At 39.5% G+C, this 144,179-nt stretch overlaps 2 protein-coding genes and 1 pseudogene across 3 annotated transcripts; 1 reads left to right on the top strand and 2 right to left on the bottom strand.

Moving 5' to 3' along the window:
• Positions 1 to 3,462: 3,462 nt before the first annotated feature.
• Positions 3,463 to 4,661, bottom strand: LOC131410793 (transcription initiation factor TFIID subunit 6-like; annotated as a pseudogene).
• Positions 4,662 to 22,525: 17,864 nt separating this feature from the next.
• SGO1 (shugoshin 1) lies at positions 22,526 to 38,307 on the top strand. Its single transcript, XM_058553821.1, has 8 exons — positions 22,526 to 22,643; positions 24,756 to 24,904; positions 24,988 to 25,184; positions 29,140 to 29,216; positions 31,224 to 31,282; positions 32,544 to 33,377; positions 35,626 to 35,815; positions 36,033 to 38,307. Exons 2-8 carry the CDS (start codon positions 24,763 to 24,765, stop codon positions 36,148 to 36,150), a joined length of 1,617 nt encoding a protein of 538 aa, XP_058409804.1. The 5' UTR covers positions 22,526 to 22,643; positions 24,756 to 24,762; the 3' UTR covers positions 36,151 to 38,307.
• Positions 38,308 to 51,468: 13,161 nt separating this feature from the next.
• On the bottom strand, positions 51,469 to 142,499 carry KAT2B (lysine acetyltransferase 2B). 2 transcript variants are annotated; one of them, XM_058553797.1, is made up of 18 exons: positions 142,195 to 142,499; positions 113,719 to 113,845; positions 99,951 to 100,096; positions 95,917 to 96,009; positions 94,416 to 94,597; positions 87,855 to 88,046; positions 83,236 to 83,342; positions 79,141 to 79,266; positions 76,653 to 76,789; positions 74,118 to 74,326; positions 72,944 to 73,070; positions 66,186 to 66,296; positions 63,420 to 63,563; positions 59,243 to 59,357; positions 57,666 to 57,702; positions 57,376 to 57,439; positions 57,193 to 57,277; positions 51,469 to 53,538 (listed from the first exon to the last, which is right to left on the bottom strand). In XM_058553797.1, exons 1-18 carry the CDS (start codon positions 142,486 to 142,488, stop codon positions 53,345 to 53,347), a joined length of 2,490 nt encoding a protein of 829 aa, XP_058409780.1. In that variant the 5' UTR covers positions 142,489 to 142,499; the 3' UTR covers positions 51,469 to 53,344. The 2 variants fall into 2 exon arrangements, with proteins under 2 accessions (XP_058409780.1, XP_058409789.1); XM_058553806.1 differs by lacking the exon at positions 57,193 to 57,277 and having other exon boundaries at positions 53,480 to 53,538.
• Positions 142,500 to 144,179: the final 1,680 nt, after the last annotated feature.

Genomic DNA, 144,179 nt, shown 5'->3' with positions numbered 1-144,179 from the left:
CACCCAACAAGACACAAAAGGACTCCAATCCTTTTAGCTATCCGTCCTCAAAAAAATAATGTCTTATTAGCTGCTACTCACTAGTTGCTACCTGTCCTTGAAAAAATGTTTGAGAGTTAAATCCACGTTGCCTCTAGTTCTTACTTTGAAATATCAACATCCAAACTATAAACCACCACCCTAACACCCTTTCGGGGCATCATCCCATAATACTCATGCTTCCTTGCCCATGACTTAGTCTCAGACCTTTCATCCACTTCCCAAAACCTTCTACTGCACCCACAGAACTCCTGAGCCATATCTACAAACTCCCTATAATCTCATCCTGTCCAAAACCTCTCCTCACCACCTTGAATTAACTGAGACTGGGCTCTTGCCAAGGGCACTGCTGGCACTGTAGCCCTCTCAGGTGAGAGCAGAACATTCTCTTGAACGTACTGGAATCTTTGGGCCTCTTCCAGACCATCAGTCCTCCCCTCGTTTTTCCCTCTGTTTTTCCTTTCAGGTCATTCCCTCATTCACCTGGGATTTGGTACATGACTCACCCCCAAGCCCTGCCATCGATAAATGCTAGGGAAATTCACTGTCCACATAGGCAACCAATCTAATAACTGGCCTCAGAGGCCCCTGACTTCATCTCCAAGATCTTTCATTTCACCACTCCCATGGCAACACCTTAAACTTTTTCATTTCATGCAACTGCTCCACCACAAAATTCTCTATTTCACAGAACCCAGGCTCTTATCATAACTGCCTCTCCTTCCAATTTGTATTATTAACTTCATCAGAACTTCAAGTTTATAAATGCCTCTATTTTCTCTCAATCTACCAGTCCTAACCAACCACCTCTTTTTTTTTTTACTTCCTTACTTATCCACCTTAGAGTCCATGAGCCATCATTTCAATAATACTCTTCCCAATACCGCAACATTACCCCCTGCCCTTCACTCCCAGCCCTGCACTCACCCAGGCTCTTGCTTTTTCCATGCCTGCAATCAATCAACCAAGCACTCCTGGAGGAAGTCACATGACAGGGCAATGGGTCCCATTTTTACATTCATAAATAATGGCTTTCCTGACTCATTGTCAGATCTCAGCCCACTCGTTACTACATCAGAGGCATCTTTCCAGATTGCCCTGGCTAAGTGCAATCATTCTCTTATATGCTCTCACAGTAATGGGTTCCACTTTTTCATCACACCTATCAGAATTGTAATTTTACATTTATCTTATATTATGCTAAATATCTCTCTTCACCATTGAAACTAGGTAAGATTTCACTTTTCCTTTTATTCCAATTTTTACTGTTTGAATGTTGTAGCCATCTATTAAAGGATTTTTCTTAAGTAAAATTATGATTCTCATACAAATTAAAACAAATAGATATCAGAGATTTGATTTAACTCGTTAATTAATGAGGGAACTTGTAAGATGTTATAACCAGTTCAAATGAGAATTCAAAGAACCATATGCATACGGGAAATCAGAAATGCTAAAATGATTTATAAATAGCTGCAAAATACATCTATCCTCAGGGCAATAATCAATTGAATTCTACTGCACACAATTCATTTTCATTTCTATGGACAAGAATTATTGGCATTATTATCAATTTTCTACAATATACAAAGTTGTAGAATAGCTCCAAAACAATGAAAGGCTGAGATAAGCTGGAATGGTACACGAAACAGGACACTTAGTAATATTTTTTACCTATTTCAAAGTTTTTCACAATTTTTCCTGCCACATCTATGTAAGTATACTATATATTAATAGATATATATACTATATATATTATTACTTAATTTTTAATAATGTCAACAAAAGTTATCTGTGTGGAGGATTATGGCCCAATTTTATATGTTTTTGTATGTGAAAAAAACTCAGTTTTTTTTAAATTCTTTTCTTTGATTGAGATATAATTGACATATAACATTATGTTAGTTTCAGGTATAAAAAATAATGATTTGATATTTGTATATATTGCAAAATGATCACCACAATAAGTCTAGTTACCATTCACCACCACACAAAGTTACAAATTTTTTTCTTGTAATGAGAACTTTTAAGATCTAATCTCTTAGCAACTTTCAAATATACAATACAGTATTACTACCTATAGTCACCATGCTGTACGTTACATCCCCAGGACTTATTTATTTTATAACTAGAAGTTTGTACCTTTTGCCCCTCTTCACCCATTTCACCCACCCACCCCCCAACCTCCCGCCTCTGGCAATCACCAATCTGTTATACCTATGAGTTGGGTTCTGGATTTTTTTAAGGTTGTTAAATTTTTTAAGATTTCTTTTTTAAGATTAAGATAAGTGAAATTGTATGGTATTTGTCTTTCTCTGTCTGACTTATTTCATTTAGTATAATGCTCTCAAGGTCCATCCATGTTGTTGAAAATGGCAGGATTTCCTTCTTTTTATGGCTGAAAAATATTCCATTGTGTATGTATATACATACACATATATACACACACACACACACACATACCACATTTTCTTTATCCATTCATCTATTCTTTGTCCATTCATCCATAGATGGACACTTAGGTTGTTTCCATGTCTTGATTATTGTAAATAATGCTGCAATGAACCTGGGGGTGCATATATCTTTTCGAGTTATGGTTTTCGTTTCCTTCAGATAAATACCCAGAAGTAGAATTGCTGGATCATATGGTAGTTCTATTTTTAATCTTTTGAGGAACCTCCATACTGTTTTGCATAGTGGCTGCACCAATTTACATTCCCACCAACAGTGCACAGGGGTTCCCTTTTCTCCACATCCTCGCCACCATTTTTTATCTCTTGTCTTTCTGATGATAGCCATTCTAACAGGCGTGAGGTGATATCTCGTGGTTTTGATTTGCATTTCCCTGATAATTAGTGACGTCGAGCACTTTTTCATGTACCTGTTGGTCATCTGTATGTCTTCTTTGGAAGAATGTCTATTCAGATTCTCTGCCCGTTTTTAAACCAGATTGTTTAGTTTTTTGCCATTGAGTTGTATGAGTTCTTTATATATTTTGGATATTAACCCCTTATCAGATATACGATTTGCAAATATTTTCTCCCATTCTGGCAGGTTGTCTTTTCAGTTTGTTGATGGTTCCCTTTGCTGTGCAGAAACTTTACAGTTTGATGCAGTCCCTCTTGTTTATTTTTGTTTTCATTGACTTTGCTTTTGGTGTCAAATCCAAAAAATCATCACCAAGACCAATGTCAAGGAGGTTATCACTCATGTTTTCTTCTAGGAGTTTTATGGTTTCAGCTCTTAAGTGCAAGTCTTCGTTTCCTTTTTTTTTTTTTTTTTACAAATAAAAATGTATAATGAGCAATTGGCTGTACAGTATCTAAAAAGAAAGTAAGGTAGGGGAAGCAGACTACTATTTCCTTCCACCCACTGTGTGTGCAGGAATTTGGGAGAGAGAAGATCTGCAGATGTGTGACAGCATTAAGGAGCAGGCTGAGGGAAGCCAGATCCAGGCAGCTGAGAGCAATTAGCCTTTGGAGTCCCTGTTCAGCTTCCTGTTTACCACCCCCACCTCCCAGGGGGCACTGCCCCCATGCCCCCAAGCCAGGAGGTGGCTAAGGACAGGGGAGGGACCGGAGAAGGATGGGAGGTGGGGCCTCCTTTGCCCTCACCTGTTGGGGGAAGAGAGACTACTTCTGGACACTGCCAGGACCAGAGTGAGCAGTGCTGGGAGGTGCAGCTGTGGCAGTGGAGACCAGCTTGACAATGGGCTGCACACTGGGGCTGATGGTGGTGACGGGAGAGGTGGTAGAGCCTGAGCCAGGGGCTGAGGTGCTGAGGGACAGGACCTGTTGGGTGGATGAGTCGCTGGAGGATGATGACATTACAGTAAACTTGGGTGGAGGAGGGGAAAGCTGAGGTGGGGCAGCAGTTCATGCAGACACCAGTGTCTGGACTGGCAACACCACGGAGCCAGGAAGCTTCAGCAAGCCAGGGGTCAGAGGGCCACGCTGAGGGGCCTGCAGGAGAGTCAACGTGGGTCAATCCCGTTGATCTACTGAGCCTGCAGAGCAGCCTGGGCCTGGGCTTTGACCACATGGGAGCAGAGGTGGGGCCTGAGGGACCCAAATTCTGCCCCATAGTTATTCTGATTGTCAGGTGGTGGACGCAGCGTTGCCAGAACCGGGGCACAGTGTTTCAGGAGCAGACTCTGCACGTGGTCAGCTCGGATGTGGTTGATATTGCTCAGCAGAGGGCCATCCAGGACACTGCGGATCCACTTCCCCCGCTCCTGTAGCCACAGCAGAATCAGAGTCTTAATTACGTTGTGTCCCAGCTCTTCCAGGTCTGTGATGGAGCCATAATGAGTTGTCCACAGAGTCTTCTCGGTCCACCCAGCTCTCCATGAAGGTCTTGGTGATCCAGGACTGGATGTTGTTTGTGGTTGTGCTAAAATGCTTGCAGATCTGGGCCACCAGGTAGGCGGCAATGTCCTGGATGGCACAGTGATTGTCCACATTTGACATCAGGCACAGCTGCCTGCTATCGATGCAGGTCATCAGAGATGGAATCAATTCATGAACGTATTTTTCTAGCTACAGTGCAGGGTTATCCATCAGGGCCTTCACCATGTGCATCAGATAGATGAGCAGAGCCATGTTGTTCCACATCACACTCATATTCCCTTTTTCCTTCTTCTGTGGCAGTTACAATTTTTACTTCAGTCCTGAGAAAAAGTTCAGGTTTTGAAAACACGATTGTGCTCCTTTTCCAAACCCCATGCTTTGAAAAGCATTTATAAATCCCCGTCTCAAACTCTGTACTCTAAGACTGCTGTTGAGATATACATCTGTTTCCTAGTTCATATAATCTTGGGTTATATAGTGTGTGTATATATATACATATATAATATACCTGATGCCATATTTTTCACAAATACTCCATCTGTAAATACTGGTTCCTCTGAGCTGTTTTCGATAATTAGTGCAATGTATTAAAATCAAGTGTTAGGAAATGTCATGGTCTCACCTACAACAACTTTTTATTTTGGAATTGAACTACTATTAAATTGTATCTAACTCTGGGGTACAGTTTAATTATACTCAGTGCTTCTTAAGCCTTCATAAAATAATCTTTCCAACCTTAAGGAAAAAAAAGTGCAGGCAGGAGCAGGGGCACCGAGGTCACTAACTCTGACCATTCACTGACAAACACAATAACAACCTCCCCTTCCCTGCGACCCAGGCTTCCCCCGGGCCCGCCCCCGCCGCCCCAGCTCCCACCTTGACAAGCGCCCTCTGTCCCCACACCCTGCCTTCTGCCCCAGGCTGGGAGCCACAACCACAGTACCCCCTTCTAGGCCACATTGGTGCCAAATCCTGAGATTCTCTGATGATCTTGCTTCACCATGACTACAAATATGGAGAAGCTGGTTCAGCACAGAGTGGGGACCCAGCAGGTGGCTGAGGTACCACGTACACCCATCTCTCAGCCAGAATCTCCAGGGAGGACCAGCCCCTCTGCGCGCATCCAGATAATCTCCCTGACTCTGAGGTAGCCTCACGTCAGTGCATTTAGATGCGACAGACCAGCAGACAGGACAGAAGATCCAGATAGTCACCACAGTGGACGCCTCTGTCTCCCCCAAGCAGCAGTTCACCCTGACCAGCCCAGATGGAGCTGGAACTGAGAAGGAGATCTTGGCTTTCCTGGAGCCATCCAGTGCCAAGCAGCTCATATTCACCCCTGGATAAAGCAAGTCATGGAGCACATCTGGAAACTTAGGAGTTCTGTAACAGTCTGGCCAAGCTGGCTGTAGACACCTGTGAGTATGCACACCTTAAAGCTACAGTTCTCTTTAACCCCAGTCATCCAAGTGTGACCAACACAAACCAGATTGAAAAACTCCAAGAAAAGGCACAGATGGAGTTGCAATTTCAGAAAACCTACTTGGAAGACACCTACTGATTGGCCCAGATTCTTGTCTGCCTGCTGGCACTCAGGCTGATGAGCTCCAGCATAACAGAAGAACTTTTTTTACTGGTCTCATTGGCAGTGTTTCCACAGACAGCATAATCCCCTATATCCTCAAAATGGAGACAGCAGAGTAGAATGGCCAGATCACCGGAGCCAGTCTATAGTGCACACCACATACCTGCTGAGGAGCAGAAGAATCCTCCCAGGACCACTCAGATATAGAAAAAATGAAGTAGTGGTATTTTGGTATGTGCAAATATTGCCAGTATGTTAGCCAATTCCTAACTGGTTTCTTCTTATCTGTTAATCCCAGACAATAGCAACTAAAAGACTAAGAAGATCCTTTCCTGCCATAAGAAATGTTTAATGCCTTTTGATGAGGCAGCAGGTTTTGGAAAAAGCTTTTAACTCAGTTTGCATTTAAAAATTCTCAAAGGGCAAAAAACAGAAACGAAGTTTTATAATGTCAGAGACTAGTATTAAAAAAAACTAAAAGAAAATTCTTGAAAAACAAAAAAGCCTTAGATTCCATGGTAAATTCTAATTCACTAAAAAAAAAAAAAAAAACTTAAGATAGACATTTACAAAGAATTTGTGTCATTAACATTCCATTTAATGCTCAGTTTAACTTGTCACCTAAGAAGTTTTATGAACAGTGTTTTTAAGAACACAGTAAAGTAAGTAGATAGGATGACAGAATTCAAGCCAATAGTCTCCCAACCTCTTCCAAAGAAGAATAAAACCACAAAGGATTACTACGCCCTTTTGCCTTGTACTTATTACAATAATTTGCATTAATATGGTACGTGATGGTTTTTCTCATTATATTCAAGAAAGCAGCTAATTTCCTATTAACAACAGTTGTCCTTTAAAAAAAAATTAAAGCTTAGCAAAAATAAAACTGTTCAGAAAGATCTGATTCTTAAATTTCTAGAAGTAATTAGATAACCTGTGCTTTTATTTACTTATTATGTGTTAACTATAATATAGTCCAAAATGTAGATACTTTTTCAGAGGTGTTGGCCCACCTAAAATTATTTCTACTCACCAGATTTTCACTTACCTATGCCATTATGCTTAAGAATTTGGTGGAAATCAAAATCAGAACTACATGTTGAAATAGGAATGTATGTAAAATTAACACTAAAACTGTTACATGCCTACTGCTTAGTTTTCTGATTTTTTTTTTTTTTTTTTGGTGAGGAAGATCAGCCCTGAGCTAACATCCATGCCAATCCTCCTCTTTTTGCTGAGGAAGACTGGCCCTGGGCTAACACTTATTGACAATCCTCCTCCTTTTTTTCCGTTTTTCTCCCCAAAGCCCCGGTAGATAGTTGTATGTCATAGTTGCACATCCTTCTAGTTGCTGTATGTGGGACACCGCCTCAGCATGGCTGGACAAGCAGTGTTTGGGTGCGTGCCCGGGATCCAAACCCAGGCCACCAGTAGTGAAACTTGAGCACTTAACCACTAAGCCCTGGGGCCGGCCCCCTGCTTAGTTTTAAAGACAGGAATTACCTATACCCACATAATGCTCTTAATTCACCTGGCAATAATTGCTATTATGTTGCCCTTCTTTTATATGTAAAAAAAAAAAAAAATCAAAAGTTGACTACCACTAATTGGGCAAGAAAAGGAAAATTTTAGCAATTTCTACATATTATTATTTTTAATTGAAATTTTTATTGAGATAATTTTAAATTCACATGTGGTTGTAGGACATAATACAGAGATTCCTTATACACTTTGCTCAGTTTACCCCAGTGGTAACATTTTGCAAAACTATACTATAATATCACATTAAGGATATTGACACTGATAACAATCTACCAATCTTGATAAGATTTGCTCAGTTTTACTTGTACTTATCTGTTGTGTGTGTGTGTGTACTAAGTTCTATATTATTACCTGTGTAGGATTATGTATCCACCACCACAGTCATGATAAACCACAAAGACCTAAACATAAGAGCTAACGCTATAAAACTCTTAGAGGAAAAGACAAGTGTAAATCTTTGTGACCTTGGACTAGGCAATGGTTTCTTAGATATGACACCAAAAGCACAAGCAACAGGAAAATAAAACAAGATAAATTGGACTTTATCAAAATTAAAAACTTTTTTCCTTCATTGTACACTATTAAGAAAGTGAAAAGACAACCCACAGAATGGGAGAAAATTTTTACAAATCATATATCTGATAAGAGATTTTTTTGTGTGTGTGTGAGGAAGATCAGCCCTGAGCTAACATCCGTGCTAATCCTCCTCTTTTTGCTGAGGAAGACTGGCTCTGTGCTAACATCTATTGCCAATCCTCCTCCTTGTTTTCCCCAAAGCCCCAGTAGATAGTTGTATGTCATAGTTGCACATCCTTCTAGTTGCTGTATGTGGGACACGGCCTCAGCATGGCCGGAGAAGCAGTGCGTCAGTGCGCACCCGGGATCCAAACCTGGGCTGCCAGTAGTGGAGCGCACGCACTTAACCACTAAGCCATGGGGCCGGCCCCTGATAAGAGATTTTTATCTAAAACATACAAAGAACTTCGCTCTTAGAACTCAAATAGAAACTAATAACACAATTTTTTTAAATAGGCAAATTATCTCAACAGACATTCTCCAAAAAAATATACAAATGGCCAATAAACACATGAAAAAATGCTCGATATCACTAGCTTACCAGAGAAATGCAAGTCAAAATTACAATGAGATACCACTTCACACCCACTAGGACGGCTAGAATCAAAAAGAAAGACAATAACAAGTGTTGGTGAGGACGGAGAGAAATTTGAACGCTCATGTTCTGCTAGTGGAGAGGTAAAATGGTGCAGCTACTTTGAAAAGCAGTCTGACAGTTTCTCAAATCCCTCAACTTAGAGCTACCGTATGACCCAGCAGTTCTACTCTTAGGTATATATCCAAGAGAAATGAAAACATATGCCCACAGAAAAAATTTTACACAAAAATGTTCATGGCAGCGTTATTTATAATAGCCAAAAAGCAGAAAGGATCTAAATATCTATCTAAATATCTATCAACACATGAATGGATAAATAAAATGTGGCAGGGCCGGCCCCGTGGCTTAGCGGTTAAGTGCGCCCACTCCGCTACTGGCGGCCCGGGTTCGGATCCCGGGCACGCACCGACGCACTGCTTCTCCAGGCATGCTGAGGCGGCGTCCCACATACAGCAACTAGAAGGATGTGCAGCTATGACATACAACTATCTAATGGGGCTTTGGGGAAAAAAAAGGAGGAGGATTGGCAATAGATGTTAGCTCAGAGCCGGTCTGCCTCAGCAAAAAGAGGAGGATTAGCACGGATGTTAGCTCAGGGCTGTTCCTCCTCACAAAAAAATAAATAAATAAAAAATAAAGGAGCTGAAGCAATTTAATGGAGAAAAAAAAAATCTTAAAAATAAATAAATAAATAAAAATAAAATGTGGCATATCCATGTAATAGCATATTTTTTTGCAATAAAAAAGAATGAAGTATGCATATGCACTATATCATAGATGAACCTTGAAATCATTATGCTAAGTGAAAGAAGCTAGTCACAAAAGACCACATATTGCATGATTCCGTTTATATGAAATATACAAAATAGGCAAATCTGTAGAGACAGAAAATAGATTTGTAGTTGCCTAGAGCTGGGGGTGGTGGGCAGAAATGGAGAATGACTTCTAGTAGTTATGGGATTTCTTTTTGGAGTGATGAAAATGCTCTAAAATTGATTGTGAGAATGGTTGCAAATATCTGTGAATATACTAAACACCATTTACCTATACACTTTAAATGGGTGAATTGTATGGTATGTGAATTATAACTCAATAAAGCTGTTTTTTATTTTTTAAAGGTTAGAAAAAAATGTAAATCACAAGGATCCTTCATGTCACATTTTTATTACCATTGCCACCTTCTTCCCACCCCTCCCTATTCCCATTTCTATTCAGTGGTAATCACTAACCTGCCCTCCATTTCTAAAATTTTGTTATTTCAGAAATAATACACTATGTAACCTTTTGGGATTGACTTTTTTCACTCAACATAATTCCCTGGAGATTCATCCAAGTCGTTGCCTGTAACAATAGTTCATTCCTTTTTATTTATTACCATTGGTATGGACGTACCATAATTTGTTTAACCATCTGGGATGTTTCATTCCAGTTCTTGGCTACTACAATAAAACTATGAACATTCATGTACAAGTTTTTGTGTAAAGATAGGTTTTCATTTCTCTGGGGGAAAACATGCCCAAGAGAGCAATAGCTGGGTTAAATGGTAATCACATATTTAGTTTTTTAAGAAACTGCCTAACTGTTTTCTAGAGTGGTTATATCATTTTGCATTCCCACCAGCAATGTGTGAGTGGTCCAGTTTCCCCTCATTCTCACCAGAACTTGATGTTGTCATTATTTTTTATTTTAGTCATTCTGATAGGTGTGTAGTAAGATCTCATTGTGGTTTTAATTTGCGTTTTCTTGATGGCTAATCCTGTTAAACATCTTCTCGTGTGCTTCTCTGCTGTTTATCCTCTTCAGTGAAATGTCTGTGCATGTCTTTTCTCATTTTCTATTCAAATTGTTTTTTACTGTTGAGTTTTGATGTTCTTTATATATTCGAGATACTAGTACTTTGTTAGATAGGTGTTGTATTAGTTTCCTGGGGCTGCTGTAACAAATTACCACAGAGTATCTTAAAACAGAGATTTATTCTTTCACAGTTCTAGTGGCTAGAAGTGCAAAATCAAAGTATTGGCAGGGTTGCATTCCCTCTGGAAGAAAAGTCATTTTTTGCCTCTTCCAGTTTCTAGTGGCTGTTAACATTCCCAGGCTTGTGGCCACATCTCTCTCTCTCTGCTCAGGCGTCACGTAGCCTTCTCTGTGTGTTTGTCTGGTGGCTGCATCACTTCACTCTCTGCCTCCGTCTTCACATCACCTTCTCTTCTCTGTGTATTTGTCAAATCTCCCTCTGCCTTTCTCTTACAAGGATACTTGTGACAGCATTTAGAACCCGCCTGGATAACCCAAAATAACCCCCTTATCTCAGAATTTTTAGCTTAATTACATCTACAAAGACTCCTTTTCCAAATAAAATAACATTTACAAGTTCCAGGGATCAAGACTTGATATTTTTAAACAGCCATTATTCAGCCTACTGCAGGTGGTATGCAAACATTTTCTCCCAGTCAGTAGCTTGTCTTTTTATTCTCTTAACATGATCTTTCACAGAGTAAAAGTTTTTCATTTTGATGAGGTACAACTTATCAGTTTTTTCTTTGATGGATCATGCTTTTGGTGTCCAGTGTATTACTCTTTTTAAGATGAGCTATTTGAGAAGCAAATAGGTGAGACCCATCTGTTTCAGCACGGACTAAAGACACATGTCTGCAATCCAAGGGAGTTATTACAGGAGTAAATACATGCTGGAATAGAAGTTAAAGCAAATTTATTTGTCGTCCTTTATGTGTGAAGGTGGCAAGTGGGCATAATAACACAGATAAAGCTGTATTTTAAAATGCAAAAGACAATTAACTAAAGGGATGTGAATACAGCCAACCTGCCTTAGTATTATAGTAGCAAAGGAGTTTAAGTCAAACTGAACCTTGAGGAACAAACTAACAGGGTACTTCTAGATCGGATCATGAACCTGAGAAAAAATATAGCTAAAAGAAACATTATTGCAACAAGTGATGAAATTTTAATATAGTTTGTAGATTAGGTAATAGTGTTGTATCAATGTAAAATTTTCTGACTTGGATCATTGTGCTGAGGCTATGATAATAAGAGAATGTCCATTTATTTCAGTAGTAGGGGCATTGTGTCTCCAATTTACTTTTAAATGGAATAGATCTGTTCCCAGGTAGAGACAGAAAAGTCGATCACTCTCCAGAAGGTTTGACCTTGGTGGTCAAGGGGGTGAGTGGCCAAAGGACTATAATTGGTCACTTACCGAAGTGGTTCTCAAACTTGGCTCTATGTTAGAATCACCTGGAAGCTTTTAAAAATCCCTAGTGCCTCTCAAGATATCTGGGGGTGGGTACTAAATTATAATTTTAAAACTCCCCAGGTGATTCCAATGTGCACCAAGTTTAAGAATCACTGTCTTAGAGTTTTGCTGCTCAAAATGTGCTCCATAGACCAGCAACATTGGCAACACCTGGGAGCTTGTTAAAAATGCAGAATCTCAGGCCCAACCTCAAATCTACTGAATCAGAATCTGCATTTTAACAAGATCTCCAGGTGATTTACGTGCACATAAAGTCTGGTGCCTATCAGAATCACCTGGAGAACTAATAAAGACGAGACAGGCCCAGGCTCATTGAGGAAGGATAAGGCCTGTGCTTCTGTGTTTTTACCAAGTTCCCCAGTGAAAGAGTTTCAATATCTGACCATCCCAATCTGTCTCTTAGGTAAAGCAAAACTTCCCTTCCCTCAGCACACATTTCCATTCTCCTTATCTGACAGAGTTAGCTAACCACTGTTAAAAGGAATAATCCACTATTTAATGTTATGCAACTGGAGCAATTTAATAGTATAATCTACAAGTGTCTGGAGTTAACCATATTTTACTTTTATTATAACTCCATACTAAATCATGACCAAAATCTGATGCTATTAATAAACACTACATTTATATTTGAGCACAATAATATTTAAAATTAGTGTGTTGGCATCTCTCAACTATTCTAGAAACCATATTCTAGTTGTCCTACCTCCTTTGTCATTTGCCTCTTTCTCAATTGTCAGCCCCTCTCTTACTCTGGTACATAGCAACATCTTAAGGCAAAACTTACCTTCTCTCAGTGCACATTTCCATTCTGGTCTTTCAGCAGTTGTACAGCTAAGGAAGATTCTGTTTATTTGAAAAAAGTTGTCCAAAAAAGAAATTATAAAATAACATTAAATGGACTTAAGATTTCCAAGGATAAACCACAATGTAGATACTTGAGAATATTTTGTATAATAGAAACGAATGTTGAATAAACATGCATCTAATAAAAATGTATAGAATTAAGTGATTATGATTCAGGAAGTCAAAAAATGAAAAGAAAAACTGTATCAGAGTTTCAATGTTTGTGCACTTACTATTAATTTCACTTAACAAATATTGGAGTGAGACGGTATTGAAAGAAAAAAGCAACTGAAACTTCAGTTTCAGGACTTCTCATGCAGTTTCAAAATAATCCGACTCTCCGTTGTCTCTATCTTTCCCTTGCACTAGAATAATTAGCCATATAGCTCTGTGACGGGTGGTTAAATTAGGTGAGGTGAGGTGGTTAATAAGGTGAGGCAGGAACATGTGGAGGAAAAAGACAAGAAATCACTCCAAGAAACTGTGAGACTTGCAATAAATCACTTAACCTCCAAAATCTCTAACTTGAAGGAGATTGAACCAAACAAACTGATTTTATTCCAACTTTAACCTTCTTATTATTCCTTTAATGTTTATAACTGATTTACTGATCTATAAATGCTTACTAGTTCATTATATCATCCCACAATACAAAATCAAACTCAGAAATAAAATAGCATAACATTAGTGATTTGTGTTTATAACATAAAGCTTTAATGAAAATGGCACATCTCTGATATGTGCGTACCCCCTCCTCTGTGGCATGCCAATGACAATCGTAACAAATTGACAATGACATTATTTCCCCTGAGTACAATACTAACTCAGAATCTTCCTCAACACAAAGTTCAGACAGCCATTGCTTCTTTCATTCATTCATGCAACAAATATTTATTCTGTGTCTCTTCTGGGATCCAATACAAAACAAGATAGACACAACCCCTGTCCTCATAGAACTTACACATTTTAGGAAAGATAGACATTAAAACAAGTCGTTATGGCATGATTAAATGTGGCATGAAAGATGAAATCATTTTTCTATACTTGGTTTAGGATTTAGACTCTTCTTAAACTAAAAGTGTAAGGAACTATGTCATGGAATTTACATAGTCCCCCATATAAGGACTTCCACTCACATTAGCCATTCCTGTGAAAGGGAGGTTTGAAATATTCATTATAGCTGAGCAGATTGCTGCTCCAACAATATAGAGATTCTATTATTAAGAGAGAAGAGAAGAAGGGATATCAGGTGGGTAAGAGCAGTCTCTGCCTTAGTGTTTAAAAATAACATTTGTTCTGTGAATGAATGAAATACTAAAGTCACTCCATTGCTTCAATTCCCTCAACTAATAACATTCATTTTCTAACTCTTGCTTGACAATACTCATTTCCTTATTATCTTAGGTCATTAGCTTTCTTAGTTATTAAATAATGGTTACATAACTTTCCACAGGTCTATACGTTGTTTTCCCAGCTACATTAAGTCTTACGTGTACCTTTTCCTCTGTGTTTATAGAATACTATAAATGTGCTATAAATTATTTCACTTAATAGGTGTGTCAGTTCATTCAGGCTGCCATAACAAAATACCACATTCTAGGTGGCTTATAAACAACAGAAATTTATTTCTCACAGTTCTAAAGCTGGGAAGTCCAGGATCACAGTGCTGGCAGATTTGGTGCTTAGTGAAGGCTTTTCGGTTCATAGATGGTGACTTTTCACTGTCACTGACTTTTCAATTCCTCACGTGGTGGAAGGAGCTAGGGAGCTGTGTGGGGTCTCTTTTATAGGAGCATAATCCCATTCATAAGGGCTCCACCTTCATGACCTAAGCACTTCCCAAAGGCCCCACCTCCTAATACCACCACATTGGGCATTAGGATTTCAAGATATTAATTTTGAGGAAACACAAACACTCAAGCCATAGCAGTAAGTAACTCCCAATATTTAAAGGAACAACATACTTCAGAAAAGAGATAAAGGGAATAACCACTTTCTATTGTGATGACTAATTACTACGTCTCAAATTATTTTAAGCGTGCTCCTACTATGGGTTTTTTAAAGTATATCAACAGTGAAAATAAGAATCAGAAAGCTCTAGATAAATCTAGCCAATCATAATCCCATTAAACATATTTTAAGAAAGTGAAATTTGCATACACGACAAAGTGAAGGGATGGAAAAAGATATTCCATGCTCACAGAAATCAAAAGAAAGTGAGGGTAGCTATACTTATATCAGACAAAATAGACTTTAAGCATAGACTGTAACAAGAGACAAAAAGGTCATTATATAATGATAAAGGGGTCAATTCATCAAGAGGATATAACAGTTGTAAATATATGTGTACCCAACAATTGGAGCTCCTAAATATATTCAGCAAATACTAACAGATTGAAGGGAGTAATAGACAACAATACAATTACAGTAGGAGACTTCAATACCACACTTTCAACGATGGATGGATTATCCAGATGGAAAGTCAATAAGGAAACATAGGACTTGAACTGTACTTTAGACCAAATGGACCTAACTGACATATACAGAACATTCCATCCAACAGCAGCAGAACATACAGTTTTCTCAAACACACATGGAACATTCTCTAGCATAGATCATATCTTAGGTCACAAAACAAGTCTTAGAAAATTTACAAAGATTGAAGTCATACCAAGTACCTTTTCCAACCACAACAGTATGAAACTAGAAATCAATCATAGGAGGAAAACTAGAAAATTCACAAATATGTAAAAATTAAACAACACACTCCTGAACAACCAATGAATCAAAGATGAAATTAAAAGGGAAATCAAAAATATCTTGAAGCATATGAAAATGGAAACGCAACATATGAAAACTTATGGGATGCAGCAAAAGCCGTGCTAAGAGGGAAATTTATAGCAATAAATGCCTACTTTTTTTAAAAAAGAAAGATATCAAATAATTAACTTTATACTTCAAGGAACTAGAAAAAGAAGAACATACTAGCCCAAAGTCACTCTGAAATGTACAAAAGTTACTCATGCTTTGGCCCTGGTGATATTTTCCTTCTGTGGTGGATCAGAGCCCCCAAGCTCAGCCATGTCTATTCTTCAAGGACCTATAACAAAGACCTGATCTAAAGTCTGACCATTTTCAAAAGGAGAAGGGGCAAGGCATCTTCCAAAAAGTCAGAACCTTCAAGACCTTGCTCAACGCGAGCTACATAACTTGTATGGGCCAATGCAAAATGAAAATGTGAGGCTCCTTGTTCACAATGCAAGACAAACGTGCCATTAAATGTACTAAAATATAAAGCTTTTCCCTTTCTTCCATAGTATCTCTCTCATCTTGTCATTGTGTTTTTTCATGTGACATTTAATGTTGTTCTAAGTAAAGGAAAATTTAAAATTTCAAGCATTAGCATGAATTTTACCATTCATCCTTATATTGTGCAATGCTAGTTTTAAATGCAAATATAAGAGCATTTAACTTGTATGTGCAGAATCACTGAAATCACATAATTCATATTTCATAGCTCTTAACATGCATATGTATTCTTATCAGAACAGTAGAAATGCCACATAAGGCTAACCAAACTGTTTTTATTTCATTTCTTTATATGCACACACTCTACCAACACTTTCTACCTTCAGCTTACTAATGAGTAGAGATGGACTGAAAAGAAAAGGAATTATGTGTTGTCCTATCTTTCTTTTTCCTTCTATGTCATCATTTTTAGTGTAAATGCTTAGAAAATACAGTTGGAAAACATAATAACTCTCTTCAATTGTTCACGTTTCATAGAACACCACTGCCATTCTACATTCAAAGCAAGTTCTGGTTCAAATGGGAAGCATGGCCTCTTGGCTGTTAGCATCCCTGTATACCCAATCATAGAGGCCCTGATATGGAACCTGAGCACAGAATTCCAGTAGACCCACAACGCATTGTCAAAAGAAAATTCAGAGAGCTTTACTTTATATGAATGTTTTATTGAGAAACAAACTGTTCACAAATCAGGGGACTTCAAACTGAAAATGATTAGAAGTTCAGCTTTCAGCAGTTAGAGATCAGTTCATAAAGCATGAATGAAGGGGTTTATGTTTTTTATTGTGATTGATTACTAGAAACTTACATTTTCTAAGAGTAGTAAAACTGCTAGGCTTACTTGTTTGCAGCAAATTGGCTAGGAAGCTGTGGGTCACGCTAAGATGAAGAAAGCTTAAGTTTTGCTTAAGGTCATAGTCAGCATTTTGGGGAAATCAGGACAGTTTTAAGTTTTGGTTATGAGACTACAAGTGTTTGGTCGAGGTATATTCAAACTGTGGCCTCCATTTTGGTTTTTCTTTAACAGTTCTCCCCTTTTGTTCATTCTCTCAGTTGAACTGAGAGTGTAACCAACTATTTACTGTTACTCTTGGTCACCACGTTGTTTCTCTTTTCATGGTCATTTGAAGATCAAAAACCAGGATTTCGGTGGATTCTTCTGATGATTCAACTTCATGTAGTTTTTGTTGTTCAGTTCTCATAGAGATCATCTTACGAGTCAGTGGCTGCTGAAAAGCATTTAAGACTCTTGAGAGAATACAGTGCATAATGGGTGTTATCAACATGACTAATAAGAGGATATACCAAGTGTTTGAAAAATACCCCCAAGCCAATGTGCCAATTCACCCAAACTTAACCAATTAACAAGATCAAATGGGTTATAATCCAGATTCAAGTTTTAATTTTCCAAGCCAATCTGCATTTTTCTGGAGAATATGTAATTGGGTTTCAATTTTTCCTAAGTTATTTACACAGGTACAACATAATGTATTGGTAATAACACATATTCCTTCTTGTTCAGCTAGTAAATAGTCTAAAACTATGTGATTGTCTAATATAACTCTGGCTAAAAAGTTTATAGATTTTCATTGTAATTGTAGAGATTTTGCAGTAGATAAGGTCTCTTCTAATGAGGTTTAAGTGCAGTCTTTCATTGGTGTCTTTTCCAATAAACTAAGTTTCTAGGTTTTAATATTTGGGACACATTGTCTTCTTTTGGAAATGGATCACAGAAAGCTTTTTGGACTTTGTGGAAATAAACCTTGGATATTGCATTAGTGTCTTACAGTTTTGAACCATGTCATGATTATTTAGGACAGGATAAATATGAGGATGTCTCATTTCAAGAGGCAGTATTGCACATGAGCTTCCATCTAAGTAGGCTTCCATATGGTCTGAGCAATCAGGTATTCAATAAGACGTATTTCTATAGAAACAAAAGAAAAGCAGAGGTTAATAGTTGGAGCAAATTATAAACATAGTTTCTGAGTCTAAAGAGCAGTCAGTAGACAAAATTTCTAGACTTGGGCTCAAAGCATCTTTAGATGGTGGAATGAGGATGGCAGTTTCAATTTGATGGATTTTCCTCATTTGCAGTTTGAATGTCTGATGATGTCAGGGTGTTCTGCTGCACTCTCTGAGTGGCCTTCTGTTATGAGAGGTTCAGGGATTCGATCGGAGATGTAAAAGAAACTTTCTACTCCAAACAAATGGACCGAAGGTATATTTTATTATATACAGGAAGATAAAGGCGATAGTCTGCAAACAGATCCAAATAGGTCAAATAATAAAAGGGAAAAACACCAGCTCCACTGGAAAGGGAAAACATCCACACCTGCTGAGATAGCAGCAGATTCGAATAGGCATATAATGAGAGGGAAAAACATCAGATCGACTGGAAAGGGAAAACATCCACGTCGACTGAAGGGAAATGACACACATCAACCAGAAAGAGAAACACCAGGTTGACCGAAAAGAGAGCACATCAGATCAGTTACTCACAACATCCATGCCCCACTGGCGGAAGAGTCCCTTCAATTGACACGGCTGGGCGGGAATCACATGTCCTGGGCAAGGCGTCCCTTCCACAGGTGGAACTCTCACCAGGCCTCAGTTTCCAGCAGTTTTTATAGCACCAGTAATTTCCAGAGTAAGCAGTTACAGAGTTTGCAGAGCAAGCATTTAGTGTTCCCATGCACAAATGGTTATCAGTGGCATACGTGCACTGAGTCCCCTGGTTATCATCCCAGCCCAGCAGCTGTGTATGTGCATTGTTCTTTCCGGTTATCATCCCAGCCTGGCACAGATGGCCAGTCCATCCCATGCTATGACGCCCAAAGAGCCTTGAAATGTTACAACTTGCAACTCTCTCCATGGGAGAATGGTCAGTTCCCACCACAGAGAGAGCAGCTTTATATTTCTTTGTGTGCTGGTGGCTACAGGTCAATGGTATGGCCAAACATGGCTGTACTCATGTCAAGACAGCTTCATAGAAGCAGGCATGAAGATTGTGCATCTATTATCTGTTGTGGTGATATCGCTAAAGTTTATATCAAATTGTCCCCCTTTAGCTATTTAGGGTGTGGGGATGATGAATAAATGAAAAGCAATAGGATATTTTGGAGTATATGTGGAAGCCATTTGGTATAAAACTAATTCAACCTGACCTTGTTTTTCCAAAAGGGCCTGACATGGCCAGCTGAGCATGCATTGTACATCTGTCCCAAAGACAAGAATGATGCCCTTAGAGATAAGGACGTAACTTCCCCCCATATTGGCATTTCTTTAAGGATAGCATCTCTTCTTGGAAACTAAGGATTAATTACTGACCTACTGTGCTCACCTTGTGACCACTTACCCGCTGACCACTAACCTCCTGTGCCAGCTAAGCATCTCGTCACAGTAGTAAGAGATATTCCTGTCATATGTGATGTATGCGCTTTGTTCCAAGATGGTATATAACCAGTCTATACACCCCACTTCTTTGGTGCCCTTCCTTCCCTGGGGAAGGAGGGCCCTGGGCTATAGTCCTCAAACTTGGCTCATAATGAACTCACCCCAATTTTGATTTATAGACTGATTATGCATTATTTGCTTTGACAGGGAAAAGGGCAGTTTTAGTTTTTAGTGATTCCAAGTCAGAAGGGTGGTAGAACATTGGAAATGTTACTTTGGAGAGCTGTAGCCAGATATTAGAGGAAACTAGAAGAATTCAGGATTCAGTCCAGTTTGCAAGTAGATAACAAAATCTCAAAGACAGTGAACAAGACTAGAATCTGATAATGGATACAATATAATTTTCTACTGAAATACAATTTTTCTCTCTATAATAACCCCATTTTCAACAAAGACAATCACAGTAATATTAATTTGTTTATAAAATAAGTCTAATCTCATTAAATGGTCCTGGTAATTTACATGAGTGCAGCAAGAATAGTGATTTATAGACATTTTAAAATATGATATTTCAATGGGCTTTACGGGCTCCATAAAGCTAACTTTAGTTTCTTAAAATTGTCTGGTAATAAAGAATCTCAGATTAGATTTTTAAAAGTCTCTTTAGGCTAAGAAGCATGAAAGTTCAGTAAGATTCAAAGTGAGTACACAAGTTCAAAGATAACATTGTTAAGAATTTCAAGATGGCAGCAGAGCATTAAACCAAGTGTGAAGCCCTTCTGAGCATGGGGCTCATAGCACAAAGTGAGCATGTCATGGAAGCCATTTAGTGAGCATCCTCAACACTATATGGCAACGGGGCAGCAAGAGACAGGGATGGACATACATATTGCATGTATCTTATCTGTTCATGTGTGTGCTCCATTGTCTCATCAGACTTCACTTACAAATCACAAGCTCAAACATAAATTATTAACCATTTCGATACGGCAACAGAGCATTAAACCAAGTGCAGGGCCATTCTGAGCACAGTTAGCATGCCCATGAAGCCAGCCCTGCTCTCACTTTCCACTTCATACCCTCTGGCCTTGAGCAATAAAAAAATCTCTCTGCTCCTTCCTTCTTGATGCTTCTGCACAAATGAGCCACACTCATAGTCCTCAGTTTACTACCACTCAGTGGTAGTAAACTGAGGACTAACAGAGGTGATCTGGTGGACAACACTTGGAGAACAAGTTGTTGGTTGGAGAAGGATGTTCTAATCTCTTCCCCTCAAGCCAGGAAGGCCTAAGGTGAGGCCTAGACTAGAGTGAGGATATAAATGTTAGTTACCTTAAGAAAAGAAATCTACATAATGAATTGAATGCTTAAATTCTAAGTAATTGTTTACGTTTCATTTACTCATTCTTTTATTGTCCCAGTGACTATGTACTGACTTACTTCAAATTGCTAAATAGATGCTGAAGATTTAACTATGAACACACACATATAGTTCTTACCCTTATGCAACTTGAATAAATAGGCAGAGAACGGCAAGTCAGTGCCACAACGAGTACCAAGGGTGAAGAGCACAGCACTAAGGAAGTACAAAGCAGGCTATTAGGTGGCTTTGGGGACAGATAAGGCCTTCTGGAAGAATTCACCTCTACAATCAGACCTGCAGCGAGAATAAGAGTATGTCGGAACCAAGGAGAGGAAAGACCGTTCTTAACAAATAGAACAGCATGGGCAAAGCAGCAAGAAAGAAAAGAAGAGGAAAATTCAGAAGAGGTGGAACCAAGAACCACGGAGCTCTTTAAGGACCAAATCTTAAGGCGTTTGAACTTCATCTTAAATGCAGTGGGGAGCCCTTTAAGAGTTTCATATTCAATCATATTTGCTTTGTCAAAATGTCACTCTATGAAGAATATAACAGAGAGCCAGCCCCGTGGCTTAGCGGTTAAGTGCGTGTGCTCCGCTACAGGCAGCCCGGTTTGGATCCCGGGCGCGCACCAACGCACCGCTTCTCCAGCCATGCTGAGGCCGCGTCCCACATACAGCAACTAGAAGGATGTGCAGCTATGACGTACAACTATCTTCTGGGGCTTTGGGAGAAAAAAAGGAGGAGGATTGGCAATAGATGTTAGCTCAGAGCCGGTCTTCCTCAGCAAAAAGAGGAGGATTAGCATGGATGTTAGCTCAGGGCTGATCTTCCTCACAAAAAAAAATATAAGGGAGTGGAGCCTGCCATCAGAGTAGATACTGGCACAGTTCATAGAAAGAGATTAAGTAGTTGACTCCATTAGGGGATCAGAAAACAGTGGGATTTGGACGTGAGAAATACTTCGAAAGTAGATTTGACAGGACTGGGTGACTGAGTGCATGTGGAAAGGCTACGGGAGAATAAAGATTCCACAAGGAAGATTCCCCAGACTTCTCAGTGGGTAACTGGATGGATGCTGATGCCATTTCCTGAGGGTTAAAGAACCAGAGGTAGCTGGGCGAAAAGAACCTGAGGCGGAATATTTCAGATACCTGCAACTTCTCTGATACTATCCCGTTAACCCAAAATTTGCTCCTATTTTGGCTTTACTATCCCTAAAAGCTGCCTCCCTGCAGCAGGTTGACTGCTTGGGCAGGCAACCACCCAAGGAGAGTCTTCTCACAAGGGGGAGCCCCTGAGCACAACCTCGAAGATGAGAACCTGCAAGACGAAAGAAACAGGAAGCTTTTGAACGCCCTAAAAGAAACCCCTCTTAAAGGTCTCGGAGCGGCTCCACCCCTAAAAGCCAACAACCCGGGGTATAAAACCGCTGGCAGGTCCCCACGGCCTGACAACTGGCTCCGCCCTCTCAGCGAGGCGGGCGGTGGATGCCCGGATGCGGGTCCTCGGCGAGAGAGCGTCACGTGACACTGCCCGGCGGGGCGGGGCTCTACCTGCGTCGGCGGCTGCGCCGTCGCATCACGTGACCGCCTCCCATTCAGCCAATGGGTGAGCGCGGCGGAGCATTTCGAATGTGATCGCGGTAGTCAGCGGGCGACGGGAGACGGTGCCTGAGAGCTGCAGGGCCCGGAGCGCGGGGCACACACGGCCGCACAGCCTCGCGGAGCCTTGGAATGTGAGGAGGAGCTGCGGCAGAAGTGGAGGCCAAGGTACGGTTGTAGACGCATCTGTGGGAGGCGGGTCCCCGGGTCCTCTTCCGGCAGTCCCTCCCCCTCCCCGCATTCCCGGAGCCGCTTGGAGAAAGAGGAGGCCGCAGGTTTTTCCGGTCTGAAACAGAGGCGTCGTAACCCCGGTTCTTCTTCCCTCAGGGGTCTCTCTGTCGTCCCTAAGTTCGGTGGCCAAAAGCTCAGGCTGTGGAGTCGGACTGACCGGGTGCCTTTCTCTGCTCGGCCCCCCGACCTGCGCTTTCCGATGCTCCAGTTTCCTGTTCTGTTAAATAACCGGGGACCCAAACCTCCTGCCGTGCAGAATGGTGTGAGTTACGTGATGTGTAAGAGAGCATTTACAGTAGTTAGAAGCCAGGCTCAGCGTAAGGGCACGCGAAGCGGCAGCTAGTTTTTGTGCGGCGCGATCCCGTTGACGTCCTTTCCTTTGGCTTCCCCGGTTGCCCTGGAGCAGCCGGCACTGACCGGTGTCCAGCTGGCTGCCTCAGCCGCAGGAGTGATGAAAGAATCATGACAGAGAGCAAATATTCTAGGTTCTTTTGAATCCAGACCGCTTACCCCAGTACTATGGATTGAGACTGCCATCCCGCGCTGTGACCTGTTTTCATTCGTTCTCTCCACCACACCCCCTGTTAACACCGTCGGCCTAGACAGGACTCGGAGCTTCCGATACTGCAAATTCCTTTTGTGATTTTAAGTTGATTAAATGAAAGTTTTTTAGCTAAGTCTTTGCTTTTAAAATATGTTAACTAAACTTCCCTAACTAAACTAACTTGATCAGTTACTTGATCTGTATGGCTCTCAAACATCTCGAGTTCGAACTTGAAAAACTCTGTTGTGGTACGTTGTTTTATACAACCCACTTGACATTAGTGCTTTTAAAAAAATTGTTGTGCTTGCTCTACTGGGAACATCCCAGTGTATATTGTATCTACATTGGCAGAAAGAAAATAATTTAAATGAGATCTACAATATCTATGTTTAAGACCCCAGACACTACATAGAGGAATGTGAGTAAGGCCTGGAGAAAATACTCAAGAAAATGTAAGGTTCGGGAGGAGATGGAGGTATCCTTTGTAGTGAAAATTGTATACACAGATTGTTGTAGGAAACAAGAATTATTTTTTGCAATTTTAAGATCTGCCAAGTGCAATTTAGGGTAAAAGATGTTCATGAAAAGTAATTTGACATGCTTAGTAGCAGAATACTGAAGTGTATCTGATTTGCATCATTGAAAGATTTAGGTATACTTATATATTAATATATTCAATAGCATATACCACTGTCAATGCATGTTTTGCTACTTTTAACTGTATGTATAACAGTCATTAATTAATGTCTTGTTTGCTGTATTCATGATTCACTGGGAGTTAGCAGACCTGAGTTTAAGAAATAACTTTGAGAAAACTGGCATGTTCTTTTGCCCCAGTACCTGCTTTTTCTAGCTCTATAATTGTTATAATAGACTATTAAAATTATATGTAGTGCTACATAATTTAACTAAACCACTGAAGATCACCTTGACTTTCTTAAGAGTGTGTGGATATCTTAAGTAATATTGGGTTAAAAGAGTGTGGGGGAGAGAGAGAGGTAATAAGTGACCTAATCTGATAAATTAATAATATAGAGAAGAACTGGAAAACAAAGCCCAGATATATGATTGCCTCTGAACTAATGCTGTGAGCCTAATAAACACTAAACGTTGATCATAAACATTGTCTGTAGGAAACAAATAATAACATCAAAATATATTAAGCATTTCCTATAGTGCCTGGGATATAGTAAGTCCCAATGAGTATTTGTTAAAGAATAAATAAGCGCCATATTACAAGTCTTTGGGTTGGAAACCCATATTTATTAAACCTTCCCTATAATGTACCTGAGGAGGCTAATATTATGCCAAAAATATTGAGATTTAAAATCTGCAAAATCTAGCTTATTACCAGATTAGCTATCTACTTTGAGCTAACTCAACAGTTACTTAGTCTCTATTTAATCCATTCTTCATGAACATCCTGTGTTTTCAATCTTGTTTTATATTCGATGATATTCTCTCTCAGAAAGATTAAATATTTTTTTGTTGTTTTGAATTCCTAGGCAGAAAATGGCCAAGGAAAGGTGCCTGAAAAAGTCCTTTCAAGATAGTCTTGAAGACATCAAGAAACGAATGAAAGAGAAAAGGAATAAAAACTTGGCAGAGATTGGCAAACGAAAGTCTTTTATAGCTGCACCATGCCAACTAATCAGTAAGAGATTTTCATGTTGTCCTTTGGCATCACTCTTTAAGTTTAGATTTAATAACTAATAAAATTTCTTTTCTCTTTTTTAGCCAACACTTCTACACTGCTAAAAAACTACCAAGACAACAACAGAATGTTAGTTTTAGCTTTGGAAAATGAAAAATCCAAAGTGAGAGAAGCCCAAGATATTATCCTACAGCTGAGAAAAGAATGTTACTACCTCACATGTCAGTTATATACGTTGAAAGAAAAGCTTACTTCACAACAAACAGAAGAATTTGCTCAGGTATTTTCATTACAAAGGCTGAATTTCTTAGGAAAAAATATTAAAGCCATGAATTAGTAGTTTAGATCAATTATGTTATTTAAATTAATTACTGATAGCTTGTTATTCGTGAATTAATCATAACATCTGTCGAGTGCTCTAGCACAGCTGTTGTGTGTGGCCAGTTAAGAAAGCTTCAAGCATATAGGTGATTGAGGCTTGTGCTTGTATAACTTGGTTCTGCAGGTAGCAAGATGAGGTACAGAAAACATAGTTCAGCCTTTTGCACTGTATTCCACTTCCTTTGAATGTTCAACTAAGTGAGTCAAAGATGGGGCAACCAAACTAAAGGTCTAAAATTGGTAGGGGAAGAGGACTAGTCCAGAGGTTTTATCACTGCTATAAATCTTAGCTTTTCTATGTAGTTTTGCTACATCCAGTGGGGTTTTATAAGAACTGCCTTAATTTGGAGAGTGGGAAGTATTTGCATGCCTTTTGGAGAATCACTTTTACCTACTAGTTGGCTAAATAAGGAAGACTATATATTAACTCCCAAACGAGAAATATCCTGAACGTTTTGCTGTCAACATTTTTAATCTGATTCTGTTTATGTCCAAGGTTGTATAGAGGGCCAACGAAACTATAATAGACGTGGAGAAAGCTCGATTTACGATATTCTTTGTGTCTCATTGAACGTTAATCCTGAGAAGAGTAATGATGAGCTAGTTTCTCCTTTCCTTTTCCCAGAAGCCACTGCCAGGGAAGCTACATGGGGCAGGGAAAGAGAAAAGCAGTGGTGAGTGTCAGGTGTTAACAGAACAGTTTACTTTCTTCCTGGGTGGCCATCTGTTTGCTGTGCCAGTGAACACAGTTGTGTTGGCACTTAGGCCAGGAGACCAGAGCAGAAAGCCAGACCATAGTAATTAGGGTAGGGGTATGGACTTGAGGAAGGGATTCAAGTCACTTCTCCATTGACAGGAGGGGTCAGTGAAAGAGTTCTTGCTTCCCTGCAACTAAGGTGATTCCATATTTTTTCTATGTATGCTATATAGAATGTATTTTCGTGTGTGTTTATATATATACACACATATATACATATATACACATAAATGCAATATATACATATACAGTGTAATAGAGAATTGTCTTTATAAAGATTGGATATGATTTCTTTACCTTTATGTGAGGGTTAGATTGCTTTTAAAAATTTTTTTCCTTCAGAATGTCATCTTTCCTAATTTTTTTCTTTTCCCTTTTTGGTCAACTGGTGAGGAAAAAAATTCCTCCAAAGACTTTTGAATCTTTCTCTTTCCTTTCCAAAGTTTTTGCTGAAATTACACATTGAATAGTGTGAAATGAGTACCCAATAAGATAATCACAAAAACGGTAGGGAAAAAATTCTCTTATTGCAGGTCTTTTGACATTTATCAATGATTTTTGAGTATTTATTAAAACATATTGTTAGTTGCTGGGCAAAAGTGTTCTTAGCATTTAAAATGTCAGAGTTGGTTTTCTGCCATATACTTGTTACATGTGTCACTCGTTCTCAGCCATCATTCTACACTCGTGCTTCCATGTTTATCAAGTCAATAGAGCACTGATGGAGAAGCTTAAAATGCTTTAAGAAGAAGATTTTTCTTGCCTACCAATAGTTAGTTTATAAGGATTAATCAGAATGTAATATCTAAAAGCTGTTTGTTCCCTAAATTTTGTAATGGATCTTTTTAATAATTTGTTTTTGAATTACATCATTCTGTAGTTAAATATTCTCCTTTATTTACCTTTATTATTACTTTAGTGATAATACTAGTTTTATAACATTAGCTATATTGATAATAAATTTAAAACTTCTAGTGGTTTTGTTTCTGATGAACAGTTTTAACCTATTCATTATAATGTCAGCAAATTATATGTGCATCAGATTTCAAAAAACAACTGAACTGAGTTAGAATGACTTCTAAGGAATTAGGCTGGAACTCTCATCTTCCTAATACAGATCTACAACTCTGCCTGTGTCTCTACTTGTGTTCTCCCTCTTCCTCCTGTTGCAGTGGCAGAAGTGTCCCTGCTCCTGTCAAAGGCCAAGCCCTCCCCTTGTCCATCACATTCCCTTCTTCACTTCTCCTGCAGGATTTTGCTCCTGAAAGTTTTCGCTCTCCTCCAACATGTATCTCCCTCTCTACTGAATCATTCTAGCTGTCATACAAATGTGCTTTAGTATCTCTTACCTTAAGAGGAAAAGAAAATGAATGATACCTCTCCTGATCTCACATCCCTCCATCTCCTCATTTCTCTGCTTCACAGCAGAACTTTTCCAGAGAGAACAGTGCACCCACCGTCTTCACTTCCTCAGCTTCCATGCACATTTTTGTTGTTGTTGTTGTTTATTGCAGTAACATTGGTTTATAACATTGTATAAATTTCAGGTGTACATCATTATACTTCTATTTCTGCATAGATTACATCATGTTCACCACCCAAATACTAACTACAACCCATCACCACACACATGTGCCGAATTACCCCTTTCGCCCTCCTCCCTTGCCCATTCACATTTGAACTCACTCTTCTCTGGCTTATATCTCCACTATTCTATTGCCACTGTGCCGAGTTCCCCAAAACCTCCGTGTTACTGAATTCAGTATTCACATCTCTTTCTTCTTGGCCTTGAAGTAACATATAACACAGGAATTACTCCTTGTTTGAAATACTTTGATCTCTTAGCTTTCTTACCATCATACTCTCCTAGTTTTCTTTCTACCTTGCTGACTGTTCCATGTCAGTCTTTTTTGCTGGTTGCTTCTTTACTTGTCAGTGTCAATTGTCCTAGACCCAATCTCATCTTATCCCTTGCAATAGCTTTAAATTCTATCTATCTGCTGGTGACTTCCAAATTTATAGCCAGGATCTACACATACACACACACACACATACACACACACACAGACACACACGGCTACTACTTGATATATCCTCTTAAACATTTGTAAAGGATCTCAACCATATTTTGTACAAAGCACAACTCTTTATTTTCCCCCTCCCAAAGGTATTGTGTACTTCTGCCTCCCTCTGTCTTACTCATCTCAATAAACATCCTACCCATTTGCTCAAGTCAAAACCATAAGAGGCTTCCCTCTCCCTCATTGTCCCCACTTCCACCTGTGTTCAATCTGAGCACACTTTGTCATCTCAAGACCTTCCTCTGGGCTTCACCTCCATAGCCATAGGACTCCAGTCCGAGCTCATATGTCTTGCTTGATTTACTGTGATGACTGCCTACCTCCTTCTGCACTTGGCCCCTTTCAATCCATGTTTCACACAGTGGCTGGAATGCTCTTTTTAAAACTTAGTCATTTTGCTTCCCTGGTTAATGTTTAAGTGACTTCCCATCACATGTAGACTAAAATCCAAATTCATGGCTCTCAAGGCCCTACATTATCTGGCCTCTGCATGCACATCTCCTCCTGTTCTTCTCAGTGACTATGTTCCAGCCACAATGGCCTTTCTTTTCGAACACAGCAAGGTTTTTCTTACATCATGACTTATGTGTTTGCTGTTTCCACTGCTTTCTCTTCCACCTGCTCTTTCAATGGCTGCTCCTTTGCATTCTTTAGATTTCAGATGAAAGTCACTCCATCTAAAAGAGCCCTCCAACCTCAGTTACTCTCTGGCACTTCACTCTACGTATTTCCTCCATAGCACTTATCACTATCTGAAATTATTTATATATCTCTTTCTTTTTTAAATTTTGTCTCCCTACACTAGAATGTAAGCTCTTTTTTAAATTTTCTCTCCCTACACTAGAATGTAGAGCAGGACTTAATCTATTTTTTAGCCGCTATAGACCCAGTTCCCAGAACAGTGCCTGGCACCATAGTAGACTGTCAATATGTAAGTATTTATTGTTGAATAATGAATGCTTTGTCATGAAGGTTTCAGTTGTAACAGTGTTTTCTTTGTTTTAATACATTAACAGAACCAAGAAGTATGTCTCTCTGGAATGGATTCCAATAGTGACAACAACTCTGGGGATTTATTTGTGAAGGATTTACCGTTAGTATCAAACTCATTCTTCTGATTATTAATACCAAGGAAGATTTAATTATATGATCCATTTATGAAAGGAAAATTGCATCATATTGACTTTTGTATATTGACTCTGATGTTCTCTCTACTGAGAATATATTTAAGAAAATTTGATATGTTGAAATTCTGTTATATATAACCAAGCCAAAGATTTCTTATATTTAGTTACTTTTTTGTGTGTGTGTGAGAAAGATCAGCCCTGAGCTAACATCCATGCTAATCCTCTTTTTTTTTTTTTTTTTTGCTGAGGAAGACCAGCTCTGAGCTAACATCCACTGCCAATCCTCCATTTTTTCTCCAAAGCCCCAGTAGATAGTTCTGTGTCATAGCTGCACATCCTTCTAGTTGCTGTATGTGGGACACAGCCTCAGCATGGCCAGAGAAACGATGCGTCAGTGCACGCCCGGGATCCGAACCCGGGCCGCCAGTAACGGAGCGCGCACACTTAACTGCTAAGCCACGGGGCCGGCCCTATTTAGTTACTTTTTTGATGTCTGGGAATAAGAAGCTTCTCTGGAATTTTTAAACTATTCCCTTCAGTTATATTTTTCTTGCATCATGTTTTTATTCTAAGGATTGGCTATTCAATGATAGTATTTTGCCAGTACTCAAATAGTCTGGTTTAGAAAAGGAATATAATAAAACATTATATTTAACACAGCTGTCACAACTGTCTGGCTAATCCAATTCATTCTTAAATGCAATCAGACCCCATATACCCTCTTCCCCTTCTCTTGGATCAAGTGTACTTTATTTGTTTGCTTATGAATTACTGAGATATAATTACATAGAGTAAAATGCACAGATCTTAATTACACAGTTTGATGAGTTTGACCAACACTGGTCAAAACTATGGAACTGTTGTCCCTACCTGTGGAACCAAAATCTCCATTAAGATATAGAGCCTAGCCATCACTCTGGCCCAGGGTTTCTCAGTCTTAGCACTATTGAAATTTTGAGCCAGATTATTCTTTGTTGTGGAGGGCTGTCCTAAGCGTTGTGGGATATTTCACAGCATTCTTGGCCTCTACCTACTAAATGCCAGTAACACCCCCCCTCCCAGTTTTGAGAACCAAAAATGTCTCCAGACATTGCCAAATATCCCCTGCGGGGGGTGGGGGTCATAATTGTCCCCAGGTAAGAACGACTCCCATAAACCATTCCCTCGTGTCTCCTCGCGGAAGTAATCACTAATATGATTTCTATCCCCATATTAATTTTAATCATGAGTAGTTTTAACACTGTTGAACTTTAAGATCTGACAGAATATTTTCGTAATTGGCAAAACGTAAGATGAGATAATTGAGTTTTTATAAAATTTCTAAAATTGTTGTTACCTGGTTACCATAACACTGTTACCTAAACCTGTATTTAATTTTTGATGTCTAGAGGGGAAAATTCTCTATAGAAAATAAAGAATAAAATTATAATTAGAATGAAACAGCCAGTGATAGTATTAAAGCATAAAGAAAATTTCTTCTTCCATGAACCAAAAAGGGACAAGATTTTTAAAGAAAATGAACAGTGTTAACTTCAGAGGAGTCAGTAGTTAGGCACCATAAAAGCATGTACTACTGAAAAAATCACTGCTCAGCTAATGATAAAGCAGGCTCCTAACGGGTTAAGTGATCAAACTGCATTTCTTTAATATATTTTATAAGTCAATTCTGATTGGCTGTTTCTCCAGTGAAATGGAATTATGAGTTATGGCATGTTTTCAGGAGGAACTGTCCAATTTGATATGTTAGTTCTTCCAGTGGGAGTTGAATGTCTGTTGGTCATAACAAATCAGCCTCCACGTATTCAGCATGAATGTTTTTGGTTTCCTTTGGTTCAGAACAGATGTACTGATTTAGAATGGAATTATCAAATGATACTAAAGGAAAGGAAAAAACTTAATTTTAAGAAATCTTAAATTTGTTTTTATTACACAATTGTAAAATAAATTTCTCTTTTTCATTGGTATTTTCTAAGACAAGTTCCTCTTCAGGAAACTCACCTTCCAGGACAAGGAGAATCGTTCCAAATAGAAGGTAATTCAAGTGAAAATCTAAAAATATTATTAAGGGCAAGATGAGATCTTTGAGAACAAGTAACATAATTAAATTTCTCTAATTTTTTTTTTTTTAATTTTTAAAATTTGCTCATCTGGTATTTTTCTGTTCAAAGCAAATTGTTTATTTTACACAAAATAATGTTTTCAACTACATCCATTTATTTTGCCAAATTTGTAATCAGAAACCTATAACTGGCTGCAATTCACTGAGCCCTACTATGTGTCAAGCTCTGTATTATGCATTTTACATACATTATCTTACGTACCCTCATAACAACCCTGGAATATAGGTACAATCAGTCCCATTTTATGTGGACTCAAAGAAGTAAAGTTATCTCACAAGAAGTAGCCCAGATGGTAAGAGCTAGCGTTTAAACTCAAAGCTGACCTCTAAAGCCATGACCTTCTTTCATTTTTAAATTGATGTGTCCCTGTTCTCAAATATCAGTCCTCTCTTGAACTAAGCATTAAAGACGGGATGGCATTTGCATAAGCAGAACAAAGTGTCCTCACTTTTCCTAATAATACAGATTATATTTCTTTTCTGAAAGGCTTTCCAGTTATCCCAGTCTTACTCATTTTTTTTTTTTTTTTTTTTTTTTGTGAGGAGATCAGCCCTCAACTAACATCCGCCAATCCTCCTCCTTTTTTGCTGAGGAAGACGGCCCTGGGCTAACATCGGTGCCCATCTTCCTCCACTTTATATGGGACGCCGCCACAGCATGGCTTACCAAGCAGTGCGTCGGTGCGCGCCCGGGATCCGAACCAGCGAACCCCGGGCCGCCGCAGCGGAGCGCGCGCACTTAACCGCTTGCGCCACCGGGCCGGCCCCAGTCTTACTCATTTTTCAAAGAACAACTTAGCTCCCACTTTCTTGGTGTATTTTTCCTACTTTGGAATATGAGATTCTCTTCCTCTTAATCCTATACACACAGATACATGTAGACTACTAGTTTTTCTTTAAACCGTTAAACCAGGGAGCACATAAAACCCAAGTTGGAATATTTTTGAAGGTTATATAAGATTTTTTCACAGTCAGCTATAAGCCATCTGTTGATCATTGCCAAATAAATAGATAATATTAAATTCCCCAGATTTTTATTTACTTACAGTAAATGTGGGGAAAATACAGAATGACTTTTCATTCATTGTATTTTTAACTTTGAATTCTAAGATTCTTGAAATTTAAATTTCCCTAAAGTGAAACTATTTTTCTCATTTATTTTTTGAATTCTCAGAGCAAATACCTACCATTCCTCCAGACAGACTGAGACTTGATTTGGATTCAGGTGAAGATAAGTCTACTGATAATGTCTTACCTAGAACTGTATCTCTCCGTCGCAGTTTAAAGAAACGTTTTAACAATCTGTGTCAATTCAATACCTTGGATGATTTTGAACTCAGTCATTTGTCAGAGCAGTCTTTTGAATTAGAAAGAATTAGATTTGTAGACCCACTAATAAGTATGCACATACCTGAAAATGTAGAACAAAATGTTTCTCAATGGAACAAGGATCAAATTAACTTATCACCAAAGCTCACTCACCCAGGAAGATCTACTAAAACAAAAGAAGACGTTTTAGAGTATAAATCTGAACAAACTGAAAGTAAGCATAGAGATGCACAAGGAAGAAGAAGAAAAGAGAAAAGAAAAGCTAACAGAAGGAGAAAATCAAAATCTATATCAAAGTATAAATGGAGCAAAAGTGAGAATAAAAAAACTGTTTCCAAAAAAAAGTTGGATGAATCTTTCACTTCCAATGATGCTTACAATTTTAATTTGGAAGAGGGTGTTCATCTCACTCCTTTCCGACAAAAAATGAGCAGTGATTCTAAAAGAGAAGAAACCAAAAACAGTGAATCTGAAGTGAGCATTTGTGAATCAGGTGGTTCTGAATCAAGTGGTTCAGGAGATGATTCTGATGACCTCTATTTGCCCACTTGCAAGTCCAGTCAAGATCTCACCAACGAATCAGATAGGGGCCCAGTCACCAGGCCTCGATCTAAAAGAGCACCAAAATATACGGATGAAAAAGAGACGGAGGGTTCTAAGCCAACAGAAACTCCTCCTAGTAAGTGATCTCCTTGTTTGCCTGCATTTTTAATGTTTATGATAAATGATCGCTCCTGATGCTTATGTACTATACTTACCATCTGTTTCTCTGGGGGAGCTTAGAGACTTACCATCTGTCTTTTTAGGGGAAGTTGCAGTCTGATTAAATAGTCGGGGGATGGGGGTGGAAATCACAGTTGGGTTGCTCTGACCTGCTTTAAGCTAATTTAAATCCTCTTTTAAGAACAAATACTACTTGTTATGGAGAGAGCATTTTTACTTTCAGGAAATGAAGCCTTCCAAAGTGAGGAAAAGACATTTTTGTGGAGTTAGGTTGAATTAAAATATCTTTTCTACATTCACCTGAAAATCCTCTTGAAAATGAAATCAAACTTGAATCCAGTGACCTGTCATTTTAATGGCTTTGCTTTATATTCAATTTGGCAGGAACCATGATTTAAAATAATTTTCTAGTTAGTGGAGGTGGCCTAATAAGACCAAAAAACTTTTTCCTCAATTGATGGGCTTAGTATTCTTTTGTAAGACATTTGTAAGACATCTAAAACTGTGGCTTAGAAAATCTTGCTTTTATTAGTTAGATCAAAAGTAGGCATGATTCAAATATCAATGATACGGCCTGTACCTGCCCACAAAGATTCTCATCTGGGAATTCTAGTTAGTATAGTAAAAGTAACCTACACAGTCAGGTTGTATCATTCTCAAAATATTGTCATGCTGTTTCATTTGATCTTCAGAACAACTCTATGAGGTGTAGGTGTCATCATACTTGTTTTGTTTATAAGGCAACTAAAGCCTAAAAAAGTTAAATGACCTTTTCAAGGTCAACCAGTTAGGGGGTGGTAGCATGCAAATATCTTTTTAAAAAATATGCTGAAATGATGTTAGAGTAAATTAAACAAGATTGGCAAAATGTTGATAATTATTGAAGCTGGGAAACTGGGAGTTCATTATACTGTTATCTCCATCTTTGTGTACACTTGAAAATTTCTATAATAAGTTTTTAAAGGAAAGAAAATACACTCTAAAATGGCGTTACTCAGAGTTTGGTCCCCAGACCATCAGCAATACCTGGAAACTTCTTAGAAATGCAGAATCTCAGGCCATACCCCCCACCCTTGAATCAGAATCTGCATCTTTTTAACAAGTTCCTCCAGGGGATTTGTATGTACGTTAAAGTTTGAGAAGCATTGTTCCAGAATATAGCAACTGATCTGATATTTTTGCTTAACCTTATTTTCCAAACTGAAAGTTGGAATAATTAGTATAGTATAATATGCTTATATGAGGACAGAATATTTGAAACCCAGATAACCCTGGAGAATGTGATTGCTAAATATGAAGTCATTTTACAATTACAATTTAGTTTTTCCTGGGAAACCATTTACTTTTTAAAGCTATTTGAAGAGATCGTTTGTCTTGCTGTGTCCTTGCTATGTGTGTGCTGGCTACCTGTCTCCCAATATGGATGTAACCTCAATGTAGAGTAACTTGGATGCTTATGATATGCAAAACATTTTAGCCTACTAGCCTTACTAGAGGGAACCCCTTTTCTCCTGGTGTACACAGAGGCTGTGATTTAGAATTCTCATTTATTTAATAGAATGAGTTTAAGTGGCTTTGTAAGACTACAGGAAGCCACTTGATGATAAACGTTGGTATTGAGAGAGAGAGAGGCCTTGATGATTCTAAAGAGCAAGGTGTGACTAAAATGAAATTCCATAGTTTAAATTAATTCATTATGCCCAAGCTATCCTAGAAGAATTTTAATTTTTTTTAATTTTTAAGAATTTTTTGTGTGTGTGAGGAAGATCAGCCCTGTGCTAACATCTGCCAATCCTCCTCTTTTTTTTCTGAGGAAGACTGGCCCTGGGCTAACATCCATGCCCATTTTCCTCCACTTTATATAGGATGCCGCCACAGCATGGCTTGACAAGCGGTGCGTAGGTGCACGCCCGGGATCCGAACTGGCGAACCCCGGGCCACCACAGTGGAGCGCACGCACTTAACCACTTGCGCCACCAGGCTGGCCCCTAAGCATTTTAACTTTAGTCAACTGTTATGTCAGTTCTTCACATCTACAATAATTAATATTTCAATGTTATCTGCAATGAGAAAATGAACAGGTTACAAAATTTATATGATAAAATGCTGGATTTTGTATACATTTAGGATATGTAATTGCATACAATTTTAGTTCCTGTGCTTTTTTTTTTTGGAACCATATTCAGTAAAAATTGTTTTTGTAGGTGTACTACCTGAACCTCACCAGTCAGCTCATTGTGGCCTGAAGGATATCACCAATGTCCCCTTGGATCCTGTAGTGAAAATCAGAAAACTTTCTCTTTCCCCAAAGAAGAATAAAGAAAGCCCCGCAGTGTCTCTGCCTAAGCGTAGGTGCACAGCCAGTGTGAACTACAAGGAACCCACACTCGCTTCGTAAGTATTTGTGGGAACTCACTTTTAATGATACATGTTGGGAGAGTAAGGTTATGGAGCTTTGTTCAAGAGTGAGTCTTATTTGAAATATAAAATTTTGATAAAAACCTGAAGTGGGAATATTAACACTGGCATATTTTACAATGAGTTTATACTAAGAGTAAGTTAGTATTGGGATGCTTATAATTATGCCTAAGAGCTCTTTTTACCCTTACAGGAAACTGAGAAGAGGGGACCCTTTTACAGATTTGTGCTTCTTGAATTCGCCTATTTTCAAGCAGAAAAAGGATTCCAGACACAGTTCTAAAAAAAGAAGTATGAAGAAAATACAATGAAGCGTTTGTTGGATGCTGTTTAAATTCATCTTACACCCCTTTCTGTTGCTCAAGCGAGAATCTGAAAGATAGTACACAAGTGGGTTGAACTATTGCCATGGAATATTCTCTTGACAGGACTCTAGATCATGAACATTTCTTCGAAACTAAACTTCAAATGTGATTTTTTTCTTAAACCTTTAATAAATTTGGTTTTTTCCTTTAAATATGAATAACTGGACTTAAGCACTATAATAGTTTAGATTTTTTTATACTGCATAAAACCCTTAATTTTAGTCAAAATGTATCTTATGTCAACATTGTGAAAATTAATAATGATTATTCAAATTAAGATGTTTTGATTATAAGCTTCTGGCATCTTTATTTTTCCCTTATGCGGGGAATACTAGAATGAATGATTTTTGAAGACGTCTGAGGATTTTTTGAAACTCCTTATATAATATTTGAATAAAACAAATTCGTGACATTCACAGTAGGGTATATCCTAAATTGTTTGTGGATCCTTTATATCATTGTTAAATTTAATTTTTCTGGTGAAGTGTGTATGAGATCGCGATTAGAGAATTGATGGCTGCTTTGGCTCAGGGACTAGGTAAGTGACTAGCTCTGAACCCCAAGCTCTAGGTGTATGTTGTTCAACATGATACTTAAGCAAAATCACAGATTATTATGTCATGGACTTTCAGGATAGTTCCTTATTTAGTCAAAAATCTCAAACGTTAAATGTGTGAATGCCAAGGGCTTTTTTGTTATTTTTGATCGACCTATGAGAAGGAACTAGTTCAGTTCTAAAAGTTTGAAGCCTATACTTGTATATACTTCTTTAAACTTTAAAGCACTGTAGGTTATCCATTTTTAAAGAGCAATAAAGTTTGTATAAGACAGTGCTTGTGTTTTTCTTCTAGTCTTTAAATATTAAAGATAGAATATCTCTGATCATCTTACTTTCTATCCTTCACTATTCTCATCCTTCTTGCACGTTTCTCTCCCTCCACCTTGGTTTCCCCAATAGTCATTGCCATGAAATTCGCAGCTCCCCTACCGTACTCTCAACCTAACACTTCTGTCTTTCAACTTTTCATTGTGGAATCTCCAGGTCCATGATCAACAAATTCTGTTTTACTGGGTGACCTCAATTTTCAATCCAGACCTCAAATTTTCTTGACTGCATCTCCATATCTTTCTGCATTCCATATCAATCACACCCAAAAACGTTTTCATCAGCCAAAATTTTCTATCCCTGATAGAATCACTGATTCATATGTCCTACTCTCCCATCACAGTCTCTTATTTTTCCAAGTTGTTTGTTCAACCATTTCCCTTACAGCTGTTCTTTAAATTCATAGAAACTCTAGAATAGCTGTCTTAACTTAATTAACATTAAATACAATTTACAATTTAATTTCTCAATCACACTATCCACCTTTCAAGTGCTCGATAGCCACATGTGGCTAGTGGTTACCATATCGGGGACAATGCAGATATAGAGCATTTCCATCACCACAGAAAGTTCTGTTGGACAATGCTGCTTGAGGTTAGCAGTGGGCAAACTGTAGCCCATGGGCAAAATTCAGCCCTCTGCCTGCTTTTGTGTGATCTGCAAGCTAAAAATGGTTTTTATGTTTTTAAATGGTTGAAAAAAACCAAACACTTGCTATCAATTTTGATGATAGAAAACACTAACTTTGAACCCCAATAAAGTACTTACATAATATCCTTGATTTTGCCTCTTTGGCCTGCAAAGCCTAAAATATTTATTCTCTGGCCCTTTACTGAAAAAGTTTGCCAACTCCTGCTCTAGACCATCGACTGCCTTTACTTTTACTTATAGATCTTTCTCTTCTGACATTTTCTGATCTAGCTTTGATCTTCACCTTCCCTTCATCTCCAAAATCAATCATTATTCTAAATTTGGTGTTTTGTGCTTTTATAGTTTTTGTACTTTTAATATTTCTGTATTCTTCCTGTAGCGTTTATCCATGGACTGTTAAGAATTGTTTTGTATTTTAACCTTCTACATGAATGTTATATTGTACATATCTTTTTGCAGCTGACTTTTAACACTGTTTTTGAGATTTATCCGTGTTGGCAGATGTAGATTATTTTCATTGTTGTTGTACAGTATTTTCTTATATAAATAAACCAGACTTAATCTTCTCTTGAGAGAAGTTGCTTCCACTTTTTCATTACTACAAATTAGTGCTACAGTGAATATTCTGCATCCTTGTTCACATGTGAGTAAGTTTCCATGGAGTTGATACCAAGAAGTGGAGTTGCTTTCTAAAGTGGTTGTACCAGTTCTCCTGAGGCAAGGAGTATATCACTCTCCTAACAGCGATTTGTAAGTTCCAGTTTCCACACACACTGTCACTTGGTGTTATTGGACATTAAAATTAGCTAAGCCAATGAGTGTGAAATGATTTCTCTTTGTTTTAATTACTTATGAGATTTTATCTCATTGAGTTAATTACTTGTGAGAATTCAAATGTTTATTGGTCATTCTCATTCCTTCTATATGAATTGCTTATTGTATCTTTTGCTCACTTTTCTACTAGAGTGTTTTTTTCTTAATAAAGGGTATGGGTTCTTTATGTATTCTAGATACTATTTATTTACATGGATTATAACTATCTTCAGTTTCTTCCCTTTTTTTTTTTTTTACCTTGTTTATGTCTTGATGTTCAGGAGTTTTAAATATTAGTGTCCTCTATCACCTTTTCCCTTAAGGTTTTTGTCTAAAATTTGTACGGTTTTGCTTTTCACTTAGGTCTTTAAACCATATGGCATTTTGAGAAGTAGGGATCTAATTTTATTTTTTTCCATGAGAATAGCCAGTTGTCCCAGCACTATTCATTGATTAACCTATCCTTTCCCCACTGATGAATACTGCCATCTTTGTCATGTACTAAACTTCTTTTCATTGGTTTGTCTAGCTTCAGGCTAGGCACTGTATAGTCACAATTTTTTTTTCTTTTGGTGGTAAAATATAATTAAAGCTTATCGTTTTGGACATTTTTAAGTGTACAAATCATTAGCATCAAGTACATTCACATTGTTGTATAATCATAACCATTATCTATCTCTAGAACTTTTTCATCATCCCAAACTGAATCTGTATCCGTTAAACAATAACTCCCCCATTTAGGGGCCGGCCTGGTGGCACAGCGGTTAAGTGTGCACACACTGCTTCAGCAGCCCAGGGTGCGCAGGTTTGGTTCCTGGGCGCGCACCGACGCACTGCTTGTCAAGCCGTGCTGTGGCGGCATCCCACGTATAAAGTAGAGGAAGATGGGCACAGATGTTAGCCCAGGGCCTATCTTGCTTAGCAAAAAGAGGAGGGTTGGCAACGGATGTCAGCTCAGGGCTGATCTTCCTCACAAAAAAAATAACTCCCTATTTACCTCTCCCCTCCTCCCCCTCATAACCATTATTCTACTTTCTCTATGAATTTGACTATTCCAGGTACCTCATATAAATGGAATCATACAATATTTGTCCTTTTGTCTGGCTTATTTCAATTAACATAATGTCTTCAAGGTTCACCCATGTCATAGCATGTATCAGAATTTAATTCCTTTTTAAGGCTGAATAATATTCTATTGTATACATACATATATGCCACATTCTGTTTATCCATTCATCCATCAATGGACATTTGGATTGTTTCTACCTTTTGGTTATTGGGACTAATACTGCAATGAATGTGGATGTACAAATATCTGTTTGAGTTTCTGCTTTTAATTCTTTTGGATATATACCCAGAAGTGGAATTGCTAGATCATATAGTAATTCTATGTTTAACATTTTGATGAACCACCATACTGTTTTCCAGAGCAGCTGCACCATTTTACATTTCCACCAGCAATGCACAAGTGTTCCAATTTCTCTACATCCTTGCTAACACTTGTTTTCTGTTTTTTGATAATAGCTATCCTAACGGGTGTGCAGTGGTACCTCATTGTGGTATTGACTTGCATTTCCCTAATGATTAGTGACGTTGAGCATCTTTTCACGTGCTTATTGCCCTTTTGTATACCTTCTTTGGAGAAATGTCTATTTAAGTCCTATGCCCATTTTCGAATTGGGTTGTTTTTCTTTTTGTTGGGTTTTAGTAATTCCTTATATATTCTGGATATTAATCCCTTATCAGATATGTGATTTGCAAACGTTTTCCCCCATTATGTGGGTTGCCTTTTTACTCTGTTGGAGTGTCCTTTGATGCACAAAAGTTTTCAATTTTAAGTCCAATTTATCTATTTTTCCTTTTGTTGCCTGTGCTTTTGATTGTCATATCCAAGAAATCATTGCCAAATCCAATGTCATGAAGCTTTTCTCCTATGTTTTCTTGGAAGTCACATTTTTTTAAAATACATAGATGCAATTGCTTTGCTAATATTTTGTTTAGGATTTTTCATATGATCATAAGTAAAATTTGCCTATATCCTTTCCCATTTACATCTTTATATTTGGTAGCAAGGCTATACGAGCCTCATAAAATTAGTTGAGAATCTTTTCTCTTTTTGCTCTATGGAACAAAATTGTACCTATTGAAGGTTTGGTAGAACTTGCCATGAAAACCATTTTATCCTGTGCTTTTTGGGGGAAATTTTTGTCTTAGTTTTTTAATGATTATAAGGCTAACAGTTTTTCTAATTCTTCTTGATTCTCTTTAGTTAAAATTATTTTTTTCTCAGGAACTGTATACTTCATCTGTTTTACTTAATGGCATAAGTTATTTATTGTATTTTTAAAAGTTTTTCAAATCCTGTACTATCTGCAGTTGTTATGTTTTTATTGCCTATTTGTGCCTGCTGTCTTTTGTACTTGATCCATTTTGCTAGGTCTTGTTAATCTTTGTTAAAATTTTCAGAGGACCAGCTTTTCTTGATTCTCAGTTTTTTCTTCATTTTCTACTTCTTTAATGTCTGCTGTTATGATCTTTGTTCACATTCTTTGGGTTTACACTGTCATTTTTCTAACTTTTAACATAGCTCCTTGATGATCTAGCCTTCCTTACTAATTTAATAAGTTTTTAAAGACATACATTTTTGCCTCTCTCTTTAGTTTCACTGCACTGTTTCTTTAGTGTTTTATATGTATATATATTAGTTTCCTTAAGTTTAATTTCAAGTATTTTTTACCTTTCATTGTGTTTTTTGACCTATTAGTTATTTACAATTATGTTTTTCATACCAAATTGGAGATTTCTGTTTTCAGTATTGTTATTGATTTTTGTAATACATCAAAAAATATGATTTGTATGATGTTGATTCTTTGGCATTTGTTAAGTCTTTTGTGACCTAGTAAGTAGTTAAATTTTGCAAATGTTTAACAGTGAGTGCTTGAGAAAAATATAAATTCTCTAATTGTCAAATGCAATGTTGTATACATTTTCAAATTTTTTATATTTTTACCAATTTTGCCTGATTGTTTTATCATTTACTAAAAGAAGTATAATAACGTCTTCCACAATATTTCTGAATTTGTCAATTTTATTTTCCTAGTGAATTGTTCCTTTTATCATTGTTGTATTTACTCTATTTTTCCCTTATAATGCTTTTTGTCTTGAAGTCTTATATAGCTAAGGCGACTTATAGATGGTTATATATGGCTAATGTTTACCTGAATATAGTTAATGTTAGCCTGGTATATCATTTTTCTTTTAAAGTTTTTTAAACCTTCCTATGTTAATATGTTTTAGATGTATGTCTTCAAACAGCATATTCCTAGATTTTTTCAGTCCCAATTGAATTGACATCTTCTATCTAGCAAATTCAATCCATTTACATTTATTGTGATAACTGCTATAGTTTGATTTATTTCTATCAAATATTTTTGTGCTATCTACTCTGCCTTCTTTCTTTTTTAGTGTTTACCACTAGATTGATGGTGTTGTCTTTATTTCTATTTTTTAAGTGGTTATCCTTAAATGGCTTAACTTATATACTTAACTTTCCAAAGTCCAAGTTTCTGAAATATATCTTTTATAGTCATTTTGATGAAGGTCAAATTCTCAGTCTTTTTTCTAAAAATGAATTTAATTTTGCCCTCACTCTTAATGGTTGCGTATAGGTTGACAGTCACTTCCCCTAGCATTTAATTTGCTTATGGTCTTGATTTTGCTGTTGAGAAGTTCTGTCAGTCTAATTTTTGCTCATATTTTGTTAATTTATCCTAAGCATTTCATATTCTTATTGTAAATGTATTTTTAAAATTCATTTTCACTTGTTTGCTGCTAGTTTGTGGAAATGCAATTGATTTTCATATACAGACCTTGCTAAATGCACTCACTAGTTCTAGTGCCTTTCTTGTATGTTCCTTAGAATTTTTTATGTACACGATCTTATAGTCTACAAATACAGTTCACCTCTGTCTTTCTAATTTGTATGCCTTTTCTTGCCTTATTGTGCTGACTAGAGCCTCCACTCTAATGTTGAGGAGAAGTGATGAGAGCAGACATCTTTGCCTTGATCTCAACCTTGGAAGCATGTGGTCTTTCAGCATTACTTTGATGTCAGCTATAGGTTTTCATTGATAACCTTTATCATACTGAGGAAGTTCCTTTTATTCTTTGTTTGCTGGAATTTTTTTTCTTTTAAATTATGAATGGGTGTTGAATTTTGTCAAATGCTTTATCTGTATCTATTGAGATGAATATATTTTTTCTCCTTTATTCTGTCCATATAGTTAATTACATTAATGGATTTCCAATTCTAAGCCAACCTTGAGTTAATGGGATAAATCCCACTTGGTTATGATCTATTCTCCTTTTTATATTTTGCTGAATTCCATTTGCTAATATTTTGTTAAAGATCTTTGCATCTATGTTTGTGAGTGTTATTGGTCTATAATTTTCTTATAATATTTTTTTCTGGCCTTGGTTTTAGGGTAATAATATTGGCCTCATTAAATGAGTTCAGAAGTCTTCCCACCTCTGTTTTCTGAGAGTTCGTGTAGCATTGATATTACTTCTTTCTTAAATGTTTGACAGACTAGTGAAGCCATCTGTGCCTTGATTTTTCTTTGAAGAAAAGTTTTTCGTTATGAATTCAGTTTCTTTAACTGATATAGGGATCTTTAGGTTTTATATTTTTCTTTAGTCAGTTTTGCTAATTTGTGTCACACAGACTATTTGGTCATTTCATCTAAGTTATCACATACATTGGCAGGATGTTTGTTCACAATATTCCCTTATCCTTTTAACATCTTGCATGTAAGAGCTCTAGTTATGTCCTCTCTTTCATTCCTGATATTGATGACTTGTGCTTTCTCTTTTTTCTTGTTCAGTCTGGCTAGAAGTTTATCAGTTTTTCAAAGAATTGGTTATTAATTTCAGTGATTTCTCTCTTTTTTGTTCATTCATTTCCTGTTTCATTAATTTGTACTCTTTTGTATGCTTCCTTTTACTTTGGATTTAATTTGCTTTTTTCCTACCTTCTTAAGGTAGGCTGAAATAAGACCTTTTATTTTAATGTGGGTGTTTTAATGCTATAATTTTTCCCTTAAGCACTGCAATGGCTGCATCCCACAAATGTTGATATGTTGTGTTTTCACTTTCATTCAGTTCAAGGTATTTTCTAATTTTGCTTGTGACTTTTAGTCTTTTTTCCCTCTATGCTTCATTTTGGATAGCTTCTATTGCTATATCTTCAAGTTTACTTATATTTTCTTCTGCTTTATCAAATCGTTTATTGATCCCATCCAGTGAATTTTTCAGGTTAGCTATTGTATTTTTTTCACCTCTAGAAACTCCATTTGATTCTTTTTTTTAGATACATCTTCTACTTTCCTCATTGTACTCGTTTTTTTTTTTAATCCTTGAGCCTATTTATAATGTTTTCTAAAACTGTTCTAACATCCTTGTCTGCTAATTCCATTATCTCTGTCATTTCTGGATTGGTTTTTATTGGTCAATTTTTCTTTTAGTTATGTATCACACTTTCCTGCTTTGTCTATCTTGTAATTTTTTTATTGGATACTGCACATTGGGAATTTAACATTTTTAAAAGCTATATTTTGTTGTCTTCCTTTAAAGAGTTGTGAATTTTGTTTTGTTGGGCAATTAGGTTTCTTGGAGATCAGCTTGATCCTTTTTAGACTTGGTTTTGGGGTTTTGGGGGTAAGTCTAGGGTAGCTTTCACTCTTGGGCTCATTTAGCCCCAGTACTAAGATGTGAAGCATCTAAGGTCTCCACTGAATGTCCCATGTATTCAACAAGGTCTGTCCACTCCGGCTGCTGGGTGCATGAATGATTCCCAGCCCTGTGTAAGCTCTGAGAGTTTTTTGGCTTACTATTCCCTATAATTGTTCTTTACCCCACAGCTGTTCTTTCCCTGGCTTCATGAAGTGTCACCCAACCCATATGCAGATTAGTATCCAACTAAGTCTCAGCAACACCTCAGCAGAATTTTGGAGCTATTTCTCTACATAGCTCTTTCCTCTCCAATACTCAGCTAGCAAATTCTAGCTTCCTTGAAACTTTAATCTCTGTCTGCTCAACTCAGCGATCGTACTGGACTCTCTTTGGATCCCCTCTCCTTTGCTACAATTCTGAAACTGCCTACGGAAGAAATATGGGATGAACATAGGGCTCTCTCTGCTTGTTTTCCCTCTCTCTGGGAAGGGGCCTGTAATACCTATTGCCCAATTAAAACAGTTGATTAATATACTAAGTCCAATTTTCTCACAGTGGGTTACACCACAGTAGTTATGCTTTCATGGGCAGAAGTGGAAATCAGTAATTTATCCTGCTTGGGATCCACTGATTATAAATATTCATGCCTTTTATTAATTCTAACAAAATTCTTAGTTCATTGAATATTGCCTTTTCCTCATTCTCTCCTTATGCAACTTCTAATAATTGTTGGACTTTGATTTAAGTAATATTCAGCACCAACTGTGCCAGGGACTGTTCTAAGCGTTGGGGATACCTCAGTGAGCAAAACAAATATTCTGCCCTAATGGAATTCACATTGTTTACAGCCTACCCTCTCATTCTTAACTCCTTTTTCATATTTCCCACCTCTTTAGCTGTGCTCTTTCTGTAGCATTTCATCCGTTCTATATTCCAGGTCACTCATTCTGTCCTTGGCTATATCATAGCCTATTTAACCTGTCACTTCATGTTTTGTTCTCTATTTTTAACAATGATAAGCACTCCTTTTCTCTCAGAGTATTGGTGTGTTTTCTCACATTAGGTGTCTAAATCTGATATTTGTTTGTTGTGTCTACTGACGTTGACTATGATTTGTTTGCTCATGTTTCCTAATTTTTTGTGAGCTCATCACAGGACTTACTTTTTCTTCCGAGAGAAATTTGTGGACTAGGTGGTGGGGACATCCATGCAGACTGATTTTGTGTTTGCTTCTACGAGGAGCCCTGGAGATACCACCGGCCTAAAAACCAGTTTTTATTTTATATTACACTTGGGGGTTTGTTTAGGGATTCCTTGATCAGGTAGGAAATGTGAACTTGAAGCCTAAACCTGGTTGAGGTACAGTCAAAGGGCTTCAAATTCTTAGGAAACCTTTTAGTCCATGTTTTCACTAACGTGTGCAAACCTATATAGATTCTGGCTTTATCTATGTGTGTGGGGGGGGGAGGGGGTAACAGCTTGGTCCACTTGATCCACAGATATTCAAACCTAAGCCCCTTAAATACAGAGATAGCAACTTTCACAGACTAACCCAAGAATCAGTACCTGGGGCCGGCCCCGTGGCTTAGCGGTTAAGTGCGCGCGCTCCGCTGCTGGCGGCCCGGGTTCGGATCCCGGGCGCGCACCAACGCACCGCTTCTCCAGCCATGCTGAGGCCGCGTCGCACATACAGCAACTAGAAGGATGTGCAGCTATGACATAAAACTATCTACTGGGGCTTTGGGGGAAAAAATAAATAAATAAAATTATTTAAAAAAAAAAAATCAGTACCTGTGTTGACTCCCCTGTTTTTTTAATTTCCTGTTGGTTCTGTCACTTCAAGATTGCCTTTTCTCCCTTATAAACTCAGCTATGTCCTCAAATTTATTGCATTTTATCCAGCATTTCCAGGTGTTTTTAGGGGCCAAGGTTTTTAAGTTATCTTACTCTTTGACATTGTGTAACCAGAAGACTACAGTCCATTGCCAATTTTTTTTTAAACCACAAAATTTGATGTTTAACAGCCATTTCCTATTTTCCTTAAAATAATATCCAGTATTCTTAATAGGGCCTATTAAGGCCCTATACCATCTCACACCATCCTATTTTCTCCCTACCACTCTCTTCCTTTTGGATTCTCTCAGGTACTTGATTTCTTTAGTGCCTCAGAGGTTTCTCAGCCTGTACTGTTTCACCTGCCATCTTCCAAATTTTGCCCTAGTCAATGCCCATTCATCTTTCAGCACAGGTTAAAAGTTACTTCCTTGGGGAAGCTTTCCCTAAGCTCTCACTTACCAGATTGTGCCTTTTTATAGTCTCACAGCACTATACTAATGGAAGCTCCAGAATTTCGCTATAGACAGGGCCCTGTGGTGGTGATTTTTTGAGATTGGGGGAGGAAACAAGGGGGTGCCTAGGAAACTTATCTTGAAGCTACATTTGCTTAACAAGCATCTTTTTAATTTAACACATATGTTAATTGAAGCCAACCTTAGTGCCACCACTGTAAGCTCTAACTTGTAGCCCTCTTGACATGTGATTACTTGTTCAATGTCTAACCTCTCCATGAAAATGTACTTGCAACTTTGATCATTTTTTACCTACACACACTCTAAGTTTCAGTAGCTCTCATGGGCCTACTATTAAAGCCCAGGCTAATATAGCATTGTACGTCAATTATAATTCAATAAAAAAACAAAAACAAAAACAGCCTCCTTAGCAAGGTGTCTCATGACCCTACCCGATCTGATCCCCACAACCCATCATCAACCTTCACCCCAACCTCACATCAATCTCTCACCTCTGAACTCACAGATGTTACCTTGTCACATGGTTTACATTTCTCATCCAGTAACAGATTTTAGTCTTAAAAACTGGCAACTCATCTTTGTATCCTTGTCATTTTATAAATAGTAGATGCTCAATAAACGCAGAATGAGATAAGAATTCATAGTGAATAGCAAAGAATGTAAAAGAAATTGAAACTATAGTTATAGCCTTTAATATCCAGACACTTCATGAGGCAACAAACTAGGACAACTACTCTTCAGATGTCGATGTAACACTGCAGACTGGTTAAGAACACTGACTCTGGATCAAGAATCCCTGCATTTACTTCTTAGGAAAATTGCCCTTCTCCATCTCAGCGTTTTCATTAAGTTGTTGCCAGGATTCAATGAGTTAATACAAGTAAAATGCTTAGAAGAGTGCCTGACACCTACTCAGCGCTCCATATGTGGTAGATTCCTGGGTAAGGAAATTACTTGATTATATGAATCCACGTAGCATGAGCAGATTGACTATCTGCACTGAGTTCTATCTGCTAGTTCAAACCCACTTAGTACCAGTGTAGATAACAAAATTACATTATATTAACAATATTTGAAAACTGTTTTAGGTAAAAAGCCTAATTTGTAAATTTCTAGTATTAGCTTAAAACCTTTTACAATGTTTCACATTTATTTCAAAGGATCTTCCCATATATTATTTAAACACATCCTCACCACAGCTTTGAGTGGAAAGGTGTATGTCTAATGCGGGAATAGACACAGGATGAATTGGCATCCACAGAATGATACACTGTGTTTCATCCATAAAAAGTGTTGGAAAGTAGCGTTTGTGCAAGAAGGTACATGTAATAAAATAAAAAACAAAACAGAGAGGTATCTAAAATTTATTCCAGTTTGGTATTTATTGAAAAGATGGAGAAATGTGGCCTGGATGGAGATTATTAAGTGAGTTCACACACAGCTGCATGATCACACCCAAGGGATTTTGATCTTTGGCATCTTGGAGGTTGGAGGTTCCATCTAGCATCCTAATGAAAAGTGTCATACTCTCCACCATTTTGTTTAATATTTTTATCAATAACAGGGAAATGAGAAAAATATTATCAAATTTATAAATGCAAAACCTAGAAGGAATAGATAACAGTGAATATTGGAACTGGAATCAAAGGAACTTCACAGGTTAACACAAATAAACACAGAAGGAATTTCCTGTAAAATTAAGCCCACATCTACTTTGTGACCTGACAATTTCTACTCTTAGGTATTTATACAAGAGAAATGAAAGCATGTGTTCACAAAAAGACCTGTACAAGAACATTTATAGCAGCCTTATTGTAAAAGCCAAAAACTGGAAACTGCCCAAATGCCCACTAAAGATGAGTGGATAAACAAATGGTGGAGTAGTCCGACAATAGAATACTACTCAGCAATAAAAAGGAATGAACTACTGATACTGACTACAACACGGATGAACCAGACCCAAAAGAGTACATACTGTATGATTCCATTTCTACGAAATCAAAGAACAGACAAAACTATCTACAGTAATAGAAATCAGAAGTGGTTGCCTGGTGATGGGGCAGGAATTGACTGGAAAGGGGCATGAGGGAACTTTCCTTCGGTGATGGAAATGTCCTATCTTCTTTAGGGTAGTGATCATATTAGTGTATACAACTGTCAAAAGTCATCAAACTGAACATCTAAGAGCTGTGCATTTTATTGTACTGTTAATTATACTGCGATTTTTAAAAATGTTTAAAAAATATGAGGGATGTTGAGTTGTGCACAAAACTACAAACATACAACTGTGTTTGGGTGTGTTGAAGAGTAGGAGCAATGCTGGCAGACTTACTTAATAGCACTCAATGGAAAAAAGATTTGAATTAGAAACTGATCACAAACTTAGTATGAAACAAGTGTGTATGCTATTCAACTATTTAAAAAAACAGCCAACATCAACCAAACTAAGGACTTTTTACAACCCTTTGCCTAGTCTGTTGTTGGACGGCCCTATTGCACAAAAAGGCAGATTCTCTGTTCTTAGATATTTTTAAGCATATATTAGATATCCATCTATTAACTGTTGGAAATGGAGGTTAATAGGGAGGAAAAAACAGAGACCAATGAATTTTAGGAAGAGTCCAAGAACCATGTGAACTTGTAGGCAGAAAGTGCACGTGTGAACACGTACATTATCGTGAGATGGTACTTAGCTTCCAACAAATTCTCCAAGGGATTTCTTTTAAAGAACTTCACACCTAGATAAAGTAAAACTGATACCTTTCCGTTCAGCTCAGAAAATTACACGCACACACACAAATTACACATGTTGTTTCTCATCTTTTGAAATTAATTCTGCCAAGGTTGTGTTGGACTTCCCAATAACAAGAGGGAGCAGGAAGGTTGACTTTTGTTTTCCTTGCTTTTCTCTGCTTGTTGAAATTATACTGCTTTTTAATAAACCCAAAGAAAATCTCCAGCTTTGTCACTGTTAGCTTCCTTTTTCCACAAAAAAGTAAAGATGCTCCCATAAATAAACCAAAGCATAAATATACATAAATTACCTTAGAGGGCTTTTCATGATGCTCACAGGTGTTCTCTCACCTCCTCTCAGCACTTGCTGTTTACTTTGTTGAAGCTCTTCCTCCAAAGAATACCTGGAAACCTTCTTCCACTTGCTTTTTGTTTTTCTCCCTCTTTAAGTTCATTTTCATCTCATCGCCTAACCAGGACATTACTAACACTATTTTTGCCCTGCCAATCTCCATCAGCACTTATACCACTAGCACTGATGAGCCTGGAGGAAAAAGTAAATACTACCACGAAGAGCCTAAGACTCAAGTAGAGACACTGATTTCAGTCCCTGCCACCACTCTCCCTGCCCCCAAACACCACCCTCTACACACACCTTTCTTCTGCCAGGAAAAAACGTTTGAATGGCCAAGAAATCTAAACATGTTTCAAGATGGTGAAAAAAAGTCAACTTAATTACTACCTCTTAAATAAGAACTTGCGGCCATCATGACCTTCGATATTCCAGAATAGCTGCCCTCTTTTCTTTGGGGTTTTTACTTTGCCAAGAGGAAAATGCTAGTTAAGGGCCAGAGAACAGTTCAACTTAATATGGAAAAGGCCAAAAGCTGCCACCAGTAACCCTTCCTTGTGCAGCTCTTAGAATCTCTTCCAAATAAACACTGAGGGTTGGTCTGAAGAATATCAGCTTAAAGGAGTGACACATTATTAACCTGTCCACAGTACTTCTGTCTGATCCTGTTTCTACTTCTTAGGTTCCATAATTATAAATTTTACTTCCAAGTAATAGGAAAATCTCAAAGTCTTCTTTTCACTATTTTCTTCTAATGAATACAACCAATTTTTAAATATGTTGAATAACCAAAAAAAATTTATAGTGATTTTTGACTACAGATATATACGGTGAGGTGGGATGGAGACTTATTTTCCATTCCAGATGTTTACTCTCCTGTAGAAGGTATCCATCACCCTCTGGCTTCCCTCTGCCCCCCTTTCATTCCTCCCCTGGGAGGGACTAACCTAATTGATGAGTCAGAGTAAAGATCTGGCCTGAGTTGTTCTGCTCCTCCCTGCCCTGCACCTCTTCGGAATTGGCCTGCCTTCAGAAAGGACCTTGCTCTTGGCCGTGCACTGTAAGCTCAATGGTAAAGGCCCTGCCCTTGGAGGGGAAGTAAGCAGTTGTGCAGAGCTGCTGGTGACTGGCAAGCCCATCACATTCTGGGGTTCAGTGTTAGAAAGCCCCTTTTCCACAGATACATAAGCCACACTCTCCAGTATCCATTTTATTATTAATAAAGATATTTTGGCCATCATAGGCTTCTTTCTTTTGACTTCTCAGTTGGTTCAGAATTCAGAAAGGAAGAGGAGTGCTCTCTGGGGAGTCCTCTCATACCCCAAAAGGACTACAGTATTCTTCCCTACAGTCAGCATTCTGAGTAACAAGAAGCTTATGTGAGAGCTGTCTAAAAATCTGCTGTATTTTTACCTGTCTCTCTCCTCATTCATCTATTTCACAGACACAAAGTAGAAAAACTGGAAAAAAAAAAAAAAAACGCTTTAAATTTCTAAACCAATAACTCTCTTGTTAGCTGGATTTTTTTTCTTTGTTTAATGAGTGACAGCAGGCCAGATGCGGTGGACTACTCAAGAGACACAGACACGATAAGTGTCTCTCCTCTTGAAAAATCTCTCACTGATGGACTGTGACTTTTTATAAAATTTCCCATGAATGCAATAATTCTAAACATCTTCAACAAAATACTTAAGAGCTAAGAATTAAGGGTATAGTCGATGGTCATCCATCAGATTGTACGTTTGCCCTGTTAAACTTAATCTGCTAGAAGAAGAAAACACACCACCCAATTGAGAGCTTTTTAAAATATAATTTAAAACTATTTTTGTACCAGTACAATATATTAATTTTACAAATGTAAAATTTTATCAGCTGTTAAAGCATTTGCAAAAACCACACATCCTACTTCAGCTTTATTGCACAATATCTATAAGAAAATATTAATTTTTAAATTAGAAAACATAAAAATGCTTTCAATATAGAAGAGACAATCTGATTTTAAAGACAATACTCTATAAGAATGTCTACCCAGAAAATAACAAACTTTCACAGGATACCAGGCTGGACAGATGCTTCGGCAGATCCGGTACAAAGCACTGTTTAAAACCAGTCCAAGATACTTAATCCAAACTGTATCATCATTCTTCATTAGAAATCTAGATGCCACTCAAGGTGGTTTCTTATACTTACAAAAGTTGAGGCATTTTTCAGTGTGAGCATTCTGAATATTTCTTACATATTAAAAACAATACTTCCAACTTAATAGCCATTTGCAGGTGTTTTTCCTTCATGCAGATTATCTCTGGCAACTGTTTTTAATGACTATTAAATGATCATTTTAATTCATTTATGCTGATAGAAAACATCAAGTTAAATACACTTTTAAAACCTAGTCCTTTACAAAAATCAGTTTATAAATTTGTATCATAAAAATTAGTGTCGAGACCACCAAGATGGTCTTCATTTGTTTTATATTAGTTGGTTCTCCCAGAGTTGGGATGGCAGATGTCCCACTTTTCTATGTAGTGTTAATCAGAAAATAAACCCAAGCACTAAGCTGGAATCCCAAGACAGGTCACTAAGGTTGTATGATGGATTTTAGTGGGATATTACCCTGGGTCTATATAACAAAGGAGATGTTAATACTGACAGCAAACCTTGGTGGTAATTTAATTCACCTCCAACAATGAATATAATCCGGAGATGCAAAAGGAAAAAATGTTCACATAAACATATCAGTGGGGTTGTGTGTATCATGGAACAAGAAAAAAAAAAATCCTTATTTATCAGAACAAGGATTCACCAAATTGGATACACATACAGATTACACATCTTTTCCTATTAAAGCATGTTGATTCAATCTCAAGTGTTTTCAAATTTATGCCTTTGTGGCCGGGAAATTGCCTTTTGGTGAACTTACGTCCTGCATAAGCAAAGTCAAATATAATATTACACATTTGTGTAGAGAAAATAATTATTAAAATAGTGGTTATGCACTCACAAGTTTGTTGTAGGTAGACAGAATTATCAAAAACCCAGATGCTTATAAAAAAGTTTGCATTATTTAGAATTTCTTCCTTAGGAATCAAAGCAGTTGCTTTTCTGGAACTGCATTTTTCAGAACTGCTCAAAGCACCTCATCTAGATGAGTGTTTTTTAAAAATATATAGAAAAAGTCTACAATGAGACTTCAAACATCACATATTTCACCTTTTACGGGCTTTTTATCATGTATTCCTTCCTTAAAGTCCTTCAGAATAAAATAAAAATAAACTCTCACATTCCATTAGAAAAAAATGGAAACATTCACGGTCTGAAAATTTTCTGCATTCCCCCAAATCTTGGTACTATGTGCAATTTCCTCATATACAGGCTTTGAGGAAACCCCTGATCATCTATTATTGAATATTCAGCTATTGGACATGCCATAGAAAATTTACATTAATAGTAGTAAATAGATTAAAATCTATTCCATAAAATAAAAATGTTCTATGATTTCAATTTAAATACATATCTGAAAAGCTAAAAGGAGGTTTTTTGTTTGTTTTTCAAAAGTGCTAATTACTACATTTACAAGTATCTTCAATACATTACGTCCAATTCTTTGTAAAACTAAACCACCTTGCTTTAGGCACACTGCTTGATGAGTTTCTAAGAGGGAAAAAATCACTTGTCAATTAATCCAGCTTCCTTAATTTTACTGAAGAAGAATTTCTCCAGGATATTGGCACATTTGTAGTATTCACTCTCAGGGGGGTTGTACTCTTTGCAATTAGTAAAGACTCGCTGTAAGTCTGCCATGAATAATTTCTTAGACACGTAGTACCTATTCTTGAGGCGTTCGCTCATGGTTTTCAGATCTGCACAGGAAAAAAAAATATTAGCAATCTTTGACTCCTTTTAAACAGCAGCTGACAAAAGTGAGATTGGGAAAGAAATCTATGTCATCGGTTTGATTACATTTTCACCATCCCAATGCCTTTGTTTAAGAGGAATTCATATAATCAAGGAAAACAGTTCTTAAATCTTATGTTCTTTCTTTTGTGAGGGTTTCTTGTGTAAAATCACAGCATTTTAACATTGAAGGGATCATTATTAGTCATCTGGCTCAATCCCCTATTCAGCACAAGGGAGCTAAGTAGATTAGCGGCGATAAGTATGGTGAACTAAGTACTGTTAGCTATTCATTCAGAATTACACAGAAGAGCCTCTATCTACACAGAGTAGAGCAGGTGGAACACGTGTATTGAATCATTTCATTACTTAAATAAAAACAATCAGACTGAGTTTGTTTCACTAAATTCACAGTTGTTTTGGTGTTGTAGAGACAAAACTAAAGTAGAAAAACTGATCATAAATACATTTGCAAATACACCAGTGACCTTGCATGTAAAACGGTTCAAATAATTTAGTTTCATGCTCCATCAATGAAATAAGAATGACAAACTTTACTTAATAATCTATTTTCTAAAGCAAGTAAGCCTTGTGGGACTATTGTAAAAAGAATATTTTCCCAATATATATCTACTTGCTTTAAATTGTGTTAGTTTACAAATGAAAATAGTACTTCATCTAAACTTATAAGAATACAGTGTGGCTTCTTTAATCCTCACTCTCAGGACCATTTAAAGAATTCCATGCAGATTAGAAGATATTAACATTTGTCTACTTTTAGGTTCCTAGTTGTATCTAAATCTGGTTCTATCATTAAAAATTATATGCAACTACGCACGGCAAAATAAGTCAAAACTGCTGAAGAAATACTTCTGACTACCAACAACCCAAATTCCCACTATATTATCAACTTTTCCAGAATGAAAGAAACTTACAACCAAATACATTGGGATTATCATTTAATAAGATAAATAAATTTATGTGCAACGTCCCAAAATGGGGAGAAATTCATTTACATCAAAATCCTAAATCTACTGCAAAACACCAAAGAAAAAAATGAGCAATATCTACTTTTGCCTATTTCCTTTGATTAAAGCCTATCTTGGTTAGAGATATGTCATCACATCTGTGAATTCAACTTTCAATTTCTTTCTTCTCTAACTGAAACAGTTTCAAAGGAGAGAAAAATTGAAAAGTGTTAAGCTACACAAAGACTCAGCAAATACCCCACTAAATGTCTCACCTGAGCGTTACTGAACAGATGAAGATGTCCTCTCATTTAATGAAGAGAGTGCAGTGAAACTCTGCCTCCCTAGGTAAAATTAGATGTTTACCTTCCTCCCACCTAAATGCCTACCACTTAAGGTAATGCTGCCCAATATAATGTTTATAATGGTTTAGAAAGAAGAGACATGTAACTAAAAAAAGAAAAGGAAAGCAACAAAAAGAATGAAATGACACAAAAAATTTATCCAAAATTTTTCAAACTATTTTTTGGAAGGAGGGTGTAAGAAGAGATGGGGAGAGCCTGAAATATAGCAGAAACAAAACAAAAATCATAGAAGTATTTGGACCTCTCTGAATGATCACAATCAATTCTGCCTATTCCTTGCTATATTTCTTTTCTATTCTAAAGTTATAAATAACATCTTTCTTTCTTTAGCCTTCTTAGATTCTTTCAGTTGACCAAATGGCAGGGTTAAAAAAGAAGGTGATTAAACATCAGTGATACAATTATGGAAACACCATTAAATTATTCTCTTTTCATCCCTCCACCCCCCACCAACTTGAGAATTCCAGGTAAATAGGAAAACCCTGCCTAGCAATCCACATGTGGTAGGAAGACAAGCTTGGGCCCAACTACTCAGAAGATGTTCTGAATGTGAGTCCCTAAATGAAACAGGTTAGATCTCATTCACGTGGGAGAAAAGAGTTTTTTAGGGCATGGGGGAAACAGAAGAAATGTTTTTAGAAAACGCCAAGAAGGCAATAATGGGGAAAAGTAAAATTATTGATTTGTCATTCTTGTCCTCAAAAACATAACCATCTTAGGGGCAAGGCTACACATTTCACCCAGCACCTGAAGGCATCCCAAGAAAAATATTATTGCTCCACTAAAGAGCATCCTTTACTGTTTTAACTAACTTTGTCTAGCACACACCTCAGCCTACCACTGGCCTTGCTCAGTGGGGTCAGTTTTCCCCTCATGAGCATTCAACTACGCACACAGGTGGTATCCAATTAGAGAGGCTCACACCCTTCTCAGGCTGGACCAAGCAAAAAACACTTCCAGAAAGCCCGCTATGAGCAGGCTATGACAGAGGGACCTGCTAGCCCCACCATTGCAGGTCTTCAGAGTGCATGTGGACAGGGGCTGAAAGAGGATTATTCTCCCCAAACTCATACAATCCGCATGAGGGTTTCACAAAAGGAGTTGAGATGGCACAGGAGATGAGGATGCAAAAGTCAGTTAACTTAATTTGGAAATGGACATAAAGGGTTTTAACATATTTTTCACATCATGAAAAATATTGATTCCCAAATCTCCCTTCCATTCAGAATTCTAGACTCAGTCAACCCTCACTTTGGTTTTCATGTACTGAAATACACAGAAGCCAGGCAGAGAGAAGAGGGAAAGAAAAGCATATGGATGGATGTCCACTTTAAGGAGTAATAGATTACTGAAATCACTACTACAACTGTATAAAACATTCGTGTGAAAATTAATGCCATAGAAAACATCTACAAATAACCCTGTGTATCAGGGAGCTAATGGATCCCTTTCATTCTTCCTTTCACATTTTAATACTTAGCACCAGGAATAGACTACAGGTAGAAAAGGGACAGAAGACATAGACTTTCTCCAAAACTACGGGTACTCTGATTGAAAAGAAAACATTTCAGCTAGTTTTATGTCATCTGCACTATTCCAAATTAGTTTAATTTGTGGCTTCTCGATTGATTCAATTAATCATTCATTTAATTGACTCAATCATGGTGCAGATACAGCAGCAAATTCCACAGTTCTACATTTCTAAAGGCATTTTTTGTTTGTTTGGCTTTGCATGTGGGACAAAGCTTAAAATAGGACCATAAACAGTGACATTAACAGTATCCAACAAGGGCATGGAAAATCAAGAACTGCAGGAACGAGAATTTCTCCCTCTGAAAGTACAGCAGTCAAGCAGCTTACTCTAACTTCTCTTGTATCGCCTTCAAAAATTCTCAAACAGACTCAAAATATATCAAGAAGACAACCTGATGTTTTTCCATTTGCAACCAAACAGGTAGAACATAAGCAAGGTTATATGCAAACAGCCAGCTTTCATATGTAGTGCTGTCTGCAGTTCCCGACCTGGGCCTTCTGCACCTAGTGTTGTTGGTGTGTGGGCTCTAAAAGACAGCTGCAGAATGTCTCTAATGAACACAGCCACCCACTTCTCCTTTATCATTCTGCTCTGACATCACTGGCCCTCCACGGGTGCACGGAATCCCACCGCCCATCATACACATCCTACCCTACAACGGAAGAGTACAAACCAACCTCAGCAACCATTTGTCCCCCACACCACCATCCAGAGAGTTTTAAATCTATACTTAGAAAATGTTAATGGCATTACCCATGGGGAACCTTATAACTTCATAATATCCCGGAGCTTCAGTTCTCTTCACAGGTTCCATGAAGGGCCAAGCGCTTTGATGGCTCTTGGGTAAAGAAAAAAGTAAGGTATCTAATATGGAAATTCCACGTGGGAAATCATTTCAAAATATTTGCATGAGGTGAATGAAGAGAAACCACGCACCTTCACCTGCTGGAGGATGCTCTTGAGCGTGCTGTACAGCTGGTCAGGGTCTTTGGGCTCTTTACTTGAAAGGAAAAGAGTGAACAACAAGGAACAATGATTAGTTTTTTACCCTCTTGTCAGCTGATTCCTATTCAGCTCATTGTTACAAAAACCTAAAATTAGAACCATTCCAGAATTTTTAATGAAAACTGAAACCCAACAAGTGTTGTATGGGTGCCCATTTTCTCTAAGTTGCTTGGAGGGAAAAAAAATCACTTCCATTAATATCTCTCGCCCATCACACTTACCTTTTCTCTTTTCCACTCGGTTTCCAGCCTGTCTCTCCTATACGTCAACGAAATTAAACACCAAATGAGAACTACTTTTGGTCAAGAGAATAACATAATTAATACTTATCAAAAATGCAATAAAAGACAACCATGCCTCAATAAAAGTCTATTTCTGGGAAGAGACTGAAATTAACTGCTTGTTAGTTATTTCCTTTTACAGCTAACAATATGCAACACTTTCAAGACTGACGACACTGTTTTATATGTTAGCGTTGGGAACTCCAACTGTTCAGAGGAATAAAAAGTAAATATATCCAGTACTGTGGGCATGTATATATTTTAAGCTCTAAGTCACATTTTTTGCTAATCACCATGTGAAAGAGTTAAGCTGTTATTTTAGGTTAGAACAAACTCTGATCTAGTCTCTATTTTGTTTGGCGAAGACCCTGCTTGTAATGCAAGATGGTTTAGTGCAGTAGAAAGAAAACACAGCCTGGAGTCCAACAGACCTGGATTTGATTTCTTACTCTCTCCTTAAAAGTGAATTTACCCTAGATAAGTTACTTAACGTTTTGCCTCTATAGTTTATCCATCTATAAAACAGAACTCTAAAAATTAGGTGATGTTATCCCTTCTGAGATTAGTTGATGTATGTAAAAAAACCAGAAAAATGCCTGGTACAAGTAGGCATTCAATGATATGGCAGTTATTAAGCCATTAACAGGAATAATACAGGGAAGTAAAATTTCTGGGTCTGGCAGTGAAAGTCAGATCTGCTATAGAGTAGACTTTGTAATGAAGAAATATACCTTGCCCAAATAATGTCTTAGTTTTTCTGGAGCATTTTAGTTCATTTGACTTTGTTTTGTTTATTAAATCTTCAGTATATTAGAAAATCCTGGATTTGAACTGAATGAAACTGCTGATATTCGATAGCTTCTGATCTACAAAAACAGCTATTTTCCATGTTTCATCCAATACAACTCACCTCTAACATACTTGCAGATAAGAACCCTTGGGAAAACTACTGTAAAATAGGGAACCTGAAACAAAGTATATGCTTTCCAATCATCTTTCTTAGAAGTTTGGGAAAACTAATTTAGCCAAGCACAGCTCTCTGCAGGTTACACCCATGACAGCAATAAGACACGGTGCGGACAGCAAGATGTTTACAGATCAGAACTGGGCTGCTTCTACTGCTGACAGTTACTGGATGTGTGCCAACTAAGGTTAACCTCTAAGGACTTAACCATTCTGAGACTCAATTTCTCCATTTGTAAAAGCAGAATTCCCCTACCTTCAAGGTCACATATGAGTGGTGCCTAACACTGTGCTACAAATAGTAGGCTCTCAATAAATGATGAATATTGATAACTAGAGCAAGGGGTCATCTAAGCTCTCTTTGGTTTGCATTGGGAAGTAGAGAAAAGATATAAAAGGAAACCATTTGCTGCCTTCTTAAAAGACTAGAAATAACACAAACAGAGACGGGCAGGGTAAAAAGTTTTCCACAACACTGCACTCTGGTAATTGTTTCAAACACATCTCAGGGCATCACCAAAAGATTTTGCTTTTAAAAGAAGATCTATACATACTAATTCCAGGAATGCTTTCTATCGGAATCTGTCGAACTCCGTCTTTAAAACATGAAAGTCCAGGGTAGACTTTTCGAATCTGCGCCTGTTTTCTTTCTATCAGCTTTTTAATTATCTGTAAAGCACAGGAAGAAAGTGTGTTTAAGGACAGAAGTCTGTGGCTACAGTTTAAGTCAGTCAACCTAAGGAGTTGTTTTCCTAACAAAATAAAGTCTTTAGGAAATAAAAAGGGGAGAAAAGGGTGAATGTTGTTTAACAGGTAAGCCATGAGAACATACTATTACCCCATGCCCATGTAGCATCATTCACACAACCCTCTGAATACGTGTCCCCTGCCATCCAGAAAAGCCAATACTGAGAGTACACACTGCCCTAAGGGCCCACTGTCCTCTTGAGCATTAGAGCCAATTATTTTGTCCTGCTTTTCCGCCGAGCCTCTGCCAGAGCTACGGTAAAGGAGCCCCGAGCATCTGCTCCCAAGTCAGGCGTCAGAACCTCTTCACATCCCGGGACTAGGAACTGTTCCCATGGGACTGAGGGGCAGATGAACAGGCTCAGACAGTCCCCACAGCCTGGGAGGATGGCCTTACTATTATTGGAATTTTTCAAGGTTTGAGCCCCAACCTACATTGTTTGCCTCAACCAAGCTGCTCTAAAGAGAGTTGTCTGTGAGGCCACACAACCACGATGTGAGGGAATTTTGAGAAGTGTTTGTTTTGTAAAATAATTCCTAATGTACTCAGGTTACTATCTCCAAAACAGTGTAGTTTTCTCTTTAAAAAAAAAAAGAAGAAAAAAACTTAAAAATCACCATCCTGAAATTAACCATATCATAACTGAATTTTGGAAAAGAAAAACCAAAACAACAACAGTCATTAATTGAACTTAAAAAAGAAAACAAAAAATTCCAGTTCCTAACTGCTGGATCTCAAACATATTGCTGGTAACTGCTGCAGCATGAATTCATAACGCTAACAATTAAACAAAGAACTTCATAAAATGAATGGACTAGTGAAAGTATATTCCTGTAAATCTAGTTCAGTGCTGTCCAATAGAAATATAATGCAAACTACTCATGTAGTTTTAAATTTTCCAGTAGCTACATTTTTTAAAAAAGTACAACAGGTTACATTGACTTTAACAATATATTTTTATTTTAATCTAATATATCCCAAATACTATCATTGCAGCATAAAATCAACTGAAAAAATTACGAGATCTTTTACATTCTTTTATTCATATTGGTCTTCAAAATTAGAGTGTATTTTATATTTATAGCACATCTCAATTTCAACTAGTCACATATCAAGTGCTCAATAGCCACATGTCGCTAGTGGCTGCCACTCTGGACAGGGCAGATCTAGATGGATGCACTCTCTCCGTTTATTTATAAGTCAAAGTCTTTTTTAAAAAGAATCCCAATGGCAATCTCTTAAATGGACACCTTCAGAAAATGTAATTTCAATTATAATTTGAAAAGTTTTTTCTCTTTACCAAGGATACTCTCAAATGTGATACCTGACCAGGTGGCTTCCATACTCCTCATGTAGCACCATGAAGGTGGTGGGCTCTGAGTGAGTGACTGGTAGTGAGAGTGGGAGGCTTCCTAACCTCTCTGTGCCCCAAGGATCACTTTGGGCAAAGAGGACATTTTACTTCTGTTCCAGTCTCTTATCTTCATCACCCTAGAAAATGTCTTCACTTCCCCACCAAGTCATCATCTTCCTCTCCTCAAATCCATCTCCCATTCACTGTCAGTTTCAGTCTTTCCAAACAGAAAATTTGGGGGGCCTACCCCATCTTTAATATGTTACCAAGTCTTAGCATGTCTTCCTACAAAAAATCACATTGCTTTGCTTCACCCTTACTTTGGCTCCTCCAAACCCAGGCCTTTGTAGTCTCACACGTGGATTAAGATTTAAGAATTATCCCTGCCTCCCAGCCCGCACACAAATGCACACACACACACACACACACTCAATTCTGCCTGCTACTTGCCTATTTACACTTTCTCAAATAGTAGCTTTCATCACCCACAGACCTATGGTCCTAGTTGTTCATGCGCCCATGAATCTGTTTATGGTGGACTCTGAATCTTTACTCATGCTGATTCCATTACCAGGCTGTCCAGTTCAAAACACATCTCCCACAAAGCCACCTCAGATGATGCTAGGCCACTAGGGTTCCCAACTTTCCCTTGGAGTTAACATGCACAAAGTACAACTCCCACTCTCTGCTCCACCTGGCCAGCTGTACTAGGGTTCTCTCTCCATCTCTGCTAACCACAACTACAACTTACTCTGCTCTTGTACGCTTTTAGGGGCTAGGAAAGTCCTCCATATATTTACAGTTTGTTTGCTACCACCATTAGTCCCTACCTTCCTCAAGGGAGTTTTCAAAGTTGGAATAAATGATACTTGTGAAAATCATTTGAATTCTGTGGAAGCAGATACTTTGTGAATCTAAATATATTATTATGGCGACTTCTGATCTTTTTTAAAAGAACTAGGTTAACAGCTCCAAGCCAGCATCATCCACTTTACGGTGCATGTTAGAGAAGGCTGGAGGCAAAGAGGAAAGGTGAAGAGAGATGGAGAAGAGAGCCAAGAGGAGGGGAGAAAGAGGAAGGGGGAGGGAGAACTGTTTTCTAAAAAGTTGACTGCTTTTGTTAGCTCTGTGCTTATGGCTTTCCCCTTTACATGGGAAGAGCCAACAGATCTGGACTACGTGAATTTGCAGACCCTGCCAGGGGAACCCTTTTCTCAGCTTATACTGTGGAGACGAACTGGTGCTGCTGGAAGGAGGAATGAAAGAGCAGCTGACTGCACCGTGATGGCTTTAGTTGGCCAGCAGCCCCTAAGGCTGAACAATGAGCTGCTGAATTCAGACCTGCTCATTAAGCCCCAAAGAGAACAATGAAGAAAGCTAGCTCTTCAGGGAGAGACAGAGAGAGAGGAGCCCGCTGTGCTTTTATTAACTCTCCAAGTACCCTATTTGGAATTCTCTCTCAGGCTGACATCTTTGACCAAGAAACAACAAAGGTTGTTTTTATTTCCTAATTTAAAAAATGCCTTTTGCTCACATTCACGGGAGCGTGAGAACAAGTCTGAGCCAATTTAAGTAAAAGGAAAATACTTATTGAGCACCTACTATGCACCAGACACTGTGTAAGGAGCTTTATGTCTGTTACGTTAGTGATGGCTGACAACTAAGAACTGGGAGTAAGAGACACTACTAGAAACCAGAAAACAAAGACAAGTTTAAGACAAATGGCTTTTTTAGTTACTTGCTAGAAAAAAGTGCACTAGCATTACTAACAGAAGTATAAAGTGGAATTGATGTGGGATGACACAGCTGCAAACTCCTAGTTCTTGAACTCCAGTAGGTTAGGGGAGCAAAGAGGTGATCCTGGGCTTTACACACAAAGTTCATTCATTCAATAAATGGCCTCTGTGCACTCCCCAATTGTGCTCTTTCTATGGGATTTTTTTCTTAGAGAAATGTAAAATTGCTATATAGTCAAATCTATCAACTTTTCCCTTTACCTCTTCTCTATTGGTTTATATAAATAAGACTACACCCCAAAATCAGATAACAAATCACTTCATACCTAGAAGTATAAGCCTTCAGAATTTGCAATGCAAAAGGAGAGGTTAATACGCACTAAGATAAATGTCTACGTAAGATGATAATTTAAATTCAAATAGTTGGATCAAAATAATGCTAGAGAAGTTCAAAGGAGGAAGTAGAACAGAGCTGAAGTGGTTCAGATTGTGTGTGTGTTGAGAGAGGGAGGTGGGTCATGGAGGAAGACATCAAGCAAGAGGGTTAAGGCGTCAGGAATGGCCTTTGGAGAATGGTTTAAAAGGGAAAAAAAGAGGTAAGTTTGGTAAGGGCGATTGAGGCAGAATATAAAAGGTCTTGAAGATGAAGTTAAGATATGTCATCATACTTAACAAGTTTTGCATTTTACACCAATTTAACAAGTGTTGACCCTCTGAGGAATGGTGACCTAGAGTGGAGACAAATCAAGGACACTTTTGAAGAAGAAATCTATACAAACCATAGCAAATTGAGATTATGATACCTGGTAGACCCATACACACAATAACCCAGAGCCCAAAGATATGCAACTCACCCCAATTAAGACTGGCCTATATAGAAGTCTCATGCTTACCTCCTTCTGCTTCTTAATGATGACAGAAAATTCTGTGTATGGGATCCGTGGATTTAGCTCACATCCCATTAAAGTGGCTCCTTCATAATCCTTGATGTAGCCAACATATTTGGTCTTAGGTATTTTAATTTCTTTTGAGAAACCCTGCAAAGCAAATAAATTAATTCGTATGGGCATTGTGCATCAAATAACTATTGAGTGCTAACTATGTTCCAGGCACTGTGCTAGATACCAAGACATGCTTCTTTCAAGTTCTCATCATGTTATTATGGGAAACATTAGTGTGAAACCCTTCCATGAAGTTCAAAAACATCAAAAATAAAACAGTGAAAATAGGAAGGAAGACAACACAAAAAAATAATCCTAGTAACACAAATAACGTTAAAAAGTTTTTAACAGAAACAGCTATTAAGTAAAAATAAGGTTCACTTTTGCATTAAATTGCACAACTTTTCCCAAAGGAGGGAGGGGGCCCCAGGATTCTCAACAAATCAAAAGCTAATGTTGATCTAAATTCTGAAAGAAAAGCATAAAATCAAAAAATATAGCAATTAGAACCTTGATGTTGAGGAAATGAAACCCCTACTTTATAGACCATCACAGTGTGTGGTTGTTTCAGTGACATTCATGCTTTGCAGTATATTCATTCATACACTTTAAGCCGTAATAACACAGTGCTACAAGGTATATATTCGTATATTTATAATATAAACATAATTTTCCTTACAGTGCCTATTTCAGTTCTTTGTGGAAAATTACTTGGACTTCAGAACTATCACCAGCAGGTTCCTGCCTCCCCTTTCAGCAAAAACTTATTTTCCAAGCAATTATTGCCATCATCCTCAAAGAGGACTACAGACAAGTCATTTAAGAACCGCAGCTGAGATTTCACGCTTTGCACTGTAGTTACAGCCCAGGAAAGCCGACGCTCGAGCTCTCAGTAAAACAATCCCACTGAGTTCTCCCAAGTGAGTTTTATTATGAAAGTCACAGAAACATCCCAAAGAATGAGAAGAAAATAAATATGAGATTAATTATCTGACCTCAGAGGAGGGAAAGCTTTTTAGTCATATACGACATATAAAAAAAGAAATTAACAGATTTTATGTAATAAAATCTTTAAAATTCTGTACAATAAAAACAAAGCCATAAGCAATGTTGGAACAAATGACAAACAGGGGGTAAAAATTATAAAATGAAAGGTTAATATCCTTATATTCAAAGAGTTCTCGGGGCCGGCCCCGTGGCTATCGGTTAAGTGCGTGCACTCTGCTGCTGGCGGCCCGGGGTTCGGATCCCAGGCGCACACCGATGCACCACTTCTCAGGCCGTGCTGTGGCGGTGTCCCACATAAAGTGGGAGAAGATGGGCACGGATGTTAGCCCAGGGCCGGTCTTCCTTAGCAAAAAGAGAGGATTGGCACGGATGTTAGCTCAGGGCTGATCTTCCTCACAAAAAAAAAAAAAAAAAAGTTCTCATAAATCGATGTAAAAATGAATATTTTAATAGAAAAAGAGGCAGAATACAATGAATTGGCAATTCAAAATAAGAAGAAGAAATACAAAGGATCAAAGAACAAGGAAAAACAAACCTCACAATGATCAAATAAATGCAAACACACACAATGTGTCACCCAGAAAAGGAGTTAAAACATATTTTTCAATTATCAAACCCTTTCCAGAGCACCTTTATATATTACTGACAAGAACAGAAATTATTAAAGTATTTGGCAATACATAACAAAAACCTTAACTATGTCTGGAAGCAACTCTACTTTTAGAGATTTATTCTAAGCAAATTACCATAGATGAGAGCAACACACACACTCACACACATACAATGACACACGTACACTTACATACAAGAAACTCCTAAGTGTCCCAAAATGTGGTATTGGTTTAATAAATTATTTTCTATTTATACAACAAAATTTCAGAGAACCATCAGAAAGCATATGAAAAAATAATCAGAATACATTAAGTGAAAAAGGCAAGTAATTAAATTAGATATAACATAAGCCGATTTTTATATTTATACACACACACATGAACGCACACACAGAAAAAATATTAGAAGGGTATATATCAAAACATTATCGGTAAACTTTTTTGGGTGGTAGAATTACAAGCAACTTTTCCGTTCTTCTTTCTGCCTTACTACATTTTCCAAAATTTCTACAATAACTATACATTACTTTTGTAGTCAGAAAAGTAAATCTAAAATGTTTAGGAACTATAAAGCACTATTAAAAAAATATGCAGCCAAAAACTAATATTCAAAAAGCAGAGTTAAAAACTTCTGATAAGAAAGGACTAAGATGGCAGCCAAGCTCCCAGCCTGCTGTGTGCTGTAGAACCAGGATTGTCTGGAGCCCTTCGTAAACTTCAGAATTTCCTCTCTGCCGTCATCAATGGGGACCTTCCAGAGACTGAATCTATTTCTCCCATTCACAGAGAACTCTACTCACCCAGCACTGGGAATTTCTCCTTAGCCTGGGGATACCATATTTTAGAATGTCAGGATGCAATATTATACTTCACTTATAGATATTCATTCATTCACTAAACAAGTATTTATTTAGCACTTACAGTGTGCTGGTGATACCCTCTACTCCAATCTGAAGCTTACTTCTGGCTTAAAGCTTACAAATAAATGTGTGTCCTTATAAATATAAACACCAGGGGAAAAATTTACTTGGATGAAGACTACCTGAGTGCATATTAAGGAAAGAAAAGACAGAACAGTGTCACACAGTGAAAAGCCTACCTGTTTCTTGAAATATCCAATTGCATATTCATCTGCATATGTGAGGAAGTTCAGGATGTCATGTTTTATATGATATTCTTTCAAATGATTCATCAGGTGCGTTCCATAGCCCTATGTGAAAGTTAGTATACAGACAAATATATTAGGTTCTGGAGAAAAGAAATTCCTACAAATTCGCTGGGTAATGTTGGCAAATTTAGCAGTTGGTACTTTGATATATGTTACCAATACGATACTAACACCCTTACTTGCATTTCTGAACTTTGAAAATGAGCTACAAAACCAAAAAATTCAAAATCCTAGAATGGAGATACAATCATCATCTGAAAATACAAGTTTCTGGTTCTTTGAAAATAACACACTGAGGCTACAAGCTGCTAGTTCAAGCCTAAAGATTACTTGCTGAATATTAACAGAGAAGTTTTGGGAGTAAATATTGATCACGAATTTCTGCTTATCTTTAAAGTATTCGAGAACCTGAGACAAAAAGAGCAATGTAAAGTGCTAATCTTCACTAGATTATTAACTAACCCAAGTGCTTCCTGTAAACTACAAATCAGCAATCCTTCTAAAGAACTGTATTATCACATACATAGGATTTTCAACTTGGCTGGAATAAATTCATGATTGAAATATGAAAAAAAAAAATCCAAGTACCAGGTTTTTCAGTGATGTGCAAAGCTTAGAGAAAAATCTATAAATTTAAAGTGATTGTTTTAGAACCTCATAAAAAGAGGTAAAAGTAAATCCAAGCATCCAGAAACAAATATCTTCACATAAATATTTTAGAATTTGTTGACACACTTTTCTAAAGAACTCAAATGTGCTTACAGGTACGATCTCATGGAATTGTAGCACCTCAAGAGGAGAAGGATCTTTGAATGGTCTAACTTGGTCTAACTCTCTATTCCATGTGAGGGTAGAAGTCTTTTGCCATCTATCCTGAAAAGCTAAGCTGCTAGAACACCTCCAATACAGGGTGATCACTTGGTCCTTAGATACACCAATTCATTGTCAGGCATTGTTATGGGTGGGAAGCTCTACCCAATGTTCACCTGAGATCTGACCCCTTGTTATTTCTACTTACTGACCTTAGTTCTACTCCCAGAGTAACAAAGACTCATTCCTGCTCTTTTTTTATTTTTATTTTTTTGTGAGGAAGATCAGCCATGAGCTAACATCCATGCCAATCCTCCTCTTTTCGCTGAGGAAGACCAGCCCTGAGGTAACATCTATTGCCAATCCTCTTCCTTTTTCTTTCCCTTTTTCTCCCCAAATCCCCAGTAGATAGTTGTATGTCATAGCTGCACATCCTTCTAGTTGCTGTATGTGGGACAACACCTCAGCATGGCGGACAAGTGGTGCGTTGGTGCGCGCCCGGGATCCGAACCCGGGCCGCCAGTAGCGGAGCGCACGCACTTAACTGCTAAGCCACAGGGCCAGCCCCCATTCCCGCTCTTAACAACTCTTCAAGCCCTTAAAAATTACACATTCTCACTCACGCCCATCCCTACCTCCCAAGTCCCAAGCCAAACATCAACGAGGCTTCAATCATTCCTCATAACAGCATGATCGGAAGACCCCTCATCAATCTAATCACTCCTTTCAGGACTTTCTCCCATATAACAATGCCCTTCTAAAGCATGGAGCCCAGGACCAAGTGTAATAATAATCAGGGGATGGTCTGTCTAGTAAATAGGAGAACAGTATTACCATCTCCCTCTTCTGGAAAGTACTCTTCCACTGACGTTCCCCAAGGACATTTTAGCTTTTCCCAAACTTATCACAATATTGACACATTGTGAGTTTGACTAAAACTCAGATAAAAAGATGAATGAAATATCTCTCTCCTTGAACAAAAGAGAGTAAAATGAGGATGATAAACATATCAACATATAATTAGAGTACAGAGCTGTGCTGTTCAATAGTATAGCCACTAGTCACATGTGGCTTTTGAGCTACTGAAATGTCACTAGTACAAATAGAGGTGTACTAGAAGTGTAAAATACACAGCAGGAAAAAATTTCTCATTAATAACATTTTATACATATTACATGTTGAAATTATAATATTTTGAACATATTAGGTTTAATAAAAAAATCAAAATAATTTCACCTGTTTCTTTTTTACTTTTAATATGGCTATTAGAAATTTTTAAATTATGTACGTGGCTTGCATTTGAGGCTCACAATGTATTTCTATTGCACAGCATTGGTACAGAGTGATGTATTTGTACTTATAATACAGAAAAAGGCTGTAGGATAATTAAGCGGGAGAAGAAGGAAGGTGTAGAAGAAAAAGAGAATGTTTAAGGTAGGCCTTAAAAGAGTTTATCAAGGGGCCGGCCCCGTGGCTTAGCGGTTAAGTGCGCGCGCTCCGCTGCTGGCGGCCCAGGTTCGGATCCCGGGCGCGCACTGACGCACTGCTTCTCCAGCCATGCTGACGCCGTGTCCCATATATAGCAACTAGAAGGATGTGCAGCTATGACATACAACTATCTACTGGGGCTTTGGGAGAAAAAATAAATAAATTAAATTAAAAAAAAAAAAAAGAGTTTGTCAAATGGAAAACAATGTAAGAATATGGATTGGAAATCTAAATGTGAGGAAAAATAAAACCTATCCATAAGTTTTATAAAAAGATAAAGGAAAGAAGGTTTATAACCTAGAGGTACAAAAAGGCTTCTTAAAGAAAATATAAAATGCAAAAGCATAAAGCAAAGGACTGATTACTAAGTAGACTACTTCAAATTTTAAAACTTCTTAAAGATATCATAAGCAATTTAAGATACCATAAACAAAAGACAAATGACAAATTGGGAGGGTAGAGTTGTAACATATATTATAAAGATTTAATATAAAGAACCATAAATATCTTCTAAAGGATCAATACAAAAAAAGAGAGACAGCCTAAAAAAAATTGTCAAAGGATAGGAATAAGCAATAAATATAACCAATAAAAAAGATGTTTGACCTCAATAGTAATCAGAACACTCCATCAGGAGATGCAATATTTCACTCAACAGTATGCAAATATGTTTAAGGTTGATAGTACACAGTGCCAGTAAGGATAGGGGAAATGGTTCTCTTCAACACTACTGGTGAAAATGTAAATGGTAAACCCACTGAAAAGGGCAATCTGGAAATAATTTTTTAAATTTAGACTGGTCGTATTCATTCATGCAGCAATTCCACTTCTCAGTGTTTAGAAAAATATTTCCAAATAGAGCACTGTTTGTGATAGAAAATAACTGGAATTAAACATAAACGTCTTCAATGGGGAATGATTATATAAATTATAATGCATCTACATTATGAAATACTACATAAAAAGAAAAAAATATCTCTGTATCAGCACTGTCTAATGGAAGTTTCTGCAGTGATGGAAATGTTCTTTACCTACGCTATCCAATATGGCAGCCATTAGTCACATGTGGCCATTGAGTACTTGAGTGACTAAGGAACTGAATTTTAAATTTTATTGAATTTTAATTGATCTAAATATAAATTTAAATAACCATATATATGCACTGAAGTTGAAAGATCCCTAAGACATAACTGATGGTTTTTTTTAAAATTAGGTACAGTATGAATTCTATTTATGTAAACAACAATAAAACACAAAGTCACCTCTTACATTCAGGTATATTTCTATGTACGTAAATCAGTGGAGAAGCACCTGGAAGGATCTGTGTATGACCTATTAATTAAAAATTATTTTTAAAGAAAAATGAAAAAAAACTGTAAAAAAAAGAAGAGTTGGCTAGTTGGAGGGAACTGCATGTACGGAATAGAAATGTCTAGGAATTAGTAAGAAATGCATTTTCTGATGAACCTCACTTTAACAGAGATTTGGTTGATAGAAGCAAGCTAGGCTTTTGTTGTATACACCATCTTGTAAGGAGTTAATAGAACTATAAATTTTCTCCCCTTCACCCACAATCCAATGATTTTACTCAAGAAGAACAATAACGGTTCTTTTGTAAATAGCTTCTCAAAATCTGCATAAGATATTTTTCACCAGTGGCCACTAATTTGTCACCTCTCCAAAGAAATTTTCCAGATTCCAATTGCTTGTGAGTAGGGGCTGTGACTTTTAACTTGGATCCTCTCTGTCTAGCACTGCCAATGGCCACAGTGATAGCTTAAATATTTCCTTGGTTAAAGAGGCATTAACAATGTTAAGCTATTATATGCAAATGTTTAGATTTTCACCCCAGAACTATTTCCGTTGTTTGTATGTCTTTATTTTTAACCGTCACCAAAAGGATTCTTTTCCAAATCCAACGGGTAACTTCAGTGTTTATTTAAATATTTCTTATGGTAAATAAATATAAACTATGTAACTTCAAAGTTGCATACGACATCAAATCTAAATAGTTCTTAGATGACACGATATTCTAAAACCAGGTCAGGAGCTTCAAGTAAATTCTCAAATGTTTATCTTGTTATGTGCTTTGAGCAAGATAAATTCACACACAAACCTTATTTAAAGCATTCACAGGAATTTGTATGTAAGCTTAATTCTCCAAAATAAGTCGATGCAAATTTTAAAAAGTATCATTTAACTAAGATTTTTAACATATTAAATAAAAATTTAAAACCTCCACTTATGAACTTGCTGTTTTCACAAATAAGCACCAGCACTGGCTGCCATGAAATTCATCCATTCTATTTAGTTTTGAAAGACTAATCTTCATATTCTAAGACTACAGTTTCAAGTCACTTACAAAAAGCAGCTTTTTTCTAGTTCCTCCTACTGAGTTTGTAATGTTTGGCCACCTTTCTTCAAGTTTTTAGAAAATTACATGGTTTGGGAAAAAAATAAATCGCCCTTCTGGGAAGTAACAAGACAAAGCATCCAATTCATATTAAATACCTTTAGTTTCCCTCTGGTATCCCTAAAAATGTCCAAGTCAACCTTAACCAACCTTTCCAAACAAGGTGCTTGGTGTAGCTTTCTTTGAAAACAAAAATTACGCAATCTTTTCCTGAAATTATAAACCAAGGACATATTTTCCAGCTCCTCTCCCCATGAAAAGCCAAATAAAATTTTCCTTTTAAATCAGTTCCTAAACTCTGGACACTTGGAATTGTTTCTCACTTTGGCTAGGGGGAAATTAAAAAGTGATAAGCATAGCAACAGCACCATCTAAAGACACACGGTCAGAATTCCTTGAAACAGAGCCAGAGATCAGTTTCAAGCAAATTTGGGCTCTCACCTTCCCCAGTCAGAATGATGAATGCAAGACTGATGAATTTTGTTTGCCCTTTGATGCTCAGCACTCTGAGTCGAAGACAAAAAGCCCCATTTGTGCTTTGTGGGAATGAACTGCAGTGGCTATAATTGGCACTGTGACCAGAGCTAAGCTCGTCATGAAAGCAGAAGTACCCACAGCACTGGCTGCAAGCCCTCGGGCACAGAACGATTCCTTCCAGTGACTTATTTTTGGTTTTTGTAAATGGCGTTGCTTCTTTGTAGCTGAAGAAAGCAACAATGTCCTTAGGTCTGCACTGTCCAATACAGGAGCCTCTGGCCACATGTGCCCAGCGAGCACTTGATATGTGGCTAATCCAAATGGAGATGCGCTATAAGTGTAAAATATACACTTGATTTCAGCGACTTAGTACAAAACAAAGAAGGTAAAATGTCCCGTTAGTAATTCTTCGTGACGTTGAGTACCTGTTGCAATGACAATACTTTAGATAGACTGAGTAAAATAAAATGTATATTTAAAATTAATTTAACCTGTTTCCATTTTTTTTAACGTAGCTACTAGAAAATTTAAAATCACATACGGTGCTCACATTTGTACGTCACATTATATTTCATTGGACAACGTTGCCTTAGACCTTCCAATAATTTTTCTCAGCAGCCATCTAATCCTGAGTGGCTTATCTTTCCACCATTTGCCATATTTTTGCATGATATTCTTTAGGGCTCCCAGAATACCAAATGAATAATAGTCTAAAGACACATTTCCTGGTTCCGTTTTCCTAAAAGCAGCAGAGTAGAACACAACATAATCTAGATCAGAGGTCTTTCTGCCAATTGAGAGTCTAGTTTATTCCAGCCAGGCTAAGTTGTCAATAACACAGCCTAGTTCCTGGGAAGGAAGGGACCTATGCCAAGGACAATTGGGAAGGTAAGTTAGCCACACACACACAAATACACACACACCAAAAAACTCACATTCCAAACCCTGCATGAATTCTTCTGAAACTTAGTCAAAAATTTATTCAAATGTTTCAGACTACTCTTATAGAATTTCCTTAGTTCTTGTCTCCCTTTAGGGACAAGGTCATAAGAAATCTTTCTGAAGTGTAAGCCACCTAAATCATCTTCCTAATCCACATCACACCACATCCTTTCTCGTGGTTCAGTGTCACCAGTTGTGTGTGTGTGTATGTGTGCAGGTGTAAATTAACAACAAACACTGAGATTTATTCTCAAACATCCCTTCACTTGCCATATATAATGACTATCCTTGAGTTGCATTTGGGGCTGTATGGTGTCCCTGTACCTTGCCCCAAGGCCCAACAAAGCCTTGGTAGAACTTGACTTGTTGGCATATGGAACCATTTACTCTCCTCGCACACATACACATACACTCTAAGTGAGAGGATTCTTCTCAGAAAGTCTTGAACTCCACTTTGAACCTTCTCTGGACAGGGCACAGAGAGACTTTCCCCAGCTATGCAGCTTTAGTGAGAAGCACCACATTCTGCTTATCTTCTATGACCTTGGGTTACCCTTACCTTGACTTGCTCATTTGAGGTTACAGCACAGAAAACAATCTCTGTGAATCCTTGGGATGGGAACATACGGAAACAGATACCACCAATAACACGGCCATCTTTAATTAAAGCAAGAGTTTTGTGTTTCCTGAAACAATAAGATTACGTCAAAGTTTTACCTATCTTAGTTACATAAATATACTTTTTGGGGTGTTCCTTATTAACCAAACAGGAGAGGGGAGGTGTTTTTCTTGAGTTTCTATGGAAACCTCTTTTATCTAGCCACTATCTCACTAGACCATTCCTTAATGTGGTCTTTTTAGAGCAAGCTTGCCTGGACAAGACTTCATCAGAGCTTCCATCAGAACAAAATGCCAGCCACCTAAGAAGGGTCTGAGGGTTACAAATAAAGAACAGGGTATGTGTGGGGGTGCTCACTGGTACTGGAACAGGGGTATACCCAATGCCAAGGGACCCAGAATGGGGGGTCAGAGGGATACATAAAGTCAGGGACAAACGTGGCATATGCTTCTAAAGAGTTTAGTCTTACTCAAAAATATTATACAAACATTATGGAAAAGAATACAAAATCCACATGTACAATTTTGCCAAAACCCGCATTATACAGTCCTGTTAGACTTTTTCTCTGCCTAAAATGTCACTCTAAATGGTCACATGTGTGGATCATAGTCCATACAGGCTCTTGGGCTATAAATGTTAAAATACATTCAATTACAGAAGTTTAATTTTTTGGTTTGGGATTTTTTCTTTTTCAAAGCAATGATTTTCAAAGTTAACCTGTCTGGTATCCCAATAATTTTCTCAGTGCTTACAGACACGGGCAGCAAGGATACCAAGTTAAGATACCAAAATCAAGAATGTCTTGACTATGAAAAAAGTGGGACATCTTCTAAATGTTTATGTTCTTTCATTGCTGTAATGAATGAAGCAGAGGATAGTCACAAACAACTTAAAATATAAAGCTTCATTATTATTAACAAAAAATTTATGAATTGTTGAAAAATTAATTTTAATGCTTTAGCCATGGCAATTATCTTGACGTAGCTCTGGAGCCACAGTATGACAAGAGGCAGCAGGATCCGGTGGGTGACCATGGCTGACTTTCACTCTCTGAGTATAGTTCCTCTTTCATTTAAAAAGGAATAAGAAGAAGAAAGAGCAAAGCACCACTTACGGGTCAAAGACAAGCCGTGTGATGTACTCTTTGGGCATCCGGGGCAGCTGATGGGAGAACACGTTCTGTAGACCGACCAGCCACATCAGAATCTTCTTGTTGGGTTTCTGGTTCAGGGAATTGCCGACCACGTGAAATTCAATCACACCCCTGCGCTCTTCCAGCCTCGCTGCCTCGTCCCTGGCTGAATGTGCTGACAGAAAATTGGTCTGGGATGCAAGAGACAAAAAAATTACACAGAGCTCTTTTCTTAAGACGGTGGGGACAGGATATATGAACGCGTCTCTTCTGTACTCTAATAAAATACACATTTGGGGATTTTCAGGGTCTCAAACAACACACACAAGTTATGAAAATAAAACAGAAGAGGTAGGTAAAGCATTTTGAGAGATCAGAGTATCATACATATACACGGATATCTGGTGTAGATTAGGAGTCACCTAACTTTTCTGTAAAGGGCCAGATAGTAAACATTTTAGACTTTGCAAGTCATAAGGTCTCTGTGGCAACTAGTCAATGCTGTTGTGGTGTGAAAGAAGCCATACACCATATATAATTGAAAGGGTGTAGTAGTGTTCTGATAAAACTTTATTTAAAAAAGGGGAGGGGAGACTGGATTTGGCCTGTGGGCTATAGTTTGCCAACCCTTGGTTTAGAGGAAGCCCATCTGGCTGAGCTTTATAGGACCCTTGGGATGACAGATCCCAAATTCTCCTTATAGGCCCAATAATGGCAGTCACACTTATATTGTTAGCACCTCTTTTGGAGGGCAGGTTTCTTTCCAGAGGAATATCTGTTGACCTACTCTCAATCATAACTGGCAGCACAACCTTGTGCCAGCACTTCATGCTCCCCATCCTCTTTAATCCACCCAGTGGTGTGCAGGTAAATGTTCAACAAACAGCTCCCTGAAGAAGAAAAGCCCTAATTGGTAGTACCTGCTCCATATCATTAGTCTACAGCCAGCTGCCCAGGTGACCAGGTGCCATTGTGGTCAATTTCAAGCTACTTTTTAACAACCAGCTCACAGAATTCTTTAAAATTTAACAATCACCTTGTGCGTGCCAGTATAAGTCAACTCAAGCACACTACTAAATCCATCCAACAAATTTTGAAATGTGTGACTGCATCCACATTTTGTAGCTGAACAAACTGAGCTAAACTAATCTATAAAGTTACTAAATCCCTGAAAGACAAGGATACAAAAGGTACTACAGTCTTAAGTCCCCAGGACTGGACATCTAGAAGGAAATGGAAAGGACAATTTTATAACGAGATCTTTCTCTTACAACATTCCAGTTCTCTGAGTTATCCTCAATATCATAAAATAAATATCTAAGGAAACATGACAAATTAAAAATTGATACTTTCGTCTAGCAGGGCCACACTAAAAAAATTTAAAAATATGTTTTGCAAAATAAACTCCAAGCCATTTCTTCATTTCCTGGAAGCTGTCAAAAATGTCTAAAACTGCTCTGCCCCTGGATGCGATGCAATGAGATGACAGCAGTACTTTTACCAAAAACACTTTAGCTGAATCTAATCATGACTAAACAGGCAGATCCAAATAGAGGGACGTGATGCAAAACTAGCGACCAGGACTCTTCAACAATGGTACTGCCATGAAAGACAAAAAAAGAACTGGGGAACTGTTCTAGATTAAAGGAGACTAAAGAGATGAAGAGATAAGAACTAAACGCAAAGCATGATCCCTGACTCATCCTTTCACCAGAAGAACACATGCTATAAAGGACATAATTTGGATATATGGGGAATTTGGATATGGGCTGTATATTAGACCAGGGGTCAGCAAACTTTTCTATAAAGGGCCAATTAACAAATATTTTAGGCTGTGAGGGCCATACAGCCCTGTCTTAATTATTCAAATCTGCTCTTACAGTACAAGGGAGACATAGACAATATGTTTCAATAAAACTTTATCTGTAAAAACCGCCATTGGGCCGGATTTGGCCTGCTGGCTGTAGCTTGGCAACACATATATTAGACAATATTGTAACCTAGCTAAATTTTCCGACAATGATAACAACATTGTGGGAATGTAAAAGAATAGTCTTACTCTTAGGAGATACAGGCAAAAATAGTGTTTTGACATCTGTATTTAATTCTGAAATGGTTCCAAATGGTTCATAGGAGAGAGAGACAGACAGAGGGAAAGCGAATGTAGCATAACATTAACAATTGGTGAATCTAAATAAAGAATCTATGGATCTTTATCATGGAATTTTTGCAACATTTACGAGAATGTAAATTTTTAAGATAAAAAGTTGAGGAAGGAGGAATGCCTTCAACTGTGTGAGATTATTAGTATGTTTCCTTGTGATGTGATATTCATCAAAGGGAATCACCTCTCCATCAGCTTTTCTTGCCCTCCCCACCCTGACCATCAGTTTAAATGCAAACCAGGGTAGTATAACACGCTATCTCTCAGCAATACCATCTCCATTTCTGACAGCTGGAGTGCCAAGGAGAGCAGAAGGGGTCTACCAGCTGGCTGCCCTGGTGTACCCTGCTGACCTCTGGTCCGAGCATCGCTGCAGGGTCCGTGATGGTAGACATGACCTCGTTGATTAATTCCATTGGAATATCACCCATAACTCGGGGTTTCTTGGCCTCCTCCAGAACATGAGAGTCATTCATTTTCCTCTTTTCTCCTGTGATAATCAAAATAAAAGGGAAAACAATGGGTGATTTAAAACACAAAGCTAATAGATAACACATTCCAACTACTTTTCTAATAACACTGATGGGTCTGGAAGTCAACTCTCCATTTACCAGGGGAAGAGGTGGCAGTGGAAGATGGGAAAGAGAAGGGAGGAGGTCACAATAACTTCCAACCACAGATCCGTTCTGAATGTTTTCTATTTTCTATGATAATTTTTTACTTTGATATATGAGTTATTAAGGCATGTGTTTCTTCACTTGCAAATACAAGAGGTAATTCTAATTATCATTGGTTATAAATCTCTAATTTAGTTCCCTTGTGGTCATAAAACATGGTCCATATGATAGCACAATGACAAAATTGTTTGAAACTTGCTTTGTGGCCTAAAATGTGACCCACTATTTGTAAATGTGTAGCGTCTTCTTGGAAAGAATGTGTATTTTCTGATTTTTAGGAGTAACGATCTCTATAAATCCATTAGATTAAGCTTGTTGATCATGTTTTCAGGGCTTCCATATGTTTACTGATAGTTTTATCCGCCTGATCTATGAATTACTCAGAGATGTTTCTTCAAGCCTTCAATTGCTGGTTGATTTGATGATTTCTCCTTGTAGTTCTGTTCTCTCTCTTTCATATATATGTATGTATGCGTATATATATATGTGTGTGCGTGTGTATATATGTGTGTATGTACATTATGTATATATGTCTATTTATATTTGAAATATACTAGTGAACTGTTTTATTTTGCAGGTTAATTTAATTTTTTCATTATAAAATGACCCTCTTTATTTCTCACAATGTTTTTCTGCCTTAAAATGATGCCTCACAAGTAAGCAGGGCCACCGGCCTACGAAGTAGAAGCATTCTCAACATGTCACATACTGGAAGAGGCCAGGCAAAGGCAGAGAACTTTCTCCCACTTTCCTCATTAGATTACATTGTGGCTTCTCCTTTCTACTATCATTTGGTTTTTCTGTCATAACATATTGTATTTATCTTAACAATTAAAATTTTAAAAATTTTTAGATGTTCAAATCTAAGTTATTCCTTAGGTGTGAATCCCACTAAGCATATTTCCATATAGCATACTCACTATCTTTAGTTAAAAAGGAGCAGAGCAATGTAAAGTATCTTGTCCATACGAGATGCCGCCATAAATATTATTTGTTACTTACTAAATGGCATTTGTTGGGTTCTTGTTTTTATAACTCTTTTTTAGTTGTTGTTAGTGGAGGTGAGTTAGAACATTTTCAGTCATTTGACCAAGAAGCCTTCGGATTCCATGATTCTCCAAGAGTAATGCTGTGAACTATTTATTCTGTAGCTGAGGTTTATACTTAATATGCCCCAAATTTGACAGACTGCTAATAAATGTTATGATAAGAAAGCACCTGAGGCTGCATCCAAGCTCACTGCTAAAGAGTTTCTGGATTGATTAGTGAAGTCTCCCTTGGAAGAGGGAGAGAAAATGGTGGCACACATGCTAAATATTTGGTACTCATATAAAATCCTCTTTCCTCCTTCTTTCATGCCACTTCTTTAATGTCAAACTTTGGTCATATCCAAGATTTGTTTGATGTCAAGCCCGTGGACCTTCAAAACATTTTATAACTGTGAAATGCTCCTAGGATTAAGAGATGTTTTTGCCCATATGACAGATTACATTAACGGCCAAATTCTTTACCCTCCTGGTATCCATATTCTTTGCCACGTCACTTTGCAATTCTTCCTACAAAAGGAGTAGAGTACATTTCTCCATCCTTTGACTCTGAGTTTGACCACATGATTTTCTTTGGATGACAAAATGAGGCAGAAGTGCTGGTATAACAGTTCTGAGCCTAGGCTTCAAGAAACTGTACATTTCTGCTCGCTCTCTGGTGCTTCTGCCATCATCATATGAACATGCTCTGTCCCAGGAAAAGGAAAAGAAGCCCACTGGTCCCAGGAGGGGGATGAGAAATATATGGAGCAGAGATGCTGCAGCTTAAGTGTTCTGGCCAAGCCAAACCCAGAACAGAGCTCCCAGTCAATGGCCAGATGCATGAGCAAGCCCAGCCAAGATTGAGTGAGGCTGATTGAGGTCAGCAAACTGCCAGGCAATACACAGGATGAGGAGCTATGATCATAAATGATCACAGTTTTGTCTTAAGACTTTGCATTTCGGGTTGGTTTGTTACACAGCAATAACTAAGCAGTACAGCTCAAAGTAATTTCCAGCCATTAAAGTCCTGGACATGTACATTCTATAGTTGGTCTAAGTCTATCTTTGGTACTCCTCAGATAATGGAGCTCCTAGGGCAAGTCACAGCGCTCTATTATGCCCCCTTAAGAGCTTACCTGGGTTTGCCTCAAGCCCAGAACAGGCTTTGCAAGAAGGACTGGTGCTCCCTCCATTTGGCTGCTCAAGGGAAGATGAGTTTGAATTGTATGAAATCGTCCCAGCCACAGGAGGTGGATTGATAACTGCCCCAAGAAAAGGAAAAGAAGGTATAAGATGACTTCCTTCTCAGACAACAAGAAACCAAGAGCACGAGACCATCCCGCTCCATCTTTTAAAAAGATGAGATATTTTATTTACTTAATAAAATAAATAAATGTGAGACCATCTTTAAAATAAATGCCACAAGGCAAATGTAAGCATCAAGATAATAAAGACAGTAATGGATTATAACCCACTGAATAGCATAAGGATATCTGAGTCCACATTGATAAAATAATAAATGAACAAGTAAATAAATAAGTGGGGATAAGGTAAAGCTCTCCCTTACAGGAGAATGCCACCAGATAAATAAGGAAGGAATGATAGAAGTTAGGAAAAAAAAAAAACATTTGGCAGCCAGCCTATAATAATTGCTTCAGGGAAGAATCATCTGTACAGGCTAAACCTTGTGAGTATAATTTTGATGAAGACAGGATAGTCTCAAAGTGTCTCCCCACAAAAGTACTTTTTTATTACACAAGGAAAAATGGTAACACTGTAGTGGAGAAACCTTGTAAACAACACCTTAAAATAAGTAATCAAATTTAATACCAACAATAAAGGGAGAGGCCAACATTATGTGCCTCCTGATGTGATGCAAAAATTGCTACAAACCACATGATTGAGATAAGAGGTAAAAATGGAAAACAGCCTATAGATTAGATAATAATATTGCATGGAGGTTAAAATTCCTTCCTTTGATAACCATACTGTTGTTAAGTAAGAGAACGTCCTTGTTCTTGCAAGACACCCACTTAAGTCAGTAAAGGGGCATGATGTTTGCAACTTTCAAACAGTTTAGGAAGAAGAATATAAAGAGAGAAAGAGAAAGAGAGAGGGGGATGATAAAGCAAGTATGGCAAAATGTGAACAACTGGGGAATCCGGGTAAAGAATATACAGTATGTAGGATTTCTTTGTCCTATTCTTGTAACTTTTCTGTAAGTTTATTTCCAAGCAAAAAGCTGTTTTCTTTTAGAGCCACTTTTAGAAAATAGGATGTTGCTCTGCTAGTTGTGCTGCTTTATAGCTGCTGAGGTGAGAGTTGATGACGGATACAAACATTCTCAGTGACACTGGTCACATATAGAACATATGGCAGTGCAGACACATGCCCAAGGAGAATGTCGTCTAAGTTTTAAGGCAGCCACAATCCAGTCTGCAGCGGGCATTCCCAGCAGCCAAGAAAGTGATGGAAAAAGTAAACTGAGCAACAGAGAGATATCAATTCATAGCACTCCTAACTGAATGGCAATTGGTATGTAAAGAATCAGGATATACTAAAGCGCCAGGCTATAGGGTTTTCATTCCAGCAAACAGGGCTTCCAAATTTCAAAGGACACTAGAGAGATTCTCCACAAAGAGGAAGCTCTGGTGATTCCGAAGACATCTGAGTATCTTGCAAAACTTCAGAGCCATCATTATGAATGTCATTTATCACAGTTGCATAGACGTGCAGACATACCAATTAAGTAGATGATTACATTCTTCTTCTCCCCCAGAGAACACACTGCAATTATAGTAGAACAGAAAGCAGCCCGCTTCTGATGGCTTCAGGTTAATACTGAAGAGCACAGTCCAGTTTAACTGGGTTGCAACCTTAGCAACAGAAATAAACATGAAATTCCCAGAGGCTCAGAGACAACCTCTGCCTTCTCTAGCCTGTGCTACTACAGATAATGAGCCGGAAGTTGAACAGACTGGAAAGCATTCTGAGCAGGTGAGAGTCAAGGGGAGTTTTCACATAGAGAGAAATCCTCTCCAGAAGACCCTCCAGCAAAGAACTAAGTTGACCCTGTTGAATAGCTTTGGTGTCCCCTTCTCTGAAGGAGGAAACCGTATTCTTCACTCATTCCTTCCACAAGCATTTGCTTGCACCTCTGCAAGCACACAGAAGCAGTGCAATGTAGTGGTTAGAACTCTGGCTCTTAACGTAGTATCGTAGCTAGGAATTAGACCCGGGTATGAAACCCAGTTCCGTTATTTATAAGCTCTGATCTTGGATACCTTGTTGCTCCTCTCTGAGTTTCTATTTCTCATCTATATAAAGGAGATAACAATTTCAACTTCTCAGGGTTCTTACTAAGGCTTAAAAATATGAAGCAAACTTCACAGGCAAGCACTTATTGGAAGTATCAGCTATTGTTATTGTGCAAAACTGGGTCTCTGACCATCCAGGAGTCATACTCATAGGAGAGAGAAGACATACAGAAAAAATGGGGCTAGGAGAGCCTTAGATAGGTGTTGTAGGACACAGTAGTTCTCAAATATTGCTGCACATCAGAATCACTTTTAGAAGTCTCGATGTCCAGGCCACACCTTAGGCCAATTACATCACACTCTCTTGGGAAGGGACTCAGAAATCAGTACTATTTTAAATCACCGTGCAGCCAAGTTTAAGAACCAAGGATAGGATATATTCAAGGTTCTGTAAAAGTCTGGAAGGAAGGAGATCCAGTCCTTGCTGGAGGGCATGGGAGGAATTAGGAAAAAGCCTGTGGGAAAGATGTCACTTGAAAGCAAGGTAAGACAACAATATGGTGAACAGCACAGGGAGAGGGAGAGCAATACAGAGGATATGCCCAGTCACCACAGAGAACATGTCCAGTGTATTCTGACAGCTCAAGTCTCGAGAGAGCATGTAATATGCACAGAAAAGCCCCAAAGCACTACAGGTGTTGGATGAGAGAAATATGAAATTATATTCTACTACTTGCGGTCAAACAAAAAAAACGCACACACAGATGTTTTGACACGTTTTTAGTAATAAGAATTCAAACAAAAAGGGTTTGAACCAAACCAAAATACCTCATTCCCTAAGAACTCTGTTTTGTAAGGATTTAATTATATTTACATCCAAACTGGGGCTCTAGATGAAAAAAAAATTTTTAATCACCTTCTCAAATATATTGTGCTGAGTGAAAGAAGCCAGACTCAAAAGCCAGGTACTATGATTCCATTTATATGATGTTCTAGAAAAGGCAAAACTATAGGAACAAAAAACAAATCAGTGGTTGCCAGGGCTGGGGGTATGGCGATGAATAGACTACAAAGGGATACAAAGGAATTTTCTGGAGTGATGCAACTGTTGTATATGTTGATAGTAGTGGTGGTTACACAACTATATGTGTTTGTCAGAACTCACAGAACCATGTACTAAAAAGGATGACTTTTACTGTACGTAAAATTTTTTTTGGAAAAAATAGCAAGAATGAACTTACCTTTGCTGGCGGTGATACTCATGAGCCTCCATATTACACACTGAGCTAGAGCCCTACTAAAAACTCTGACATCAAAATTCTGCATTCTGTCTTTCTCCAGTGCACATATCAATTACCACCTGGCATCTCTTACCAAACTTCTCCAGGTCTTCCTAGTGTCAAACGCAGGAATTCAGATCCTCTCTCTGACATCAGTGTTATTCTTCCTTCCTCACAAAATGCCGGTTAATGCCACTGGTGACTCAGGCAATGGCAAGGATGCCCTGGCCCCACTGGGAAGTACTTCACATCCTGAGACTCAAGACTGCTCTCTTCCACTCACATCCTACCATTACCCATGATAACGACTTGATGCACAGAACAGACATCATAGATTAAGAAACCAGACTGAGACTAGATGCTTGGGCACATCTGGCCATTGACCGAGATGGCTCTTTAAAAAGAGCGAGCATTGGACTCCAGAGCTGAGCTGCCTGTTATCTTACACTTCCCATAAAACTGTAATGTGCAAGCCAAGTAAATCCAACAGTAGGCGCAATCGTTGTTCTTTTAACAGTTTGATTTGCACCCGCTCTCCTCATTGATAGAGATGCAGATGCAAGATTTGCCAACGTGTTTACCTTTTTTGCTGGCTCTAGTCTTCAATTTCTCGATGAAACACACAAATAAATGCAGAGTGAGCTGCAACTAACATTTTCTGGTTGTTCTCTGATTCATGCAAAAAGAAATTTACCTGTTTGGATTCCTAGCTGACTGTTTCTGGAAGAGGCTGAGAGAAAATCCTGATCCCAGATGGGAGAGTTTTGACTATAAACTTCTTCTTCTAACATAGACAGAAACCTAGACACAAGAAAAAAAGCAAAAGTAGGCTCAAACACTGATGTATAACTAGAGGGACAAAAGCCCTGACCATCTATGGCAATCACCTGGACATCAGCATCTCAGCTCCAACTCAGACATATGCTAGTGGATTATGACTCAAAGGATGATGTAGTTGGGCAGCCCTGGTATATTCAAATACAGAAATGCATTTCTACAAATTTATTCTCTTTTGCCTCTGCAGAGATTAACACAACATAGACACAGATTATCAGATCAGTGGCGATGCATCCCAGAGCAAGATTTCAGTCCTCCATGTAGCTGTCAATGTTACTGTCATTACCATCACAAAAGTTGCTAATATTTATGGTGTGCTTGCTATGTGCCTGCACTGTTCTAAGAACTGCTGATTGAATCCTCACATCAACCTAATGGTTACATATTTTATTTTTATTTATGACACATATATAGCTTTTACTACAATAGACATTGGTGTAGGTGGCTGATGTATATTAACTCACTTGATCTTCATAATAACCCTATGAGATAGGATCCATTATTATACCCATTTTACAGATGAAAAAAACTTAAGACACAGAGAGGTTAAATAACTGGTACAAATTTCCACAACTAGTAAATTGCAGGGCCAAGATTAGAACCAGTGATTAATTACTATACTTCCTGTCATGTTATAAACCAAACAGATCTCAAGTTTGAGGGTCTACAGAAATCACCCGATACCCTAACCCCACCTAGGCTTACTGAATCAGTCTGTGAGAATGAGCCCGGGGTAACCCAATTTTGATAAGTCCCTTAGATGATTCTTATGTACAAGAAAATTGAAGAACTATGATTAAATACCAACACAAATCTATACTTCTGGTACTAGAATATCTTCCTGCAAGCTTCTTTTTAAGGCACATTAATTCTAGTGGAGGGGTATAGAATAACAGCTAAGAGCTTGGGCTCTAGAATCCATTTGCCAAGCTCACCACTTATTATTTGTGTGGCTTTGGAACAAATTCTTAACTTTCCTCTTCTTCAGTTTCTTCTTTTACAAGAAACTGTTCCTGCATAAGGTGGTAGTAAGGAATAAGCTAATGTGATGCTTAAAATGGTGCCTGACCCCTAGTAAGTGCTCCATTCACTCATTCAACAAATACTGATTGAATGCCGACCCTGTGCCAGGCACTGTGTTAGGTGCTGGAAGGACAGAGTGAACAAAACAACCACCTTGCCCTCATGAAGTAATGATGTAATAAAGGATAGCTATGATAAGTCCGCTAGCCCTTCTCTGAAATTTTGAAACCCAAAAGCCCTTAAAGAAAGATTTTCCATAACCCATTTGACAACAAAATCTGACCTAAACATACATAAGGCTATTTATTGTCTTTATAATTACAAATGTATTTGATTTAGGGGAATTGCTCCCACACCCAGAGCTATGGTATATAGCACATGTGTAATATTACGCTTATACAATTTTTTAAATTTTGAATTGTGAAACATATCTAGTACCAAGGTTTTGCATAAGTGATCAAGGATCTGTATCACCATCATCCCCACTATTACTAAAAGTACCACTATTCTTCTCATTTATCAAATCCTGCAAGATTTTAGGTGGTTTCAGTGGAGGGAGAGCTTGGTTTTTTGGAAGTGAAAACAGGTGGGAAAAGGTCCTGGAAGTCTTCTGACTTGCTGCTCATAGTCAGAAGATTTAAGAACAAGGTACTATTTGAGTGTATACTTACCCGCACTCGATAGTTAATTCATGGTTTATAGAAATGGCATGAGTCACTTCTTCTTGCTAAAAAGCCATCAACTTATGTTTTAAAACACTTTCGTATGTTTCTCACCAAACACAGAAAGACTGAAAGCAACAGGAGGTAAAACCTCCACAATCACACTCTGATCGTGCTGATTAGAGAGATTTGTGATGCATTTCCCCTCTTCCTAAGCAGACCCTGCCTGACCCTTACACAGCCCTCAAGATTTCCCCAACTGCCCTTCATCATGGAAGTAAAACTTCCTTTTCTAGGCTCCTTCTTTATCAGTAATTATATGATCAGAACACTCTTCACAAAGCCCTGCAGAGACTCACCCAAGAATGCCATTAATAATTTAGGAAAAGAATTACTTGTGTGTGTGTGTGTGTGTATTACATATGCTTATACATATATACAGTTATTTCATTATAATAAAGAACAGTCTCATATAACGACATGAGAAAGTGCTTGTTTATACATATAGGATACAAAATTGTATGTTGAATAAAAGAATACAATACATGGAGAAAAATAGAAATATCTAAAAACACTAAAGGCAGTTCAGAGTGGCAGGGCTATGGGTGGTCTTTTGCTTCTTTGTTCTCTCTTAACTGTATTTTCATCGACATGTGCATTTATAACTTTTAGAATGAAATATAGATACTAAACCTTTTTAAAAACAACCTTGTAAGTAGGTGGATGAAGGAGAAGGCACAAGTTAAAGCCAAGTGGAAGAAAGGACAACACACGAAGAGCAGGCAGACAAGGATGTAAGCCCCAAAAACGCATCTGAGCATCACGGCGACCTCACCAGGCGGTGTGAGGCGGGCTGCAGCTCTCCCATTGAGACAGCGCCCAAGACTCAAACAGCACCTCAGGCCTCGACAGATGTGATTCTGCTGCCAAATCTGTTAAGTATAAATCCCTAAGAGCCTCAAATGTTGTCGTAGTCAATGAAAAGGGACTTAACAGGAGAAGTGGGTGGTAGTTTTACCCTACCATTAGTAATACAGTAGAAAAGAAAGCAGCACTGATTTTTCAGCTCAACAGCATAAGCATGCCAGAACTATGGGTTGAAGGAACAAAACACACTATAATTAGCAAATATCTGCAAGCAGCAAAATGAATTTGCTATGGAAAAAAATTGTTACTATGCAAGGTAATTAAAATTTCTCTTTTAGCACCATAAAAGGTGTGTGTGTATGAGGGAGGAGGGTCCTCTTTGTCCCCTGGCTTAGAGACAGAATGACAACTATAATCTGGAAACATAGAATGCTGCTTATGTGGCAAATGTAATAGAGAAATAAGTGAGAAAATTGCTTTAGTCTCTAAGGAAAAGAGCTTAGACCAGTTAAAAGGCAGCTACTGAAATAATGAGCCTGCCTGGAGTTCACAACCCATTTAGGAGCAACACTCAAACTGCAGTTTAAGTGCTTCTGAATCTTCTTCCCTGGAATACCAAAATGTTCACATCACACCTCAGTCTCATGTGCTGACTGCCTTAAGAAAATACTGAAAATCAGGACGCTAGGATTTATGTGCCAATATTGGGTGTTTAGCTAAAGCTCATTAGAATTATCCATGACATCCTCTACCTAAGGTTTAAGATTTGTGTTAAACTGCAAAGAAATTTTCTGTCAATTTCTTTCAGAAAAGAATTTTTGTTGTTGTTTTGGACCAAACTTATTTTTAAAAATTAAAATTATCTTTCCTGAGACACAAATTGGGTAATCCAGTAATAGTAATAAGAATAAAAATCTAGTTTCTCAAAACAGGTTTTCATCAATCTTTGGTCAAAGAATATAACACCTGCTCTCTTAAACTCTATTCTCTATATCAGCAGTTCTCAACGGCATGGGGAAGGAAGGTTCTGTCACACCTAGACAGCCTTTTCAAATTTTAACGTCTCCCTCCCTCACCAAGCGCTCCTCTAGGCAGCATGCCTACTACAAAATGAACTGTCTCATTCAAGTCTTGCTGTCATTGCTCCATGGTAAGTCATCAACTGCATCCTCAGCCCCTCGTACCAGCAGCCAGCCTCTTAGGTTAAATTTTTGGTTCTTGGCATTGAAAATGCACTTCCAAGGCCAATGGTGCAGCCCTGCAACTTCCTATTTCTTTGATACATTTCCTTCATTTGAAAAATATTTAAATGGCTATGTGTTGGCGGTCTGGCAGGTGCAAGCAGCAAAGTGCACAAGAATATGTATATTCCACAAGAAATTGAGTATAGAGGTACAAAGATCATTCTGAAGGAGGCCTCCCTCTCTATTCCTGTCCAGCCCTGTTCTTGGGGTCGAGCGTACAAGAGTGAGGGGGCAGGCCTACTACAGCTGAGGCAGGAGGGATTCACCAGTCTTAGCAAAGGTTGGAGATCTAGGATGGAAAACACCAGCCACTTGAGTTCTCTTGTCCCACTTCTGGGTAGATGGAAACTGCTTCTACACACTCTCCCCCATCCTCCTCTGGCTTCCTGGCAGCTGAAGACACAAAACAAAGCACTACCCCATTCTGTGAGACTCAGAGACAATGACCCCGGTGCGATGAGGTGGTGCTAAGGGAGCCATGAGTGCAGTCAACACAAAGTCAAGCTAACAATAGATGGCTTGGAAAATACCCAAGAAAACTCCCAAAGGGAGCTGAGAAGGAGGCAGTCCCTTCTCCCTCTTCTATCATTCCTGATCTTGTTACTGATGCTGGCTTTGGCATGGATCTATTAACCTCAAGCCTTGGCATCAAGCAAAGACCCTCAGGAGCGCTCCCTTACTTTGGGAAATGGGTGAGGATTAGAGTTCGTTTCTCGAGTGGTAGTTTGTCTTTTTCCTGTCTTGCTTGTTCCAGGAGTTGTCGCCTCATAACGGTGAAGACGGAGCGAAGCAGTGTTCTCCCAAACACCTTGGTGGTTTCATACCGAGGTAGACTGTCACAGAACTGTGGCACGTTGCAATAACACAGCCACCTGCAACAAGAGGAGACAAGCACCATCAATATCCCTTAAACCCCCAGATCATCTGGAACATCTAATTACGGTTACTCTCATACTATTAACCACAGCAGAAGAAACAGGGTCTGCAATGACAAGCAACAGTATCCCTACCAGCTAGCACAACTTGAGAATTAGATTAGCTCACCCTTACACAACCACTTGGGTCCAATTCTAGTAAAATCATTCCATTCTGCGGCATCAGGCCGTGCGTCCTGCAGTCAGAAAGCCCTGGGATCAGATTCCTGCTTTGCCACTTAACTGGCTGCAGGACAATGGAAATTTAATTATGTTCTTAAGTCTACATTTCCCCACCTGCAAAATGGGGGCAACAACAAGACCTACTTCATTGGATTGTTATGAGCATTATATGAGATACTGCGTGGACAGGGCATAGTGCGATTCGAGTTTCTGGCACATAAACGGTAGTTTAAAGAAAAGGAGAAATTAAAAGGGCAGCTGAGGAAGTCCCTTTTGCGAAAGAATCAGATTTCCACCATCTAGTCCTCTGAGTAAAATCTAAGGTTTCTTTAAAATGCCTACGCAGCACTCACATACCCCCGAAGCTTTGGTGGGAAGATAAAGATCTTCAAGACTGTTCAAAACTCAGTCAAAACGCAGGAAGTAATAAGCTTCCACCATCTGTCGCTTAGGTACGTTTCTCAATGACTCACACTCAAAGTCAAAAATGTGCTTTGGCATTGCACGAGGTTGGAAGAGTGCCCAGGCCCAGAGGGAAACCAGGGGATTTCTTGAGATCTGACCACAGCTCTGGGGCACGCTGCCTATGTAGGGCATATAATTGAGACAGCTCTTCCAGCCAAGAGAAGCTAGAAAATGAAAGTCTATTCAAAATCAACCCGTTTTCTTTCTGGTCTCCCAGAGATGCAAGGTCTGAAATTCCCAGGCTCCAACAACACGAATTTACAGTGGGGTCACAGAGGGCGGCACCAGACCAGGGAAGCGTCAGAGGCTTCAGTGCACAGATCCTTATTTCTTGGGAGCAGATCCAAAATCATCCTCTTCCAGGACACGAGTGCTTTCCAAAAATAAAACCTCTCCTCCCTGTGTGCCTTCCTCTTCTCCTTTAAGGCGGGGAAAGTGCTCTCATGTGCCCATACTGCTAGAGGAAGCTCCTGAGGAACTTTCAACCCCTTAATAAACAGTGGAATAATGCTAATTTACTCATGCTTATTGATTTTTTTTTTTTTTTTTTTTTTGCTGAGGAAGACTCGTCCTGAGCTAACATCTGTTGCTAACCTTCTTCTCCCTTTGCTGGAAGAAGATTAGCCCTGAGCTAACATGCGTGCCAGTCTTCCTCTATTTTGCATGTAGGTCGCCGCTATAGCATGGCTGACCAGTGATAGATGTCTGTGCCTCGGATCCGAACCCGCGAACCCGGGCCGCCAAAGCGGAGCGCGCCAAACTTAACTACTACCCACAGGCCGGCCCCTTATTGACTTATTTTTTATCTTTTTTTGTATTACTGCATATTTCCCCTCTGTGTGTGGTGGTGGTGGTGCTATTTCATCTTTTGGGAAGTAAACCTTCATTAGTGTTAGTTCATCTGCCTAGATTCAAAATTAACCTGAAAACCCTGCTACTATTTCTATTCTTCTCTCAACTTTTCTGTCCTAATAATTTACACCCAAATGCCATTTTATGATTACAGTACCCAAATGGGCATCTTAAGTGCTGTGTTGTATCTTGTCAAGTCAGAAACAGTGATCTTGGTAGCAGAAAAAGCTAGGTAGTGCATTTATTTTGTAATTCATAAGGCACTTCATATAGAAATTCATCATCATCAAGGCCAGTCTTTACTGGATGTTAGTCTGCGGCTACTTAATGAAGTTAAAAGAATATGTGGAGCCGAAGGGAGGCCAGCTCCTAAGTGACTAATTATTAATATTTTTAATTATAGTAAGGTTTTATTCACAGTAGTAGTCTTTTAGTATTTATAGAGACTATAACACCTCCCCAAATAACAGAAGGTGTCATTACAAAGACGGAATAGTGAAATTGTTTTGTGGAATGAAACACTGTGAAGTTTATTTTGCATTAACTTAAAATGAACATAAGTTCATGCAAAAATTTTCTTTGTTGTTTATGACAGCAAATTTTTACTTCTTTCTTCTAATGAAGTTTCTTTTTTTAAATTAATTACTTATTTTTTCCAAAGTAATTATGAAATTACAAATGTAAGAGTTAAACAGCCACAAACCTTAATAATCAGTTCTATTTCATGAGACTTAGGCTATCACAAGACAATTTGTAAGTCTTAATATTAAAAATATGTCCTGGGCCTGGCCCGGTGGCGTAGCAGTTAAGTTAGCGCGCTCCGCTTCGCGGCCCGGGGTTCACGGGTTCAGATCCCCAGCGCAGATCAATGCACTGCTGTCAAGCCATGCTGTGGCGGCGTCCCATATAGAGGAAGATGAGCACGGATGTTAGCCCAGGGCCAGTCTTCCTCAGCAAAAAGAGGAAGATTGGCAACGGATGTTAGCTCAGGGTTAATTTTCCTCACAAAAAAAAATGTCCAATCTTTTGCAATGGAAGATTTAAGGATTTAACGATCTAGACCAGTATTGTCTATGATGATGGGAATATTCTATTTTCTGTGCTGATATAGTAGCCACCAGCCACATGTAACTACTGAACACTTGAAATGTGGCTAGTACAACTGACAAGCTTAATTTGTAATGTTATTTAATTTTAATCAATTTAAAATTTATTCTTAAATGGAAACAGTGTGAAATATTTTTCCACTAAATACAATGTTATTGTTTTGATAGGACTCCATTTAGCTTTAACTATTTAAAATTTAGTGACTGAATTGAGATGTGCCATAAGTATAAAATACACACTGGATTTGGATGACTTACTACAATAAAAAGAAGGTAAAAATACATCATTAATAATTTTTCATATTGATTCCACAGTGAAATGATAATATTTTTATATATTAGGTCAAATAAAACATTATAAATGTCCTGTGTCTATTTACTTTTTTAAATGTAGCTACTATTAGAGTCCAGACTAGAAGATGGGTCTCCTGTCCCCTAGTTCACTGTTCTTTCCAGGCTTCCTGAAAAATATCGTCCTAGACCCATGCCTAATTATGAATGCTCAGTAAGCACGGTCACAGGCTATACTTCATAGAACAATGGTTACATAAAACTGTTTCACCAAAATCAACTTAGTTGTATCTAACTTGCCCTGTGTTCTTACAAAACATCTTCCCATTACAAGGGTGACCTCTAACTTTCAGAAGTTCTGCATGACTCAGAATCTAAGACTAATTATTTGCCACTTTCCTTTAGCAGATTCTGTTGGTCAGATGTATTTTAAGAAGTCATATTCTTCTCACACTTTATTTTCAAGTTATTTCTCTGTGGAATTATATTAGGGCACCATCACGAAATTCAAGGAACTTTAAAAAATTTGTCCAGATTTTTTTTCTAAAATCACAGTGACTTCTGGGGGACATATATAATGTATACTTAATATATACTTACATTAATTATTAATATTAAGTACATATGTTAACATTAATATGTTTTCAATATATAAAATATTTACATTTTCCTTTACTCAACAGAGACTATAAGTAATTTAAGCAGTTCTACTGTTCAATCTGTGTTTAATTTTTTTTGGGTAAATTTTCACAGCTTAGCTCTGTAATGAACACAATGATTTTCTGAGTCCAGTCTTTTCCACAGAGAATGCTATTTCACCCCATTTTCATGCTGATGTGTGCCCTAGAAGTTTTCGGCCCCTTTGTTCTAATTGCTACAACTGCTGTAAATTATATGCTGAACCGGTATTACAGGTCCTGAGGTTCACTTACATATCAAGATATAAGCCTAGTGGTGCCTGCAGCCTGTAATATTACCCATCTTTGAGAAGATCAGTATCAGCGAGACACCATGTTGCAGTGTTGTGTGGTTTTTATAAACTCCAAAGTGCTCATGACAGTGAGGTTTTACTCTGAAACAATGATTGATTCTCATCATTTTCAAGGTTGTTTCTCTCTACTTCCCTTTCTTTGTCAACATGGTGTGATGAGGGGAAGGCGGGGGAGGTGAGTGTTGTCTACCTTCATTTCCTTATTTATTATTAACAGAGGCTCTTGGTCTCTGTTCCACCTAGAAATCAGCAGGTTTCAGAACTCATCTGGGGGTATTCATTTCAGTCTCTCAGCCGGTTTCTCTCCACCATTGTCAGACACCCCTCTTCCACCTGCAGCTGCTGCCTCAGGATGCTGAGCCAGAAAGAACTCTGCTGCTATCTTTCTATTCCCTGTTATCTTAATTTCTAAACGGATATTCAAGTAATTACACTCTCGTTCCATTGTACATGCTCTAGCTTAAGAGTCCTACGTTGGCAGTGACTGAGTTGTAGAGAACGTGTGTGGGAGGAAAACGATGACTAGCATCTTCCCCAGCGCTTGTTCTGTGTGCCAGACACGACGCACAAACCACCTCATGGAACACTCACAACACTCATGAGACTTGGACAGAGGCAAAAACTGAAGGTCAAGGAGGTGAGGCGACTGGTCTAAAGTGCACAGAACTAGGGAGGGATAGAGTCATGATTCAAACGCATTGCCCTTACCAAAGCTCAATTTCTATTTTTATTACTCCTTAAGTATTTGTAAGTGCTACCCATTTCTCGGTAATTCCCAAGTGCTACATGGTATTTTTATTCTGTTTTCTAAAATATAGTAATACCTCTCACGCTACTTCACATTTAATTCTTTTCCTTGATGAAACAATTTTTCCTCTGCTAAGACTGGCAAATACTTTAAGGGGTTTGGTTCTGACAAATATTCAGCTTTGTCAATTGTTCACAGATGGGGTAAAAAGATATATATTTTTGAGAGATTTATTATCTCAACTCATTATAAACAACAATTACAATAATATAGGAACTACTGTTAATGTAAAACTCTGACATGAAGGTGTAGAAATGAAAATACAATTTAAAAAACGGATTTTGAAGAATTCTGCATTTCTATAAAAGTTGATTATTAAGGGAAAATACTTTATCTCAAATTGTGTATATTGTAAAATGGGGGAGGAGACAGAAAGGGGCTATTTCTCATGAAATCAGGTCAGTGATCAGAGAGGAAAGCTTATCTTAAACTATACCCATTCCTATACGTCATCTGCTGTTACAGAAAATAACCTGGGTACAACTGGTCTTTATAGCCTATCAACAAAACACTGCCTACTTTAAATCAGGATATTATATACATATATTAAAGCTCCGTAATACCCCCTGAAACAAGCTTGATGTGCCTATCAAATATAAATGTGGAAAAGTTATAAAAAAGGTGAATAGAATGGATAATCCAAGTTGCTCTCTTACTTAAATGAACATAAATGTAGGTCATTCTATTTTGTATGGCCCATGTTTAAGATTTTTAAAGTTAATTCCATTATTCTGCAGTTCATAAGCAATAAAAGTAAAGTCCCACTTTAGAAAAAAATATATCTGCAATCTAATATCTGCAGAGTTTGATGTCCACCAATAGGGAAATGGTTAAGTAAATTATGGTACAACAACTCAATGGGCTATAATGTAACCAGTAAAATGTTTGATATGATGTTAAGTAGGGAGACAAAAAGGATGCAAATTCTGTATTTTCTTTCATTCTAACTAATGCAAAATATTTATTTGAAGAAGCCAAGACCTTATAGAAGGTCTTATGTATAATGATATTAGTTCCATCATGGTGCTGGGACTAGGGTAACCTTTCCTTCTTTAAAAAAATTCTTTAACATTATTATATTCATGGTCATTGCATTTTTTTTTAATGAGTGAGGTCTCTATATAATAATTACAAAGGCATAGTATAGTTATCTAGATCAGCAATCCTCAACAGAGCTATAACACAAGCTACATATGTGATTTAAAATTTTCCTGTAGTCACATTTAAAAGGTAAAAAGAAATAGGTGAAATTAACTTTAATATATTTTTTATCATTTCAACATGTAATCAATATAAAAACTATTAATGAAATATTTCACATTCTTTTTTTTGTACAGTTTTAGAAATCTGAATTCATACTAGCTACATTTCAAGTGCTCAATAGCCACACGTGGCTAGCAACTACTGTATTGGATAGTACAGGTCTAGATGGTTTGGATCCTTCACCCCCAAAACATCATAATATTAACGAAAAGTAGAAGTCTGGGGAGTTAAATTATAGAGACATTCTCTCTGAATTGATGGAGTCACAATGATAACTGGGCAACCCTCTGCTTCCAGAGACAAGTAGCAATTTTATGTCTGCAACGTGCTCTAGGGGACCAAAGGGAAAGAACAGGTCATCTGATTACCTTGTGTAGTTCTCTTTGTATCCAGAAATATCGTCATTGGGAGATCGCAGTCGTCGTTGAGATGGTGCCTCCAGATGCCAATAGTTGATGCGGTTTAAGAACATCTTTGCCAACTCAACTATTGTTTGCTGTTCTTTGGATGGCAGGTGACTAAACTTGTACTGTACAAAGTTATTCACACCCTTAAAAGGAGGAAAAGCAATTTATTCATGCAGCTACGTGATCACACTAATTCTGAACACCCACACCGTCAGCACCATTGGTGGTTTTTAGCAAAAGAACAGACATTTCTCTATTCACAAAAATCTCTTCCTTGTCCCTATTTGAAAACAAGAATGCCCAGAGGGAATCATGCCTTAGATCACAATGGATGAAAAGTGACAAGACAGAGAGGCTGTGAGTTGCAATTCTATGCCTGCTGCAATCCTGAAGCATTAAAGAGACAAATCAAAATCATGGACTGAAAAGGTCAAAACCCCTTAAACAATAAAATATGACTATTTTGCAGAATAATTCTTGCTGTAGTATCAACACAGTAGGTCATGTATAATGAAGTTCTTGGATAAATATTATGTTTTTACGTTACCGAAATTTTAATCAAAACGCTGCTGGCGTGCCTTCCATTGAACTTAAACCATTAGAATTTAAACTCTTTACTATCACTCTATCAATTCAGCAAGTTTACCAAAAAGAAAAAATTTCTTATTCAAAATTATGAGCTTTTAAAAGAAATCTGTGAATTAATTTAATCTTTCTGCAGAACACTCTCATCTAATCTAATTTCAAATAATAGAACAATGAATTCTTATTTAACAGGGTTTGGAGACAAAATAAAATTTCTTCTACTGAAAACTGATAAAAATACATTTATTTGTATTTGTAAAGACTCTGATATCACGTCCTCCGTAATCATTCTCATCAAGAAATTTAGTCAAGAGTATCAGAGATTTATTTAGCCAAACAATGATAAGCTAAAAAGTGATGCTGATGAGAGATACTGACAACACCTACCAGAAAAAGTCTATATGTGTCAACAGATTCCCGTGTAAATTGGTTTCTTTCCAGGAATCATAATGTAGCAGGAAGTCAATTTCTGGATACAAAATCTCATTTCTTTTTTGTGTTTTTTTGCTTGACTTACAATGTTTTTCACATTGCTACTGAATTCCCTCACCTCAATAGGCTTTTTCAGACAGTGCCAAACAAAAGGACAAAGACCTAATTTTAAAACATCAACACCAAGAAAAAGCACATTTCATGTGTTCTTACGAACTACATGCTCTACTTAATTTTTTTCTTCCTCAAACACACAGTGAATTCTGAATATACAGCAACCCTAAAAGACAAAACAGCTAAATCACTTATTAAACTAAGTATTCACTTCTGATCCGAAACAATTTCTACAAACTTGTGACCATCTCTAAGCCAGGGATGGAGGATGGAAGGAAGATTAGAAGGTTTGTTCGGCCTTAAAGCAATAACAAAGGGCTTCTCTTTTTACCTGTTCAATACTAGGTTTTTCAAATGGGGGTTTCTTCTCCAAAGAGCCTTCAACCACAGGTTTTCCTCTTTGTAAAATAGACTTTCTCAAGAGCTACAAAGAAATCATTAAAAGAAAAAAAAAATCAATCATTGTCTCTCTCTCTTTCTCTCTCTCTCACACACACACACACACACACACATACACACACCCAGCCTTTGAAGAGAAGTCACCATATTCTATTTATCTCTACTACATGTAAATAAATCCTTAAATCAATAAAATGGGTGACTACCAGGTAACCCAAGTTTGCCTTCATACCCATGACCAGAGCTCTGAGAACTAGACACCTTTCTGCTCTGGGCAGCCTGGAGCACCCAGAGTGGCTACCAGACACCTCTATGCAACTCACTTTCCCTTCTCCCTCCTGTTTCTGGCTTCCACTGACCCAGAGGCTTAGTATGCATCATGCACACTTTGCACATGCCCATCTAGGCCACTGCAGGTGTGCTGACGCTCTGGAGGGTCTTATTTAAACCCCTAAAAGGCCGAGGTCCATTCTGCACAAATGAGGCTGGGCAGAGGGACTGTCTGTAGCAGCTGTAAGTCATATGCATAATCAAGGGCCCAGGCTCTTTGGGAAGGAATTCTGCAGGGCTCTCCATTGGCAACGTTCACTGTTACGGTCTTTTTTCATTTCCTCTCCATCTGCAGAATGCAGGCCAAGTGTTCTGGCATCTCAATGCCCACAAAACAAAACACTGCTCTTAATCCCTGCCACTGGAATTTAAAGCCCTCAAAGAGCAAATATGAGAGAGAAAAGTGAACACAGAGCCACTAATCCAGACAATTTGAAAATAAATCTGACACTGAAATTCTTTACCTTCAACATTTGCTTGGATCTTCTTTACATGTGGGCCAGTTATGATACACGACCACGTATTTATTTAAGTTACATCTTCCCTCCTTTCTCCACTTATTGCCTCTTCAATAGAAACAAAATATGGCATCCATCCTCCGAGGAGTTAATGGAAATGGAAGAACCCCCAAGACTGAAGATCGCCATGTGTCCCCACTGGGCTGCGTCTTACAAGGGCCTCAATTCCCTCTAGGTGCGCCACATACATTATTAACACATGGCGTTGGCTGACCTTTCAATGTATTATGCCCATCTTTACAAAAATAAATGTTGAAGTCACCGTATGCATTTCTAAGGATATATAAAGATTGATCATAAAATTTAAATACAAATAATTCTGGCTGCCTACTTTTTTTGCCCAGTTAAAATTAGACCATTTGGCAACTGGACCCATTGGGGGTTTCAATTTGGACATAAACTGCTGGACTGGGGAGATGTTGAATCTCAGTTTCTTCACCTACAAAAGGATGGAGCTGGGATAAGAGGGCATATAAAAAACTTTTAATAACAGCAGCAAGCATTTGCATCCTTACCTTTGCCAGGCACTCTTTATAGTTCTTTATACGTATTATCTCATTTAATACTCATAACAACCTTTTGAGGTAGGTACTGTTATTGTCTGTATTGTACAGAGAAGGAAATCCGGGGGGGGTCACATTTAGTAAGGATTTAAACTCATATAACCAGGCTCCAGAGTCACAGTAACAGGATAAAATGAGCTTTAGGAAACAGCTTTTCATTGAGTTTATTTTCAACATCCAAGACTAAAGTTTTTTAAATGCTACTAAAGTGTATAATATATTTTAATTTAATTATTGACACATGAGACACAGGAACTGCCTTTCAAAAGCTAAGGAAAGGATGATTTATAACCCACTTGCCCAAGGAATAATTTTGACGGGGAGGGAGTGGGGACAAGGCTGAATATTTTGGATTTTGTTCCCACAAGCAAATATATTAGCACTGTTAAAGATGAGGAAGGTAAGAAACAGAGAGAGGAAATGTACCTCAAAGCAGAGCAATGCTTTCTGGCCTGTTCGGTTGGTTATAAACAGAATCAAGAGGAGGCTGACAGGATGGAAACCTTGACACCACCTTCACATCCAACAGGGCGGTGGGGCACTGCCAGGGAACTTAGTTCCCAGACAAATAATAGCTGCAGTCATGCAGACGTTGTTTTTCTTCAGCTAAGATCTTTTTCCAGAGAAGATCTAAACAGTACGAACCAGCCAGGGTTCAATCGAGATGACTCAGGCCTCACAGCCATGTCAACAAGTTGTCACCTGGAGTAGCCTAGTGCCTGCTAACGGTTGTTCGTAATTCAGTCGTTCGTTCTCTCTCTCTTTCTCTCTCTCTCTCCTCACTCCTCTCTCTCTTTCTCCCCCCCACCATTAACCTTTTTAGAGTTAATATCCTCACATGACCCCGAAATTTAAAAATATAATTCTCCCTCCCAGTCCTGTCTCCTACATATCCAAAACCCCCATTAGTACAATAAAAGACAAAAGTTAATAAAATTGGAGAAGAGAAAATTATGTAGCAAATAAATTCAGACCAAAAAAAAAAAAAATCTATAGGAATTGGGCGCAAAATTTGCACTGAGATTCCTAATAGCCAAAGCAAAAGAGGAAACTCAATGGAAAAGCTGATCCACCCTCGTCATGCAAAACAGAGGCAAACTTTTCCTGGCTGTAAGCTCTGAGCTTTCTGTTTTGAGTTTGTTTTTTGTGTTTGTTTTTAAAGATCCTTCTAAGGGTTACACAATACATCATCAATAGCGCCCTCAAGTAGCAGGTCTATTTATTTTTTTGTGTGTGTGAAGAAAATCAGCCCTGAGCTAACATCTGCCAATCCTCCTCTTTTTGCTGAGGAAGACTGGCCCTGGGCTAACATCCGTGCCCATTTTCCTCTACTTTATATGGGACGCCGCCACAGCATGGCTTGCCAAGCCGTGCATCGGTGCGCGCCCGGGATCTGAACCGGTGAACCCCGGGCCGCTGCAGCGGAGCGCGTGCACTTAACCGCTTGCGCCACCAGGCCGGCCCCAGCAAGTTTATTTTTTTGTAAAATTATTCCTTCAGTCAGCCTCCTTTATGAATCTATTTTTGGCAACCTGAAGTTTTCTATCGGTTCCACCACCAGTTTCCCTCTCACATCTGTCAGTCCTGACTGCAATCAGAAGCTCGGGGAGACGTGTATCCATGGAAAGGGAATGGATACGACCCAAACGGAGCTGAGGAGAGCCAGAAAGAGGCAGCTATGGGAAGCAGTAACAACAATCAGTGCCTGGTGTCAATGAGGCACAGAGAGCAGCAGCAAGATAGCAAGACAAACCTGGAAATTCTTGATCCCTCCCCCTGAAGCCTAAGACTCAAGGCCTTAGCGCCACCCCTTCAACCAATTCCCCTCCCACCTCCCTTTGCTCTACCACGCTGGCCTCCTAGCTGTTCCCACATCACACTGAGCTCACTCAGTGCACAGCCTAGATGCCTGTTCTTTCCACTGTCTGGAAGGCTCTTCCCCCAGCCCTTTTCAGGGATGGCTCCTCTCCTCGCACTCGGGTTTCTGCTCAACTGTCATCTCTTCAGAGACGCCTTTCCTACCTGCCCTTCCTTATGATCCTGTCCCCTACCCACCACCATCCCTGCCATTCTGATTCCACTTACCCTACTTAGTTCTCTTCACAGCACTTATCACCACCTGCAAATATATTATTTACTCGTTGATTGTCCGCCTCTTCTACTGAATCGTAAACTCCACGAGGGCAAGGACTTTGTTTTGCCCACTGATCTAAGCCTCATGCCTACATGAGTGCCATGCACAGAGCAGGTGTGCAATAAGTATTTGTTGGATGAATGAATGGTTGGGTGGATGGAAAGACATCTATTAGCGTAAGCAAATAAAGATATTAAACTTTGCACACAAGTATCAAGGCTCTCAAGGAGAGTGATGTGTTCAACACTATGGTGGATCATTTTAAAGAATCCTTCATGAAGAAACGCGTGCTTCAGCAAACCCTGAGGGCCAAACATATCATGAGCTGAGAGCCTTCCCACCCATGACCTGGTGTACAGAAACTGAGCACATTTGAACAATGAGAGAAAGAAGGAAAGCCTTTAAAATGTTAAAATCTCACCTTGAATAGGTAGAAATAAACTTGTTTGGTATCTGCATCTTCTTCCTTGTGGACACAGGTAAAGAGATATTCCACATCCAACACTATTCCCAAGAGTCTGTTCATTTCCTCCTCTGACACATTCTCCAGATGGGAAACATGGGCAGCTTAAGACAAAGATCAAAGGAACATATGAGAGAGGTTAGTTGGAAACCACAAACATTCTCAATTTTCTAATGGAAGGTTCTCTCTCATCAACCTTCCGGAACACCAATCCATTGGACTGCATTATAAATAGAGGAAATTTCTGAACCCCTATAAGATCTAAGTCTTCTCACAAAATTGACTTATAATTAAGAGACTGCTACCTCGTTGAGCCTTAGTCTCCCCATCCAACACCAAAAATGGGCCAGCAACTAATGTATTCTAATAAAATATAGTTTAAAATCTGGAACTTATTAGCACTAAGTCTGGTCATGTTAGTGTTAAATTCTTATATGTTTCCACTTAAGCAAACTCTCCACCATGCCAAGAGGGTTCTGTGGTCCTAGATGTGGATCTAGAATTTGTGGGTCTGTGGTTCAAGAGAGCACAAAACCAAGCTCCCTAAAGGTTTAGTTCTAAGTCCTGTGAATAGCTCAATTGGCCAAGAATACAACAATTAGGGTAAAGACTAAATGAAGCCCTTTCCCTCAGCCTTTCTGACGGAGAAACACTGAAACCTCACTGTCTCTGTAGCAAATACCAAGGACTACTGGAGCTTGAGATTCAACATCCTCCATGATCAAGCCCCCAAATCCCCTTTTCCTACCTTTGTCTATCGTCTTACTCTAGTTAAGTGACCTATCCATTGACCTCCTCCTCTCCCATGCCTCTGTCCTCTCTTCTACCCAAATCCAGTCCATTTTTCAAGGCTATTGCATTTAATTCTCAAAGAATCCCATGAAGTAGGTATTAGCTACCCCATTTTACAGTTGAGGAAACTGAGGCTCAGAGAGATTCAATGCTGTTTCATCTGATGTCACTCAGGCCAACAAGGCAGAGTCATGGTCTGAAAGTGAAGAATGTTTGACCCAAATTCTAAAGCACCCACAAACATATTATTTTGATGATTAGCTGATTCACTTCAAGTCCTTCCTCACTTAAAAGGGCTCTCTAGGTAGGCCATGCAATAACTACCCACTAGCCCAAGAGCTCCCCTGGGCTGGGACCATGCATCTCATTTCTGTATCCCTAGCACTTATCACTATGCTTGCTGCATAATGGGTGCCAGCACTTCAAGAACGATCCTTTTAGCTGTAGCTCTTGGTGTGCTGGCTTAAAAATACTTGGACACAGAAGTGCTGGAGGTGGTCTTTAAAGAAAGACTACAATATGTAGAAGAGCGATTGGCTTTTCCTTGCCTTTTTGAAGGGAGATAGAATGAAAGATTACTGAGGAATACTTGCTAAGGTGTCGGGCAGGGGTCAGTCTGCCCCAGAGACCACACTGCTCTTGTCTTTAAGTCATGAAGCTCCATCAGGAGCCTGGGGTAGAGAATGCTACTGGTACCCTACCCATTTCTCCTTCCCTTGCCACTTCAGGGCACACCTCCTGGCTTTCAACTTCCAGTAGCTCCATTTCCCTACCTAAGGCCTTCTGCAGTCACTGTAATCTGCTCTGCCACCAACATGCGCCTCAAGAGCAGCCTTTAAGCAAAGACTAAAGAAGTCAGCATGTAAATACCCCAGTTCCCTAACCCCTCAGGTGGCATAACTCTAAGGTAAGTGTTCTACACTGGTTCCCACATCTTCCCCCACAGAATGAAGCACCAGTTGCCCACAGTGGGAGCTGGCTAGTAACTCACCCTTCATTGGTCACCTTTTCCTCCTTGTCTCACTTTTCCACTCCACTACCTTCATCCCAAATAAACTACTCGCATTCAAATCCTTGTCTTGAAGTTTGCTTCTGAGATATCTGATCAAAAGCAAACTAAGATATCTGGATCAAAAGCATTTTCAGAGGGTAAATACCAAGAGGGTAGGCCTTCCAAATGGCCACGCATAAGCCATATTAAATGCGTTAAAATTAGAGGGGCAGAGGTACCCACCTTTCACTTCTTTCTAATGCAGAAAAGTAATGGAAAGGCAGAGTGATGGGCCCAAGGCCATGGGCCATTGGTGATGAGTGTGCATGTACACACACCTACAAGTGCATGCGTGTGCACCCCACAGACCCTTTTCAAAAGGTAAGAGGGGAGGAAGGAAATCTGGTGATCAGTCTGCCTTAGGCATTGTGGAATAAATCTAGTGGATACATCTAAACTTGACAACACTAAAACTGTATTATTACATTATCAAACAGAAAAGGAGTAACTGACTGAACTATTTTCAAGAACATAACTTACATCATAAAAAAATTACAAATACATGTATCTGTGTGTAAACACAAAAATTAATATTCAAATCTATTACTTTCTCCTTGGCTACACAATATATGGCTTCATCACTTTCTAAAAGATGCCCGAAATCAGACTTCCATTTAAGTAGAATGTTTGCCAGGTCATCTTTTTTTCTGAAGACTGCAAAATTTTCCTTGAGGTCAGCCTGAAGCCTTTGGGAGACAGGCCTCATTCTGGAGACAACTAGGTCAAAATTTTTATGTCAGTTATTTACAGAAACAATTTTATTTAAGACTATTTTTACTTTGTAATGTTTTAACCTCTTTCCAGTGATGAGCTATGAAAGCAATCCACCTACAATATAATATAGATTCCTTTAGATTCTCCATTATATGAAATAGTCTAAGGTGCTAACATAGAGTGGGTTTAACTCATGGAAGTACACGCCATGATTTATTTCTTAAACCAATGGTTCACTTTCTTTAAACCACAAAACACTTTACCCAAATGAATTCTTAATCAGAATTAGAAAGAGTAGCTCTAGTTGAAACAGAGGCAGAAGCTCCTATTTTCAGAAGGGTGGTGACGTATCCCTTCCCCTTGTTGGGGCTCCACAGTTTGAAAACCACTGTTTGGAACCATCTTCAAGCATATTCTGAAGAGTAGACTAGATAAAAATTAAAATGCTTAAGAAGTGAGACCTGAGGAGGTTCATTTCCTTCTAATTCATTTCTGCCCATAATGAAATCCATGATCTCTCCTCAAAACTCTGTGTGTAACTCGAAGTACAAAAGGACTAAGGAGCTGGAGATGGAGGAAAATGTCAATGAAGCAGCACATTTCCCAGAAGGCAGGAAGAGAGAGGCTCTTCTGGACAAATGGAGGTAACTTTTACAGCAGAAGAGGGCATATCTCTTCCTTTAAGAATGAAGAAAAGGTAGGTCTGGGGTAGAAGGGGGTATACTGAGGCAGAAGGATGATTTTGTATGAAAAAGCGTTAAGCTTCGTAGAATGAATGATGGAGTGCGGGAAGATCAGATGAAAGTAGAGGGAGTGGATCATCTGCTTGAGGAGGGAAAAGGGAAGGTACAGGCAAGTTGCTGTGAAAGAGAAGCTTCCTTGTAATAAGAAAGCTAGACAAGGACAGTTATGACTACACTATAAATACTAGTCGTCTGGACCCGCCATGTTCTCAGACTCTCCCACTAGGGGCCCCTTTTGACCAAAACTTCTTTTCCGTCTCTGAGCAACTAGCGCTCGGTTCTTCCCTCTCACCAAATCCACCTCACCAGCTAACCCTTCCTCAGGCTCAAATGTTCCCCACACCCCACCTCACAGCCTCCCCATCCCAGCAACAAGGTTGCACCACCATCACGGCAAACTTGACTATAGGATTAAAATCCTCATGGCCCTCCTCAAAATGGCGAATCCCTCTTGCCAGCCCTGTTTCTGCCAATGAGCCCATCATTCATTCCTTCATGGTTCTTTACCTCCCGCCAGATTCACCTGAGCTTCCTCACTTTCTCTCAGAGTTATCACTTTCCCCCATTCCTACCTTTGTGGTCATTGTGATCTCAAGCCCAAAGTACCAAAATAGCAGCCCCCAGACTGTTCTCTCTGCTCCCAGAATAGCCTTCCTAAAACACCACTTTCCTCAAACAACCCCATCTCTACCAAAACCAAAGACTGCTCCTGACTCTTTGGGGCTGTTGACCAGAATTAGATAGGACTTACTCAGGAGCCCACAATCAACCCCAACCCATGCCAACACCCAGGTGCACTTCACTCTAACTGCAAAGCTAAACTATTTACTGTACTGATAATCAACTCATATTTAACCAAAAAGGGTCACTCAATATTGAAAGAAACCCTTCTGTTAATCTTTTCTAAAGAAGCCTTTTTGAGGCAAATGGATTCCCTTCGATTACCTAAAAGTATGTTTTCTTAAAGAGATGTGCCTCTGTTATTTGCAAGTCTGGAAGATTATTATTAAAAACTAAACTAAAATAAAAATCTGTAAACTACAATGCACAAATCTATAGCAATTAATCTCTCACAGAACTCATAACACTAAGTCATTGTTATTTAAAGCTCTGTTATTTAAAGTTCCCTAATTCCCAGCCCCCCATAAAGTCTGCATCAATGTACACTATATCAGTAGTGTGAGAGAATACCCTCTTCCCTCACTCTTGCCTACAGTGAAGAATCATTCTCAGTAGTTCAATCAATCTTTCAAAAAATTAATCAGGGTCACCCACTGTTCTGATTTGCACTCACTGGAATGCCCTTGGAGTTGTTTATTTTTCATGTTACGGGCCATTTGCATTTGTTGAATAGGACAGCCTATTCATGTCCTCCGCCTACTTTTTTAGGATGTTGGTCTTCTTATTGCCTTGAAAGAGCTTTACGTTTGTCATATTCACTGCAAATGCTCCTGGATATCGTTGGGGGTTTTTGGTTGGTTGGTTGGTTGGTTTGGTTTGGTTGTATAGAAATTTTAAATTTTTTAGGAAGTCAAATCTACGTTTAGCATTTCTTTAAGGTCTTCCTTGCAAAAGTCTTTCCCACATAACCCAAAGATGAGAAAATGTATTTTCTTCCAGCTCTTTAACAGGATTGTTTTTAAAATTTAAAACATCTCTCTACCAAAATGTCAACATCATACAAGACCAAAAAAGGGCCGGCCCCATGGTGTAGCCGTTAAGTAAGCACGCTCCGCTGCTGGTGGCCTGGGTTCAGATCTCAGGCGCGCACCGACGCACCGCTTGTCAAGCCATGCTGTGGCGGCATCCCATATAAAGTTGAGGAACATGGGCACAGATCTTAGCCCAGGGCCAGTCCTCCCCAGCAAAAAGAGGAGGATTGGCATGGATGTTAGCTCAGGGCTGATCTTCCTCACACACACAAAAAAAAGACCAAAAAAAAAGGCTGAGGAACTGTTCCAGATGAAAGGAGGATAAAGAGACTTGCTATGATACTGTGACTTATAATAAGAAATATATATTTGGTCTTCGTCCCCTTTCCTGGCACAGTGCTCCTCTGGAATTTCTTAGGTAACAAGAGCAATAAAGGTGAAAGGAGTGTTTTTTGTTATTCATAATAAGTCCCTTTCAACCACACCTGAGTTTAGGTTAATAAGGTGACTTTTGGAAAGCCTCTAAGGATGGGGGCTGGTTGCCAGGGAAACCCAATAAGTAATTAGAGGGTTGGAATTTTCAGTCCCACCTCCTCTACCTAAGGGAGGAGAGAGGGTCTAGAGATTGAGCTAATCACTAATAGCCAATGATTTAATCAATCATGCTTACGTAATGAAGCCTCTGTAAAAACACTAACTGAAGGAGTTCAGAGAGCTTCTGGGTTGGTCACCATATAGAAGCGCTGGAAGGGCGACACGCTTGGAGAGGGCATAGCAGCTCCGTGCTCTTTCCCCCATACCCTGCCACATGCATCTCTTCCATCTGGCTGTTCCTGAGTTGCATCCTTTTATAATAAACCAGTCATCTAGTAAGTAAAATGTTTTCCTGAGGTCCGTGGGAACCTCCAATTTATAGCTGGTCAGTCAGAAGCACAGGTAATAAATCAGACTTGCGATTGGCATCTGAAGCGGAGGGAAGGAGGAGGACTGAGCCTTTAACCTGTGGAGTCTGCACTAACTACAGGCAGTTAATGTCAGAATTGAGTTAAATTGTAGGCCACCCTGTCGGTGTCCACTGCAGAGCTGGAGAATTGCTTGGTGTGGAAAAACCCACACACATTTGGTGTCAGAAGTATTCTGGAAATGTTGACTGTGAGTAGAGTAGACAAACTTTTTTCCTTTCACATGACAGCTAAATACATATGTGATGCTAAACTGGATGCTTAACAAGAGGAAAATATGCTATAAAGGACATTTTTGGTCTAAGTGATACAACTGGAATACAAACAGTAGATTAGATAAAAATATTACATTAATGTTAAAATGTATTTAAGTTGGTAACTGAACTGAGGTTATGTAAAAGAACATGCTTATTTTTAGAAAATATATACTTAAGTATTTAGGGGCAAAAGGCTATGATATATGTGCAACTTATTCTCATATGGTCCAGGAAAAAAAGTATACAAACACACACACACACACATATATATGAATCTGTCTGTCTGTATATATATGAGAGCAATAACAAAGCAGATACGGCAAAATGTTACCAATAGGTAAATCTGGGCAAAAGATATATGGGAAGTTCTTCGTTACTATTCGCATGACTTTTCTGTAAGTTTGAAATTATTTCCAAATAAAAAGTTTTTAATAAATCTTTCCTCCACCTGGAATTTGATAATCAAAGGCAATGGACCCTGCTTTCATTTCAAATAGTCTCCTAGGAGCCTGGTACAAAGCATTGATATAATTATCCAAGAACGGCCAACGCCTGACTTGTGGGAAAAGCTCACCCCTCCTGGTCGCCCACAGCTTCCTCTAATGTCCATTGTGTGTGGAGGGCAGAGAGAAGCTGAGGGAAGGTGTGAGTCAGGACAGGGGGAGGGTCTGCTGTCTTTACATCTCTCCAGGAGGGTGTACCCTGGCACCTCTCCGTGCTGTGTCAGACTTGCAAATACCCAGGGTGCCACAGCGCAACCCGCCAAATGCCTGCTGCCAAGAATCATGGTGCAGCTGTTGCCTGGCTGGGAACAGGAAGTGCACTGTCACCATGTGCTGTGACCCTCGCTAAGCCCTGGCTCCATGTATCACTGGCCTGAACTTCTCTTGAGGACAGTCTGCCAGTCCTCACATGCCCCGCAGTGGGAACAGGCAGCAGCTGGGCAGGCAGCTAACATGTCTCTGCTCCTTTGGACTGGAAAGAAAGCAAATGGCTCAGCATCCGGAGGATTTGTAAGCTGTTCAAATACATTTTTTGTTCATGGGAATTTGAGGTCAAGGCTAGAAGAGGTAAAACGAATTCCCTCACTGAAACCTTTTGAATTGACTATGTGCAAAAGGCTTCTAATTTAAAAGTGGTTTCATCTTTTGTAATCTCAGATCTGGAATGGAGAAAAGGAAAAGCTTAAGATTAAGAGCCTGTCAGATGAGTTCAGTCCAATAGAAATAGAATGCGAGCCGCATAGGTACACTTAAATATTCTAGTAGACACTTTAAAAGAGGTAAAAAAAAAAAGTGAAATTAATTTTAATAATACATTTTATTTAACATAACATATACCAGATTATTCATTTCAACATGTACACAATACAAAAAATTATTAATATTTTACATTCTTTTATCATACTAAGTCTTCAAAACCAGTGTGCCTATTACAGTTGCAGCACACTTCAATTCAAGCTGGCCACATTTCAAGTGCTCAGTAGCCACACGTGGCTAGTGCCTACTGTGTTGGACAGAGCAAGCACAAATTATAAACTTTGAAAGCTCCCCTGCAAATAAATGCAACCAGCCATCTTTTGAGTATTATTGAATTCAATGAATATTTACCAATAAAGGAATAAACTCAATTATGCTCAAGGAACTAAATATATTAGGAACTAGAGAAAAAGTCAGTCCTTAATCTCAGTCTAGTACAGAAAACCAACAAGGGTACAGAAAATTATAGTTATACAACAAGGAACACTGCAATAGAGCTCCAAAAAGGCTTTTATTCTCTCTACTGAGTTCTAGAGGTGAGCAGGGTTCCTCTGACAGAAAATGAAGAAAAGACATTGCAGGTGGTGTGAGCCTCTGTACCTAAGGTGGGAGAGTGTGTGAAGGACCTTCAGAGAACATGGAACAGCCTCGTGGCCAAAAGGCAACACAGGCACTTGGGAGAAAGGCTAGATAGATGGTGGAGGCCTGACTGATCCCGCAGCTCAGCTCAAGTCAGGCTGCATTTTGAGAAATGGGAAGTTCAGAGGGTTAAGCAGGAGAATGTGATGAGATTAGATCACTACTTTCCTGGGAAGCCATACGCAAGAATGGAGAGGGACTCCAGGTGCTGGTGTAGATACAACCAAACAAAACACAATAAGCCCGAATTCGGGCAGTGCTAGAGGGAGGCACATGGAGAGAAAATCACCAGGACTTCATGACCAAAGGAAGGTGGGGAAAATAACTTCAGTCAAGTAAGCAGGAAAAATATTACCAGGTTCATCCCCTTAACCTCTACTGTACCAGACTCACAGCTCCAGACAACTCTGAAAGCTGTGTGTAAAAGGCAGCATCAGAAAAACAAAGGACACCCAGCCAAGAGGAATATGCTGACTTGACTCAAGTGGCTGTGCCAGTGTGCTGGCTGGGCCCCATATTTATGTCACTTGGCATCTGCACAGTACATGTGTAAATGGGAACAGGTGGGTGATTAAGTGGTAGAGGTCTATGTAAATGTGGTAAGGCCAGAGAAAATGAGTCAGCTCAGATGACTGCCTATGATTTAAATGTTTGAAAAAAGTCCATGAGAAAAATACCGTAGTCCCCTCACACTTCATACTATTCAAGAAACAAACTCTGGTATAATTGTTAATGCTAGCTTTTTACTTTCCTTGGAAAGTTTTTATTATAATTAAGCAGGTAAGCAGAGGTAACCAGAGTAATAAAGAATTGCCACTATTGTAACGTTTAAATATATATATGTGTGTGTGTACATATAATATATATACTAAATATACATATATCAGAAAAAGCCGATGGCATTGAAAAATAATCAAAAACTTTCTACATAACTGCAAAAAACTCTCACTAATCAAATCTAATAATCAGCATGTTCTGGCACAGTTCAGAAAAATGGACTGCAAAATGACAACAAAAATTCCAATTGTGTTTTGATAACAATAGTGTGTTTCCTCCTTTCCTAGTCATAGAAGCAGGTTTCTATTTAAACAAACAGTCCCCACATAAGGAATTTTTATTAATACTAAAATAAGGAGAAATGTTTGGGCCAAATGAAGGGCTTGGTTAGAATCCTTCCTCAAATTTTTGTAAACTGAATTTGATTGTACCAATCTCAAATATCAAATAATTTCAGAGAATAGACTAAAATGTTCTAAGCCAGCACTATGCGATAGAAATATAACATGAGCCACATGTGCATTTTATGTCTAAAAATCAGGGGAAATTAATTGTAATAATAGTACATTTTATCACAATATATCTAAAATATTTCAGCATGTAATCAATATGAATGAGATATCTCACTCTTTTTTCATACTTAGCTTTCAAAATCTAGCAAGTACTTTACACTTACAGCACATCTCAATTTGGAGTAGCTACATTTCAAGTGCTCATTAGCCACATGTAGTGAGTGGCTATAATATTGGACAGCAGGTCTAGAGTAAACATTTCATTTGGTGGATGAAGATACTGACCTGCAGAGGTTAAGGAACTTGGTAAACTGTTGAGCCAGGCCTAGAATTCATATTTCCTAACTCCCAATTGAATGCTCTTTACACTTGATCAGGCCATCAGTCCTGTGTTTTATACCCAGGAGACACAGAAGAGTATCAAACTACGGCAGGCTAAGGATGCATGGGATGGAGACCACATGAAACCAGAGCTCACTGTCAAAAGAGCACGGATGGCTGAGCCAAAAGATGCCCAACAGTAAATCAATAGAATAGATATCATCTCAATCGACAAGCCTGAATGTTTTATTTTGACAAGTCCAGGACCATTACATATTGACATGTATGATTACTGGTGACTACATTAACCATGCTCAGAACAGTGACTTGTGAAAATAGAACAACATACACAAACTGAAACGTATTTGAGAATCCAGGCTTGACAGAATTCCTTAGACCCCAACCTCTATTTCGTTGTTAATAATTAAGAAGGAATCTGCATGGATAAGAAAAGATATCTGGAACTTGCTTAAAATATGCTGACAAGGGGCCAGCCCCGTGGCTTAGCGGTTAAGTGCGCAGCGCTCCACTACTGGCAGCCTGGGGTTCGGATCCCGGGCACGCACCGAGGCACCGCTTCTCCAGCCATGCTGAGGCCGCATCCCACGTACAGCAACTAGAAGGATGTGCAACTATGACATACAACTACCTACTGGGGCTTTGGGGAAAACAAGGAGGAGGATTGGCAATAGATGTTAGCTCAGAACCAGTCTTCCTCAGCAAAAAGAGGAGGATTAGCGTGGATGTTAGCTCAGGGCTGATCTTCCTCACAAAAAAAAATAAAAAAAAAATATGCTGACAAAAGGGGAGGGGGGGAATTGGAAAATGTTAATAATTTTTAAAGGCAGGTGATGGGCACAAGGAGGTTTATTAAACTATTCTTTCTGCCTTTACATATGTCTAAAATTTTCCATAAAAAAAAGTTTTTAAAAAGTTGGGGTTGGGGGAGGGAGGAAGCGTAATCTTGGAAGAAGGTTTTCTAGATCCCTGATACTAAGATCAATAAATAAACTAGGGCATTCTGGCAATAATTCCAAGAATACTTGAAAAGGTGCAGACAGTTCAGTTTTAAGAAAGTAGAGGGAAGAGGGATAGACAGTAAAGAGGGAGAAAGGAAGGAGAAGGGTAAAAATATTTTTAACACACCTATAACCCCAATACTCTGAGAAAATCACTGTCAGCAATTCAATATACATTTTTCCAGATTTTTTCCTGTTCATATATATTAAAATATACGTCATATTTTCTAAACGAATACAATGAGCTAATACTCCTGATGCTGTACTTGAGTCAGCATCCACGCATTTGAGAATGACCACCTTCCATGCAGTTCTCTGAGGGTGAAATGCTGATGGTGGGGCACATGACAGGCACTTTGCCAATGAGGTCCCCTCCTCTGGGGATTTAAATCCTGAACCAATACTCACAAGGACCAAGGCAGCTGAAACTGAATCACCCAGTGGCAGTGTCCAGACAGAAGGTCCAAAAACTCCAGCAGCTGAGATCCCCAGACCAAACCGAAACTGGGTTTCCCTTTGTTCCCAACTTCTGGGAGCTACCACTACCATTCCTACCAACACTGTTTTCTTATTTAAATTAGACAGAATTCATGTCTGTTGTTTGACGTGAAAGAACTCTGAGAGTATTGTAATACGACCACTAACAACAAGAAGAGCTAATAATAATGCATTAATTTGCCAGGCACTGTTCTAAAATTGTACACGCATTATCTCATTTAATCTTCACAACAATCCTAGGAGGTAGATACCATTATTTTAGATACTCCATTTTAGAACTGAGAAAACCGAGGTCCGGGCAGATTAAATAATATGCTCCAACTCACAGCTACGGGGTGTAGAGCCAGGATTTGACCTCGAGCTGGCAGATCCTGTCATTTAGTCCTAAGCTATAAAACTTCCAATTAAGCTCCTTTATGACTGCTTTTTTCATTAATAATATGTTAAAATATCTTTCCATGTTAGAAAATATATCTTTCTTTAACAGCCAGATTGAATTTTATAATACAGATTTTCATAATTCAATCAATTATCTCCTACCTCGGGATATTTAGGTTGTTTCTAGTTTTTTAATATCATGAATCAGACTATAATAACTGCCCTTTTGGTTTAATTTCAAGGCACATCTTAATCTATAGGTAGGTTAAATTTCTGGGATGGATTTGCCAGGTCAAAGGATATGTACTTTTTTTTCCCATTCTTTTTTTTTTTTTTTTTTTTTTTTTTTGTGAGGAGATCAGCCCTGAGCTAACATCTGCCAATCCTCCTCTTTTTTTTTGCTGAGGAAGGCGGCCCTGGGCTAACATCGGTGCCCATCTTCCTCCACTTTATATGGGACGCCGCCACAGCATGGCTTACCAGGCAGTGCGTCGGTGCACGCCCGGGATCCGAACCAGCGAACCCCGGGCCGCCGCAGCGGAGCGCGTGCACTTAACCGCTTGCGCCACCGGGCCGGCCCCCCTTTTTTTTCCCATTCTTGATTATGTATTGTCAAATAACAGTATTTGTTTTCAACTTGTTAAGAAACATAAAGGGAACAAAGTTGGCTTCTCTTTGTAAAAGGCTATTTCTGCCTTTGGGCATTCATGTGTGTTTACACGCTCAGAATGGAGACAATCTGCTCAGCTAAGAAAGAAGACTCTGTTTTTAAATGTTAATTGATGTACGATAATCGGATTTCTCCATCAATAGCAAATACAGTTCAAGTTCAGTGCTTACGGAGTTCTTGAGCCCAGCTTTTTATTGCATCATATTTTCTGAGGCAATTCTAAAGGGCATTTGCTCAGGGATCAATTGTGAAAAAGTTATCAAGAAAGATGTTTCTGTAACTTTTGGAATCTTTCCTCTGCACTGGCTGCTTCAAAAATCAAGATTTACATTATCTTAGACACCAGTTAAATCAACACAATGACGAAATTATTAGTGTGTTTATTTCTTCTGTGAGATCAATGTTCTCTCTTTCCTTTTTCAGAAGGTTACTCCAGTGCAGTAACTTCCTGGGAAGATCACACTATCTACTTTTTTGCTCTGCAAGTACTGAAATACTCCCCAACTGAGTATAAAACAGAACTTCAGACTCGACCTAATGCCATGCTAACCTTGAAGGCCAATGCTGCACCATTTGATATCAGCAGGAAGCTTGAGAGAAAGATGTCAAAAAGAAGCCACCCACTTATAAATGGTCAGGTGGAAAAAGCCACCTAGAGAGACTATTGCTACATCCTTGCAACACTGGACAGTAAACTGGACAGAGAGACATTCTTTGGAAGACTGGAAAACTGAAGGCTGAAAAGTAACTATAATATTCCAAGAACTTTTATGAACTGGAATTTTAATATCTAGGGAAAACTACCCATTAATTTTTATCTACTCAAACAAAATACAATTAAAAAAAATTTTTACCCTAAAACTAGTATTAGGACAAGAACATATTAACACAGTCCCGTTGAGTAACTCTGGCAGTGTCTATCCTGCCATACTGACAATGATTATCTTGCGGGGACAGATAAGCAAGTTGAAAGGGAAACACAAGTAAACATTTACCAAACACAACTCCAATGAAGAAAGAGCTACCAGATACAGGAAACGAAAGAATATGAAGATAAAATGAAGAACTTCCAGAAAGTTCAGGGAATCCGAAAATAAAATAACAATAATAATTCGAGGAAGAACCAGTTGGTTGAGGTTTCAACCCTGGGAGTCAGAGACCCTCAGCCCCACCATAACACATCAGCACATGCTATTCTAACGAGCTCAGTTGTCATGTTTCAGCTTATTTGGCAATCCCCTAGTCGAACCCAGCTCTTGGGAAAAGGGGGTAGAGACTGATAGGAGTCAATGCAAACAGTGCAGGGTTCGTCTCTCACATGAAGCCCTCCCCAGTAAAGTCACGAGACTAAAGAGACTCTTTTGTTGTTGCCTCATATAGAGGTAAATAGTGTCCAAGTTTGGTTAACCCATGGAATTCAGTACGTTAGAACTTTCAGGCAACAATGATGTTAAGAGTTTCCTGGAAGATTTAGGAACTTACCTAGGGCATGGCTACAACTCCGGCAGGACTCTGTTAGACTGACAATTATTTGCTGCAGATCGGCTCTCGGGGGAGTGGGAGAAGGGTTGGGGTTTTTCCAGCCATTACATTTACAAGACTCCTCGGCCTAAAAAAGGAATAGAGAGATAAAACTATGTAACAGGCAGCAATGGATTGAATGTTTTATGTGAGAACAATACATACTAGTTATATGACAGCTACCCTCCTTGCTCCTGACTTTATAATTTTCTATAAATGCACAAGAAACAAAAACAGAGAAAAGGCAAAGAGGGTGTTTGATTCTGGCATTTTGTTTTTTGTTGTTTTTTGGTTTGCTCCCTGCTGGCTGGAATCTCAGTACCGCAGCTCAAACAGCAGACCCATACACTTGGGTACCACTGTCCCAAGCAAATGTCCATGGAGTGACCAGATCCAAGGGAGTCCATCCAGAAAGTCTCTCAAAGGGACAAGCCAGACTCCTGAGGTCCCTGGAACCCAGCTGGGGCCCAGGCCACAGCTGAGACTGGCAGGTTCCAAGGCTCCACCTGCAACTCTGCCCCATGGACCAGAAGGGAAATCCGCGGACCTGAAGAAGTTAGCAATCTTAGGGACACGAGGAGGGACACACCCAGTTGAAGCCACACTTGCAGGCTCCTCCAAGTCCTTTGTGGGCTCTCAGCTTTAGAAATGGAGGGGGCCTTACCAGGTAGTCTGAGACTCCTACCTATGTATATTACTTCCCAGGTTTCTGGTACTAGAACACTGTTATTTTAGCAACACCTGATAGAAATCTTCCTTAACTTTTTCCACAAACTCTTCACACTTTCCTGCTTTCTTAGAGAACAGTGAATACAATTTAGCCTTTTTGCGGTGACTTGGGTTATGAGGTGGAGGACAAGCATGGAAAGATATCAATTATTTTCAATTACTCTGCCAAGCTACCACATTATGTACTTCAGGGGTCATAGGTGTAAAAGGCTAGCATAATTATAATTCTACTGCCCATTCCCTGCCATCCTTTACTACTCCGTCGCTCTCGTCATTTATTTACTATTTCATCTGTTGTGGCTGGGAAACCAGAAAATTAATTGTCAGAATAACATGTAACACAAGCTGATTCATTCTGGATCAGAGCCTTCTATGTACACTGTACAATATGGTAGCAACCAGCCACATGTGGCTGTGAGCACTTGAAATGTGGCTAGTCCAAAGTGAAATGTACTATAGATGTAAAATATAGACCAGGGTTAGAAGACTAGTGAAAAAATAAAATATCTGATTAATAATTTTCACATTAATTACATGTTGAAACGTTAATATTTTAGATACATGGAGTTAAATAAAAGATATTAAAATTCATTTGACCTGTTTCTTTTTACTTTTTTAACGTGGCTACCGCTACATTTAAAATTACACATGTGGTTCACATTATACTTCTAGCGGACAACACTGGTCTATAAAACAAATTGCATAGATTTTTGTGCTTAGGCTTTGTGTTAGATCTTTGTTCCCTCAGAGGTCTTTTCTCCCTGCTTTGGATTTTTTCCCCACTGTATACCAGATGGCTAAAGTTAGTAGGACTCTGATTGGTAGAAAATTCCAGAATAGCTGTTGCCTGACCTCTTACATAAAATTCTCCAAGACAGGGATAGTTTCTGAAGTGTGTGTATGTGTAAGAGAGTAAGGAAAGAAAGAATAAATAATTGGCAAGGCAAGAGAGGTCAAGGTGGAAGAAGGAAAATCTGCTTTTGAAGATAAATCCTTTCAAGTGAGCCTGTGAATCTGGCAAGTCCAACCTGACCACTTCTCACATTTCTTCGCAATGAGAATGGAGAAGGCAGGACCAAAAGAAGGCCCTTACATCAGAACCCCAACAGCACAACCCCCAACGAGTAGCTCAAGTCACTTTCTTTTGTTTGGCCAGGCATCAGGCAGGACCTGACTGTTACCTCCACAGCTCTGTTACTAAGCTGAACTGGGCCCTGAAATTCTCTTCAACGAGCCATCCACCTCTGCAGAGATTGGAACCGTCTCAGAGGCCACGTTCTTGAGGGGGACTCGCATGAGAATTTGCACCCAAGAAAGCATCCCTACAATCTTTGTAGGGATGGAAGAAACCACCCCCATCGTGGACTACTCCTCTCCTAGTAGTGTTGGAGCCACTTCAAGGGACTCCCGCAACCTCCGGCTTTTCTGAGCAGTTAGTCTGACCCAGCTGCCCTTTCCGAAAAGGCCTTTAGTTAGAAAAAGAAAAATGATGACAAAACAGTCCCAACAAATCAATTAAGTACGGCAGGCCAAACCAAAAAGGAAAAAACAGTAATGGCCAGAAACTTCTGAGTTTGGAGAACTGCATTCTAAGCCAAAGAACCACTATGCATATTGAGTCATTCATTCAACAACGTGCACTGAGGGCCTACTATGTACCAGGTACTTTTGCTAGATATGTGAGCAACAAACAAAGATCCTCCCCTCGGGGAGCTGACATCAGTGTAGGAGGGGATGGGGCAAACAGGCAACACAAATAAGTAAATTATATGGTATATTTAAAGTGATAGTGCTACGGAAAGAAAGATGAAGAGATGAGTAAAGGGCAGTTGGGGGAAGGAGGGAGAGAATGTGCTATTTTAACTAGGTCTTTTTGGGAGGGTGGCATTAAATCAAAGACTTGAAGAAGCAGAGGGAATTGACCATTAGATATCTGGTAGAAGAGCATCCCAGGCAGAGGGAACAGCCAGTGCAAAGGCAAGAGAATGCCTGGCTTGCTCAACAAAGAGCAAAGGCCAGCATGGCTAGAGCACAGAGATAAAGGAAAGAGTTGCAGAAGTCGAGATAAGTTGGGAGTGGGAGGAATCCTATAAGGCCTTGCAGACAATTATAGGGACTTTAGCTTGGTTACTTGGATCTATTCTCTCCCTCTCAAACAGGATCCTCCGGGCTTGAAACAGGGATAGGGATAGAATGAAAGGACATGAGGCAGATAGTTTCCAAACTCATTTCTTCTCTCTTTCCAAACTCATTTCTTCTCTCTTTCACTTTTTCCTTTCGTCATTAGGGTAAAGCATCCTCACTTTCTTTTTTCTTAGCAGCAGTCTTTGAGGCTTAAAAAAAAAAAAAATCCATCCATTTTCCTGTCACTAATTTACACGAGCAAATCATCCTACTTCCTTTTTTTTTTAACTTCTAGTCCAGGATCAACTATGCATTCTACACAAGGAAGCACAATAATTACTTAAACAATCCAGAATGTATAAATCTCTTTGATATCTGGATGGAACAGAACATTAATACCTTAACCAAAGCCCACCAAGAGAACACAGGATTCTCCTTGAATTGTCATAAAGATGCCAAGTTGTCTAGTCAAGGGTTTCATTACTTAAGGTCAAAGATTTACTTTAGGGTTAGAGGTCAGATAGGTAATGACTGAAGGTCAAAACTCCAAAGAATCATGTAATTTGGGAGTCTGTCCTCATTTGCCTTGGTAACCACTTTAGCTTTTGACAGACATGACACATTTCTCATCTGGGTGCATTAGCAACCAGAGCCTAAGTCTCCTCCTGTGGCAGGTTGTCTACGGCAGGAAGTAAAACTGGCAGGAACTCCGTGTGGAGCAGAATTCAACCAACCATAGCCAGCATCTGTCACTCCAGATTCTCAGAGAGACAGTGACCCAGTTAAGCATGAAGTTCCTTCATTACAAGGAAGCTTGAGAAACCAACTTGCTCTGAATCAGTCCAAAAGCATTGCTAGCCTGTACACTCCCCCTCTACAAGAAGAGCCATCAACCTTGACAAAACACCATTTTGTGGTTCAAAGGTATGAGTCCACAGGTAAGAGATCTCTCAGTACTGTGCTAGGGGTTGATGACCAGGGGACCACATATTGCTTCTCACACAAGACAGTGTTAGGACTGGATTATCTCAGAAGACAATGCTAATGGGGAATGTTTTCTCTGCATTTGGAGGGTGGGTGGGAAGAACGCATAGGGAGGACGGAGAAGAAGAGACAAACCACGAATATTTCCTACTCTCTCATGCACTCTCTACTGATTTATTCTTCAGACACTGAGCACCTGCTACACGTCAATCACAGGACTGGAGACTGAGGACACAAGAAATTTCTGCAGAAATTAAGATCTGATCTAAAAGGGAGGGATACTTGTAATGGATTCATTAAAAAACAACATGCTAACAGGGGCATGTGAGGGAGATCCATACTCTCCAGGGAAGAGCAGTTCATTTCAGAAGGAAATAGCATGTGCGTGCTTCTGAACACATCTCATACCACTTGCCTCACACACAGTTAAATATGTAGGTGCTTGCTTCCTCTAAACATTTGCATGCAATATGAGACCAGTGATGCTCACCTAAAGCAGAGTGACAGAGGAGAAAAAAGGGGGGGTTAGCTCCTTCTCTGTGTCAGAATTTTCTAGAATTTTTGTGAGGGGAATAGAAGAACATATGTAGTTTAAAATTCTAAAATTATCACTATAAACAACTATATTACAAATAAAATTACCATTGCTTTTTTAAGTCATAGTATTTATCTTAAAAACTCAACCTAAATTAAAAACAAAATGTTGAGAACCATTGGCCTAGAACAGATAGTACTTTGGGATCGAATCAAATAGGTGATGCATACCTATTCCTTCTGAAGCTCTGCTTAGCAAATAGATTCCTGGAAATTTTCCCAGATAACCTTGTGGAAAGAGACCGGATCTTCCTGCAGCAAAGCCTAAGAACTAGAATGTTCTTTCAAGATAAACTGCCTTCCTCAGACTCTGGAGCAGTAAAGAGGCTAGGGATAGAGAAAAGGGGTTGGAGGATAAGGGAGACATAAGGTTGAGGCCATCCTCCATCACAAAAGAGACTGGCAGGAGACTCTGGGAGAGGGGTCCTCTCTGAGCACTCCTGCAAGGGCTCGTTCCCTTCCTCCACTGTCCCTCAGCACTCTGCCCTCAACCAACCCACAGAAGCAACAGGAGAAGAAATGGAGGCAGTCATAGCCAGCAAAACGTTTCATCTTAGGCTGAAGCTGGCAGAAAGGCCAGAGGCGACAGTATACAGCATCAATGCTGTGGTCAAGTTGAACGGACTTGCAGTTACATGAACACGGTTTCAAATTTTAGCTCTAGCATTTACGAACTGCGTGAAGCCTGGGCAAATCATTTAACCCCTCCAAGCTTCCTAATATATAAACTGGGTATAAAAATATCTGTCTCACAAGACTGTTGGGGGCATTAAGTAATTAACGTGGGTAGGTGCTGAATAAATAAAAGTGGTGATAAAGATGATGATGGCACTGATAACAATAATATGCCAGAACTGCCCTGTTAGGTGAAGGGTGAGCTGGGGACAAGGGCTTTATAAGTCATGATGAACTATGACAGTTAATACTTTAAAGCAAGGACTTGAAGAGGATACAACCACTGAAAGTAGCTTGAGGATACCCCTGGCCCCAATCACTATGAAATAGGCCACAGCACTTACTGAACAAATGATTGGACAATTTGCAAATGAAAAGTTACGCTCCTTACAGAATAAATTGGCTCCGTTTCCACTATTGGTGATAGAAATGGGAAGTCACTCAAAAGGCTAAGTGATCTTGGTGCAGATTTTTATAACAAAGCAGAAGTGAAGAGAAAGACATAGCCAGGTTATATACACACAATCACCCAGTGAGAACAAAATATATCAAAATTTATGGGATATGGTCAAGGCAACACTTAAAGGAAAACATATACCCTTAAATGCATTTATGGGAAAAACAGAAAGATTAAAATTAAATGAACTGATCATTCAACTCAATAATTTAGGAAAAGAGTAACAAACTCAAGGAAAATAGAAAAAAGCATTTAATGTACAAAAAAAAAATTAAAGAACTAGATGACAAAATCATATACCTAACCAGTATATTCAATGGTTGGTTTTTGAAAGATCATTAAAATAAAAAAAATCTTGGCAAGTCTAATCAAGGGGAAAAAAAAATCACATGCCAAAAAAAAAAAGTGAAAAGGAAACAAAACTACAGATTTACATTATAACTATAAATAAGTACTCTGTAGAATTTTATACCAATAAATTTGAAAAATTAGATGGAACAGATGACTTCCTAGGAAAATTATCAAAACCGATTTAATAAGTAGTAAATTTTTCTAACAACCCTAGAAGAAATGAAAAAGTCATCAAAGATCTCCTAAAAAGAGGAGGTCCAGGTCCAGAGGCTTTTATAGGAAAGTTCTAGTTAACTCTCAAGGATTGGATCAGCACTGTCCAACATATATTGTGAACTACATATAAAATTTTTAAAATTCTTATAGCCAAATTTTTAAAAGTAAAAGAAATAGGTGAAATTAACTTTAATAATATATTTATTTAATACATGTCCAAAATATTATTATTTCAACATGTAATCAGTATAGAAAATTATTAAGGCATTTTACATAGTTTTTACACTGTCTTCAAAATCCAAGGGATATATCACACTTACAGCACATTTCAGTTCAGACTAGCCATGTTTCAGATATTCCACAGCCATTTGTGGCTAGTGGCTACCATATCAGACAGCAGGAGACCAGATCATTCCTTTGTATTGCAAATTGTTCCAGAGCATTAGAAAAAAATGAAAAACTCACATGTCATCTTATGAATCCAGTATAACTCTGACACTAAAACAGAATACACAGAGCAAAACACACCAAAAAAGTCATTAGCCTCAATCTCACAAAAACAAAAGCAAAAATTGAAATAAAATATTGGTAAATCAAATCCAACAGTACACAATTAAAATCATGCATCTTGACTGGTACATAATAACTAAGTAAAGTTTATTACAGGAATGCAAAGGTAGATAATTTTTAAAAATTATTTAATTACATTAACAAATTAACGGAAGAAAAAATAATTATAATTGATGCCAAAAGCTTTTCATAAAATTCAACATTAATTTCTAATTTAAAAAAAGTAGCAAATTTGGTATAGAAGGAAATTTTTTTTAACTTGAAAACAAACATTACACTACATAGAGAGACACAAAAATCATGCCTATTAAACTTACAAAAAAAAGAAAGCCCTCAATATGTCCACTGTTCAACATTGTACTAGAAGTACACAAAAATTATAAAAATTGGCAATTCTTAGACATTATCAAAACTAACAAAGAAATCAATAAATTGGCTGGATATAAGATCAACATATATAACTCAGAAGCTTTTCTCTATATCAGCAATAACCACTTAGAAAATGTAATAGGAAAAAAACATTCTAACAGCAAGAGTCATAAAATACTTAAAACAAATTTTCAAGGAGGTAAGTAAGACCTATAAACAGAAAACTACAACTTTCTATTAAAGACTGAATAAATGAAGAAATATGCATTGTTCTTGACAGGAAGACTCAATATTGTAAAGACAGCAATTCTCAAATTAATCTATAAATTTTATAAATAAGATCAGTTAAGAGTACACTTAGAACACACACATCAAAGTATTAATATCCAGAATACATAAAAATCATCTATAAAACAAGAAAATGGTACCTTTTGATAGAAAAAAAATGGCAAATGCAGATGATTCCAAGAAAAATGAATGCTAATGGCAAATAAACCTATACAAAATGGTCAAAGTAACTAGTAATTGAGAAATGAAAAATTAAAAGCTCTTTTATATATATATATATGAAAGGTTGACATTGATAATATCTAAAGTTGGCCAAGATGTGAGGAAACATGTGCCCTCCTCCATGGGAGGAGACACTAGTACAGCCTTTCAGAAGCCAAATTGAAATACTCATGCCCTTTGGCCTAACTGCACTACTTTCTAGAATGCTCTCCTATAGAAATACTCACGTGCTCAAGACACTTGTATACCATTTACTAGAGAAAAAGAAAAATATATGTCATCTAAAATTTGATCAATAAGAAAAGAATTTATTAAATTATGCACATTGGTACCACAGTCTATTATGCCACCCTTATCAAGAATAAGGCTAATTATTTGTACTGACATGAAACTTCTCTAGGTCCTAGTGAATGACAGAAAACGCAAAGTATAGAACAATACATAGCATAATCTGGTGTATGTTTTTTAAAAACAAATGAATATGCAATTTAAATATATATGTATGCAAATATATAGAGGAACTAGATAAGATACATCCTTTTGGGGGTGATGTGGGGGAGGGGAAGGGACATTCACATTGTACTTTATATTCTTCTCTATGCTATTCATATCCATAGGTTGCTTGCTAATTTTCTTTAACATTGATTCATGTGAGGGGAAAACATAATTCCAGAAAAATTCCAACGACAGTAACAGAGGCTCAGTATAAATAGTTGAGGGGAGGAAGGGTGGGACACCATATCCTTATGACCAACCACATTTAAGAATTCAAGGATCCAAAATTTTTCTCCCTGTGGGGCTGCTTATAAAAACCCCCTCCTCTCACTGAAGTTCAAGCTAAAAAGTATCAAGCTTGTAATTCTTGGAGAAGACAATACGGATTTTTAGAGATATAAATATTAACTTCATTACTGCAATAGCCTTAATCAGCCCCGAAAGACAAGTTTATGCCCCTTCTTGTCTTAATATGACAGAGAATAATGCCCGTGTTCAAGGGGCGCTAATGAATGAGTGGGTCACAAATCTCATAGCAGGGAGATTTGTAATAATAAAGTCTTATATTCCCCCTACTCGACAAAAAATGTTACATCACAAATGTTAACCACACTTATTTAAGCCACTGTGACAAAAGTGCTTAATGAGTTCTGCCAACAATAAACACTGATGTTTAAAAATATCACTGAATAAAGGATCTTTCTTTCAAAACTGGTCAACTTTGCTTCCTTCACTGAGTCTTGGGATCCCAGTAGCTTTTACTGAGTAGATTTTTATTTCTTTTGTTCAGAACGACTGAGATATTTTCCAGATAAACAGGAAGTTCCCTGAAAACTAAGAGGACGATGAAGGGAGGGAGAAAGAAAGGAGAGCGGGAGGAAACACGGGACAAAACATTGAGAAATACAAGCTTTGTCAGCCACACAGCACTCCGACTGTGCGGGCTAACACATGGCAGCCAGCCACAAGTCAGTGCCCAGGCTTCAAAAGGTGGCAGGTCCAAGTTGAGATGCTTAGTAAGTATAAAATACACACTGGATTTCTAAGACTTAGTATCAAAGACAGAAAAGAAGAATGTTAAAATATCTCACTAAGAATTCTTTTATACTGATTATAATAAGTTAAAAAAACATTAAAATTAATAAAATTGAGTTGTTGGTTTTTCTCATTTTTTTTAACATCGTGCAATGGGTTGAATATTGTCCCCCAAAGTTCATGTCCATCAAGAACCTCAGAATGGGATCTTATTTGGAAATAGAGTTTTTGCAGATGAGATTACTTAAGGATCTTGAGATGAAATTATCCTGGACTTAGACTGGGCCCTAAAACCAGTAACTGGTGCTTTCATAAGAGAAAAGAGAGGGAGATTTGGACACCGAGTCACCAACACACATGGAAGGCAGCCATGTGAAGACAGAGGTAGAGACTGCAGTGATGCATCAATAAACCAAGGAATGCCAAAGATTGCCAGGAGCCACCAGATGCCAGGAAGAGGCAAGGAAGGATTCTTTCCAGAGCCTTCAGAGAAAGTATGGCCCTGCCAATACCTTGATTTCAGACCTTTGGCCTCCAAAACTGTGAACAAAGGAACTTTCTGTTGCTTAACCCACCCTGTTTGTGATAATTTGTTATAGCAGCCCTAGAAAACTAATATATGTGGCTACTAGAAAAGGTTAAGTGACATATGTGGCTCACAATATATTTCTATTGGACATTGCTGCACTAAAGTTTAAAGGGGATTCACCCCCCAAAACCCAAGTCTTCATTATGGACCCTAACAGCTCACGCATAGAATAGTTGCAAAATTTCCTAAGTGGTTCTAAGCAGTTCAAGTTATGCCCCATTGAGATATCTGGAAATCCTTTGAGCTTTGTTCACTTGTTTCAGGATTTTTTTTTGGTAGGATATAAAAATTACTTCCTACATGTGTACATGCACCATGGGACACCTGGAAACCTAAGTGCACAAAAATTTTAATACCTGTGGGACTTATTGCCCAATTTACTAGAGAGGGCACATTAAGTCCTTTAGAAAACATTCAATGCCATTATCCTTAACTGCCAGCAAAGCATTTTCTGCCAAGTTTTCCAAGCTGCTGCCACCATGCCCTCTGCCTTGGCCTTCATATCTCCCTTCCAGATGTTCAGGCCCAGCCACTGTTCTTCTAGATAAAAGGTCTCCCTTCAAAACACCTTTCTTGTATCTCTCTTTAATTAAGCAAGACAGCTGCTGTCTACAGGAACTCCCAAGGGGACTGGCCTTGCAGCTTTAACAAAGTACCCGCTGAAGGACAATCTTTTAGGAGTATGCTGCCAAGCCAATTACTGCAGCAGCTAGCAACCCAGGCCAAGGAGGGGAAGGCTACCCAGATGACTTCATCTCCCCCAAGAGAAGTCTCTGCAGACGTGGCAGAACTAGGAAAGAAGAAAAGGCCACTGCATTGGCTTCAACGGGCCTAGGAAAAAATGGTTTTGCCTCAATAGAATCCACGGTTACAGATCAAGAGAATGCAACCGACTTTGTCATAGTATGCTGAAACGAGGATGGATGATGAGAAGGAAATTAAACTGGATAAACAAGAGATCATGACCCAGATGACAGATAGACAGGGGAATAGGGCGCTTGCAGTTCACTGAGTGTTGATGAGCGAGGTGGGTGTGCAGATATTTGGGTCACAACCAGAGGAAAAAGAGAAAGACAGCCAAGCTATCTAGCAAGATTCAGTGATGCTTAAAATACTGGCAAGTCATATTTGCTGGATAACTTACATCAGTGACAGAGATGTCCCACAGCAAGAACACACTGAAGGGAAATTTATGGAGTAAAACTGTGAATACAACTTTTATTAAACACCTAAAATGAGAAAAGCACATGTATGCTTCTTCTTATCTCACCCTGTGTGAGGAAGCTATTAATTAATCTCATTATTCAGAAGAGAGCGCTGAGGCTCTAAGATGTTAAGAGACTTGCCTGAGAGTATTCAGTCTACCCTGTAGAAGCACTGGTGTGTTCAGGCAGATAACTGGTCCTGTGGTTGTGTGGGGACGTACTCACTCTATTTTACTACCTCTCTGTTCCAGGTTGGACAAAGGCAGAATGTTTAGAAGTCAAGGACCAAAATCATAAGGAGATACAACTTCATATTCACAACGATGGCTATAATCAAAAGAGCAGATAATAACAAATGTTGACAAGGATGTGGAGAAATGGGAAGCTGCACAGATTGCTGGAAGGAATGCAAAATGGTACAGCCACTTTAGAAAACAGTTTGGCAGTTTGTTAAAACGTTAAATATAGACCATTGGAATAGAATAGTGAGCCTCAAAATAAACCCTCACATATATGGTCAAATGACTTTTGACAAGGATGCCAAGACTATTCAATGGGGAAAGGACAGTCTTTTCAACAGATGATGCTGGAAAAACAGGATATTCACATGCAAAAGAATGAAGTTGCTGTAATTTACCTTACACTATATACAAAAATTAACTCCAAATAGATCAAAGACCTAAACATAAAACCTAAAACCATAAAACTCTTAAAGAAAACATAGGAGAAAAGCTTCATTATGTTGGATTTGGCAATGATTTCTTGGATATGACAACAAAAGCACAGGCAATAAAAGAAAAAAATAGCTAAATTAGACAATCAAAATTTAAAACTTCTGTGCATCAAAGGACACAATCAACAGAGTGAAAAGGCAACCCATGGAATGGGAAAAAATATTTGCCACTCAAATATCTGATAAGGGGTTAATATCCAGAATATATAAAGAACTCCTACAACTCGACAACAACAAAAATAAACAACCCGTAAAAAAATGGGCAAAAGACTGGAACAGACATTTCTCCAAAGACATACAAACGGCCAATAAGCACATGAAAAGATACACATCACTAATCATTATGGAAATGCGAATCAAAACCACAATGAGATACCACCTCACACCCACTAGGATGGCTATTATCAAAAATACAGAAAATAAGTGTTGACAAGGATGCAGAGCAGTGGGAATCTTTGCGCACTGCTGGTGGAAAGGTAAATTGGTGCAGCCACTATGGAGAACAGTATGACAGTTCTTCAAAAAATTAAAAATAGAATTACCATATGATCCAGCACTTCCTCTTTTTGGTATATACCCAAAAGAAATGAAAGCAGGAATTTAAGGAGATATTTGTATGCCCATGTTCACAGAAGCATTATTTATAATAGCCAAAAGGTGGAATAACTCAAGTGTCGATTGACAAGTGAATGAATAAACAAATTGTAGTATATGCAAACAATGGAATATCATTCAGCCTTAAAGAAAAGGAAATTCTGACACACTTCAACATGGATGAAACCTGAGGACATTGTGCTAATGAAATAATAACAAAAGGAGAAACAGTGTGTCATTCTACTCATATGAGGTACCTAGAGTAGTCAAATCAGAGACACAAAGTTGGATGGTGGCTGCCAGGAATTGAGGGGAGGGAGGAATGGGAGTTACTGTTTAACAGGTATAAAGTTTCAGTTTTCCAAGATAAAAAGAGTTCTGTGGATAGACAGTGGTGATGATTACACACCAATATGAATTTCTTAACGCCACTGAACTGCACACTTTAAAATGATTAAGATGGTAAATTTTTTTGTGATGTGTATTTTACAACTTAAAAAAACAATTTTTTTAAAAGTTAAACATAAATTTCCCACATGATCTAGCAAACCCACTCCAAAGTATCTACCCAAGAGAAATGAAAATGTATCTACACAAAGACTTGCACACAGATGTCCATGGCAACATTATTCATGTTAGCCAAAAGGAAGAAAGAATCCAAATGTCCATCAACTGGCGAATACATAAACAAAATGTGGCATATGCTTATACTGGAATATTATTTGGCAATAAAAAAGAATGAGATGTTGATATATGCTACAACATGGATGAACCTCAAAAACATTATGCTAAGTGTAAGAAGTTAATCAGAAAAGACTATATGTTGTATAATTCCATTTATATAATTGTCCATAAAAGGCAAATTTATAGAAATAGAAGGTAGAGTCATAGTCTGGGGCTGGGGGTGCTAATGAGATTGACTATAAATGGATGCAAGGATCTTTCTGCGATGACGGAAACCTTCTAAAACTAGATTGTGATAATGATTATACAACTCAGTCAATTTCCTAAAAATCATTGAATTGTACACGTAAAACCAGAGAATTTTATGGTACACAAATTATACCTCAATAAATTGTTTTTTAAAAAGGCAAGAACTGCTAGTAACTTTCACTTCAAACATAGGTCTTCTGCAAAGTTTCCCCAAAGAGCATCCCAAAATTGAGGCTTCTTTTCTCTTTACAAATTAAAGAGCTCAAGAAACTACATTTAAAATTTAAAAAAAAAGAAGACCAGCACATGGGGATCTCCATCTCTGTCCTTTCCTGATCTACAAAAGTGAAAGAAGCCACAGTGCTTAGGTGGCCAGACCTCCACTGTCAGAATTTGTCTCAGCAAAAGAGAAATAGCAAATGACAGGAATAAGTGAGTCATTAAGTAGGTTGCCCTGCTTTTAAAAGTAATGGCGAATTTGAAACAATTAATACTTGCTAATAATAAGGCCGAGTTGCTGGTGTTCCGTTTGGGCTCCTTCACTCAACACCTTGGACTTGCTGACACCCAACTTTCTGGCATGTTCACAAATTCACTCGAGCCTAATTGGAATCTAAAGTGGATTTCTGTACAATGAATCTAGTTCCCCTCCTTGATCGTGGTATAAAATGGAAGATACAGATCAGCAGAATGGGGGAGGGGGAACTATCAATTTCTGGGAATGATTACAAGGGAGTGAGGAGAGAGATGGGATGAGCAGGGTTGGGGTGAGAGGGTTTACATTGTCATCTGCTACCATTGTGAGGCTGTCTGAACTTTCCCCTTAATTGTGTGCATGTCTTTGAAAAAAACTCTTTTAATCCTATTTTAAAACACCGCCACTACCACCTGGAGTCCGCTGTGATCAGCTGTGATCACAATAAGTTTTCTCTTTGGAAGTGACCTGCTTTAGAATCAGTTTGGATAATGCTCTTGTGATTTGGAGGAGTGCTTCTCAAACTTAATTCTGTTCATGAATCACCTGGATATCGTGGTAAAATGCAAATTGAGATTCAGCTGGTCTGGGGTGGGGCCTGAAGATTCTGCATTTTAACAAGTTCCCAGGGGGCTGGCCTAGTGGCACAAGCGGTTAAGTGATCGAGCTCCACTTTGGCAGCCCGGGTTCCAGGGTTCGGATCCTGGGCATGCACGGACGCACCGCTGGTCAAGCCATGTTGTGGTGGCATCCCACATAAAGTAGAGGAAGATGCACACAGATGTTAGCTCAGGGCCAATCTTCCTAAGCAAAGAAAAAAAATGAGAAGGCCTTGGAGTCACCCTGCGGCCTGCTCTTAAAAAAATAAATAAATAAAAAGTTCCCAGGTGGGGACCACACTTTTTTTTGTGTGTGTGTGGTGAGGAAGACTGGCCCTGAGCTAACATCTGTTGCCAATCTTCCTCTTTTTGCTTGAGGAAGATTATCCCTCAGCTGAGATCTGTGCCAATCTTCCTCTACTTTGTATATGGGACAGCGCCACAGCATAGCTTGATGAGCAGTGTGTAGGTCTGCGCCTGGGATCCGAACTCCGGGCCACTGAAGCAGAGCGGGCGAACTTAACCACTCTGCCACTGGGCCAGCCCCGGGACCACACTTTGAGTAGCAAAGATCTGAAGGGAAAAAAATGGTGTAATGGGAATGAGTGCCAATGCCTCTCTCTTCTCCCTGGGTTACCTTTAGCTTTCCACATACAGTTTAAATGTAAATGGCTAAGTCATCCTTTCTGGGACATAAACTTTTTCTTTCTCCATTGTGTGACAAACCTTCCAGTTCACACAGTTGTACGGGGAAGGCCAGCAGACATCATTAAGCTATGACTTGAAACTGGGATTTTAAGAATCTGGGGACTTCCGGCACAAGTGGAAAAAAGAAAGCGCGAGTGCGGGAGAGAGCCTTCCCTCAGGGCATCAAATTCGCCTGGAATTGAATGTGAAAACAGAACTGGAAGGGGAGAAAAGATAACTGGTGAGGTAATTCAGCAGCAGAAGCATCTCTGAAGACCTTAATTAAGAGTGCCATTTTGGCCTGGAAAGCCACAAGGAACCACAAAAACAAATACTGAAGGAGCGGTCAAGAATACAGGAGGATGGAAATCACGTCATGAGGAGATAACCAGGGCAAAACAACCCAGGTATAAACACCCTCTTCAAATGCTTCTCTTCCAAGCTCCCCAAGAGTATTCCAACATCAAATCACCAGAAAACCTCAGGCACATCCCTGTCTAGAAGAAATCCTTGTGCCTGTGCTGGAGATGAATAAGGAACTGCCCTCTTCATGCTAAATAATCAGGTCTGACTGAATCAAAGGCCCAGGACCCTCAGGCATTGTCTCAGAAGATGCTAAAATGACTCTAGTGCTACCAAATGGCCTAGGGGTGGGCCAAACCCTTCATTTCATCTGAGTCACCTCTCCAGGACTAAATCCAAAGATGCATCACCCTTGGAAGGGCCTAAAGAGATCCTGAGTGACACCAGGGCCAAGAAACTGGTGCCCCAGAACCCTAAATCCCAGACAATTCCTGAAATCTCTTTTAATACATGCTCACCCAATCTCAGACTTGATCAGTGAACTTGGCAAAGCAGTCAGCTCAGTCTTCAACACAGTGGAAAGATCTGTCAAACTGTCTGGCTGACATTGAGCAGCACAGACAACCAGCTGACTGACAGAATCTTTCACTCTGAAGCATGTTGTTTTGGCACCAAGTCAACAGGGATGAGCAAAATAAACAGTGCCGTGTATGTTGCTTCCTTGGACAGCTCACATTCTCATGGTAGCAGTCATTATCTGGGCTGATGACTCGCAAATCCACATAACCAGCCCAACCTGCAAAGCAGAACTTCCAGCCCACATTCCCAACTGCCTACATCTGGCATCTCTGCCCAGTAAGTTTCACATTAAGGCTTGTCGTGAACTCCAACACCTCCTTTTCAACTATCCTATTCCCTTCATTGGTATTATCTTTCTCCCAGCTGCTGAGGCTCAGACATCTCCATTCAATGCCTTCTGATTCTTCTTTCAAAGTCTCTCCCAGATTTATACCTTTTCCATTCTCACTGCCAGGGCCCTAGGTCAGTCTCTTAATAGCCAGTTAGAAGAAACAGCTTCCTCCCCACTTCCAATACAGTCCCACTCTCAACTCTCCATCTAACACCCACTAGGCACATCACTCTACTCTAAAATGCCATTTAATAATGTCAAGCACTTCTGTCTGATACTTTCCAAGGCAATGTTGGCCTACATCATCTTATTTTCCTCTCCCAATTACCCCGTAGGACAAGTAATTCAACGCTTAGAGAAGGCGTGTGGCTTGCCTGAGTTTCACCCTTGCTCCTGGCAAAGGAGCAAGGAGCCAAGATCAAAACCTAGAACTCCTCGCTGGCACTCTAAAATATCTTGTGTCTCCTCCTTCTTAAAGTTCAAAGACTCACTATTATTAAGTGGATTCAATTCAAAAGTTCCTACCTGAAATTCAAGACCTTCTATTAACTGATTTCTTCTTTGCCCAGCAGATCCTATTTCTACCATTTCTCTTTGTTTTTTCTTTTCTCCAATTTGGCTAGTCTCTTTACTGAGATCAATAATTACTATTTAGCACTGCTTTTAACTGTAATAGTAGCTCCCATTTACTGAGCATTTAGAATGTTCCAGATACTATACCAAATCGCTAAATGGATTAACTCATTTTATCATCAAAACACTCGACTACTAAGAGACGTGCCTAATTTAACACATCCGAAAAAGAACTCTTGATCCTCCTCCACCCCAAACCTGCTTCTCCCACGGTCTTGCCTATCTTGATAAATGGAACTACCATCCTTTCAGTTGCTCAGGCCAACAACATAGACATGAGGTTCATTTCTGTCTTTTCTTCACATGCCAGCCCCCATAACAAATCAAGTCCTGTTGCCTCTACACTCATAATATATGCCTAAACCGTCTACTTCTCACCCCCTCCACTGCTACCAGACTTGTGCAAGTCCCCACCCACTTATCCATAGATTGCAGTAACTTCAACTGGTCCTCTTTTTCTACTCTTCCCCTTGTACACTTTATTCTCCTCAGAGCAGCCTAAGGGGATGCTTTAAAATGCAAATCTTATGTGACTCCACTGGAAATGGCCCAGATGTCCATCAACAGGCGATGGATAAACAAAATGTGGTACATCCACCCAGTGGCAATAAAAAGAAATTAATTACTGATACACGCAACAACATGGATGAATCTTAAAAATACTATGATGAGTGAAAGAAGAACAGTATGTCCTATGTGGCATCATTTAAACTAAATTCTAGAATAGCAAAACCAACTTACGGTGACACAAAGTAGATCAGCGGTTGCTTCTCGGGGAGAGGGATTTGAACGGCAAGGAGCAGGAGGGAACTTTCTGGGGTGATGAAAATGTTCTGTGTCTTGATATGCATTTGTCAAAAATGATCAGAACGGAGATCGGATCATCTCACCGTGTGAAAAGTATACTTTGGCAATCTGGGTTCATTGTCTTCCATCTCATCTCCTACACTCGCCCCCCTGTCCACCCCCATCAGCCACAGTAGTGGCCCGGCCACCCCTGAACATGCCAAGCCATTTCTTGCCCCAGAGTTTTTGCACTCCCCACCTGGCACCCTCTTCCCTCACATCCCCCCATAGAGCAGGCTTCCTGTTATCATTCAGGCCCCAGACTCTGTACTCTCCGCACAGAGACCTTTCCCGGCACATATCTGAAGGAACGCCCCAGGCACTCTCATTTACTTCTCTGTTTTCATTCTCTGTGTGGCATTTACCAGTTTCTGTTCGTTTCTTGTTTACTGTCTGCTTCTGCTACCAGAAAGCAAACTCTGCCAGAGTAAGGACCCATCTGTCACTGGTACCCCCAGCATCTAAATCAACACCTGGCACTTTAAACAACAATTTGCTGAATGAATAGAAAAAGTTGACAACATCATTGTCTCCATTTTACAGCTATGAAATCTGAGGCTTGTAAAGGGTAAGTAATCTCCCCACAGTCACACAGCAAGAAAGCAGCACACCAGGATTTAAACCCAGGCTGTCTGTTGCCCAGGTCCATGTGCTAAATCACTCTGATGTCTTGCTCCCTTCAGTTTTGCTTCTCCGCTTTGTTTTATACTGTTCACTCCACCTGGGCTGGGCCTCTCTCCTACACTTCCACCTGCCCCCAGCTCATCACGGTTTCTCTCTGTCCTGACTTCACACTTGATTATTCACTTGCATTTTTCTTTCCCTCCATATCTGTCTCCCAGCAATCTGAGGGGCTCCTTGTGGCTTTCATTTCCTTCTGTCACTCACCACACACCTAGGACAGAGCCGGGCACAGGCACCTAACCAATCCTCATGGACGTGCTCCCTCTGAGGTGGGGTGAGTCAGGTAGTCCTGTGGGTAGGTGCAAATCCTGAGTTACATGGCTCACTTCGCTATTTCGAAGTATGCTGACCTTGGCTTCCTTGGCATTCTGCCATCCAGTTTCAACACCAGCTTGTTAGAGCTGATGCAAATTAGAGCTTCGGCCATCAGTCACTATGATCTTACTCAGGCCTCATCTCTGTACTTCTGGAATCTCCTCATACCACAGAAGCCTCATAGAAGGCTGCACAGGCCAAGAGCAAGCAATGAATGGGGACTGAATTAGGATGGTGTAGAATTAATGGAAGTATCCACACGTCTTGCCCTGAGGTCACTGAAGAGATTACTCAAAGCCTTCCCCTAAGGTTAGGTGGTGTATTATTCCAAGTGGATCATTAGAGGCATTATTCGCCCTTTTTCCCAAAATAAATGCACTCATTTCCTGATTAAAAAAATAATAAGCCCTGTGCCTGGGCCTCTGGATACAAACAGAAGAAAAAATTAAAGAAAGCCTACTGTAGCCTTTATTTTAAGTAGGCAGCAAAGCAACAAAAAATATAAACAGTAGTTAGAAAACATGCCTTTATAGGAGATTGATTTTTTTTTTCTAGTTGACTACATAGTGTAGATTTTTAGAATATATGGTAGGGCGTTTTTCTCACTTCATAGATTTTAACTTGTGGGTCTTACAATACTCACAATACCCTTGTGAGAATTTAATCCTAATTTGCAGGAGAGGAAACAGGTGTCAGAGAAACTCACATCATTCACTCAGAGAAAGATTAAAAGTGGGTGGACTTCTCCTTGCTCTGTCTTGGAACAGAAGTCCAGGCCATCAGACAAGAAATGTCATCAGGTCCGCCATGAGCCATGGGAACCGCACTTAGCTACGAGTCAGGAGATGCGATGCCAGCCCCGGCTCGGCACTGCTCTGCTGCTGGCCACACGGCTTTGGGCAAGTTATTAAACCTCTCTGAGCCCCAGTTTCCTCATCTTTAAAAACATGATTTCCTTTCCTCCAATCTCACAAAGCCTGTGAATACGAAATTCACTGTGAACATGAAATTACCCACCTATTCAACAAATACGTACTGAGTACCTACTATGTGCAAGGCACGGTCCATGGACCTGGGATATGGAATGAACCAAAGTCTCTGCTTCATGGAGTTTCTATTGTCATAAAGGAAACAGACAGGAAATTATTATATATTTAATATATATTTATATATAATATATATTATATATATATACGATTTCCAAGTATTGACAAATGCAGTAAATGAAAGCAAAACAAGGTAAGATTATAGAGCGATGGGGTGCTGCTATTTTAGATGGGTGGCGGAGGGGGGTTGTCAGGAAGGCTCCTCTGAAAAGTTGGCATTTGAGAACAGACCGGAATGAAGTCTGCCAACTTGACAACAAGCTAAGCCAATACCTGGAGGAGAAAAGTGTACAATGCAGGGGGTAACAGCATGCCCAGTTAGATGCCAGAGATGAAAGCAATTCAAAATTATAGAGGATTCAATTCTATTTCAAGTATAACTAAGTGATGAACTGTCATAAGAAGTTTGGACAGGAGCAACCTGAGCAGAAATCTTCTAAGGCAGCTCATGGAAATAAACGTTAAATGAATAAGTAAACGGCACTAGGTCTAACATCCCTGTGTACAGGCATACACACACTCTTCCAGTAAAAAAGATGCAAATCCTATTGTGTTAAATATATCAATTATGGAAAAGATTAGAAATGGATGGTCCATATGATTCCATTAAATAATAAGCTTATCTTACATATTTAATTCGAGTTTTCAAGAACGAGTTCTTATGCAGAAACTGTGTGGGGCTGTGTAGTAATCTGTGTTCCTCACTCACTCCTGGGGAGAAGGTGGCCTTTAGTGGCCTCAGTACACAGTTCTGGAGAACATGGGGGATGAACTGGAACATTCTCTCTCCCACATCTCCATCGCCTAGGCCAATATCACAGAGGTGTCAATGCTCACTGAAGCTTTATGTATTGGGTTCTGGCCAGCCTTCTAGGAACCCTGCCACAGCTCCCAACATGTGTGGTTCTGCATGGCTTGCAGAATACAATGTATAACTCTAGTCACCTTCCAGAACCAAGGATGGGTGACAAGAGGACTTCACATGGACATTTACCAGTAAGGACCCACCCATACAGACGCCAGGAGGGAAAGAACCATCCAGGCTGGGCATTCCACCAGCTGTGACATCATAGGCCACCCTGCCCCCACCTCCCCATCATTCTGCTTCTCCTCCTCCATTCCAGCCCTTATCTACATCTGCTTGGCCTGGTACACCTCCTTGATTTCTTGTCCATATTCCCGCCCTCGTGGGCTCTTCCCAGTATACCTGAATTTCAAATTCCCATCTTTTCTTTCAAAGGTCTAATTAAAATTCATTTTATGAAGTTGTCCACATCCAGAGACTTCCATCCTGAAAATGGTGGACAATTTTGAACTGGTTTTTTAGTTCAAAAACGTGTCTTTACAAGCTACTGCTGTATGCAACGACACGGATGCAGCTCACAGACATCATGTTGAGGGACAGAAGCCAGATGCAAAAGAGTTCATACCGTATGACTGAAGTTTAAGACAGGCAAAACTAATCTCTGGCAATAAAAGTCAGAATAAGGGTTACCAGGAGTGGGGAGGGGGCACATGGGAGCCCTCTGAGGCGCTGGAAACGCTCTACAGCTTTACCTGTGTGGCGGGTGCATGGATGCACACATAGTAAAAATTCATCCAGCTATAAACTTACAATTTGAGCGCTTTACTGTCTGCATAATAAAATTGAAAGTTAAAAAAACTACTCTCCTCTGGATTGTGCTGAGATACTGTTATGTGCACAGTCTTATATAGAGCTGTTTGGGGACTTTGAAACATCCAGGACAGTCAATTCCTTACCTCTCTGGCACATCTGGCACCTTCTACAGCCTGCGTAAGTATCTCTTTCATCTTCCCTCAACAGGGAATTCTATTGGGGTAGCCCAGTGACCATTCTTGATTGTCAGCTTTAAAACAATCAAGGGCGTGCATCTGTCTACCCTGAGCCAGTAGTAATAAAGAACGCTTATTTTGTTTGCTTTATGGCCTGCACAGTTTCAATGAACTAGAAAAGCCTTTGAACATACCTCTCAGTAGGAGTACAATAAATGTCAAATGAGAGCAGTAGAATGCCCGAAACAAATGAAACCCTCTCTGTAAGCCATTTGGAAGAACAGCATCCCCTCCACCCCATGAGAAAGTTTGGGAAGAGGATGCAAAATGGTGTGCTAGAAAGAGAGTCTTCCTGGGCCAGCTCTTCCCTGAGCAACCACTGCAGCTTAAAGAAGTTGCTTAACCTCTTTGGGTCTCAGTTCCCTGCTAGTAAAATGATCTTCCCTACCTTCCTCTTACCCCAGGTAGAAGAATCAAATGACATGAGGCATAACACTTTGGCAAAACACAAACTGCTGATACCAATGGAAAGTTTTCAAAAATAAAATAAAATAGATGCCTGTGGAATGCCTGTGTTCCAAGAACTTTCACTTATGCTAAGCTGTTTAATCTTCATTTAGTCAGTGAGGGGGCACCAAGACTCTCACTTCACCAATGGGGAAACTGAAACACAGGCAGTTAAGGGCACCCAGTGTGGAGGGAGGAGGGGGAGGATTGAGTCTCCAGGTAGCCAGGTGACTGCTATTCTGCCACAGGTGATTCTGTGTCTGAATCAGATTAGGAGTAGGAAACAAGCAAGAGCAGAAAACCATCGGGGCTGGCCCGGTGGTGTAGCAGTTGTTTGTCTTCTCTGCTTCGGCGGTCCAGGGTTCGCATGTTTGGATCACAGGCGCGGACCCAAGCACTGCCTATGAAGCCATGCTGTGGCAGGCGTCCCACACATAAAGTAGAGGAAGAAGAGCACAGATGTTAGCCCAGGGCCAATCTTTCTCAGCAAAAAGAGGTGGACTGGCAACAGATGTTAGCTCAGGGCTAATCTTCCTCACCAAAAAAAAAAAAAAAAAAAGAGGAGGAAACCATTGACAACTGTTCCTAAATAGCCACCTTGCTCTCATGGAGAGACAAACGAACTAAATCAGAAGCCAATGAGTCTTGGAAATCCAGTTTTATTGGTGTTGCACCGAGTATCCAGATCTTTCACCTGAGAAGCAGAAGTTCTGATTGTTCCAAGGTACGTCACAGGAAACTGTGTCTTTTACCCTCAACACTCTCTGTGGCTGGTCAGACCTGTGGATTTACCTGATAGACACAGAATTAAATCCTGCCAATGTGGACAGGTAACGAGGTTCAAATCTACTGTGTGGTAAAAATAAACCACCACCACCACCACCAGCGCTGCATCACAAAATGTTATTTGCAAGCACATGTCTCCTAAAACAAGACTGTCCTCAGCAGATTTTGTTCTGTTTTGCCCTATAAACTACTTTCTCAGTTACATAAAACTGCAAATTGCAATCTGAAGACTTTGCAGGCTTGAATTTCCATCTTTCCTGAAAGTTTATGAGGAAACAAAATTAAATTTGGTCATCTTTCTCTCGGGCTTTTTGTGTTGTGCTTGCCAAATGAAACATTTTTCCTGTGTGTGCTTGGCTCCGATACAGCCCTTCAGAGAAGTCACCACACGTAAAGTAATTGTATGCTACAATTTATGGCTATTATGTGGCTAAAGACTGATTTTTTTTAAACATTTTATCTATTCCCCCTTCTATGTTTCATGCTTTACTGTAACAATACTGCTTACCTAAAGTCTCCATAAAGATATTTTTTATTTGGTTTCTGTTTGCAAACCAACAATCAATTGATACGAAATATTACCTTAAAAAGGCACCCACAGCAGGAGGAAATTTTGGGGAGGGATGAAAGAATTATAAAACTGGACAGTGGCGATGGATGCACAACTGTATACATTTACTGAAACCATCTGACTGCACACTTAGAGTTGGTGAGTCTTATGATTTATAAATTAAACCACAATAAAGCTGTTTAAAAGTATGCCCATGATTCACAAAGCGAGATTTTTCAGATTTCAAGTGTTATTCAAATGAACATTAAGAGCGTTAATTTTTCCTATGTTGCAAACGTGTTTATGGTATTATGGGACAATACAATTTTCCTCTAAAGCAGGGTTGCTCCACTTCAGCATTATTGTCATCTGGGGCCAGATGACTCTGTCGTGGAGGGCTGTCTTGTGCATTGCGGGAAGTTCAGCAACATCGCTGGGAGGGCTACCTCCCCGCAATTACAATGGCCAGAAATCTCTCCGGACATTGCCCAATACCCCCTGGAGGGCGAAACAGCTCCTGGGGGAGAGCCGCTGCTCTAGACGCTGACAGTTGAAAAGAAAGCTGTTCTCCGGCGGCGTGACTGACACACACAACAAAGGCGTGCGGGGCTCTCTCCAACTTTAAGGCTGGTTCCAGGGCCCCAATCACCAGCCCCCGACCCCCCTGCCCTCGCCAATGGGGGACACTTTTTCTCTTATGGTGGCACCTCTGCCTCTGCTCTTTGCATATTCTACAATCAGTGTTACTTGCAGATTATAAACCATTATTTTCTAAATTAAGACTAATTTTATAGCCCTGTGCCCATGTCACTCTCTAAGTATGGCATTCAGCCCAGAATCGTAGCAACTGGGTTCTCCATAAACGCTTGTGGCCACTGCCTCTAATAGATGATGAGGAAAGCATCAGGCAGCTCGGTTTCACCAGGGTTAACCCAGCACCGTCAGGTTCCAGGAACTCTGAGGGACTTTCTCTCTTTTAACTTCAGGGTTAGTTGAAGTCATGGTCTCCATTTTATAGACGAAGTCAGCGAGGCTCAGAGAAAAACTAAGTGACTTGTGCCCAAGATCCTACAAGTGGCAGAGCTGGGATTTGAGCCTCTGGAAGTCCCGTCTTCTTTCTCGATTTCCACGTGAACAGTGTATCCCCTCCTGGGAGCTGCCGTGAGGGCTTCCACGGCCAGACACCCTGCCGGGTGCCTCAGACAACATCAGCCCATTTGAAATCCTCACTCTTAAGCCGTGAGGGGGGTATTGTTATTCCTACTTTACAGACAAGGAAACGGAGGCCGAGGTGAAGTCCTTGTTCAAGGTCTCACAGCTGCATATCCTGAAATTTGAACTCAGGTTACTCTGAACTCTGAAGCATATGTTCTAGGCCACTATATCCTACTGCCTCCCCTCAAGTATAAATGGCCCGTTTCATCAGGAGAAACCAGTCAATGGTTTTTGCTTTGATTTTTTAGTAGATACATTACACTATAATTCAAGGAGATTTGGATTTCGGCTATTCATACATTCACCTGCGGTTTCTTTTTTAACACTAAAAACCCAGTCCTATGACACCTGTGCGATACCTAGAAATACCCTATGTGAAAAAATCCCCTCTACCCAACTGTCAAGAAGTAGTCAGGCTAAAATTTCACTATGCTATCCTAACAGCTCATCATTTCCTCTGTTTTCTCTTCTCCAGCTCATTCACCCAGTCAATCACCACATCACTTAGAATCTGTTCCGAGGCAAACACATATCAAAGAACCACACAATTAAAAATCGTGATGAAAGCATCAGGAAGGAAAGGTAAGTACAGAGGGGTTCAGAAAATCTATAATGAGAAGGCTGGCCAGGGGGTGAAGGAAATGCAGGGAATCTGAGATTTGCAGGACGAGTTGGGAGCTAATTTGAAAGTCAGGCGAGAAGAACTTTCAGTCCCAGTGAACAGTGTGTGCAAAGGCCCTGAGGTAGAAGGCAACCATGCATGCAAAGCCCTGAAAAGGAGCCAGAGATAGTAGTGGCCAGGCCATGCAGCGCTTTGCAGACCCCAGTGAAGAGAAATTAAGGGTCCTAAGCAGGGGCATAACACGGTCAGATCTACATTTTTAATGATCACTCTGGCAGCGTCACACAGCAGCAAAGTGACTCTGAAGCAACCTTTGCCAGAACACAGTTCAAAGAACTCTACCCTGGATCCTGCAAAACAAGTTTGTTTGTTTCTTTTTTTTTCTTCTCTCCAGGGTGTGGCGCACCACCCTGGCCGTGAACTAGCTCCCTTCTTTTTCTGCTTCATTTGTTAAGTTTAAAGGCCAGATCTTTTATCAGGTCTGGGCCCCCGTGTTCTCTCAATAGCCCCCAGTAAAGCATCTCATCTCTTTCCAGGTCCCTCCTCATTCCCTAACCTCTACTCTCTCCAACTTGCCAAGGGCCGGTTAGGGACAGAAGGTAGAAGAATCTGTCCTTTTGGTCTTTCTTATACGAAGGGTAGAGACCAGTTGAGAAAGAACCACAGATTCTGCTTTCTCATACCCCCTCACCCCAATCAAGCACAGTTAAAAAAAAAAAAAAAAAGGAAATCTGAGATAATGTTACTCCCCAGGTTAAGACTCCTGGATTCTCCAATGCCCTCTTGGACACACACCGCCCCAACCTTGTGGCCCAGCCAATGGAGCGCTCGCTCCTGCTGGCCCAGCTCCAAGCTTTCATAACTTTCAGTTTCCCCACTACAAGAAGCTTCACCTCACCCAGCCCTGCGCTGCCAAGAGTCCTTAGTACCCACTGACACTTCCTCCAGGAAGCCATCCCCACCCCTCCGTGCTGCAGCCCATGAACTGCCCTGCTTTGAGTTCTAACGCCACTCTAACAAAGCAGTTTTTTTGAACGTCACTGGAATTGGTTCACTGCCCACCTTCCCAGGCCTGCAATACACGCATGTGTGCACATGTACACACGCATGGTCGGTAGCTCCAGATGGACAGATTCTGGGTGTCTTAGCCCCAGCATCCAGCACAACGCCTGGCACCTAGTTGGGACTCCTCTAAATACTTGCTGAATGAATGAGCAAATAAAAATAGGCACTCTCAGAGTCTCCCAGGAGCAGGAAGCAAGGCCTTTACTAAGAGAGATTTTTCCCTATAAGTTTACCTACAAGCTTGGTAGCGAATGTGAACATGAAACCCTCAAGTCCCAAACTTTAGAAAAGGTGCTACATCTCACTCATGGAAATATAAAAGGATCAAAAATATCATTGTAGGGCACATAGGCTCGTGGGTTTAGATAGGACTAAAACTTCAGGCAAGTTTTCAGCTATGAAGTTTTCAACAGCAGGCAGCAGGGAGAGAAGGTGCTCACGATGGGAACCCAACTAACAGCTGGGACACACACAGAGCTGACACAGTTCCTCCAGGAGCCCACTCTGGCTGCCCAAGGCCAAGCCCACCACGTAACTGACCTTGGTCTTGATTCTGAGCAGTTCTCCCTTCTGCCTACCACACTCAAAGTCTTGTCTCACCAGTCTAACGCCCTTCAGAACCAACTCCTGGCTTTTCACCTTTCTTAGAAGCACACTCTCCACTTTATCTTTTTTGCTTGTCTTCTTCAGAAACACCAGCCGTGTGGCATTATTGCCTCACAGTTTCAGTTTTCTTTGCTGAATTTAAAAGGGACTAATATATTGTCTGGTTCTGGACTAGGGTCTTGCTACTTGCAGTGGGGTCAGTGGACCAGCGCCACATCATCAAGAGTTTGTTAGAAATGCAGAATCTCAGCCCCACCCCAGACCTACTGATTTAGGGTCAGCATTTTCACCAGATCCCCCAGTGACTCCTACGCACATTAAAGTCTGAGAAGCAATGGGCTGGATCCTACATTCATTCAACAAATATTTATTGAACCAGTGTGGGGTACACAGTGGGCATTCAACATACACATGAGGATGTGAACGGTGCTGAAAAAGGGGTTAAGCACAGACATTCCTTGCGGTTGAGAAGCTCCTGTAAATACTAAAAACAGCATCACCGGGAACCGGGTTCTAGCAGGATTAATAATCTCTAGTCCAAAATTCAGAAGCGGCCACTGCCGCTGAGTTGTGTGAATCTGAAACCCGGGAACTTGACCGTGTTTGCAGTAGGCGGGAGGAATACGTGGGAGGTGTGTGCCTGTGTCTCTTCCCCGCCTCAGCCACAGGCCTCGGGAGCTGACAAGGCCAAGTCCCCGCCCCCCTCAGCTGTCACCCTGTCAAAACAAAGCCGCTGCTGACAGCGCAGGGCCAGCCTGCCCCGCGGCCTCGGGCAATCCTCCCACCCCGGGAGCACGGCGCCCACATCTGGATCTGCAGCTGAGGGGCTACGGGGTGCCGAGGGCTGGGACGGAGAGGGGATGGCAAGAAACGTGCGTCCTCAAACTAAGCAGTCGCGCCCGCCGTGCTGGGCTGTCATCTTGCCAAATCCTGTTTACACCCGGAGCAGCTGGGACAGCCTTTTAACTAAACAAGTAATAATACAATAATGACGAGGCTGTCACCGCGCGCCGCAGCGCCTCTGCCCTCAGCCGAGAGCGCCCGGAGCTCCAGGACCCTCGCGTCGGGCTGTGCCCCTCTTCCCACCCTGCGCGTTCCGCCCCTTCGATCTCCCAAAGCGCCGGGAGTCCGGGAGCCTATTCCACCCTCACTCCTCCCACCTAGCTCCTTCCAATGGGGCACGGGGAGAGGACGGGCGAAGATCCCCAAAAAGATGTTTCCTTGGCCCCGGGGCGCTCGCCACACACTGAGCACTGCTCCGCTCCCTGGGAGGCGCCTCTGGCGGGCTCCTACAGAGCAACAAAGCCCCAGGGCAACCCAGGAGCGCGGACGCAGAGGCAACTCCTTCCGAGGGGAGCAATGAAAGGTTCTCGGTCTTGGTGATTCCCCTTCTTCCAACCCAACAGGACTCTTGTCCGAGAAGCAGCTAATTGGGTGCGGGCGACAGCAGCACTTCCGCGGTGCAGCGGCCCCGGGCGGGAGGCAGGAGGCGGGGGCGGGAGGGGGAGGGGGCAGGGGGCTCGCCGCCGGGCCCCAGCCCCCCGCGGCGGTCCGGCGCGGCGAGCCCGTACCTTGCAGGCGGAGTACACTCCGAGTTTCTCCAGTTTCTTGGCCCGCGGAGCGGAGCGCAGTTGCGCCTTCTTCACGGCGATCCGGGCCGAGCCGCCGCCTCCCGGTCCTTCGGCCGTGCCCGCCGCCGCCACCGCCGTCGCCGGTCCGCAGGCGCCCGAGCCCCCGGCGGCGGCGGCGGCGCACGGGGAGCCCTGCGGGGGCGCGGGCGGCGGCGCGGGGGGCTGTGCGGGCAGCGCCCCGAGCCCGGCCCCCGCCCCGCCGCCGGCCGGCCCGGCCCCGCCAGCCTCGGACATGCCGCCCCGGAGCGCGGCAGCAGGCGCCGAGTGTCAGGCGCCGCCGCCGCCAGGGTCTCCCGCTCGGGCTCCGGTCGCCGGGAGAGCGAGACCCTCCCCCACGCCCTCCCGCCCCCTGCGCCCACCCCCCTCCCCGCCCCCGCCCGCCCCGCGCGCCGCTCGCCGCGCGCTCCGGCCGCGGCCCGCGCGCTGACGGCGGTGGCGGCGGCGGCAGCTGCTCCCCCAGGAGGGAGGGGACTAGCGGCTCCGCGGCCGCCGCCGCCACTGCACACGCCCTCCCCCAGTGCTCCCCGGGGCTCCGCGCTGCGCCCTGGCCGCCGACATGTTCCTCGGGGCTGCGCACCGGGGGCGCCCCGGCCTCTGGCCCGCGGCCCGCGGGCTCTGCGCCCCCCACCCCCGCGCCTCGGCGCCCGGCGCTCGCCCGCCAGGGGGCGAGGCCACGCTCGGGGTGAGGGCGAGGGGGGATGAGGGTGGGGGTAGGGGGCCGGAGCCCAGGCACCTGCTGGCCGCCTCCGTCTCCGCAGCCCCCCCGGCCGACCCCCGCCCTGCCGAGCCCCCCCCCCGGGGGCGGGGGCGGTGGGGCGCGGGAGACTCCCAGTTATTTGTTCTTCGCCTCTATTCCACCCTCTCTCGGAACAGAGACAACTTCCTCCACCCTAGCGGGAGCCAGAGGAAAAAAAATATTTTTGAAAAGTACCCGTCCATGCTAATCCTTTTCTTTGTTGCTAATTCACCAAAATAAAAGCGTCATGTTTCCTATTTTTTTTTAAACGCTTTTCTGTCCAACTTTTTTTAAGAATGCTTTTCTTCCTATAGCAATTTCTGGATCTAATCTGCCAGCGGAAGGAAAAGACTGTGAATCAATATTTTCTGTAAATTTTGTTTGAAAGTGCTGGCTGTTAAAGGAACGGTTGTCTGAAAGCGCTGTCAGAATGAAAACTATGCGCAGTGGGAAAAGTTTGAATACAAAAAGTTGGTTAATACGGTTCATCTCTTCATGGTGGGATTCTAACCTTGCCTTTTTCTTTTCTATAATGTTCCATAGTTTTCAAAATTGATATCACCAGCATGCATATTAACCGTGAAAAAAATTTAAGCAGCATCCAAAAGAATGAGTGTTGATTTTGGCCTCAAACTTAAAAAAAACACACACAAAAAACTCAACTCAGCATTTTCATCTATTGTTGAAACTGTTGAAAACTGTCGTTTTCATTGTTAATGACAATGAGGGTGGTGTTTAGTATTGTGGAGTGCATATTTCAGTTTTTCATTTGAAAGTTGTGCACCCTTGGTTGGCCTTTCTAAAGCAGTTTGCAAAAGCCCAGCGTTATTTTTCAGGACCCTTCACAAGTGCCCTGCTTTTGTAATATGAGTCATAATTTTTATGTAATATGGGTCATAATGTGCGTATTATCAAATTCTTTGCATGCCGTGTAACTCTCGCCCAGCTCCAACCAGAGACGCCTTAAGGAATGTGCTTTCCCTGGAAACATTCCCCTTCCCATCCCGTTATTGTCAGTTAATTTGTTCTATCCTTTTTCTAGATTCTCTATGTTCTTTTGACTTTTAATGCAGAGTGATATGTTAAAATGATAAATAAAAAAAGTTTGTAGATCTAAATAGTGACATTAGACTGCACAGAAGGCAATAGCCTCTTCCAACTTCCGCGCGGTGTGAAGGTCTGAAATGGC

The sequence above is a fragment of the Diceros bicornis genome, chromosome 2 (assembly GCF_020826845.1).
Source record: "Diceros bicornis minor isolate mBicDic1 chromosome 2, mDicBic1.mat.cur, whole genome shotgun sequence".
Classification (NCBI taxonomy): Eukaryota; Metazoa; Chordata; class Mammalia; order Perissodactyla; family Rhinocerotidae; genus Diceros; species Diceros bicornis.
The sequence above is the reverse complement of the archived record's forward strand: the minus strand, read 5'-3'. Positions and strand labels throughout refer to the sequence as shown.

Coding starts and splice junctions, on each gene's coding strand:
- KAT2B (XM_058553797.1), bottom strand. CDS start 142,488: ATGTCCGAGGCTGGCGGGGCCGGGCCGGCCGGCGGCGGGGCGGGGGCC. Junction 66,297..72,943: donor CCTCAAATGAGCAAGTCAAG/GTAAGGGTAACC, acceptor ACTTTCACATAG/GGCTATGGAACGCACCTGAT. Junction 57,440..57,665: donor CCGAGTGGAAAAGAGAAAAG/GTAAGTGTGATG, acceptor TTTCCTTTCAAG/TAAAGAGCCCAAAGACCCTG.
- SGO1 (XM_058553821.1), top strand. CDS start 24,763: ATGGCCAAGGAAAGGTGCCTGAAAAAGTCCTTTCAAGATAGTCTTGAA. Junction 25,185..29,139: donor AAACAGAAGAATTTGCTCAG/GTATTTTCATTA, acceptor ATACATTAACAG/AACCAAGAAGTATGTCTCTC. Junction 29,217..31,223: donor TTATTTGTGAAGGATTTACC/GTTAGTATCAAA, acceptor GTATTTTCTAAG/ACAAGTTCCTCTTCAGGAAA.